The sequence below is a fragment of the Spermophilus citellus genome (assembly GCF_964194105.1).
Source record: "Spermophilus citellus genome assembly, chromosome: 11".
Lineage (NCBI taxonomy): Eukaryota > Metazoa > Chordata > Mammalia > Rodentia > Sciuridae > Spermophilus > Spermophilus citellus.
The window spans coordinates 75,374,320-75,476,645 of record NC_138192.1 but is presented as its reverse complement, the minus strand read 5'-3'; the positions used below and the strand labels follow the sequence as shown (position 1 = coordinate 75,476,645).

The following is a 102,326-nucleotide window of genomic DNA, read 5'->3' as shown; positions in this document are numbered from 1 at the left end:
TATTAATGGATGTGTTCGTTGACGCTTCGGAAACCGTGCTCAATACGGGCCCCAAGGGTTCCTTTAAGCCTCAGGGAAAATGACTTAGGCTGAAGCCTGTACCCAAAGCCACACCCACTAAGAGTCCTTAAGAAACTTGGTGTGGCCTGGCGGAGACTCAGCTGGGGCGGCCACGCAGTGCATTGGAATCCCGTGGCTCGAATTCCACCTTTCTCCGTGGGAGGCGCGTCCCTCCCTTCAGTGGGTCAACTCCGCGGGTCCACAGGCCCCGGGCCAGCTCCCTTTCCAGCGGAAGCTCCCGGCCTTCAGTCTAAACGCCGCGTACCGAGCTCATTTGCATAAAGACGCGCGCGACGCCGGCAAGAGGGAGGGCGGGCGCGGCCGGGGAAGCGGCGCGCGCGCGCACCCTGACAGCTCGGCCCTGCTCGCTCACTGGCTCGTTCCCGGCTTCCGAGCACAGCATGGCGGTCAAGGTGACTCCAACTCTCTGCTGCTGCCTTTATTGCATAAGAGACATTCCAAGGGCCCTGCTTGCAGCCCCCCAGCTCTCTCAATTTCCTTCTTTGCGTAGTTATTAGATAGCGCGTCCTAGGGCTCCAGCTTGCGGGTGGGAGAGCTGATGGGCAAGGATCCGGAGGAAGAGGATGCCCGGCTGGGGGAGGGGAAAGAGGAGGGATTGTGAGTTGGAGGGGTTGTGAGGACCACTGGTCAACGAAGGAAGTGTAGTGTGTCCTGCCCTAGGTACATGGGATTGTGAGCTCGGAGTTGAAGAGCATCGGAAAGGGAGTGGGAGGAAGTGGCAAGTAAAGCCGGGGATACCTAGGGCATCCGTGTATTGCGGTGGGGGAGGGGGTGAGTACTGAGTAATTTGGGGCCTCAATACTGCGGAGAGCAATGGTTGACATTTGCGTTGGAGGTTGCAGGATGTTGAAAGCATTTGTACTGGTGGCAGCTCTCGTGTTTTAGGTTAGATGGGGGAACTAGAGGGGCGCTGAGATCTTTGTTATTATTTCTTTCCAATGGGAAGAAAGGCTGCTAATCCATGCCATTAATTTAGGTGTTTTGACTATCCTGTTGCTCCACTCTTGCAGGCCTCTTGATTTCAAGGTTGGTGGTTGCTACTGTGTTGTGGAGTAAAATAAAGAGTGATATTCATTTTCTTCCCTTTTCAGTTCAGAGGAAGCACTGTGTGTAATTTGCTATATCCCAGGCTATTCACACCCGCCTTTCCACCCTGTAGTGACAGATCTCAAATTTGACAGTTGTTATCAGCAGTTAGGGCTTTTGGGTTGTTTTAGACTAAATGCCCTTATAAAAGATAAGAGCATTGATTGTTAGCAGTTGTGAACTCTAATCTGGAGATTGTGTGACCTTTAGTGAAGCATTAACTAGCTTTTTTTTCTTTTTTTTTTTTTTCCCTTACAGGTGCAGACAACTAAGCGAGGTGATCCTCATGAGTTAAGAAACATATTCCTACAGGTAAATTATGTAATTCATGTTTCATTGAAAAAACAAAAAGGTGTAATCAGTAGTTCATTTGAAGCCTTAACGCTGAGGAATAGTCTATTTTCATGTATTCTTACATTGCTAGACAATATAATTTATTTTTCTCTTGTTGATGTTTGACTGAGGGTTTTCCTTTATATTAAGGCTTGTTAAGATATTTTCCTCAGGCCTTAAACCGGGCATCTGTAATCCTAGTTACTTGGGAGGCTGAGACAGTAGAATTACCTGGATGACATAGGGAGACCTTGTCTTTAAAAAAGAAAAAAAAATTCCTTAAATTAATGTGTGTTTTTTTTTTTTTTAATATGACTTAAGCGGTGTAAAAGTAGACTATAAAGAACTTCCAGCTTCTCCTAAGTACTGAGGCTAATAAAAAAATTCAAAATATATAGACATTCTTATATAATTGATAGGTAGAGTGACTAATTCTTCTTTGAAAGCTGCATGTTTTATAAAGTTTTTCTACTTAAAAACAATCCTCCATGTAGATTACAGATATAAGGCTATTGTAGGTATTCTTAATTTGTGTGTTTTTCCCCTCTACTTATTTATATTATATCATAGGCCTTTGGGGGTTTTATTCCAAAATGTTGTCTTGCCAGGTGCAGTGGTACATGCCTGTAATCCCAGTGACTGGGAGGCTGAGGTAGGAGGATTACAAATTCAAAGCCAGCTCAGCAACTTAGTGAGACCCTTTCTCAAAAAATAAAAAAGGGCTGGGGAGGAGCTGGAGCTGGGGCTTAGCTGTAGCACTCTTGCCTGGCATGTGTGAGGCACTGGGTTTGATTTTCAGCACTGCATATAAATAAATAAAAATAATAAAGGTCTATCAACAACTAAAAAAAATAAAAAAGTTCTGGGGATGTGGTTCAGTGGAAAATCACCTCTGGATTCAATTTCTGATACCCAAAAACAAAACAAAAAGTTGCTGCCTAAAATTCTTGCAAGGATCTACCTTAACTTCTGCTAAGCTTTTAGGATCAGAGACTTGCCTGTAGAATTAAAAGGAAAAAAAAAAAAGGGGTAGGCTTAGTTTTTTGTTTTGCTTTCTTTTTTTTTTTAATTTTTTTTTTTTTTAAAGAGAGAGTGAGAGAGAGAGGGGGACAGAGAGAGAGAGAGAGATTTTAATATTTATTTATTTTTTCTTAGTTCTCGGCGGACACAACATCTTTGTTTGTATGTGGTGCTGAGGATCGAACCCGGGCCGCACGCACGCCAGGCTAGCGCGCTACCGCTTGAGCCACATCCCCAGCCCCTGTTTTGCTTTCTTAATTTCAAAAATTTCCTATGTAGGAAATTAAGCTTAAGAAGTAAATGTAAAGGGAAAGAAGCTAGTGTGTGTTTTTTTTAATATTGTATTTTTTTCTGAAATCTTCTTTTGAGAATTTCTATTCTGGATCTGGGTTCTTGTGTAGACACTTTAACCTTGGACAGATTCCTGCTGGGTATTATTTTCCTCCATAAAATGAAAGGTGACCTCGAAGGTTCCTTCCAATTCCAAAAGTCTGTGATTCTATATTAGGAACAGATTCTAACATACTCTGATGTGCCTGGAATAGATGACATTTTTATCTGAGACATGTGGTTTACTTAAACTATTGTTGGGAAAGAGGCTGCATAGATGACCATCCATATGTATAGTTCATGAAGAAGAATTAGTAAAGGCTGGGGATGTAGCTCAGTGATAGAATATAATATACTTGCCTAGCATGTGCCCTGGGTTTGATCACCACACTGAAAAACAATTAGGAAAAATGAGAATATTAAATTTTATAAAATATACTAAGGGAAGTATCTTTTCTAGAACAAAAATAATTGTGATAGAATTGCTCCATTTGTGGCCTGAAATTTTTATTTTTCACAAGTATTCTTGAGAATACCCAAAATTATATCAGTATTAACATAGCATATAATTATACTCGATGTTTTATGAGGAATTCCTATGATACGGTTAATTTTATTTTCTAGATTAGAATAGCGTGGAGGAAATCAGTTAGAATATTGCATGATGTACTGAAAAGTGCATTGGTCCAGGTAATTCCCAGGTCCACATCTACCTGGCTGTTGTTGTATGCTTAGAATAATTATCTAAGCTTTTTGAGTTTTATCTTCTCATGTGAGATTCAGTGGGCCATAACGGAATTGGAATTGAGGTTCTTCCAGCTTTAAAAATTGTATAGGGGAAAAAAATCTGTGATTCTATATTGATCGTTTTTGTTTTTGAAGAGTGGTGTTGGTGGTGGGTGTGATGATGGGAGGGTTTGAAGCTACAAAGAGAGAGGCCAGGACTCAGCCTACCTCTTTGACAACTTTTAAATCTTACTTTTTCATTTAATGTTTTGCATATACTGTCACTATCTCTTTACATATTATTTTGTAATACTGGGGATCAAATCTAGGGCCTCAGGCATGCTACGCAAGCACCTTGCCAGTGAGCCTTACCAGTCCCTTACAAATTATTTTGATGTTGGCTCTAATTTTATTTTCATACTGATAATTTGTAGAATTTATAATTGCATATGTAGCCCTAAGCATAAAGCATTGTCTCAAGCATTATTAATAAATAAGAACATGAAAACATTTATCTTCAGGAAAGCTAAAACTGCTAGGAAGATAAAATATAGCTAGTTGGATCAACAGGAGGACAGTTCCAAGTATTATATTAGGCAACTTTCAAGTATTTTTCCAAAAAAAGTATTTATTACACATGCATATATGTTCTATTAATATTTTAGATTTAATAGAAGACAAAAATACATGCTAACTATGTATTTCTTTAGCACTTAAAATATTTACCCAGCAGATTGAGGACTATTTTCTGTGTGCTGGGCACTTGTATTCTATTATTCATTAATAAATACTAAATAGATTAATTGAAGCAGAGAATTGAGCTAGGTCATGAATGATGATGGGCATGTGGTTGGACTAGCCTCTCTCTGAGGCCTATTTCATCTCTGTTTAGGGTTGAAGCTGTTGAGAAGAGTGAAGGCAAATGCAAAGCCTGTGGTAGAGCAATCAGACTGGCTTGCCTAGAACAAAGTAGCCATACAATGATGACAGTGGTTAAGAGATACTGATCATTTAGAGTGTGCTGTACATTGACCCAGTACTCTAAGGATGGTATGTTAATTTTCATAACTTCTGAGGTTTAGTATTCTTGTTATGTAGATGAAGTTAAATGACTTTGTTAATGTCCCTTAGTTTATAAGTGGTAGAGACCAGAGTTCAAATCAAACTACAGAACCTATAATCTTAACCCTTATACTATACTTGTATGTAAGATTTTGAAATGTGATGATTTTTGAAAGATAGGCATGTCAGGGACTAATGGCAACTTTGTTAAGAAGTTAAAAAAAAAACAAACCTGGTTACTTAGATGATGAAATAAAAAAGTGCCTTTATGCTATAACTACCTAGAACAGTTGGCAAGGAGTTTGAATTTGAAACAGTAGGGAGGCACTGTGGGTTTTTGAGTGGGCAAATTGAAGTGGTGAATTCTGGCAGCTCTTTGTGTATGTTGGATAAAGTGTAGAGAGATTGGAAGTAAGTGAGGCTATCAGCTAAGAGGCTATTGAAATAATACATGTGGGAGATAATGACCTAGAGTGGCTGATGACTGAGTAATGGAAAGGAAGGACAATACCAGGGACTTTGTAAGGGAAGAATCTATTGATTTGGTATTATATATGGAAGTAAAGAAGAAATAGTGTACCTGGCATTTTATAAGATAGGTGTTAGTTTATTAGGCATTTATTTGGGGATTTTTTTTTGTGTGTGTGTGTGGGATAGGGTTAAATTTGATTGCTAAATAAATGTGACCCATTAAGTTAAAGTCAGGTTTGAACAGATAGAAATTTATACAGGTGATAGATGAATCCTTGTAGTTATGAGAGTTAAATGTGAAATAAGCAGGACAGGATCAAAAGCTGATTTATATACAATGTTCATAATTGAAGTAGGAAGGAGGTGGAGGAGAACTAGGGATAATAGTCCCATGAAAGTTTAAGGTTGGAGTTTCACAAAAAATGTTAAATCAAAGGTTAACATATAAATCGTTATCAGTATGGTTTGGTTTTGGTAAGATTTGGGGATTATTTGAGTTTAGGGCCATTTCAACTAAAGGCTACAGAGTACACCTACAAAAATGCGAAGTTATACGCCATGTATGTATGATATGTCAAAATACATTATACTGTCATGTATAATAAAAAAAGAAAAAAGACTACAGAGAAGATTTAATTTTAAATTTTAGAATACAGTTGAAAGCTTTGTAAAATTTAGATTTGTGATAATAACCGTCTAACTTTACACTAGTATGGCTCAAAACTCCTTTGTTGTGTAAAACAATTAAATGTTCCTTTTTGAAAGTACAGATGTATTCATGTTTAGTGGAGTTATATATAGGTCTGTGAGGAGGGCTTTGTAAGAGTAAAACATTTTTATAGAGAAATGAGAAATAGGTTCTTTTTTTTTCTGTGTTCTTTATTGCTTCTCAAAATTTGATGAGCTATGTTTTCTTTCTTTTTTTTTTTTTTTTTTTTTTTTTTTTTTTTTTTTTTGTGGTGCTGGGGATCAAACCCAGCATCTTGAGCATGCTAGGCAAGCACACTGCCACTAAACTATACCCACAGCCCACAGGCCTTTTTCAAATTTTATTTAGAGACAGAAACTTGCTAAGTTGCCCAGACTGGCCTTGAACTTGCAATCCTCCCGTCTTAGACACTGTAGTAACTGGGATTATGGACATGGGCCACTGTGCCCAGCCAATAAACTGTATTTTCTGTTAAAAAAAAAAAATTTACTAGGATTCTGCTTTTTCCCAGTGTATCCCCAACCCCCAAGTTCATGCAACTGGAGCACAAAAAATGAATTCTTATGTGTTCTACTGTGCTATAATTTTACAACCAGTTGTCAAACTAACATTTTACTATTACCACCCTTAAAACTGTCATTTTTTGATTTATCTCTTTCTTCTTTTACCTTTCTCACCCACACACTATCATTGACCTAGTTTTGCTACATCAGAAGTATACAGTAGTAAAAGGATACAATAGAAGCAGTGAAGATGCAGGGGAGGTAGGGACAACAGAAATGTGACAGGCTGTTTGTTATAAGCCTGACAAATTTCAGAATGAACGGTTGATCTTGTCTGTGCTTTCTGGCAAAGTAGGTTTTTAAAAACTCTTTAGTGAATGATTTTTTAAGATTTCTTAAACTTTTTTTTAAATAGACTTTCTGTTGTTCATTTATTAGTGTTATATGGTAAAAGCAACACTTTAAAATGGTACAACTATATATACCAGACCAAAAATTTACTGAAAGATAGAATTCAAATATTTTGATTCTGTTCTTTTATTCACTAGCACCAATGTAACAGTGAAGATCATATCCCATATAAAGTTATGAAAATGCATTTTTTTTCTTTCTTGTTTATTTAAAGATTAAGTAGGAAGGAGATGATGCTAATATAAAGCAAAGAACGTTTTCTCTTTAGGGTTTTTATGATGACAAATTATTAGTGGAAATAAATGAACTCTTATATTGTCAATATTTGTTTACATACTATACATTTACTTATGTTTGGCAGTAGGATGAAGTTTAGAAGGAAATTAAACAGGGCTTTTTAACCAGGGGATTCTTTCTCTTTATTGACATATACATTAGGGCTACCTTCTCAAAAGTTTGGGATGTATGCCATAATGTTAGAGTTACAAAAAGATTATCAAGTATAAAAGGATGATAATATCTACAGAGGCCAAATGTGGAGAAAAAGGGACTCTTATACAGTATTTGTGGAAACAAAAGACTCTTTTTAAAGCAATCTGGCAATAATTTAAAATAAAAAGTAAATATGCTGGCTATGTATCTTAGAGGTAGAGTGCTTGCCTAGCATGTGGGAAGCTCTGGGTGCAATCTGCAGGATAGCAAAGAAATAAAGAAAAAAATAATAATTTGAACAAAGAAATCTTCTTCTTAGAATTTTTAAACATATTTTATTCTAATTTGTTATATATGACAACAGAATGCATTACAATTCATATTACACATATAGAGCACAATTTTTCATATCTCTGGTTGTATACAAAGTATATTCACACCATTCTTTTTTTTTTTTTTAAAGATAGAGAGAGAGAGAGAGAGAGAGAGATTTTTTTAATATTTATTTTTTAGTTTTCGGCGGACACAACATCTTTGTTGGTATGTGGTGCTGAGGATCGAACCCGGGCCGCACGCATGCCAGGCGAGCGTGCTACCGCTTGAGCCACATTCCCAGCCCTAAAAAAATATTTTTATAAAAGTGTTAGGCATTAAGGACAGATTAGCACTATAGTGAAACTTTATCCTTAAATCATTTAAGAAGGATTGAGAAATGATTGATAAGAAATTTAGTGTTATTATTAAATGCTCTGTTATATTCTACTACCAATCAGTATTTTTTTTTTTTTTACTGTACTGAAATTTAACCTAAGGGTACTTTACTACTGAGCTATATCCCCAAACTTTTTAATATTGAGATATGGTCTTGCTAGCCTCAACTTGTTTTCCTCCTGCCTCAGCCTACAGAGTTACTGGGATTATAGACATGCTCCACCGTGCCCAGCCCTAATCAATACATTTTAATTGCCTATATGTGCCATGCTATATACTGTGTAAAGGCCTACCTTTATGGAGATAAGATAGAGGAATTCAGTGATGATTAGGATAAGAAAGAGGAGTTCAGTGAAGAGAGGTCCTCATGTTGGAGGAGTGAGGCTAAAAGGATAACAATAGATTGTGACAAATACAGTAAGAAAATAAACAGAATGATGAAAGGTTCTATTTTTCAACATTTTGCAAGAGGGTGGTCAGTAAGGCCCCTGAGGAAGTGAAGTTAGAGTTGAGAATTGAAAGGTTAAGTAAAGGTGGGGTGATGGAGAGACTTCCAAATGACTCACATGTGCACAGGCTTAGAAGTAGAAAAGCTTTTGGTATATTTAACAAATAGAAAGGAGGCCAGAGAGCCAAAAGCATCGGTGAGTGAGGGGGCTGACTGGTTAGAGATTAAGTAGAAGGAGCCACATCAAGTAGGACCTTGTGAATAGGCCACGAAGAAGAGTTTGGATTTTTTTTTTCTAGGAGCAGCATGGAAACCACTGGAGGACTTTTGTCTTTCCTTTTGGAAGTAGAATGATTGAACTTGTAATTTAAATAGATCAAATAATATATAAACTGTTTCTTTCACATTTCTGTGCTTTCTTTTGGATGACTGATTTATGGAGTGTGAGTCTATCCATTTAATTTCCTCCTAGCTACATAGTTTTCCTAGAATGTGTTAACTGGATGTAATTCTTTTCCTTCATGAGGCAGCAGAATGTAGCTGGAGCCTCCATGGACTTTGTAGTCTAACCTGGATTTGAATCCTCATTTGACTCCTTTTTTATAGTGTGGTGTTAGGTGTTTGCATTTGGAGTCTGTTTTCTCATCTGTCTTATAAGGGATACTACAACTAGCACAAAGGAATGTTACAAAGATTGAACAAAGTGTTATGTAATCTATGCCCAACACATGGGGAACCAAATAAAAGCTAGTTTTGTTGTCTGTTTTGGTACCAGGGATTGAACCCAGAGGCACTCGGCTGAGCCACATCCCCAGCAATTTTTAATCTTTTGAAACAGGGTCTCACCTAAGTTTCTTAGGGCCTCGCTAAATTGCTGAGGCTGGCTTTGAACTTTCAATCCTCCTGAGCTGCTGGAATTACAGGTATGCGCCACCTCACCCAGTCAAAGCTAGTTTTTTGTCCTTTTTCTTCTTTTCCAAGTTGAGGTGAGGATTCCTCCTCCACCCCCCTGAGTAGCATCTGAGTCCCTTGTCTCCCTGCAGCTAATGCTGGACATAATAAAGCAACTAAGATGTTAATATGTGTTTATGATTTTGTACACATATTCAATTAATCACATTCTTGAGACATGCAGCCAAAGACCTTCACGAATCTCTGTATTCAGAAATATCAACACAAGAGGTAATTTCTCCCAATGTTGTAAGGTTTTGAGAAGAGATATAGCTATAGTCTAAAGCTGGAAGACTTGAGAGACTGTGGCAGGTGTTGGCAGTTTTCTTCTGAACCTTCAGTTGCCTAGTCAGGACCCAAAAATGAATAGTCCAACCATAAGCTCTGAAATACCAAGACACAGACCTGAAAGACTTATGATTCATTCTTTATATATGTCACTTTTTCTTCTTTTTAATTACTATATTCATGTTCTGTCTAGCTCTTGCTTAGTAGTGTGGAAATATCTGAAAGCATCTTCCCCTGAAATTCTTGCTATGGCCAGTATTAGGCTTCTAGAACTGGAAGAAACACATTTTTGGGCTTCACACATGTTAAGCAGGCAGTGTACCACAGAGCTATATTCTCAGTCTTTCTTTCCTATTTTTTAGAATAAGTCTAGGAATTATTCTTTCCCACCCCCACCCTAAAGCATGTACCAGAGAGATGCAGTTGTCTCATTAGCTAGATTTTGGTTTGAAATCTCACTCCTGGAACTAATGAGTAAGCCCCACTTGAATCACTTGTGTAAACCAAGAGTCGGGGAAGGAGGCATATTTTAAAGGAAAATTAGCATGCAGTTACCCAGAAGGGCAGGGAAATATGGGCAGGTTAAAAACAAGAAATGTGGAGGTACCACATAGACGAGATTGGAAAACCTAGGATCCTGGAGATGACTCAGGGAAGGTGGGAGACAGAGATGAGAAGAGGCTTTACATCACCAAATCAATGTTGCTGTATTCAGTAGCTCTTTTTCTAGTACTGCTTTCATATTACCTGCAAAAATACTTTAACATTTACCCAAAATTAAGACCTCTAAAGAAGAAATATTTCCTCACCCTTTCTTTCTTTAGGTACCTCTACTCTTCTTTCTACTAGTGGTCTTCCTCTCCTAAACCTCATTCTTGTCTGCTCCTTCCCTTCTTCTGGTCCCTGGCTCGATATTTTGTTGTTGTTGTTGTAGATGGATACAATGCCTTTATTTTACTTATTTATTTTTATGTGGTGCTGAGGATTGAACCTAGTGCCTCACAACTGCTAGGCAAGCACTTTACCGCTGAGCCACAGCCACAGACCCCCGGCTCAATATTTTGAACAGCTCTGTTCAACACAGAGTGCTAAGTGATTGTCCTACTAGGAGCCAGGTACAGTTTAAGGGGCTAGAGGTATGAAGTTGAATAAGACATCCTCGTTCTTAAAGGACTTATATTCTAGATTCATTTAAATTACATAATCATGCATCAATATTTGTTTTTTCTTCTGAAATGAGGTCTCACTGTGCTTTCCAGGCTGGTCTCAAACTCCTGGGCTCAAGTGATCCTCCTGCCTCAGCCTTCTGTGTAGCTAGGACTGCAGGCATGTACAACATCCAACTCACATCCAACTCATTACAATTAAAAAAAAAAATGAGAACATTCTGAAAAGGCTGAAGGCTTGAAGTTCTTTCTGAACTCTCCAAAATCCTAGCATTTCCCTGCTATCTAAGAAGTAATTGCTATTTTTAGTTAGTTGTGTTTCTTTCTGATCTTCTTCTGTGCATTTACTTAGAAAATATAGGGTTTGTGGTTTTTAGGAACTTAAGTGATAATGGCTAATGCTTACTGGGTCATTGTTATGTATTAGACACTATATTAAGTGTTTTATACAAACATTGTATTTAGTCCTCAGAGCAATTCAATAAGGTAGATACTATTAGTATTCCCATTTTATTTATTTATTTATTTATTTATTTATTTATTTTCCAGTGCTAGGGATTGAACCCAGACCTCATGCATGCTAGGCAAGTATGTTACCACAGAGCTACACCCCTGGCCCAACAGTTTATTTTTTCTTTCTTCTTTCCTCCTTTTTTGTATTGGTAGTTTAAAATTTTGAGACAGGGTCTCATTAAGTTGCTGAGGATATGGTTAAATTGCTGAGGCTGGCTTTGAATTTGCAATCCTCCTGCATCAGTCTCCTGAGTAGCTGGGATTATAGGCCTGAGCCATTGTGCTTGTTTTATTTCTGTTTTCCTTTGGAGCGGGGGGGGGGGGGGTGGGGGTGATGGGGATTTAACGCAGGGCCTCACACATGGTGCACACTTGCTCTACCACTAAGCTCAACCCCTAGCTATAGGATTCCTTTACACATGAGGAAACTGCTCTACAGAGTTAAGTAACTTGCTCAAGTTACATAGTAAATAGAGGAAACTTGCTTTATGTATTTTAAGGCACTGTTGTTTTGTTTGTTTTTGTTTTTTACTTTATATTATTTGGAGATACAGGTAGGTGTTAGTATATACAGAATCATCCCAATTTTTTCTTAGCTTTAAAAAAACTTTTACTATGGAAGCCAGGCAGGTGGTGCACACCTGTAATCCCAGCTGTTTGGGAGGCTGAGACATGAGGACTGTGAGTTCAAAGCCAGCTTCAACAACAGCAAGGTGCTAAGCAACTCAGTGAGACCTTGTCTCTAAATAAAATACAAAATAGGGCTGGGGATGTGGCTCAGTGGTTGAATGCCTTTGAGTTCAATCCCCAGTAGCCACCCTTACCCCGTGGAAATACACAACTTTTACTATGGAAAATGTTATATACAAATTTATAGGAAATAGTATAATGAATCACCATTTCTTGTCACTAAGCTTCACCAATTATCATGGCTAATCTTGCTCCCTTTATATTGCAGCCCCACTGACTTATTTTGAAGCAGTTCCCAGACATTACATTCTTGCATCTATAAATATTTAAGTATATATCTTTAAAGAAAGGACTCTGAAAAACCAAACTAATACTGTTAGCATACCTAGAAAAATAAGTTTGTAGCCAGCCTCAGTGACTTAGCAAGGCCCTAAGCAACTTGGAGAGACCATGTCTCAAAAAAAAAAAAAAAAAAAAAAAAAGATAGGGCTGGGGATGTGGCTCAGTGGTTATGCACCCCTGGGTTTAATCCCTGGTACCCCAAACAGGGTACCGGCCAGGTGTATACACAGCATTTGGTTATTCTCTTACATCTTTTAATACTTTGCATTCTCTACCAGGATAGAGGTCCTTCTTTCTCTATGGCAAAATATTGGTATTTAATCAAGGCTTACCAACATTAAGGTATTCTGTTCCCCTAGGAGCTGCACCTTGATTGTCAAAAGAGACACAGTTTGCCCAGGTTTATAAATTTATGTGTTCCTTATTTGTTTCCATGGTTACTTAGACCAAGAGATTGAAGTATTTATTTAGAGAACAATATAAATTAATTATTCAATTTAATCTGCCCTGGGAAGCATTCTTGTCTCAGTCACTGGGTTCTCCTGGCTGATTATTTTATTTCCAAGGTTTTTGACCATTTTGAGGGAAAAATTATTTTGGTAGCCCTACTTTATTATGGTAGCTTCAGTTGATTTCAGTGCTTAAAAGTGTTCTTGTTCTTCTTTACTTTGTTAGGAGTTGTATTGTCCAGTAGCTGGTGATAGAACTTGCTATAATGGAATTTTTTTTTTTTGAGAGGAGAGAGAGAGAGAGAGAGAGAGAGAGAGAGAGAGAGAGAGAGAGAGTTTTTAATATTTATTTTTTTAGTTTTTGGCGGATACAATATCTTTGTTTGTATGTGGTGCTGAGGATCGAACCCGGGCCACATGCATGCCAGGCGAGCACACTACCGCTTGAGCCACATCCCCAGCCCAATAATGGAAATTTTATAATAATAAAAGTAAATATATCTTTTTATTTTTAATTTTTAGAAAAGTTTTCACTTATTTTTGAAAATAGATATGTTAAAGTAAAAAGAAAAATAAGCATGTAACATTTTCTGGAAGCATTTTGAGTAAGAAAGTTAAGGTTCTGAAGAATTTTCTTTGCAAAGTCAAATAGAAGTTTTTGTTTCTAGTGGATGTGAAATATGCAGCTGAAGTGCTAATTAAAACTAGATATAGGGCTGGGGTTGTGGCTCAGCGGTAGAGCGCTTGCCTACCACGTGTGAGGCCCTGGGTTCGATCCTCAGTACCGCATAAAAATAAATAAATCAATAAAGGTATTGTTTCCAACTATAACTAAAAAATAAATATTAAAAAAAATTCTTAAAAAAAAACCAACAAAAACCCCTAGATATATAAAACTGCTTTTCCCTAATGTTTGTGTAATTGATTTTGATAACATGGCAATATTTTTATATTACTAATTCAAATTTGTTTTTAAAAATTAATATGGCTTAATGAAGTTAAAATTAAGTCAGTGTGGCCATATGTGTTTAAAATTATTTGTCTCTTTAAAGTATTTATAATAGACTACACTTTCATTGTAATGAAGTCAAGAGGAATTCCATATTGTACTGTTGTAACAGGGTTTGTGTGTCAGGTCTGTTGTGATCTTTCCTCCTTACACAGAGTGCTTGTGTAGTGAAAGGTCATGCATTCCTGACTAAATTTGGCTTAGGTGGGAAGTTCAAGCAGTAATAGTGAAGGATAGCAAGAGAATTAGCTTCATGTGCTCAACTCTTGCTTTGGCACATATCATCCTCTTTCATTGTTCACATAATTCATTTTTCTATATGGGAAACGCTCTGTGTGATATCTACAGTTACTGAACTTTGAAACATTGTTGTTCAAATTACTGAAATTGAAAGGATGTTAAGATCTGAAAATGTCAGTTCATCTCAGTTGGAATGAAGTCATGAGAAATTGTTTTGACTCATATTACCACCACGTGTTGGATAAGCAGAGATAGCTGCATAGACCAGTTACAACCAATTTCCTGGTAAGCCTAGAAATACTGGAAGCTGACCTCCTAGGAACCTTGATTTGGAGAGAAATGAAAAGGAAGAACAATAATGCCTTCGTGGGAGTTATTGGGAAAAGCAAGGAGGGAAACTGATCCTATGCTTTTCTATTTCTAAGCATTTTACAATAATTATTTAATTATACATGTGTTTTACCATTTCAAAGATCTTCTTTTCCCTCACAACAGGATAGCTATTTTGCTTGTAATCCCTTCTTAGAGAAGAAACTGAAAGAAGTCGTATTTGTTTTGTTGAGACAGGGTTTTTGCTATGTTGCCCAGGCTGGTATGAAAGTTCTGTGCTCAAGATTTCCTTCTGCCTCAGCATCCCAAGTAGCTGGGAATACGGGCGGCTGCTACTGCACCTGGCTAAGCCACATATTTTGTCCAAGAATTCTCAATGAGTTAATGGTACAGGAATTTAGAATCCAAGTTTCTAACCCTGATTTCAGTGTGCATCATGCCATCATTTCTGTGCTACTTGGCAACATGAACTGTATTTTGATGATCTTCAGCCCTGGTATCAGGCATAATGCCCACCACACAGTTTTATGCTTAATGCAAAATAATGTGAAAGATTTGATTTTATCAGATTTTTGGCTTAAAAAAATAATGTCTCTAGATATAGTACCTCAATTTTTGTATATATACTTGAAAATCCTTGTTCTTCATACACTGTTTAATTTTTTTTTAAAGTGATCAGCTTTCTATTCACAACACATTGGAATTTTCCTTTATAGACTCTGGAATATCTTTTAGAAATATAAAACATCAAAGGACCTGTTTTGAACTGAATTCATTTAAACAGGTAATTTGTATCATTTGGACTTAAAAAAAAAAAACTCATTCAAGTCATTGAATTAAGTTAATCTTTTCTTTTTTTTAATTTCTTAGTTGAAATGTAGAGTGATCTACATTATTGCTCTTCATAGGGTCTAGTTAATATTGCTTACATGTAATGTAGTTTGCCCACATTCTAAAAGTCATTTAAGGTTAAATTCAGTAAACTGCAAGGGAGTTAGCACTATCCAGTTTACTCCAGTCAGGTGAAGTCTTGATACCTTGATCTGTTGGCTTCATGGGCAAAACATTTCTACACAGCATGATCTTCTGATTTGGAGCTGCAGATCATTCACTGTCATTATCACATGTATCTGTATGTGAAACCCTGCCATTTTTTATAGACAATAATTTTGATTAAATGTATGAGGATTCTAATCTCTCATAAAATCCATTTTATTTCTCAAGCTTCAGAGTGCCAAGACTTTTTCAAGTATATGTGAACAATATTAATTTCAATTTAAATGTTTCTGGAAGTATCAATGTTGTGTAGGCACTTTTGCATTTTATATACTTCAAGTGGGTCTGGAAAAGTTTAAATGAGAAAATAGATCACCTATTTTTATTTAGATACTGTCAGCTACTTTTGTCAATGTCTTTCATGTGTCCTTGACTTCTTGCCCAAGAAGGATTTACAGCTGCTTAAGAGACGTCTTTGAAATGGCAAATGATTAACTCTACAGTTACTTGGAGTTAGGATATAGTATACTTAATATACTTTTAATACCTTTATTTTATTTTTATGTGGTGCTGAGGATCGAACCCAGGGTCCCGCACATGCTAGGCGAGTGCTCTACCATTGAGCCATAACCCCAGCCCCTGATAATTAAATTTTTTTCTTTTTAGTTGTAGATGGACACAATACCTTTATTTATTTATTTCTATTTTTTAAAAAATATTTTTTAGTTGTAGATGGACACAACATCTTTATTTTTTTATTTTTATGTGGTGGTGGGGATCGAATCTGGTGCCTCATGCATGCCAGGCAAGAGGTCTACCACTGAGCCACAACCCCAGCCCAGGATATAATATTTATTTATTTTTTGAATTTTTTAATATTTATTCTTCTTTTAGTTTTTGGCAGACACAACATCTTTGTTGGTATGTGGTGCTGAGGATCGAACCCAGGACGCACGCATGCCAGGAGAATGCGCTACCGCTTGAGCCACATCCCCAGCCCCAGGATATAATATTAAAAAAAAAAAAATTTGTAGTTGTAGATGGACAGAATGGCTTTATTTTGTCTGTTTATTTTTATGTGGTGCTAAGTGCCTCACACATGTTAGGCAAGCACTCTGCCACTAAGCTACAGCACCAGCCCAGAATGTAATATTTGATAATTTCATTTAATCATTTTAGTTCATCCTTTGGAATGATGGAACAAAATGGAAAAGATTGTTGCACTATTAAATTACTTGTTAAATGAAATCTTTAGCATAATCTGGGAGACCCAAAACTTTGATTGAAACTGTTAATCATTTTTAGTACAAACACTCACATAATTTTAATTAGCAGAAAGAGGATGTCTCAGTAAGACATTACATTAATATTTGCTTATTTCTAGCCTTATGTGTTACCCTAGGCTATTTTCACTTTCTTAAAAGTCTGTTTAAGGGGCTGGGGATGTGGCTCAAGCGGTAGCGCGCTCGCCTGGCATGCATGCGGCCCGGGTTCGATTCTCAGCACCACATAAAAACAAAGATGTTGTGTCCGCCGATAGCTAAAAAATAAATATTAAAAGTTCTCTCTTAAAAAAAATGTTAAAAAAAGTCTGTTTAAAACATTACTCAATCAATTAAAAGAAGCATTAAAAATAAGTGGGTCATTTTTTAAAGACTATTAAAAACACTTTTGTTTTAAATATTTTTTTCCCTTTTATTTAATTTACTGATGTTTGAACCCAGAGCCTCAAGCATTCTACCACTGCTTCATCCCCAGTCCCTATGTATGTATGTATGTACATATATATGTATGTATTGTGATATGGGAGAATCATACTAGGGCCTTGAACATGGCAGGCAGGTGTTCTGCTCAACTGCACTCATGTCATCAGTTTTTGAGGTACTGGCTTTTCTCTGTTAGCATAATATCTAAAATATTTTAGCATTGTGGATGGATTGAAGTCTTAGTTCTAAACTCCCTCTTTGGTTCTGTCTGTTCAGGCAACAGGCTTTCTGACATTACCAAGTAATTGTCACTAATTTAATGAGTTAATTAGTTAATTGTCTCCTGTAGAAGTTGACTACTGACTCCTTGTAGATGAGTTTCCTTCCCCTCCTGAGGCACACACTCTATCTTTCAGTTAAAAATCAAGTTAAAATAAACTGGGAGACTTCGGGAAAACACTGGCAGAATACCTCAGGGAAAGTGGTTCTCTGGTATCATTTATAACGCTAGACACTGGCTCAACCTGTTTCAGTTCATGTCAACCAAAGCATTTTTCTTTGTTGGCTGCTGTGTCCTTGGTGGCTTGTGCTAAGGTTATTCTATTTCCTGATATTTTAAAGTCAATAATGTTCTGAAGTCCTGGAGATTATATAACTACAGTACACTTTCATTGTGTGTGGGTGTTTTCTGTGTAGGTAATATGGTTGTACTAGAGATCAAATTCAGTTACTAGAGAATAAACCTCTGTGACAAAAAGGAATGTACAGGGCTGGGGTTGTGGCTTAATGGTAGAGCGCTCACCTAGCATGTGCGAGCCTCTGGGTTCGATCCCTATGTCCAACTACAACTAAAAAATAAATATTAAAAAAGGAATGTATAACTAATTCCCAAATTTTTGTCAATAATAAGAAATGTTTTCATATTCCCCTCTTTTGTCATTTGCTAATTAAAGAAAGCAACATTGAAATACTTGTGAAGAGAGAACAAAGGTAACCATAATTCCATCTCTAGTGTTTTCTTAATTTTTATTTTGTGTTTAGGATTTTTTTTTTCTTAATGTTTCATAGGAGTCAGGCCCAGAATTTCTTGTTAAAGAATTTGGGCATTTTTTTGTGATGCAGATGTATGCTTGCTTGTGCATATGTATAGTCAAATTGTTTTTCAAAAATACTGAATTTGAGAAAAAGCAAGAGGTGCACAATAATATAAATAAATGGCATGCCTATCACTAGAAAAGAAAAATGGATAAGAATTTCATATACAGCTTTGGGTGAAAATATAGTAGCACACATATAAATATATGTACATATATAAATATACTCATTTATACATAAAACATATATAGAAGGAAATATAAAAATTGATTGCCTCTGGGATATGGAATTGAGTGACTGGAAATAGAGGTGGAAGAAAGGCTTTTTAAAAAATATTTTTAGGTGTTGATGGACATGATACTATTTATTTATTTATTTATTTATTTATTTATTTGTGGTGCTGAGAATTGAACCCAGTGTCTCACATGTGCTAGGAAAGCACTCTACCAAGGAGCTATGACTCCAGCTTTTTGTTGTATATCTTTTGTACCTTTTGAATTTTGAATGGTTTAAATACTAGACTATTAAAAGAATAAATAGCCTAGCAGTAGTATACACCTGTAATTGCAGAGATTTGGGAGGCTGAGGCAGAAGCATCACTAGTTCAAGGTCAGCTGGGAACTTAGGGAGGTCATATCCCAAACTGAAAAAATAAAAAGGAAAAAGTAAAATAAAATAAAAATGGCTGGGGAGGTAGATCAGTGATAGAGTACCTCTGGGTTCAATTCCTAGTACTGCAAATAAATAAAGTAAAAAGCCATTAGAAATGATGAAGAGTACCTGTTATTTCTTCCCTTTCACTTCAACTGACCTCAGCCTCTTCTTTCACCTGGATTTTTGCAATAGCTACTACTTGGTCTCCTTGTTCCAGCCATTTCCTCTCTTCTCTACCTGTATTTTACATTGTTGCCAGGGATAGTACAGGTCAGATCATTTCTCTCTTCTCATCTAAAATTTCTAGTGATATAGTATGGCTCACAGAATAAAGTTCAGGCTACTTGGTTTGGCATTTAAAGTTTTCCACTATTTGCTCTTAAACTACTTTTTCTATCTTATGCTACATATCTTTGAATACAGGTTGAACATTCCTTTTTTTTCCCTCAGAAAAATCTAGTGAATTCCTTTTATTTTTATTTTTTAAATATTTTTTTTAGTTGTAGATGGACACAATATCTTTGTTTTATTTATTTTTTTTATGTGGTGCCAGGGATCGAACCCAGTGCCTCACGCATGCTAGGCAAGCGCTCTACCACTGAGCCACAACCCTGGCCCTTCCTTTTATTTTTTTCCCCACATTTTTATAGGGTGAACATTCCTAATATAAAAGTTCAAAATCAGAAATCTTCCAAAATCCAAGTTTTGAGTAGACATGCTGATACAAGTGGAAAAATCCATACCTTACCTCATATGATAGGTTGCTGTAAAAAATGTAGGCACACTAAAAATACTGTATAAAATTTACCTTCAGACCATCTATTTACAGGTATGTGTGAAATGGCTTAAACTGGTAAATTTTGTGTTATGTGTATTTTATCATAATAAAGCCAAAAACTTTTTGAAAATGAAAATAATAAAGGTATGTGTGAAACATGAGTGAATTTTGTGTTTCAACCTAGGTCCATCCTCAGAATATTTCATGTATATGCAATTATTCCAAAATCCAACAACAACAAAGTCTGAACTCTGAAATATTTCTGGTCCCAGGCATTTAGGATAAGGGATGCTCAACCTGTACTCTTTCTCTCTTTTTCTCTTTTTGTCTTAAGGATGGAAAGAAACTTTATTAAAAAAAAAAAAAGCATAAGGCAGGAAAGTATTAAACTCTTGCAATCTGTAGTCTCTTTATTAACATTTTTCTTCAGGTAACCCCTCCCCCACAAAAAAGAAGAAAAGTTGTTTTTTTTTTTTTTTTTTTTTTTAATTTCTATGTTTACATTGGTTGTTTTGTTTTGTTTGGCAGTGCCGGAATCAAAATCAGGGCCTTGAGTATGCTGGATGCTAGGCAAGTGCTCTACCACTAGCTACATTGTGTTTCTTTTTAGCTTGAAATATCCTATCTTTCCATTTGCATTTGATTTGCAAGCGCGCGCGCGCGCGCGCGCGTGTGTGTGTGTGTGTGTGTGTGTGTGTGTGTGTGTGTTTTACTGGGACTCTAACCCAAGGATACTTTAATACTGAGTTACATCCCCACCCATTTTTATTGTATTTTGAGACAGGGTCTCACTAAATTGCCCAGGCTGGCCTTGAACTTGCTATACTCTTCTCTCAATCTCTGGTAGCTGAGATTATAGGTATGTGCCTCTGTACCCAGATTGAAATTGAATTTTATTTTTCCTTTCCTCTCCCTACTCCTCATCCCACCTGTTCTTAGAATCTTTTGGGTTTCCATAAATACATTTCTCATAGCATTTTTTAGTTTTTGATACTAATATCTTGTTGTGGTTGATTTGTTGTTCTCCTTAAATTCCACTTTTAGATTTCTTTGTGTTGATCCCTCTTTCCACTTGTGCTTATCTCCCCAACTACCGTGCCTTTTTTCACTCTGCCCTGATCTTTGTGATCTGGGTAGAATGTGTCCAATTATGTCACATAGTGAAGAGAGAAGGAAGTAGCAAGTGATAGGTGTCAGTGGACTCCATAAGTATTAATATCTTACAGTTTGTTTTTCTTTATCATATGTTTGCATACCTATTATTTTGAGCCATCAAGGATTATTTCATTATATAGATTTTTGAAATATCTAAAGGACTGAGAAGACAAATGTTCTTGTTTCCTAAGGACTCACAATAGGTTAGTAGTAGAGTCAAAGTTTAGAACCAAGATTGCTAAAGGATTGGCTTTTATAGTCATATAGAAAGAAATTGACTCATTTGAGGTCATATTTCTTGAGTTTTTTTTTTTTTTTTTGTACAGGGGATTGAACCCAGGGGCACTTAACCACTGAGCCACATTCCCAGCCCTTTTTTTGTATTCTTTTTAGAGACAGAGTTTCACTGAGTTGCTTAGGGCCTCACTAAATTGCTGAGGCTGGCTTTGAACTTGTGATCCTCCTGCCTCAGCCTCCCAAGTTGCTGGGATTACAGGTGTGTGACACCACCCTGGCTCCTGAGTGTTTTGGATAGCGTTAGCTTGTTAAAAAAAAAAGTCTACCTTGGACTACTTCTCATGCAGGTTGATATAACACTTCCTGTGATAGTCTCTTATTCTGTTTTCAGAATAAGACAAAGGAAACATTTCTTATTTAATTCTCTTCTGGTTGAAAGAGCAGATGGCTTTGTTTATTCAGATTCATAGATATTTGAAATATCTAGCCAAAAAGCAAACTGGCAGTCCTTTCCTTTGATCCTTTTCCTTCATCTAGCTTATCAGAAGCAAACACTTATAACTATTAGCTATTTAGATATTGTCCTTCATATTTCCAGAAAATTTTGACTTTCTTTGCTAGTAGTTGAGGACTTAGTTTCCTTATACTACTACTTCTCCCATTTTCTTCTTCCATCCCTTTCAGTATATTCCTTCTTCTGTACCAGGGATTGAACCCAGGGGTGCTTAACCACTGAGCCATATCTCCAGTTCTTTTTATTTTTTATTTTGAGACAGGGCCTCGTTAAGTTGCTAAGGCTGTCTTTGACCTTGTGATCCTTCTGCCTCAGCCTCTGAAGATGCTGGGATTACCAGTGTGTGCTACCACAATTGGCCTCTCAGTATATTTCTAATTTATATTAAATCAATATTTAGTATTTACATTATGATGACTATTCTGTTTATTTAGAGCCAAGTTGTGCATAATATTTCCTATTTTTGTACAAAAAATACTTTTGTATTGTTAAAAGTTAGCACATTTTTCATGTGCTTAGTTATTTATATGCCTATTACCCATTCATTAATTTTACAGTTATTTACTGAGGGCCAGGTATTAGTTTTGGTACTTCGGATATATTAATAAACAAACTAGACAAAGAATTTTTTCCTTCTGACACATTCTAGATGGGCAATGTACAGTAAAATATAATAAGTAAAACCTATAGTATGTTAGAAGGTGACAGATGCTAAGGGGGTAAAGGGGCAATGTAAGTTGGGGAGTTGGGAGTACATAGATACAGGGATGGGTTGTAATATTAAATAGGGTGATAAAAGTAGATCTCATTTAGAAGGTCATATTTTAACAAAAACTTATACTCCTCTTAGTGCTATTTTCCCTATAACCAAATAACCTAACATTCCATTTTCCCTAGTGATTTTTTTTCCCAAGAGTCTTTGTATCTGTCCTAGACAGGACTAGGAACTCCAAAAGCCTGTAGCCTGCAGCAAAGATGTCCTGGGATTCCCTTGGTCACTTTCCAATGTTGGATCACCTGTTTCCTGAGTCCCACATCTTCCTTTTATTTAGTTTACTCTTTTTTTTTTTTTTTTTTTTTGGTAACAGGGAGTGAATCCAGGAGACACTTTATCACTTAACTACATCCCAACCCTTACTTTTGATATAGGGTCTCCCTAAGTTGCTAAGGCTGGCCTCAAACTTGTGATTTTCCTGCTTTAGCCTCTTGAGTAGTAGGGATTATAAATCATTTCCTTTAAAAACAAAACAAAACAACCCTCCTACAGCTTCCTGAAAAGGTAGGAACAAAATACTGAGAACATAGTTATCTTAAAGTACTTTTTTTTCTATCTTTTTTTGGCTTTTGATGGTGCTGGGGTATGAATCCCAAGGCCTTATACATGTTAGGCAAACACTCTACCACTGAGCTGCATCCCTAGTCCCTCAAAGTACTTTTGCCATAACTTTATATTTGATTGAAAGTTTGGGTCAGTTTAGAATTCTAGGTTGGAAATAATTTCTGTCAGAACTTTCTGGTGTTGCTGTTGAGGAGCATGATTCCCTTGATTCATGATTCTTTATATGTGACCTGGTTTTCTCTCCTAAACTTTTAGGGTTGTTCTCCTCTGATGTTCTAAAAAAGCGTGTAGGCATTGGTATAGATTTTTGTTCGTTTTTTTGTGCTTGACATTTAGTGAGCCCTATAATTCCCTTTGCTTTTGGGACATTTTTTGATCTTACTGTGTTGTTGGTTGACTGAAATAACTAAATCAATCTGCTACTACTCAAAGAGGGGGGCTTTAGTTGTTTGTCATGCCGTAGTACATTGTACCTTTAAAATAATAACCAGTTTCTTTGATAGGCAGGTATTAAAAAACAAAACAAAAATCATTGTCAGGTTCAGAGGTGAATGCCTATACTCCCAGCTACTGGGGAGACTGGCTAGCTTTAGCAACTTAATGAGAACTTCTCTCAAAAAAATAAATAAATGAATAAATAAAAAAGGACTGGTGGGTATGGCTTAGTGGTAAAGTCACCCCTGGGTTCAGTCCCCAGTATCAGAAAAAAAAAAAAAAAACTAATTACATAAAAGGTAGAATTTTTAATTTGTTTCTTTTTCCCCCCAACTATTGAAATTTAGAACAAATGGAAGATATTGTTTCTTAGACCTTTCTCATTCAGTTCCCATCTAGGGTTTGTTATGCCTTCCTCTCCTCCCACTCTTTTTTTTTAAAAATTTTTTTTAATATTTATTTTTTAGTTCTCGGCGGACACAACATCTTTGTTGGTATGTGGTGCTGAGGATCGAACCTGGGCCGCACGCATGCCAGGCGAGCGCGCTACCGCTTGAGCCACATCCCCAGCCCTCTTTTTTTTTTAATATTAATTTTTTTTTAGTTTTTGGCGGACACAACATCTTTGTTTGTATGTGGTGCTGAGGATCGAACCCGGGCCGCACGCATGCCAGGCGAGCACGCCACCGCTTGAGCCACATCCCCAGCCTCCCACTCTTATAGACAGTAGATATTATTTTCTCCCTTTTGGGTCCTGGCTTCTCATTCGCTTTTTTTAGTCTTTCTGATATCTCTTATATTACTTACACTCACACTCCCTCCCCCAACCCTGTACTGGGGATGGAACCCAAGGCCTTATGTATGCTAGTCAGGCACACTACCATTGAGCTATATCCCTAACCCTTTTTTAGAATTTTATTTTGAGACAGAGTCTTGCCAAGTTGCCAAGGCTGGCCTCAAACTTGTGATCCTCCAGCCTCAGCTGCCTGAGTTGCTGTGATTATAGGTGTGCCACTGAACCAAGCTTATATATTGAGACAAAATATTCATTTAACATAAAATTCCCTTTTGTTGCCATTTAAAATATATAATTTAATTTTTTTTAGTACATTTATAATATGTGACCCAAAGAGCGACCCCATCTCCATTAAGCAGTTAACTCCCATTTTCTCTTTCTCCCAGTCCTGGCAACCACTCTTTCTTTCTGATTGTGTGGATTTGCCCGTTGTGGACATTTCATATAGATTGGATCCAGTAATATGTGCCTTTTGTGTCTGGTTCATTAATTTAGAATATTTTCAGGGTTCATCCATGTTATAGCATGTTGTCAGTATTTCATGTTGTTCTCCCTCCACCCCCTATGGTACTGGGGATTGAACCCAGGGACTTAAATATTAAGTCACAGCCGCATCCCCAGTCCTTTTTTAATATTTTATTTTATTAATTATTAATCCTCCTGCCTTAGCCTCCAGAGTTGTTGTGCCATTGTGCCTGGCTTACAGTGTTCTTAAACTACTCTCTGGGTGTTTCATTTTCACTATCCAGAGAAAAATTCTATGTTCATTATTCTTATTTTCTTTTCTTTGGTACCAGGGGTAGAACCCAGGAATACTTAACCAATGAGTGATTTCCCCAGCCCATTTGTTTTTTGTTTTTAAAAAAATTTTTTTGTAGTTGTAGATGGACAGAATGCCTTTATTTTGTTTGTTTTATTTTTATGTGATGCTAAGGTTCTGTTTTATTTTTATGTGATGCTAAGGATTGAACCCAGAACCTCATACATGCTAGGCAAGCGCTCTGTCACTGTACTACAGCCCTAGCCCCCTCAGCCTGTTTTTATATTTTATTTAGAAACAGGGTCTTGCTAAGTTGCTTAGAGCCTTGATAAGTTGCTAAGGCTGGCTTTGAACTTGTAATCCTCCTGCCTCAGCCTCCTGAGCCTCTAGGATTACAGGTGTGTGCCACAGTGCCTGGCTCTTATTTTATTTTAATACTGGCCTTTAATTTACCTTTTCATAAAACATTTGATGGCTATAAAATGATAATGATTAATTTTAACTTATTAGTCAAATTTTAACTTTTCAATATGCTTTATTTATTTATATTTTAGTATGCCAGTACTGAGGTCGATGGAGAACATTACATGACCCCAGAAGATTTTGTCCAGCGCTATCTTGGACTGTATAATGATCCAAATAGCAACCCAAAGATTGTGCAGCTCTTGGCAGGAGTAGCCGATCAAACCAAGGATGGGTGAGAACTTTTATATATTTTTGAAAAATTAATGTTCTGAAATATATTATTAAAAGTTTTTAAAAACAAAAATATTACTTATGAATATTTAGAATTTTAATATTAGTAAACCCATATCTTTCTTTGAAGTTTATAAAAAATAGCATTATTTACTGCCATTATGAAAGATATTGGCATTTCTTTCTTTTTGAAAAAAATTATATGGGAATAGTATGTTTTATAATAGTCTGAGTAGGATGGGTTCTGGGCAATTAGGTATAATTTCTGACATCCATTCATTCGATAAATAATGAGTGCCTGCAGTTACTTCAGGCACTGTTCTTTGTGCTAGAACTTATCAGTGAATAAACCACAGAAAGGAGATAAACAAAATTTTAAAAATGATAGTATGTTATGAGATTATAAGTGCTGTGATGAAAAATAAACCAAAGAAGAGTTTAGACAAATTTATTAATTTGTCTATTTGTTTACTTGGCAAATATTGTGTTAACAACCATCATTTGTCAGGCACTATTGAATCTTATTAAAAACAAACAAATAAAATGAAGTTCTGATCTTAAGAAGCTTGTAACCTAGTAGGAATGAAGATGACCAAGCAAAGAAAAATAAAGCAATACTCTGGAATAAGACACTCTAATAGATGTATATGGAACATGTAGAAGGTACCCAAGAAAACATGGCTAACTGTTTTGGGGTCAAGTCAGAATCATGAAAGAGGCGATATTTGAGTAAAATTTGTCAAAATGAATGCGAACTTGCTGGTAGTTGGACAAATAGGGAGAAGAATTTCAGGTAAGGGAGCATGAGTGGCATGAAACATGGAGGGTGTGTGCCTGTGTGTGAGCAGCAGTGTGGGCAGGATTGTGTTCCACTCCAGTGCAGTTGTGGCATTGCTTTTTATTGTTGAAGTGGAGTTGGGGACCTTGTGTGCTGAACTTTGACTATATCCTGCAAGCTTGTGACTCTTAGTCTTGGAGATACTTTTAGCTTGGTAAGCATATGGATATGAAGTCATCTTATTAGAGTGTCAGCTTATTTAACTCAAGGGGGGAAAGTCACCATTATTTTTATTAAAATCATATACTAAAATCATATTCTCCATATAGTACGGGGCAAAGGCAATATTTGTATGAATTATATAAAGAAAATATTTGCTTACTATGGCAGTTTCAAGCTACAGCCTCAGACTTCCAAGCATCCAGGCTTGCTTTTCTATCTGTAGAGGTGCTTGTGTGAAAATTGGGCAGCAAGGAGTCTTTAAAAATTATTACCATTGGGCCTGGGGTTGTAGCTCAGTGATACTGTGCTTGCCTAGCATATATGAGGCACTGGGTTTGATTCTTTTTTTTTTTTTTTAGAGAGAGGGAGAGAGTGGGAGAGAGAGAGAGAATTTTAATATTTATTTTTTAGTATTTGGCGCACACAACATCTTAGTTTGTATGTGGTGCTGAGGATTGAACCCGGGCCGCACGCATGCTAGGCGAGCGCGCTACCGCTTGAGCCACATCCCCAGCCCATGGGTTTGATTCTCAGTACCACATATAAATAAATGAAATAAAGCTCTTTCAACAACTAAGAAAATATTATTATTATTATTATTGTTACTATTATTATTACTATTATTATTTTTTAGTTATAGTTGGGCACAATGTCTTTATTTTGTTTATTTATTTTTATATGGTGCTGAGGATCGAATCCAGGGCCTTGCACATACAACGTGAGCGCCTTACCAGTGAGCCACAATCCATTTAGAAAAATGGCAGGTTGGAGTGGGACAAGACTTGCACACAGTGAAATCTGGTTAGGTGACTATTGAGAGGGCTAAAGTAAATTAAGGTTGAGTACAGAACTAACATTGTATTCATTTTTATTGTCCCATAGAACCTAGCACAGTGCATGAAATTTACTATGTTCAACAAATGTTTGTCAAATGCGTATTTTATGAATGGGAAAGATTTTTGAATCATTATAAATGTCAGGTATCAGGGAACATGTATAGTATTGTCTAGTCTCTAAAAATGTCAAATCACCTAAGTCACTGGATCATTTAATTAGAGTCTCAATAGTGATTAGACAGTAACACCTATGAAAATTTATTTTTAATTAGAATTCCTTCAGAATATTAAAGTTTACATATACATTAAGTTCTTTTAGAAAATATCAATGCATTATTAATTTGATCTGAGGTCTGCTTTTAAATATCCATATCTTTTCGGTTGCTTTCTCTTTTTTTTTAATATTTTTTTTAATTTTATGCTATTTTTTTTTTAATATTTATTTTTTAGTTCTCGGCGGACACAACATCTTTGTTGGTATGTGGTGCTGAGGATCGAACCCGGGCCGCCCGCATGCCAGGCGAGCGCGCTACTGCTTGAGCCACATCCCCAGCCCCTCGATTGCTTTCTTTTGTGACCATCTACTCTTGTCCATTTCAATAGAGTATCTTATCTAAAGCATGAGGTTTTGTAGGTCAAGCTGCATTATTAAAGTAGGATTTTTTTTTTTTTTTTTTTTTTTTTTTTAATGTGGCCAAGTGTAATCAAGGGCAAGGGCTAAAGTTGCCAGAACAAAACAGATCAGTAATGTGTTTTGTCTAGTGGCAAAATCTAAAATAATGTTGAGCAGAGTTTACTTTTTTGGGAGGAGGGTACTGGGATTGAACCCAAGGGCTTAACAACTGAGCCACATCCTCAGCCCTTTTTATTTTTTATTTAGAGACAAGGTCTCACTAGGTTTCTTACAGCTTTGCCAAGTTACTGACTTTGAACCTGCGATCCTCTTGTCTCAGCCTCCTGAGCTGCTGGGATTACCAGAGTTTACTTCTTTTTTTTTTTTGGCGCTGGGGATTGAATCCAGGGCCTTGTGCATGAGAGGCAAGTACTCTACCAACTGAGCTATATCTCTAGCCCCAGAGTTCACTTTTTAAAATACCTGTTTTAGTTAAAAAAATAATAATAATAAATTTGTGGGCAGGTGTTGTGGCTCAGTGGCAGAGGGCTTGCCTGGGATGTGTGAGACACTGGGTTCAATCCTCAGCACCACATAAAAATAAATAAAGGTATTTTTTTGTGTATGACTAAAAAATATTTTTTAAAAACTGTTCTATTTCAATTTTTAAAATTTCTTAATCCCTTCCTCCCAAATCTTTGGAATCAGACAGGAATTGTGTAGGAAACCTGACTCAGAGTTAGGTTATAAAAATTATAAATGACTGTATGAAATGTGAATTATTTCTAGAAGCAAAGGTGGAGTTTTCTAGAAATACATAGGTTCTTAGTTGTCTCTTCATAAGTCTTCTCCAGAGATTCCTGAAGTTCCTGAAATATAATAAAGTATGAGTGGATTCATATCTACAGTTTTCTGGGAAGAATCTTAGATTTTCATAAAGGTCTATGACTTCAAAAACCTTAGTATCATTATTAAGTCTTTTAAAAATAATTTTAATTCAATAGAATCAAAAGCTTCAGTGTTTGACTCATTCAAATAAGTCGATCTTTCCTCATTTAACACATAGAGGAAAATAAGGCCCAAAGAGATTGACTTTCCCAATAACACAAAATTAGTTCTCCTAATTTTTAGTCCCTTTTTCTTATAATCATTTGTAAAAATAGATATTCTTTTTTCTCCCTCTTTCTCTATTACCCAGGGCAGTGAGGAAAGATTAAAATTGTTCAATTGGTACTTTTTTGTGGGGGACGGGGGGTACTGGGGATTGAACTCAGGAGTACTCTACCACTGAGCCACACCTCCAGCCCTATTTTGTATTTTATGCAGAGACAGAGTCTCACTGAGTTGCTTATTAGCACCTTGCTTTTGCTGAGGCTGGCTTTGAACTTGCAATCTTCTTGCCTCAGTCTTCCATGCCACTGAGATTACAAGCATATACCACCATGCCGGCCAATTGGTACATTTTCCCCACATATGAGCTATGTTCCTTGATTCTTTTGTACTTTTGATGATGAGTTGTATAGGTGTGTCATTTGAAATGATAATACATAATATTACTTATAATCACCCATGAAGAAGTAAAATCAAGTGAATGAGTAGAACTCATTCAGACAAGTTTTAGTTATTTGGTTAAGTATGAGGAAAAAGCTGGTTTAAGAGTAGTCAATATCATGTTCTTTTGTGCTTTGCTCCTCTCTCCTCCATGTTTTATAGCATGTAAATAGCTACAATACACAGGAGACCAACAAGAGCAAAAGAATTATCCAGCTTGAAATGTCAGCAGTGCTGAGATTGAAAAATTATGATCTAGAGACTTGATCACTTTCAGATTTAATTATTTTTGGTGTGGCTTTCTCTCCTTATGTGATGGTAGTATCTGTTGATTAGTTCGTTAATTTGTTAGGGCCTTACAAAAGGATAATATTCCATTCCTCCCTGGAATATACACACCCTTCATTAGTTATTTGGTTACTCTGAGCTACAGTTCATAAAGTAAAGGCAGATTAATTAATTTGCCTGATATTTTCCCTTTCTTTACTAGCCAGTAACATTTTATATTTGTTCCAGGTTGATCTCCTATCAAGAGTTTTTGGCATTTGAATCTGTTTTATGTGCTCCAGATTCCATGTTCATAGTGGCTTTCCAATTGTTTGACAAGAGTGGAAATGGAGAGGTGACATTTGGTAAGGGAAAAAAAAGATCATAATAAGTAAAGTTATGATGTTGGTCCAATCTTTAATTGCTAAATCTAATAACTGATTATAGATTTATGCTTATTTAGAACCTAGTCAATAAGAGAAGTATTAATTTCCTAAGAGGTTTACAAAGATAAAAGTGGTTTTATTTTCAAATTGTTAGACTACTTCAAAAATTAAGGAATCTAGGAATGCTGTTGGTTCAGCTTATTAGGTCACTGACACTTTCGAATTCCTAAAATAAGTGGTGTAAAATTTTCTTGTACTGGACCAGCCTGGGCAAAATTCTTTATAAAGTAGACTGGAGCAACCTTCTCATTCTTTATGGGATTTTTGGATAGGGAATTTAAACCTTCTCTGTAGCAACTTTGGAAAATTGCTACTATGCCATTTTTAACACCAACAATGAAACTAAAGGAGGAAGTTAAGATAAAATTAATTAGTATTCTCTGAACCTTCTGTTTTAGAGTTTTGGTTTTAGGAGACAGGGCTATAATATTAAAATAACCATCTGACTTGGATATAGAAATCGACTTAAGTTCTTTGGTAGACACAATCTAACACATTGTTGATGCCTTACAAGTATGCAAACTAGGATTTTTATATGTAGTCTGCATTAGTTTTTAAAGGTACTTATTTGTAGAAATTAGTTTATGCTTAGTGAAAGTATATTGGCTAATTTTTCCTGTAACAGGCTTTTCAGTAAAACTAGTGTAGCATGTTCAAGGATGTTGAACTGCCCTCTTATTATTATTATTATTTTTTAATATTTGAAAGTATTTTGTTGTGGTTAAAAAACAAAAAATAAAATTTACCATCTTAACCATTATTGAGTGTACAGTTCAGTAGTGTTTAGTGTGTTCACATTGCTGTGAAACAGATCTCCAGAACTTTTTCCTCTTGCAGAACTGAAATTGATGAACTTGATTCATCTTTTTAGATATGCATTAGCATGAATATTTGTGGAGAAACCCTTGAAAATAAGGCTTTCCCTGAGTCACAAAACTCAATGTTTATTCATTGTGATGTTTGAGTTATAAAACACGTCCTTTACTTAAACCTGAAGGAAGAATTATCACAGCAATGGTAAGACTGGGAGAAAATATTGGAAAGACCAGTGGCACCTTGGCTGTAACTTTGGTGAACACATTTTCCAGCTTGGCCTCGACTGTTTTTCTTCCTCTGCCCATTGATCCAATTGTCCTTTATATGAGAAGACTTTCCTCAATAAATACTATGCAAAGCTCTTTAAATTTCTGCATGTATTTTGGCATTCTCCTTGCTTTGGAGCAAGCTCTCGCCATTTTGCCTTCTAAAGAATGTTGACTTTCCATGTAAGCACCCAGATTCTATAGTTTAAAGCACAAAACCAATATTATCTCATCATTCAGTGTCAACCCTGTACTACTAATAATTGCTGCATTTTCTATTTTCAGTAAGTATCACACATGCTCATATGTCTCACTTCCAAATGTGGTACAGAAAAGCTTGGGAAATAATTTGATTCAAATGTCTGTGTTGGTGACAGCATACCTGTGCTTCTATTCTATGTGCATTAAGACTTAGATTTCTTAAAACCAAATTCTGATTTATTTTGTCCCTCTACCTCGGTATCATGTCACCTCCAATTGATTGCTTTTCCCAGCTTCTATTTTTAAAAATAAATCACTCAAGTCACTTTACCCAACAAACCAACAACAGAGACCCATACCATTGTTGATTAGTAGATTAAAATGAGTGTTGGAAGTAGCTGAATGGTTCATGTACACTTTATTTCTTGCAAATAAAAGCTTTTACTTATTAAATCCCAAATTTGTTCTTTTATAGTTTTTTTTTTAATTTTTCTTTTAGACTATGATTTGTGAGTTAGGATTTCAAGAAATAGAATTAAAACAAAGTAAATTGGTTTAGTTTTTTTGCATCTGGTATGGACTAAAGAACATTTGAACCCTCTAGAATCTTGCTTTCATTTTTCTGCTCCATAATCTAGAGATAGGATTATTATGGAAGAAGAAAAAGTTATACCCACTTTTGACATTGTTCTTGGGGTAGGCCAGCTATATGGCTTTCTTGATGGTGGTCACCTATTTCTTAGGGACTTTCACCATTTCCCTTTCCTGTCCTGTCTCCTCATTTTTGAGGATCTGTTTTTAGACACTTTTTAAAAAATGATTTTTTTTTCACAGTGCTTAGATTTGAACCCAGGGCCTTATACATGCTGGCAAGCTCTCTAACACTGAGTTATATCCTTAGCCTCATTTTGGAACAAAATATTTTTAGCTAAATTGAAAGGAATTATAATAAAGGAGAGAAGACTAATTTTGTACTTTAATAAAAGAAGATAATCATTGAAACTATTACTTATAGCAAATGCCATTTTAACAAGATTTCTAAGACCCCACTTATTTTAGGCTGTATTCAAGACTACAGAATTTCTGCATAAGGAAATAATTAACTTGCAGTTTATTTTATAGGATTTTGGATCTGTGATGAAGGTCAGTTTTTATGTTTGTACCCACTTAATATATTGAATTGTGCTAATATATTTGTAGATACATGTTTAGGTAAAAGGAAAATTTATATTCATTCTAACTGGAGTTAAATCCTTTCCAACAAATGGTCTATGTTTTCTAATTTGGAGCTATTTATAGTTTTCTTTGGTGCACCTAAGGGAAGAAAGTTAGGAGAGAATATTGGATTCCAGGCGCAATAATGTGGGGAAAACTATTATGCCATCAGTATCTCTTGTGGACTGCAGTGATAATGTTAATGTTTTCTGTGTACATGTATATATTGTTCTCATCTATGCTTTTGTTTTTTTAGATATAGTTTTTATACACATCAAGTTATATACTTAAACTGTGTTGTGTATCTTTGCAAGTATTTATACAAATGGCAATATTGAACAACATTTATTTACTTGAGTGCTAGACAAGTTTTATTTGTTTGAGGTACTTTCATTCTGGGAGAGAGGATTTTATGCTGGGGTCTTGGTGATGCATTTCAGAAAATGAAAGCTCAGAAAAAAGGGTTCTGGAGGGTTTTGTTTTTTTTTTTTTTGTTTGTTTTGTTTTGTTTTGTTTTTTAAGAGTAAATAAACTATTAGTTGTTTCCTCTTTGATGTTCTTTTAATAAAACTTCTAATGCATGCTGTAGTAATTACTTAATGGCTTGTGTATCTGTTACTGCCAGGTGGCATGAGCCTTGTAGAGGCCGTTGCATGACTGGTGTGTGCTGGGTGCAGTGCAAATTTGCCTTGATCTTCCTATCATCCACTGAATAGCATACCTGATATCATTAGGTTGAAGTCACCTAGTTAAGTGGTTATACTACATTTTGTTGTCAATAGCTACCATGCATTTGTCCAAAATTAAAAGAAAACGTCTGTTGCTTTAAGAAAGAGTAATTGTTAAAAAAACAAACAGCAAAAAGAAGCTTATTAACTCATCAATGAGTATGATATGTATTATGTGTTCTGAGTTCTCTATTAAACACTCATCATCATTGTTACCCAAAGTGTTTGCTTAGGAATGGGAACTCTTAAAAGTGATCTTTTCTAAGGGTATATCCTCACCCCCTGACTAATACAACCCTCAAAAATCAGGGATACCTTTTAATTTAGTACTGTGTGGGCTATCAGAATGTATAGCAAATTAAAATATGTTCCATCTGTGCTTCTTTTTCCCTAAAGGGAGAATATATTGGAGTGGTTTAGGCATAACCACTGCTTTAATTTAAAGGATTAGGAGATAGAAGTATAGATATGAAAAATATTGTACTCTTTCTCCATGGAAACAGACATAGGCATGGAAAAATATGAAATTCTAAAGGTGACAGACAGCTAATATATAATTTGGAATGAAGTAGAGCTTCACCTAAGTGTTCAATTAAATCAGGAAGAATTTTTGAGATTCTTTGCTTCATATCATTTTCAGACATCACAAGATCCTTTTAAAAAAATACTCAAGGATACTGTATTAGATTTAGAGTTTGAGGTTAAAAAAGGACCCAGTGGTTTTTTTTTTTTTTTTTTTTTTAATGCTAGTTGATGGTAGACTGTTGAAACAGCTAGCTTCTGTAATCATAGATGTTTTTTAAATGTGAATTTATCTTTCCTGAGAAATGGATCTTTACATATTTTTGGCAGAGAGACTACTTTATTGACTGATCATACAATATTCCCTTCTGGAGGTAGGTAAAGAGCTAATAGAAATACTTTTCCCTCACAGAAACAGGGGGGCTCACCTAGGACACTAATGGCATACCTGGGAGTAGAACCCTGCAGTCTGGGACTGAGTCTATATGCTATGTTGGTTAGGACTTCCTCTACAAGTTTCCTGTTGTTGGTCTTTCTGTTGTTGTTCTTTGTTTTCCTTTATTTTCTTTTTTGGCCACTTAGTTGTTCCTACTCTTTTCCACAAATTTTCCTTCACCCAGAAATTCTTCACTTCCACAAGTCTCACCATTGTGTTTGTTCACTTATACACAAGGATATTCACTGTACATGATGAGTGTCCTAAAAGCTTCTCTGACTTCACTTAAAGAACTATGCTGGTAAAACTCAGTTATTGAGGAATTTTCCCCTCTCACAATCAGAATATTTGGTCTCAAGTCTATAAGTTGGAAGCAGTGGCTCCTGCTGGGCTGGAATCCTGGAATCAGGATATCAAGTTGGGCTGATGGTAGGTGGGCTGTGTCACAGGGCTGATGGCTTGTATACCTACAGGAGGAGTTCTCTGGCCACACCGTTGGTACAGCAGCTCCTTCCAGGCTCATTCATGGAACAGGCATGGTGGCAGTCTTGGAGAAGAGTGCCAGCCCCGGTCAGAGGTAATTTTGTACTGCAGAAAGGTGAACAAGACCAGTAGGAAGCTCCCATAAGAACCAGGGGAGGGATGAGGGTGGATGAGATGGGGAGACACAGTGTGGGCTACTGGGGAAATTGAAACCTCTGTTAAGACATATTTACATAAATATATATGCTTCAATGTGTATTTCATCTAGTCCAATCATTATAAGTTACTGATACAGCTAAACTGACTAATGTTATATACATCTGTGAACATTTTTATTTAATCACAGTTGTCACCATTACCTGCCTTCATGACAAATCATTGTGCTTCTCTCCTTTGAGCAAAGAGAACATTAATGACAAGCTATTTTTGTATCTGGCCCAAATTCCCTTTTCAATGGAATTATCAAACAATCCCTTTTGTAAGCCCATTCTCTGCAGGAAGTGAAAAAGTGGTCTCTTGTTTTCTAGATGTCAGAAAAGGAATGGATTCCTGTTTCTCTTAGTAATACCAACCTGGTATAAAATACTAGATGGTTATCTTGCTGCCAGTAGATATGACTCTTACATCCCTTTCATCCAGTTTAGAACTGTGGCTACTGAAAAAACACTCTAAAGGAGTGCTATTTACAGCTAAAGATCGTTGTTTGCCACTGGAAAGACGGGATTCTCTTTGGGTGGGAAACTTGCTATGCAGTTCCAGTTAGATGTTGTGGATATTTTTGAAATTATTGGTGATAAATCAAGTAAGATAATAACATCAGCTATTTGACTTATTGCCTCACACAAGTATAAGCTTTCCAATTCTGGAGCTTTTATATAATTTTTTATAAGCATATCCCAGTTTTTTTTTTTAAAAATGGTGATTATGAATTGGACTTTAAAACAATAGTTATACTGATGACTTCTGTGACATTTCTAAATCGGCTTCAGTCAATTGGTAGTATAAATAATTATAAAAGAGAAGTAGAATGCATCTTAAGAGGTAACAAAGTAGATTTAAAATTTTATTAGTCCTACTAACTACAGTTGAAGCCTGTGATATGACTATAAAATAATTAAAAGTATCTGGGGAGTGGTTAATAAACCACAGCATATAATAATGGTCATAATAAAATCATACAAAGCTGTCGAGAGATCACTTTGGGAGAAGTAGGAAATGTCCAAACAAATAACATGGAAAATGATGCTTCTGTAATGAAGAGATTGCTCTGAGTAATTTAGGCCATTATTTTAATTGTTTCAAAAACGTTATGTATCTTATTTAGAGATTACTAGGAAATTTGTAAAATACGATTTCCAGTTAAAACTATTTTATAGAGCTGTTTTCCAGATATAAATTATACATGGCAAATTAATTTATCAAAAAATTTTTTTGTAATAGGAAAAATTTTCTAGGTAAGTTTTCCTAGTTTGAAGGATTTTGAATCTTTTTCATTTTGGATTCTGATATTTTCTCATCATAAAAGAGATTCAGTTTTATCCTCCCTTGCTAAAAATTATCAAGGGAGCAATACATATATTTCTTATCAAATAATTAGATTTTGGGAGTTGTGACCTTTAGAAAAATTTGTTACCATGAAATAACTTAAGCTCTTTAATAATCTATTTCCTGTCCCTGATGGTAACTTGGGATTAAAACAGGGACATTCTACCACAGAGCAACATCCCCAGCCTTTTCTATTTTTTATTTTAAGACAGGGTCTCATTAAATTGCCCAGGCTGTCCTTAAACTTTTGATCATCTAACTTTCACCTCCGAAATAACCGGGATTACAAGCCTGTGCCATCATACTTATCTATAACTAATCTTGATTAAATAAATTTAAGTTATTCTATTCAATTTTCAATTAATTTAAAATTTTTTTTTAGTTGAACACTTCTTTTGTTAGGTCTTAAAAATAAGCAATTACATTAATTGATTTGGGGATAGAAGCAGCTAATTAATTAAATTGGGATTTTAAAAATATTTGCTGATCTTCCATTAATATTTTTGGTCAAATATTTTTCTGACTCTTATTATTTTAATTATCTTATAAAGTTTAGCATATTTTGCAATATTATGTTTCGTGTAGTTTTAATGATAATTTTTTGTGTTGGTTAGAAACCTGGATCCCATGAATTGCTATGATTTCTTTGCTTTTTAGGAACAAAAGCCCATATAGCATTTCATTTGTGTTTAAGGTGAAAATACTTGACATGATTTGAAAACTCTGAAATACTGTTGCTACTTAGGCAAGAAATGAATCCTGCATTCCATTTGAAAGAAAAAATGAGAATCCCATCTCCCCAGTGACATCCAATGCCTTCTTCCAACTTTGCTGATTGCTGTAATCTACTCAGAGCTGTTACATTGGGTCCAGACTGGTAGGATTTCCAGCTTAGAATTTTTACACTCTCCTACCCCAGTTATAATGCTGTTATTAAGAAAAAAGGGTGTATAAAACAAAGGGAATCCATTCAATCATTTACAGTCTGAGATCAGTATCTTATCCAAAGAATTTGCAAAAATTAGGAAAAATAGAAAAATTGGAGGAGATTATAAAACATTAAACTTGTATTTACTAATTCTCTAATATAATTGATAGCTATTATGGCAAAACCATTTCACTAATAAAATTGACATTTGAAAATAATTTTGCTCTTAAGACATCAGTAAAATAGGCTTCCTGCTTTCTTAACTTTGTTAATGAGTTTTGTTTTGTTTTGTTTTGTTTTGTTTTTTTCTGGCATGAGCTTCTAAATTAGTCTATCCAGTCTATGCTTGTTAAAGTACCAGTCATTTGTGGATTGACTTTTACAGTAAATGTAAAATTGTGTAGGAAAGTGAATGACATTGCTAGTGCATGAAGACAAGCTGCCAGAGAGTTTTGGTTGTATATTACACAGCGTGACTGGTTCCTATCTAAAAGTTAGTGTACTGTGTTTGGAGCTTTATTTAAAAGTGAATCACTAATTTCACTTATCTTAAAATATTTTAATAGTGCAGACTAATAACCATGGATTTTATGGGGATTTTGAAGCTTTGTGTCAAGACCATATTTTTGACAATATCAGAAGCTTTTAATAAGGTGCTTGCTGCTGAGCTAATGATATGCTTTTGGTAGTATTTCTTATACCTATCTTCAATAGACATATTCAGGCTAGTGTGAATGTAATAATCAAGCCTCAATCAAGCCATACTTAGTATGACAAATATTGCATTATACTGTAATTTAGGTATTCATGCTTCTGATAAAGGGCTTAATTTGACTCCTTGAGGAACCGGGAAAACACTATTGATTTTATACTGGAATGTAAAGTAGCAGTCATTTATAGTACAAGATATAAATCACTTCTTAATTAAAATTAAATCAAGAGAAATTAAGAATCTCATGGCCTTATATGTAATGGTACACAATCTTAAGTGTAAAATTATATTTTGTATCAATTGTGTTCCTGTGCATGGATTTCTGGGCACAAAAAATTTTTGCAGTTAATCTTAATAGAAGCAGATGATATTGACTTCTTAATTTTTTTCTGTAGGAACATTGCTGTGGGTTAAACTACTTATTCAAAGTATAATTGATTTATTTTTGTTTTCCCTTTTAAGAAAATGTCAAGGAAATTTTTGGACAGACTATTATTCATCATCATATCCCTTTTAACTGGGACTGTGAGTTTATCCGACTGCATTTTGGGCATAATCGGAAGAAGCATCTTAACTACACAGAGTTCACACAGTTTCTGCAGGTGAGCTTAGCTTTTACAGTTGTTATGAGTATATACTATTCACCTCCTTCCCTTTTTTTTTATTGTTTAGTACAAAAGCAGACATTTCCATTTCACCCCTATTTTTCATTTCCCTCTCATCAGAGACAACTTATTTTAAATCTTAAATCTGGTTTTGTTTTTTTTTTTTAAAGTGTATCCTAGGTGGCTCCATTTAATCAGATAGTAAACTTGTATTGGAATTTCTGTAATTTCTTACTTTTTTGTTTTGTTTTGTTTTTGGTATCGGGGATTGAACTCAGGAGGACTCAACCACTGAGCCACATCCCCAGCCCTGTTTTGTATTTTATTTAGAGACAGAGTCTCACTGGGTTGCTTAGTGCCTCATTTTTGCTGAGGCTGACTTTGAACTTGAGATCCTCCTGCGTCAGCTTCCCAAGCCACTGGGATTACAGTTTGCGCCACCATGTCCATCTTAATTTTCCACTTTTGAGTATATTTTATTGATTCTAACTATGGAAAATTATACTGAAACAGGGTTGCACTAAGTTTCTTAAGATTTCACCAAGTTGCTGAGGTTGCCCTAGAACTTGTGATCCTCTTGCCTCAGCCTCCCAGGTTCTTGGGATTACAAGTGTGTGCTGTCACCTCTGGCTGTATAAGGTTTTACAAGTAGTCTAGAAATGATTTAAAGTATATGGGAGCTGGGGTTGTAGTTCAGTGGTAGAGCCCTTGTCTACCATGTGTGAGGCACTTGGTTTGATCATTAGCACCACATAAAAATAAGTTAAATATGATATGTCAAGAGCTTTGTAATGTTGTGAACAACCAATAAAAAAAAAAGTTAAAAAAAAAAAGTATTGCGTCCATCTACAATTTAAACATTTTTTTTAAAGTATATGGGAGGATGTATGTTGGTATTATGCAAATAATGTGTCATTTATATAAGGAACTTGAGCATTCTTAGATTTGGGTATCCACTGGGGATGGGATCAGGTCCTGGAACCAGTACCCTACAGGTACTATACCTGACTTAAATTATTTGAGTTTCTAGTATGTATTTGTTTAGTTTTCAATATATTAATGTAATATTGTCTCACACTTTGCCCAAATTATTCATGTTTTAATATAATATATGTAAAACATAATAGGTAGTTCTATCAATTTAATCATGTTGAAGCCCTCCAGAAGCTTTCTTTCTTTCTTTCTTTTTTAAATATTTATTCTTAAGTTTTAGGTGTACATAATATCTTTATTTTACATTTATGTGGTGCTGAGGGTCAAACCTGGTGCCTCATGCATGCTAGGCAAGAATCTACCACTGAGCCACAACCCCCGCCTTTCTTTGTTTTTTAAAAAATAGAATGCTGGGGGATGTGGCTCACTTTGCCTAGCATACACACAAGGCCTTGAATTTAACCCCCATTATTGCAAAAAAAAAAAAAAAAAAAAGTCATATAATATAAAATTAGCCCTTTGCCCCTGTTTAAATTTTTTTTTAAAAAGTGTGTGATTTAGTGGCTTTTAGTAATATTCAGTGTTTTGCGACCACTACCTCGCTACCTCTATATAGTTCCAAAACATTTTCATTACTCCAAAAGAAACTGCAAAATTCATTTAGCATTCACTTCCTATTCTTGCTTTTCTTTCAACTTCTGGCAACCACCAATCTACTTTTTATTTCTATGCACATACCTGTTCCTGGATATTTCATATAAATGGAATCATGAAACATGATATTTTGAGTCTTTTTTTTCACTTACCTTAATATTTTCAAGGATTATCCATTTATAGTATCTTTTTGTACTTCCCCTTTTTTAGCAGAATAATATTTCATTTTATGAATGTATGATTTTTTTTCTGTCTGTTCATCAGTTGATGGACATTTGGATTGTTTCCACCTTGTGACTGTTGTGAACAGTACTCTTGTATATATTCATACAAATATTTGTTCAAATATCTACCAAGGAGTGTAATTGCTGGGTTGTATGATAATTCTATTTAACTTTTTTGTTTTTGTAGTGTTGGGTATCAAACCTGGGGCCTTGTGTGTGCTAGCAAGTGCTCTATCACTGGGCTACTTCTCCAGCCCCTGAAACTTTCTGAAGAACCACCAATTGTTTTCCACAGCAGCTGTACAGTTTTTCTGGTGTTTTCTGATCTACTTCATCATCAGAAGCTGGACTTTGGAACTTTCAGCATAGCTGTTAATCTGTAATCTCCCTTTACCTTCATCCTGGATAATCCATTTGCCTTTCTATTATGTTTGAATCTTCTGTTTGCTAGAGATTTTCCTTACCATGGTTTACTTCTTTTTGGTGGAATACTTATTTATCAGCTTTCTGAGGAAAGTAAAATAGAACAATTTTAGATAATTTTCATATCTGAAAATCTCTTGTCTCGTCATTAAACTTAAATAGTATGGCTGGATATAGAATTTTAGTAGGAATTTATTTTTCTTATAATTTTGAAAGCATTTGTTTTCTAATTTGTGATGATGCCACTGAGATGGGCAGTGCCATTCTTTGTTTGTTTGTGGTGCTGGGGCTTGAACCCAGGGCCTTACATATGTTAAGCAAGCATTTCACCACTGAGCTATACCCCCAGCTCTTCCGATTTTATTTAGAGACAGGGTCTTGTGAAGTTGTTCATGTTTTCTTTTTCTGTTCTCTTTGTCCTTGGGTTTAATTTTGTTTTGTCCCTTTGCTGTGATTTTACTGGAGAATGGAGTTTAAAACATAGTGAAGTATACAAATGTAGTCTAATCCAAAGTCATGCTATTTTGACATTCTTGATATTTTCAGTTTACCTCATAGTTAGATGAAATGTATTTTCAAGTACATAACATCTTCACCTTTAGAATAGCTTGTTTACTTTGTCCTTTTCTTCCATTCCCCTATCCATCCAACCATCCTTTCAACAAGAAGCAGGATTTATTTATCTTTTATAAACCTACTATGTTGTTTTACATCATTGTGGTGAACATAGATTTAACAACTATGTTGTTTAGGGCTGGGATTGTTGCTCAATGATAGCACTTGCTTAGCAGGTGTGGGGCACTGGGTTTGATCTCAGCACTATGTAAAAATGAATAAATAAAATAAAGTAAAAAAAAAAACACTGTGCTGTTTTGTGGGTATTTGTAAAACCCAGTGCTTGTTCTCATCTTATAAAATACTCAAACTTGAAAGGCTAAAAAGGTCTACACATCTGAAAACTGATTTTTTTTAAAAAAGAAAATGTCTTCCCAACCAGCATTTTTTTTTTTTTTTGGTTCCTCCAAAGATGACTTTCTCTCATTATTTTTCCCTTTGTTTATGGAAGATATCTGATAATATTATACCCCTGTATTTAATTATAGTATGTGAACTGAGAGATTTATATATGGAGCTCCTTTTTATTGTTTATTTAGTTTCTCATTTGAAGTTCCTAATTTTTTAATATTTTTCAATTTTGGAAGACTTCAAATATATTTAAATGTAGAGAGGATAGTGTAATGAATTCCTATATATTCATTATCTATCAGCTTTTGACCAGAATTGTTTTATCCACCTCCTCAGTCAGCCTCCTGTAATATCATTTGGAAGTCAGTCCTGCACATACTATAATTTCATCTGTGGTTCTTCAAATATGTATCTTGAAAAGATAGAGTCCTTCAACTGTTGACCTATAGAAAACACAAAATCTATTTTAACATTGTTCTTTCAGTGAACATTCTGCTTTATCTTTATAATAAATGTTCATATTTTCCTTAATACCACTATTAAAGCTAAGTTATATTCATAGTTGCTACTGGATATCGCTGGGTGGTTAAGATATGCACATAGGGAAAATAAATATATAACAAAGACATAAAGAGAAACAAAGGAGAGAGAGAGGGAACATATATGTAAGACAGGGCGTGGATTTTTGTATGCTCTGAGGCTGCTAGGAATGTCTTTGCCATGGCAACCACTTTGAACCAATTTAATAAGATTAAAAATTCCTCTTATTTGAAGGGTGCAGATTGGAATAAGGTGATGGGAAGATGAAGCAAGTTAGGTAGAATGTTTAGAGTGAAAAAAGAGAATAAGAGAAAATTTTGTCAAATATCTCTAGTTGTTTATTTTGTATTTTTTGTTCAATATAAGTATCTGCCAGTTGATCCCACTTATATTGCTCTTCCAAGCAAATCCACACATATCTTTTTGTTTAGATATTTCTTCAGTATTACTATTTAACTTTTTTTTTTAAGAGAGAGAGAGAGAATTTTTTTTAATATTTATTTTTCGGTGGACACAGCATTTTTATTTTATTTGTATGTGGTGCTGAGGATCGAACCCAGTGCCCCGCCCAATGCCAGGTGAGCGCGTTACCGCTTGAGCCACATCCCCAGCCTCTACCATTTAACTTTTTAAAGTCAAGACTGTTGAAAAACTTAGTAGGTTTAATGTATGTGTCTCTAGCTCATCACCCTACTAAGGAATTATTTTTTAAAATTTTTTTGTTAAATATCATACACAAACAGAAAACCACATAAAACAAATGTATGCCTTAATGGATTATAAAACAAATACCTGCTAAGGTACTTTTACTGTCTTTGAATTACCAGTGGGAGATCAAAAATCCTTAGGAAAATATAGTTAACTAAAAAGAGTGAGACCTTTACCCAAAACTATTTTAAATGTCAGGAAAGATAAAGCAACATTGATTTGAAGGCTTTGATAAATAAATAGCAATGAAAATTATATTGTCTTATCTTTGAACAATATTTATATATTTAGATATGACTATTAATTTCCAGAGTTGCAGAGAATGTAAAAATGGCACCTATGGCACATTATTATGTTGTGCCAACAGGTCTATTTGGATTATATCATGGGTCCCCAGAGCAGAAATGCTCTGATTTTGACTTTTGTATAGAACCCAGGGGATTACTGGCATATTTTGTTGTTTTTATTGATATCACTTATTACAAAGTTTGACTGCATGGTAGTTCAAAAGTTCAGGGAAATTCTGGATTGTTTCATAGTTTGTGAGTAACTGTGCCCCAAACCCTATAGTGTGATAACTGAACACTGCTTATACAGTTTGTTATTCATAATTTTTGCTGTAGAGTTATGAAGTATTGCATTTACTGATTGGTATAGTTTTACACTGAGTTTATTTTTTAAAATGTTTGAATAAATGGTGTTAATTCAGAGAAAACATGTATAATTTTCATTGCAACATTTAAAATTGAAAAACTGAACAGAATGTAAACTCAATACAAGAAGTACTCTTGGATGACAAAGTCTTCAAGTAGGAGATAATAAATAACTGTGTAGTTGAAAGGCTGAAATAAAGCACTGAAAACACTGTACTTACTTTGTTTTTTTTATCTGTTCTTTTTTTTTTTATTATTGGTTGTTCAAAACATTACAAAGCTCTTGACATATCATATTTCATACATTAGTTTCAAGTTGGTTATGTACTTACTTTGTTATTTCAGTGATGAAAACTTTGCAAGTATAATTTGAAGTTTCTTTTTTTCCTTTCTGTTATTGCCCAGCTCTAATTCATTCATTTCCTTAAGGAGTAATATGTAGTATGTTTCTAAGGAAAAAGGTGTTTCTTAAATGAAATTTGAAAGTTTCATAGTAATTTCAGAGCTGTATATTGTTTCTGTAATAAGTGCATGTTTGCAGAAGAATGTTTGTCTTTCCTTTCTAAGACATGTACTTGGGATGTGCTTTAATCTATTTAATACCCTATTTTAAATTTTTTCCTCTAGGAGCTGCAGCTGGAACATGCAAGACAAGCCTTTGCACTGAAAGACAAAACCAAAAGTGGCATGATTTCTGGTCTGGATTTTAGTGATATCATGATTACCATTCGGTCTCACATGCTTACTCCTTTTGTGGAGGAAAACTTAGTTTCAGTAAGTAAAAAGCAAGTACTTTAACTTCATATTTCCTAAAACATTTTGAACTATTGGGTCCCAAATTGCCTCCCTGTACTCATATGACTCAACTATTCAAACTTAATGCTGGGTTGGTAGAAGGTAAATAGGTAGGGGTGTGTGTGTGTTGGAGATAGAGGTGAAATGATGAGTGGTCTTTCCTCAGATTGTAGTTTTATTCAGAGCTATCATCTTGTTCTCACGTATTTCCAAATTATTTATTTCCATTTATGGAGTCCAGTTCAAGGGAAATGGGAGTTTGTAGACAAGGGTGAGTAGTTACTTCTTCCAGTGAGCATTACCTGTCCCAGACACTGCTGCCTTCTTCTTGACTTCTTTCCACCCTACCAGACTCCCAAGGTCTTGTTATAAGGATGGCTTCTTCCTTTGTCTGCTGAAAGGATCTCCATTGGCCTCTGCATTGTTTTAATAACCATTCCCATGGCAGAAGGTATGGAGGAAATATGTGGCCAGCAGCCTTTGTGGATCACTCCTCTCTGCCCCTTCACCTGTTCATTCAGTGTTGACACATTATGTACAATTTTTTGTTCTGTAGAATTGCAGATTATATCATCTGGACCAATAGCTAACTCATGTAATCTACTTCCTCGCATAAAATGGTGAAACTTTCTTCTCTTACCCATTTTTTTTGTTCATGTGTTGTACTTGCATATAAGTTTTTGATTACTGCTTGTTTTGAAAAGAGGGAAGCCAATGAATGCTTTTGTTGTTTCAGCTGAAGATCATTATCCTGGTTTAGACTGGGGTAGAAAGATCAACTTCTGTTCTTTTTCTTCAATGAATTTGAACATGGAGCATGTCAGTTTCTCCTACATATTTCACCTCCCTGACACCTATCCACCCTCCCCTGCCTTTACCTCATACTCCAATTAAAAAAAAAAAAAAGAAAAAAAGGGAGGAAAGAAAGAGGAGACAGGGAAGGAGAGAAGGAAAGATAATCTTAGAGGAAAGGGCTCACTCTATCTTAGGGTAGGGGGAGACCCATTTAATATTTTCCGTCTGGGTTAGGTGGATATTATGGCCTCAGTTTACCAAAGGACATTTCTAGTCCTTAGAGGAATATGTTAAAAAAATTGAATCCTGCTTTTGAGTCACTGGTATACAAATTCAGGCTAATACAAGTATAATCTAATTTGGGTATGTGAGGGGTGTTGAGAGTGATTTGTTCACCATTACTAGACTGTTCATAATAGGCTTTTGTGATTAAGTTTTGTTACATTGGTATTTCCATAAGCATTTCTTTGAGGTTTTTAAAAATTTGTTATGACTCTAAATAAATGTTTTTTTTTTTTCCCATGGTTCTTTGAGTTTTTAATAGAGAATGTTTTCAATCATGTGGCTTACTCTGACTTCTGACTTGGAAACTAGAGTCTTCTGAGTTTTTGTCCAAGTGGAGGGCAGAGGGAGAAATTACTTCCTCACAATGCAGAGGTGATGAAGGCTACCTTGCTCCCTATTGCAGCATGAGGGAGTTTCTTTTATTTCTTTCACTGAAGGAATAATAGCACTTAAATTCTCACCAGATTTTTCTGTACGTTTTTTGATATTTTGGGTAGTGTACCTTTTGTGCTATAGATTCAGAGACCAGCACAGACTGTTAAGGATCTCAATTACTACAGTGGGCTTAAATTTTTTTAGGAAAGTTGGTATATTGAAGTTGTCTTAAAATTTAAAGTTGCTGGGTTACAAAAAAATTAAAGTTATCATATAGTTTTTGTGTATGTGTGTGGAGGAAATAAAAACGAGTTTAAATGCTGTTTCTTGTATTGTACATTGATATTTATTCAGGACTAGCAGGAGTTTTATAGTCAAAGGTCTTGAAATTCTGTTTAAATAACCATTATTCTTGATCTGTGATAATTGTTTTTGTTGTTTCTGACCTTATAGGTAGAACCATGAAGTCCAACTTCCAGATGGTGCTTTCTTCCTTAAAACCTACATTACGTAGACTTCTCTGAGGGCATGAAATGCACTGAGTGTTTCAGTATGATACATTCCTTGTATTTCTGTACTATTTGTTGATCAATTTAATGACAAAGACCCATTGGATTTTCTTTGAGAAAAATGCGGTGCCCAAAACACACTTCTTGTTTTTGTTTATAAAATTTTTTGTGTTGTTATTTCCTAGGCTGCTGGAGGAAGTATCTCACATCAAGTTAGCTTCTCCTACTTCAATGCATTTAACTCCTTACTGAATAACATGGAACTTGTTCGTAAGATATATAGCACTTTAGCTGGCACAAGGAAAGATATTGAGGTCACAAAGGGTAAGATTTAAAAATATTGACTTGAATCTCAGCATTTTTTTACTTTTCATCATCTAGGCAAGAGAGTGATCTAAGTTCACCATACTAAAGCCAGATCTAGACAAGTGTGTTACCATGTATGCACATGCTTCACTTTTGCTCCAGAAATCCAGGTGGATTTAATGGAATCCTGAAAAGTGGCTTTGACGGTTTTGAAAAGAACCTTAGCCCAATCTGTCAAATAGGTCATTGGCACTGTGGCAGCTGCTTTTTGTTATAGGAAGAAGTTGCCACAGAAAGATGAGTAAGCCTACTCCTCTTGGTGTATTGTAATAGGATGTTTTGGGTGACTGGAGAACAGCCTCTTCTTTTATCTTGTAACTCTGGAGACCAAACTGGATAAACAAGATGAAAGAGAGGATTCTAAAGAGATTATTTTATTATTAAAGTTAATTTATCTGTTTTTGCTGTTTCATTCTCTTAACATTTCATCTTTTACTGGCCTTCAGAAACACATAGTTATTCTTATGTAGTTGAATTCAAGTATTCCAGTTTTAGACTTTTAAAATAGTACTAAAATTCCTTTAGTGTTCAGATTATTATAGTTGGTTAAGATAGAAATTTGTTATATATGGAGAGTATTTCAAGATTTTAATAGTTTTTTCCTTTCTGTTTCAGAGGAATTTGCCCAGAGTGCCATACGCTATGGACAAGTCACTCCACTAGAAATTGATATTCTATACCAGCTTGCAGACTTATATAATGCTTCAGGGTTAGTAACTTTTCCAGTAATTCTTCATGGTATTTACTATAGGGCAGTTCTTTTAAAATGTGAAATAGTAGTTTGTTTTCAGTTCATTTTTTTAATATGTATTTTTTAGTTGTAGATGGACATAATACCCTTATTTTATTTTTATGTGGTGATGAAGATCAAATCCAGTGCCTCTCACATGCCAGGCGAGCGCTATACCACTGAGTCCCAGCCCTGTTTTCAGTTCATTTTAACAATATTTTATTTAGTATATAAATTCTAAGGAAAAGAAACACACAGATATGAGAAATAGAGGAGGAAAAAGAAGAGAAAAGGTCAAGGGAAGTGGAGGAAGGTAAAAGAAGAGAGAACAGTGAGAAGAAACAATAAAAAGGGATGGAAAGGGGAGGAAGAGATGAAATAGGAGAGATGAGAGAAGGGAGTAAAGGATTGAGGGGAATGAGAGAGGAAAATTGGGAAAGGAAAAAATGAGAGAAAAGGGGAAAGAATAGAAAGGAGAAGGAAGAAAAAGATTGATTTAAACTTGGCTCTCTGAAAGTATTAAGAATTTCAAGAGATTTGTGGAAATTTTCCTAAGTGTGTATATTTATGAAAATAAGCTGAAGTATATGGAGGAGTTTGTAACCTCAAATGGTGTAAATGGTCATTTTACTGAACAGTATATACCATTTTGAATAAATTTTGTGTTGAAGAGTATCATTTTCTTGAAATATACCTGTGACATTATTATCATAGCACCAAAATCAGATGTTTTATAAATTTTAAAAACCCAAAGCACATTGAGGGTATTTACTTTGCAAAGTCTTATGAAAATAGGAAAGAAAAACTCTTAAAAAAATTTTTTTTTTAGTTGTAGATGGACACAATCCTTTATGTTCTTTCTTTCTTTATCTTTATGTGGTGCTGAGGACTGAACCCAGTGCCTCACATGGGCCAGGCAAGTGCTCTGCTACTGAGCCATAACCCCAGCCCTGAAAAACTCTATGGTACCCAGCAAACCTGTGGAAAGGGAACTTACAGAAATTGTTTTCTCTCATATGCGGAATATAGAGTAAAACAAAGGAAAGGGGGAGAGAAGAGTAGGATAGCATAAAGAACCAATGAAATACAAATTAATAGACTAGCAAAAGTAATTCTAGTAGAATAGAGAAAGGAGATTGTGAAAGGGGAGGGAAAAGGATGGGGATCATGAACTGAAATCAGTTTCCAAGCATGTATGAGTTTGTTGGGATGAACCCAACTGTTCTGTATAACTATAAAACTCTAATAAAAACAATTTTTTAAAAAATTGAATTTTTTTAGTCTCTTCTAATAGTTAAGTATAACAGTATCTGAAAAATGGACTCTAACCCTAGAGCTCAAGACTAATGGAAGGTCAATATATAATAGGTGATTTATTTATTGTGTTATGCTTCATAACGAATTGTTGTACTGGAGAGGATGGTGTTAAATATATGTATTAGCTGTCTTTGGTGATTGACATGAAATATATCAGGCCATGTCTCATTCATCTGTAATTCACATTTTTAGACAGAGGTTCTGATTGTCCATCATGATATTAAATGCTTTCCCAAAGTATTTCTTAAAACTAGATCTAAAGTGTCTTTTTAGCTAGTTCATGAAATATACATATTTTAAAGTAGATTTTGGGAATAATAGTGCATTTATGGTTCAAAATTCAAAGGATCTAAAAGAATGTACTATTAAAAAAACAACAAAAAAAGTCTCTCTCTTACCCTTGTGCCCTTCTTTAAAGGCAACCAATATTTATCAGTTTTGCATCTAAATTTTCTTCCAGGATACTTTGCACCTATTCATTAATAGATATACTGAGAGGGATGTATTGCATATGCACGTGCTGTCAGTGTTTATACTTTGCTTCTGGCAAGAATTATTTCTTCACTATTAATATCTATCATTAATACAGTCCAACATTATTTCTCTGAAGTCTATAGCTTATTGTTATAAACAAAGTCTGAAGAATTTTTTTTTTCCTCACAAGAATTATCTGATCTGTGTGAATAGGGAAATAATTTTGTTTTGTTTTTAAGGAAAGATTCACTTGTTGTGAGCAGTGTGTCACTGTCTAATAATCCTTTCTTTCCCTTTTCTCTTAAGGCGCTTGACCTTAGCAGATATTGAGAGAATAGCCCCATTGGCTGAGGGGGCCTTGCCTTTCAACCTGGCAGAACTTCAGAGACAGGTAGAAATAGTCTGTACTGAAATAATATGTACATGACAAACCTAAAGCTTCAGATTGCTGTGAAAATTTAAAGCTTTCTATAGGAGGATTTTACTTAAAGATTACCTTTATTTAACTATTACTCTCATCCTTACAGAATATTTTTATGGCATTATTATGTTTATGTTTTTGTTTTGTTCTTTCAACTTTTTGAGGTAAAGAAAATAAGAATTCAAACATAGATGGGATTGGGCTGCTTTCCATTAGAATTAGCATTCTTTTTACTTCATTTGTCTAGTCATCTTTAAAGATTAGTGTTAGGTTCATTTTGTATCATTAAACTGTTATTTTATAGGGTTTTTAAAGTACAAAACATTTCTCAAATTAATCACTTACTGGAATCATGCCTTATAGATTACAATAAGAAAAAAGGAAATGTACCTAATTAATGAACCAGAAAGAAAACCTTGACTATTATTACATTTTTAGTAATACAAGTTTTTAATGTTAAGGATAATTCAAAAATAGCTTCTGCATCCTATAAAGTTAATATAGTTCTACTTCTGATTTTACAAATAACTATCTTGGTGGGGGAAAAAAAGCACATGAAATGACCTTGAAGAGTAGACTAGAACAGTTTTTAATAAATCTTATTTTAAACGGAAACCTCTACTTCTGTAGCCCTTAGAGGAAGCTTCAGTTGTAGCCAAAGATCCTGTGGGTTGGTGTGGGGGTGAGGGTCAGGAGGGCCATCCTTGTCTTCCTGAGATTTCCTTGCTGTGGTCCAGATGGGACCTGTGGCCCTTGTACTTCTTTAGGAGACTGCTGTGCCACCCTAGGCTAGGAGTTGGGGAGGGTTTCTGAGGAATGGAATGACAGGAGTTGGGGGAAGCAGGTAGGTAAGAAGAAAGACCTATGCCTACTTTTCTTTATTGTTGCCACATTGATGAGTAGCCAGGGATGGGCTTACCTGATTTACCTTCACCAAATAGGTAAGTAAGGGATCAAGGCATTTAAGTATGGTTTCTTTGGGGAAGATTTGGTGGAAATTTTTTTTTTATTTGAGCTCCATGGAATGATATTCTGCCTCTGAAATTAGGATTTCCATGTCCACTTTATATAATGAATAAGAACTTTTGTGGTCAGTTGAAGCAAACTGAAAATGGAAAAAAGAGCTTTTATATCCACATTTTATGGTAATACTTCAGTTGTGTGCTTGGTGTATAATAAAACTTCCTACAGATTAAAATGAATGTGTAGCTCATTACAGTTTAGCTTCTTTTGTACTAAGAAAGTCCTGATGTCATCAAAATTTATTTCCATCTCGAGTTATCAGATTCTTAAAAATAGATGGATTTATTCAAATTTAGTGATTTTTTTAAAATAAAATTTTATAAAATTATAAAAAGTTTGAGACATTGAAATATTTAAAGAGTTCTGTATTCAATTTTATATTTTGTATACATTTGTGAAAATTTGCTCTTGGATTTTGAAAAAACTTTATTTGGAAGGAGCTATTTTATGGTGTAATATGTCTATTATTGCGGTCCTTGGAGGTGTCCCTAATCTTTGTAATTGGGGAATATTTCATTTAGCTTATTAAAAACAATATAAACTGAGTTTAAAAGTTTCAACTCATTTCCTCCTTCATTGACTTTTTCTTTAAAAAATGTATTTTTTAGTTGTAGATGATTATGATATCTTTAATTTTTTAAAAATAATTTTTAGTTGTAGATGGACACAATATCTATATTTTTATTTATTTGTATGTGGTGCTGAGGATCGAACCCACAGCCTCATGCATGCGAGGCAAGAGCTCCACTACTGAGCTACAATCCAGCCCAATATCTTTGCTTTTTATGTGGTGCTGAGGATGGAACCCAGTGACTCATGTGTGTGCTGGGTGAACGATCTACCACTGAGCCACAATTCCAGCCCTTGATTGGCTTTTCTGCTGCTCATGCTCTTTACTCACCTCTTTTGCTCCCAGCAGTTTCCTTAGAAGCCCAAACTGAAACTTGTTTTGTATCCTTTATAATTCTTTGTCCTTAGGAAGATGATGAAATCCTGCTCCTAGTATGTATTTTCTTCAAGGCAGATACAAGATGCCTTCAATGGCAGTGCTGATTTGATGCTTTTAATGCTGACATGGGTGGCTTCAAGGGTTTTTTTTAGATGCTTAGGTAATAAGCACCACTGCTTTCTTCTTTTCTGGTTCTCTAGAGAGGTAGTTGGGTGCTTCTTTGCCTTTTCCCTAAACCTGGGATGATATAGGGTTCTGGAATCTCTGTAGAGCAGGTAGAGTTCTTGGGTATTCTTGCATTGTTCCTCATGGGAAGAATCTCAGAGCCTGCATTTTGTTTTTCCTCTTGTATCTCACATAAATTAGGTAGTCTTACTACTGAAGGTTTATGTATAAAGAAATAAAAATTAAGATTTTAGGGCTGGGGCTGAGATTTTAGCTCAGCGGTAGAGCTCTTGCCTGGCACAGATGGGACCCAGGTTCCATCCTCAGCACCACATAAAAATAAAGGCATTGTGTTGTGTCCATCTACATCTAAAAAAAAAAAAAAGATTTTAGGGCTGGGGTTGTGGCTCAGCAGTAGAGTGCTTGCCTCGCACGTGTGAGACCCTGGGTTCACGATCATCAGCACCACATACAAAAATAAACAAGTGTAATAAAGGTGTTGTGTCCAACTACAATTAAAAAATAAATATTAAAAAAATTAAGATTTTAAATGTTTTTCCCATTTAAATTATTATAAAATTACCCAGGAAATTAAAATGCAATAAAAGACATAAATAAATATCACAATTTTATAGAAATAGATTTATGATGATTTTAAGAAGGATTGAGGATATTTGAACCAGCAGAGGCTCTGGTTCAAATCCCAGCACCAATTAAAAAAAAAAAAAAAGAATTCAAATGAATGTCCATTCATGTCTGTTGTGAAATCTGACCTTTACTATCTTTAGGATCTGGTACAAAGTTTTTCAAATATTTCCAAGAATCCTTTAAGCTCTTGCATTCTGTGAAATGTTGTGAGTCAATGGATTTTATTTTCAGAATTCAAAATTCACCCTTCTTTGTAGCATTTAACACTTTGTAAGGAATACATGATAGGACTCAAGTAGAATAATGTAAAAACATGGCTAAGTTCTTAAACAACCAAGGTAATAGTCTCTTGTGTTTTCAGGGTTTTTTTGGGAGAGGGGAGGTTACCACGGATTGAACTCGGGAGCACTCCACCACTGAGTTACATCTCCAACCCTATTTTGTATTTTATTAACAGACAGGGTCTCACTGAGTTGCTTAGAGCCTCGCCTTTGCTGAGGCTGGCTTTGAACTCGTGATCCTCCTGCCTCAGCCTCCCAAGCTGCTGGGATTATAAGCATGGCCACCACGCCTAGTGAATTTTCAGTCTTGAAGAAAACTTTCTTCTGTTTACATATTTCAGATTTATAAGAAATTCTAAGGCATTCATGTTAACTAGTGTGTAACAATTTTGAGATCATGCATTAGTGATTAAATGTTAACTGACATGATCTTGTCCTAATTCTCATTTATTTTCCCCTTTTATAGGATGAGGTACATTTAATAAAAACAGGAAAAGAGTTTTTCTTTAAATAAATGAGGTCTCAAAATGAGGTCTTATTCCCTATCATACATGTATGCTTAGGGAGCCAGTTAAAAATCATATAAGATTCTCAACTCTTGTTTTGCTTTGAAAAACACTTAATTAACCTTGTTAAATACCAGCCTTCATGATCATAATCGTAACCTTCAGGTAAAGAGTGCCTTTTCCTTTGGCCCATTTGATCACAGTAGGTGATCATCTTATTGCTGAATATTTTCTTTCAGCCTAAATGCTAAAAATTCAGTACATAGTCATTAATAGGGATGACAGCTGTAGTAGCATTCTGCTTATGAATATTCATGATGCGAAATCTATAGCATTAATTATATTAATTTACATAACTGAATGCAAGTGAACCATAAGTTATACTAATAAACTAAGCCTTAAGAAAAAATTCTTGGTTACCATATATTGTATGTAGTAAGTAAAAAAAAATGCTATTTAATAAATGCTATTTAATAGGGATGAAGGTGACATTTTGGTCAAAAGGCATTTGGGTATTTATGGTTTGAGATATTTTAGTTAAGAATTAAAGCACAATATAATTCCTCAGTTTTGATAGGATTTTTTAGGGTTTTAGAAACATTCTTTGAAAGAAGAGAGGGAAAAGAAAAATATATGTGGTTGAATACAAGAGAAACCTTTTATATGAATAATGGAATTAGTGGTTGTTTAGGATCATAGCCTTTTTATTTATGAATTTTAACTTTGTATTTTTTTGAGAGAACACATGATTGAAAATAAAATCTATGAGAGTGAGATTTCTCTTCATCTAAATTTGTGTTGAAGAAACTCCAGTTTTGGAAGAAAAAGTTTTATATGAATGTTTTTGGGTTTTTTTTTTTTTTGTACTGGAAATAAAACCCAGGGCCCTTTACATACTTGCCAAGCTCTCTACCATTGACATATGCATATTTTTAAGTTACAAATATGCTGTGTGTTTAATATATAACATAACAGCTATATTGATTTTAAAAGGTTGTTAAATTTAAGGCAAAATGCCTGTTTGGGCTGCCATAACTAACTAATATGGACTGAGTAGTTTAGACAACAAAGTTAATTTTTCATAGTGGCTAGGAAGTCAAAGTTGCCATTTAATTCTGTTCAATTCCTGTTGAGGACTGTTTTCTTGGTTTGCAGATGGCAGTGTTCTCATTATATCTTCTTTATGGCGGGGGCCCTGGGGTGGGGAGGGGGGGGAGAGAGAGAGAGAGAGAGCGAGCGAGCGAGCCTGCATGTGCACTAGTTGTTTCTTTTTATAAGGGTGCAAATCTTATCATGAGGTCTTCACTCTCATGATCTAATTATCTCCCAAAGTTTTCATCTCTCTCTTACTCCGGGGTTTAGGGTTTCAATACATGAATTTTGGAGGGACACTTAGGGATACTCTAAGTTGAATTTATATGTGATGTTAAATATCATTGCTTTGAAGGAATGGATTTTGTTTGTTTTTAATTCTTGTCTTTGAAACAAAGTATCAGAATTAGTTGGTTAGACTCACTATATACAAAATGTTCCATCAACATTTGAGAAAGCTGGGCATTGTGTGGAACACCTATAATCCCAGCTACTCTGGAGGTGGAAGCAAGAGGAGAGCCAGGTGGATCCCAGCCTCGGTAACTTAGACTTTGTCTCAAAATTTAAATAAAATAAAAAGGATGTAGTTAAGTGGTACCACTTAACTACAATTGTGTTCAATCCCCAACACCCCCCACACTTTAAAAAACTAAATGAAGTATGCTAAAGCATTACCAAAAACGTTTTGGCATTAATAAATGAAAAATAAAATTATTTTAAAATATTTCAGTTTCTCATTTTAATCATTTCTATTTTTGTATGTGTTTAAAATGTGTATTTTATATAATTTATAATGTATATTACTTAGATTTATGTGTATATAAATAATATAGTAGAGAGTATCTGAACTTTTTATTATGGTTTTTCATCGAATTATATATTTGTTGATGGTGCTGGGATTCAAACCCAGAATTGAACATGCTAGGTAAGCACTCTTATCACTGAACTATATCCATAGCTCCTTATACTTTTATAAAAAGCTCATTTCAAGCTAACATTTTTCGAGTTTTCTTTATGAGAAAGTTAATATTTTATTCCTTGTTTCCTATGTAGTATAGCAGATTATTTTCATAAAATATTAAAGAATAAGACTGAGGGCGGGGTTGTGGCTTAGTGGTAGAGGGCTTGCCTAGCATGTGTGAGGCACTGGGTTTGATTCTCAGCACCACATGTAAATAAATTAATAAAGTTTCATTGACAAATTTAAAAAATATTTTTTAAAAAAGAATAAGACTGACACACTGATATAGACAAATTATTTCAGGTCTTTTATGTTATAGGATACCTGTGAAATAGTATTCTGAATTACATAGGATTTTTTCCTTTATTATTTTCATAGATTTTGTTAGAATTGAATATGATTAGGACAGTAGTCTTTACAGATATTAGATTATGATCAATATTCTGATTTAGGAATCAAGGTAATTTTTTATGCATTTGAGAAAGTTTTAAAATTTTAAGTTAGAGGGGGAAAAATTTGAAACTTGAGATGTGGCCTGGCACATTGGCACAAGCCTAAAATCCCAGAGGTTGAGGTAGGAGGATTGTAAGTTCAGAGCCAGCCTCAGCAACTTAGCAAGGCCCTGAGCAACTCAGCAAGGTCGTGTCTTTAAATAAAATACAAAAAGGGCTGGGGATGTGACTTCAATTCTTGGTACCAAAAAGAAAAAAAAAAAAAACCCTGAAATGTTTATTTACCTAAGAGATTCACTTCTAGAGATTAATGGTGTATTCCCCAATAGTAGCCAATAAATGAGGCATTAATAGGCATGTAAACAGATAGGAGGAAAAAAGCTGTGTATTTTGCCAGATGTATATATATTTTTAATAAGATCGTAAATCTATTCTTACTCAATTTCACTGACTGCTTAACTGGAGTCTACAAGGCTGCTACCGGAGACTCTAGATATGTTTTTTAAATGTTAATAATAGAAGTATTTATTTTTAGTTTTTAATTTTTTATAGTTTTTTTATTACATAGTATCTTTATTTTGATATAGAAATTTTAATAACCAAATGATATAAATAATTGTATGCACCAGTAATTATATCTGGGGCTCTTTCTTTTTCTTTTTTTTTTAAATTGGTTCTTTTTAGTTATATATGACAGTAGAGTTTATTTTGATATAATTATACAAGCACGGAATATATCATATTCTAATTAGGATTCCATTCTTGTGGATGTACATGATGGTGGAATTCACTATGATGTTTTCATGTATGTGTATAGGAAATTATTTCAGATTCATTTCACTTTCTTTCCTTTTGAAGTATTTTTTAAAAACATTTTTTTACCATTTTTGACTACATGAATATCTTATTTTTTTTTCAAAGATGTTACCTCATTAACCATATTGCTTTTACTTTTGTTTTTTTATCTTGAAATAGACAAATTCTTGCTTTTTTTCATTTGGTGTACATTTTTCCAAAACTTTTTACATGTTTTCTTCTTCCCTACAGCAATCTCCTGGGTTAGGCAGGCCTGTCTGGCTCCAGATTGCCGAGTCCGCTTACAGATTTACTCTGGGCTCAGTTGCTGGAGGTGAGTGACATGTCTGTGTGCTGTTTCAGGCTTGTGTTAATGTAATATTATCTCACTAGACTGGGGCAGATCAGCAAAGGTGCAGTTCATTGTTCCCAGAGGTCAGGACTGCAGGGCTTTCTGAAGTGTTCTTTATTTTTACCTATGATCAGAGGACTTGTCATAACATGGCTGTGGCCCCTCTGGCTCCAGTCTGTCTTCAGAATAAAACCTCTCTCTGTATTGATGTGAAAGTCTGAGATGCAGTGCTGTACTCACCTTGATTATGCTGGTGAAGGCCAGTATGAAAAAAATGGAGAATAAGACCAAATTTATGGCATAGGGGCAGGTAGGAAATCAAGATTTGTGATATAAACTCAGAACCTCATGAAACAAAACAACCTCTCACAGTGATTTCACTTTTGCTTTTATGTTTATATTTTTTTCTTTCTTTTTTCACTGGCTTAAAACTATCTAGACTTACAGTTTATTTGCTAAAAGGAATCTCCCTTCCCTTCCTTGCTCCCAGCAGAAATTTAAAGAGATTGTTTTTGCTGAAAACTCTGCAAAGAAAATGTGTAGTCACTTTGTTGAAGGAGTCTAGCAGGTGTGATTAAAATGTTTATGATTTTTCAAAACAAGCCTGAACTTATGAGACAAGTATTTTTTTTTCAGTCTTAGTTTTAGAAGCCATAAAGCATGTTTGGGTTTCAAATGTCAAAAATACAATACTATGGCTCATGTAATAAATATTTCAGTTCCTGACAAATTCTAAAGCATGGCCTTATTTTTTAAAAAATCAAATTCTATATGTAGGGATAGTATTGTGTTGAAATTTGTTTCCAATATTATGGTTATAACTAAGATTAATTTACCAAAATGCTTTAGTATACTTGATTTTAAAAGTACAGCCACTTGGTTTGCATATATAGTCATTTTATAATTATTAAGATGTAGGACTGGGGTTGTGGCTCAGTGACAGAGTGCTTGCCTCGAATATGTGAGGCACTGGATTTGGTCCTTAGCACCACATAAAAATAAACAAACAAAATAAAGATATTGTGTCCATGTATAATTAAAAAATATTTTTAAAAAGATGTAACTGCAGTAATAGCATTTAATGGAAAAATATAAAGAATTGTTATACATAATATTTTAATGTTGTTTTTATGGGAAATTGAGTGTGAATTATCTGATAGTGGTGATGACTTGATAATCTACTTTTCAACTTATGAAGCTAAGATATCAAAGATCATTCTTGACAGTTGTTCTCTGAAGCAGTTCTTTTTATTGCCTCCAGTGGTTGTTAGTCTGCCATCCTTTGGCTATGTATGGGAGAAGGAAATAATAATAAGTCTCTTTTATGAGAATAGATCTTATATTTTATATCCTCACCCTTTCAGATGAGATTTATTGTCCTTATAGACTCTATATTTAATTGTGTGCTTTTTAAAGACTAAACCTTGTTCTGTTTGTAGCTGTGGGAGCCACCGCAGTGTATCCTATAGATCTGGTGAAGACCCGGATGCAAAACCAGCGTGGCACTGGCTCTGTTGTTGGGGAGCTGATGTATAAAAACAGCTTTGACTGTTTTAAGAAAGTCTTGCGTTATGAGGGCTTCTTTGGACTCTACCGGGGTAAGCAAATCTCAGCAGCAGGTAAAGGTAGAGATCTTGTCTCACCAGCAGCAGATTTTTTAAAAAATATTTTTTAAAGTTATGGATAGGCCTTTATTTCTTCATTTATGACTTATTTATATGTGATGCTGAGAATCGAACCCAGGGCCTCACACATGCCAGGCAAGTGCTCTACCACTGAGCCACAGCCACAGCCCAGCAGCAGATTTTAACTATTATGGAAATCAGTATGTAGCCTACCTAGTCAGTTTAGAGATGCTTCCTCTCTATTTTCTCTTTGCTCATTTTCCTCTTTTACATTCTTTCTGATGACTAGTAATATTAATCTGCAGACAAGACCTCTGTGTCTTCTTCCTTCTATTTATACTTCTTGTAATCTAAATCTTGTGTTTGTGTCAACATGAGTCTATATCACCATGCTCTTACAAACTAAGGCACATGTCTGCAGTTGGAACACAGGGATAGAAGCTAAAATATAGCTTCTTTTCTCAAAGAAGCTAGGCTCTACTTGAAGATGAGTTTACCTTCAATGCACTTGCTTCAACTAAAAGAAATATAAAATATTTTTGTTTCTTCTGAAGAGACAGTTTCTATAAGTCTTATCCAGTGGTTCACTGAAGTTTAAGAAAAAAACAGTAGAAAGCCCTTTGGCTCTAAGTCTCATTCTTGCTCCTTTCCTCCTCTGAGATTAGAGGCACACAGTCATAGCAGAGATTTTCTTTTGCAGGAATGTTACCACCAACTCTGCACTGAGCACAGTGCTATCAGCATCAGAGGCTGCAGCTCCGTGCGGAATCCTCCCCAGCCCCCATCAGCTTTGTAGGAACTTGTTCTCTTTGGAAAGAGAATGACTTTCATGGACATGTTTTCACATTAGAATTTACAGTTCCTTTGTTTGGGGGGGAGGGGGATCAATTTTTTAATCCATTTGGGCGCCACATGGAATTCTTTGAAAATACTCTCAACATGCTCAAGTCCAGAATATTTATGTACTTTACTGTACTTGTTTGTTTGCACACAGAGGCTTATTAATTCCTAAGCTCATTCTGAGCTTTGTTGAACTGTTTGGCTTAGAACTTCTTCCTAGGAAAGAAAGATTGGGCCTGAGCAAAGCTGTAGGCTTGGGGCTGGGGTTGTGGCTCAGTGGTGGAGCAATTGCCTTATACATGTGAGGCACTGGGTCTGATCTTCAGCACCACATAAAATAAATAAATAAAATAAAGTTACTCTGGCTATCTACAACTTAGAAAAATGTATTTAAAAAAAAACTTAGATAAAAAAGCTATAGGCTCATGGACAGAAGAAAAAACACCTCTAATTAGCATTATGTTTAAGTATTCAAGTTAAGAATGTAACTAACACACTTAATTTGAAGGAGAGCATGATGAAGATGTTTGGTTTTTGGCATTTATAGAATAAGAGAAGAGAGTTATTTTGAATTCAAACTGCGCTCGAATACCCGATTCTTGAGAATAAATCTAATTAATTTTGCTCAAAAAATTAATAAAAATTTAAAAAAATTTAATATAGGGGCTGGGGATGTGGCTCAAGCGGTAGCGCGCTCACTTGGCATGCGTGCGACCCGGGTTCCATCCTCAGCACCACATACAAACAAAGATGTTGTGTCCGCCAAGAACTAAAAAATAAATAATAAAAATTCTCTCTCTCTCTCTCTCTCTCTCTCACACTCTCTATTTAAAAAAAAAAAATTTAATATAAAAATTTTAAAAAATTCACAACTGTAGCCTCTTTAAATTCTGGTTGTACAGCGTATATTCCATGAGAAGAGGTGTACATTCTCCCAAAAGTAGATCTGCCCATGTGAAAGCTTGTTTTAAACTGATTAAGCCCTGTATTGCCGCAGTCTGGCTGGGCACAGAATCACGAGCCACTCACAGCTTTGTAGATTCAAACAGCAATTCTTTATTCCCGAACTCACACCGGCCTCTACACACGTTCTGGGGAAATCCAAGTTCTGGGCCCAAAATCACGTACTCTACCAGGCTTTTTTCCAAATACTTTCTGAATCCCACGAGAACTCAACGGGAACTCAGGCAGCAGGATACGCCCTATTCCCAGCAGGAATAACCTTAAACCTGGAACTGCCCTAAACCCAAATTGTCCTAAACCGGAACGCCCTAAACCTAAGGAGCGGGATACTTCCTAAAACCTGCAGGATATACCCTAAACCTGGATCCACCCTGGTCCTAGAGCAGGGTCACCTTTCTCAAACATACATGCAATGTCACAGCGAATGTCCAAGGCAAGTCCATTTCCACGAGTCCTTCCTCTAAGCAACATGGGGTACGCTGGCAAGGAAATTTCGATGCGTCATTCCTACTTGGCAATGGCCCTCAGCACTGTATGTCTAGAGTTTATTTAATGGGAATCAGTTGCGTGGCACTATGGTTGTTTTTTTCTTTGACATCACCAATCTTTTCATTGTTGAAAAATGACCTTTCTCTTCCTTAGTCTACAAAAAGAATGTTCTTAATTAGAAGAAACCTGGATATATAATGCATGGTTTAGCCTTTCCAAGGATAAATGCTCACAGAAGATTTCTTTTTTGGATTGAACCCAGGGGCACCTAACCACTTGGTTACATCCCAGCGCGCGCGCGCTCTCTCTCTCTCTCTCTCTCTCTCTCTCTCTCTTTCTTTCTATTTTGAGACAGGGTCTCACTAAGTTTCTAGGGCCTTACTAAATTGCTGAGGTTGGTTTGAACTTGTGATCCTCCTGCCTCAACCTCCCGAGCCACTGGGGGCACACAGGTAGGAGCCACTGTACCTGGCCAAGATTTCATGAGGAAGAGATACCATACTAATTAAATGGGTGCAACACAGTAAGTGGGGGAAAGAGATTTTTGTATTAAGGAGAAGATTCTAGGAGTTCTGTATGTGAGCACTGTGATTATTGAGATTGTCATATATTGTTTAGAGCTGGTCCATTATTTTATCAGATGATTGACAAAATTGTTGACAGATTAACTAAATTTCTTTGCAGGCAACAATGATAACATGACACAAGTCAGTACTTTATTAAAATTCCACAAGCTTTAGTGTGGCAAGTTGTAAAACAAATACCCATGCTGGCATGGTTGTATGGAAGTTAGATTAAAAATAATAGAGCCTGATAATCATGAGAGTTAGAAAGTTAAGACTGCCATCTGCTGATTCATTCTTTTAAATCATTCTGCTATCCATGAAAGGTGTGTGCAGATTTGTGTTTGCCATTGATAATTCAGTTTGACTGACAGTAGCCTGTATGCATGATTATTTGCTGGCTCTCAACTCATGGAACATCAGTAGGCTTAAGATCAGCAGTGAGTGAGCATGCAAACACATATATAACTCCCTGGGCTGAATGACTTAAGGATATACAATGTTTATTGTTAGCATCTTTAAAAAAAAATGTATGCTAACAATTTGGATAAGCTGTGTGCTTTAGAGAGCTGAACCCTTGGAATATCTACAGATGTTGAATCATTTATACTTTTTTTTTTTTCTAGTTTGCAACCTGCCTGGGAAATTTAACTTTCTAAGAATAACAGTTTCTTTTGTTTTGAGGGGTTTCTTTTAAAATGTCTTAAGGTTGACACATGTTAGTAAATGCAAATATAAAAGGCATTTTTTAATAGAAAATATTCATCAGATAATACTAGAAACTGCATTTTTCTTTGCAGTTGTGGCTTCCTTTTAAATAGATTAATACTGAATGCTGTATTTGATTATTATGTTGGTATTCTATAATAATCAAGTTACTGTAGGCTGTTATGTCAATAGCATTATTTTTTGTAAAATTTGGGTGTACTTAACAAAACACTATTCAGAGGTTTTCCAGGTAGACAGCATTAACTTCCATAAAGTGTCTGTATATGTTTGTATATTGTTGGTTGTAACAAGGGAGGGAATTTGGTTCTGTTGCTATTGGCAGTATTCCCAGAGTAGAGAAATCCCATAGACTCTATTCTTTCCTTCTGTATTTTTTTAGAAGGTACTAGATAGCTAGGCTTTTAACAGAGCATGTTTAAGAAAAGGACGTATAGCCTCAAGAAAACATGACATTATATTTGACTTGTAAATGATTATTACATACATGTATAGAGTTTTTAGGGTAATCACTTTGCCCCATTTTAATTAAAACCCTAAAATGTTTGCTGGGTAAATAGTATGAAGAAAGCACTTCCTTCTTGGGCTTTTGTATAAGTATTTAGTAATTTATATTACTATTGATTCTCTCTCTTTACTTAGGTCTGATACCACAACTAATAGGAGTTGCTCCAGAAAAGGCCATTAAATTAACTGTAAGTTTCTTTCTCTCCAAACTTAAGTCATTTATTTAGATTGCCATTTATTTAGATTAAGTTAAAAATTAAAATTGATGCTGCAGAGACTGGTACACTATCAAGACACTTGTAAAACTTTACATTTATATGTAAACCTTTGGCAAATTAAATAATTTTATCATGAGACAAATATTTTGCTGACTTGGAAAAGCAACAGTAGAGGAAATGGTTGGGAATTCTGGTTAACTGACATATTATCTTTCTAATTAGGTTAATGATTTTGTCCGGGACAAATTTACCAGAAGAGATGGCTCTATTCCACTTCCAGCGGAAGTCCTGGCTGGAGGTTGTGTAAGTATTAATCCTGGGTGTTTCTTGTGGCAATTATATTCCTTTAATATTTTTTGCATGCAGGGTATGATAACTGAGTGCCATTTCCCTTGAACTCAAGTGATTCAAAGCAGGTTTTCTCATGTGGAATGATTTTTTAATTTTCTTGTATAATCTAAGTGGTTTTGAGGACAGAAAAGAGATATTATTTTCATCAGCTCTCTTAGAAGTTTCTGAAGCATAACCTTACAGACTTTTAAAAATCCTGATTCTTATTATTCTTAACTATCACAGGAAAAATAGCATTGAGTAGAGTTATCACATATTTATATCGACTGGACCTTTTAAGTATGAGATGACTAATTAATTGAACCTTTATATTTTAGGTGTAAGTAAGCAATTGTGGTATAATTATAATTTTCCTTATTTAAGGGACAGAAGGGTGTGGCCAGCTTCTGAAACTATATTGCAGCTATTGATAAAAATTCTAAAGTTAAAGGTTCAGATTATACTTACTTACAGCACAAGGGCTTCTGTCTTAAAAATATAAGCTTTATGTTTGATTTAGGCCAATTATATCTAAATTACAACTCAAGTAATTTTACTTCTGGTATTTGTTTCACATTTGAGAATGTAATTTGTTTCATACTTCTTTAGTCCATTTTGTTCCTGAAAGTGTAAATAACTTCTAGCTGAATTGGCAGGCAGTCTTCACTAAAACTTTTTTAGTTGTTGAGCCTGAGGTGATGAGGTCAATGACCTCTGAAGTTTTAATTCAGAAAAGATGCCCCCTGGCTCATAGAGGTAGGTTATTCAGGTTCTCCTTGATGAGATTTGTCAGCCTAACACATACTAAGTCTTACCTTTCTGCACCCAAAGTTCTAATAAAAGAGGTGGATTTGGGTATGTATGTGTGTTTACATGTATGTTTCTTGTATACATTCTGAGGATAAAAAATGGACAAAAATAAAACTCTTGCCTAGGTGGATCACCAAACTTGTAGTTTCTCCTCTCTATCCCCACTAGACACTCTAATTGTTTCTCATCTAGTGAGATAAACTTTGTAAATTATAAATATTTATCTAAGTGGTTAGATTCTATTTGGTTAAGGAGTTTCCTAGTTCATTTTTACCACAGCATGTGCATACATTTACCAGAAACCTAAGTCATGCTCTTTCTGTCCAATATTCCTTATAATACCAGCTTCTCAGGAGACTAAGGAAGGATGATTCCAAGTTTGAGGTCAGCCAGGGCAACACAGTGAAACCATCTCAAAATAAAATAGAAAAAAAAGGGCTGGGGATATAACTAAGTGGTAGAATAAGCATCTAGCATGTGTGAAACCTTGGGTTCAATCCCCAGTACTGCATGCATGCATAAATAAATGAATAAATAAATATTTCCATAGAGCTAATTATTTCTGTTTCTATTTGTGATGGAGGATTTTGGCCATAAAACCGACCTATTCCCATGTCTGACATGTGACCTAAGAGATTAAATTATAATCAGATAACTTGGTTCCTTTCTTATTCCTAGGTATGGACCCCATTTATAGATTTGAACTTCTAAGGATTTCTGTTTAAATCTTGAGGATTGTGCTGTCATTCTAAATCTCTTACTTAATCATGACTCATTTCTGGAAGCTTTAATGAATTGTCTAGCTGGAAATTAACAGGATGGAAATAGTTAGGTTGGGCTCTAGGCAGAATGATTAGGTTGTCTGCAGTTCTTTACCTTGAACATTTTCTGCTTCCAACTTTAAATGTCTTTATTCAGAGATGAAAGAAAATGCAATTATTGAGTTTTTACTGATGAATTCATACTACAGTGTAAATGACTATTTCTTCCAAAATTTGATAAATTTCAACAGACAATAAACTCTTGGACATATAGGGTGAAACTGTAGAATACCAGGCACTATGGGATACAAGATACTCTTTCCTGGATTATAAACACTGGGAAGCAAGTAGCTGTGTGACATCCTGTTCCTGAGAGTTCTCACTATCTGAGGTATCGATGATACAAGTACAGTGTCCTTGAAGGTGTTTGAGTGCTGTCAGTGCTACCTGTGAGAAGAGTTCTGATCTTCTTCCAAAAATTATCCAATTTTAAAGTTGTACCTAATACAGGTTAATTTGGAAGAAATGACTGAAACTGAACAATAGGCTTTTTTTTTTTTTTAATGGGTACCAGGGATTGAACTCGGGGACACTCGACCACTGAGCCACATCCCCAGCCCTATTTTGAATTTTATTTAGAGACAGGGTCTCACTGAGTTGCTTAGTACCTTGCTAAATTGCTGAGGCTGGCTTTGAACTCACGATCCTCTTGCCTCTACCTCCTGAGCCGCTTGGATCATGGATGTTCATCACCAAGTCAGTTAGCTAAGACCTAGACTTTAAGTTTCTTGGAGATAGGTGAGAGGGAAATTTTGTTGCCATGGAAATAACTATAACATTGTCCTTTCTAAAAAACTATGTGTATTGTCTAAATCATGAAGTAATGAAGAAGTAAAAATCTGGTCCTCTGGCATTATATATTTTTCATTGTTGTTCTTTGTTTTGTTTTATGATATTTTCTTTTCTTTCTTTTTTGGTGCTGGGCATCGAACCCAGGACCTCATGCATGCTAAGCATGACTCCACCACTGAGCTACATCTCTAGCCTATGATCAGTTTTTAAAGATATGTGATATTTGATACATGCAAAAGAATACATGCTATGTGGATATAAAGAGTAATAATAAAATGAACATCCACACACTTACTACCCAACTTAGCTAAAATATTATTACTATCGTTGCACTGATTTTTGCTTTTAATGTAGCCTGATCTGCTAGATTCCTAATGAGCAGTAGGGACTTTTCCTACTGGGCTGAACATTTTATAGCAATTATCTCATTATCATTCCTAACTAGGTTCACTAAAACCTCAGTGAGATCCAGCACTTAGTAAATGGCAAAGTTGAAATTAAAACCATTTCTGCCTCCAAAACCATATTCTTTCACATTTGATATATGTCCATTCATTCATTCTTTTATTTGTTCATTTTCTTATTCATTGAATACTATGTTTCAGGCAAAATTTAAAAAATAACAGCTTTGTTGTTGTTGCAATGGAAAACAAACCCAGGGCATTTCATGGGGGTGGAAACTGGGGATTGAATTAAGGGGCACTTGGCCACTGAGCCATATCCCAGCCCTGTTTTGTATTTTATTTAGAAACAGGGTCTCACTAAGTTGCTTAATGCCTTGCTTTTCTGAGGCTGGCTTTGAACTTGGGATCCTCTTGCCTCAGCCTTTCGAGCCCCTGGGATTACAGGCATGCACCACCATGCCTGGCACCAGACTTTGCATATGCTAAGCATGTGATTTACCACCAAGATATATTCCCAACCTGTCAAAAAGCTGCTGTACTGACATGTAATTCACATACTATACAATTCCGCCATTTAACATGTACAGTTAAATTGGATTTTAGTATATTCAGAGTTGTGCAACCATACTCTCAATCATTTTTAATATTTTCATCACCATAGAAAGAAACCTAATATCCTTATCTGTCCCCCTCCAATTTTCCCACCTCATTCCATATTCTAACAAACCGTTAATTGGTGAATTCTGTAGATTCACCAATTTTTTAATATTTCATATAAATGGAATCATATATCATATGCCATTGTGCCTGTCTTCTTACACAGAGCATGCTTTCAAGCTTTATCTATGTTTTAGCATATATCAATACTTAATTCCTTTTTATTGCTCAATATATGGATATACAGCATTGTGTTTATCCATTCATCAGTAAATGGAAATTTGGGTTGTTTCCATCTTTTGTTTATTGTGAATAATGCTGCTGTGAACATTGGTATATAAGGTTTTACAAACAAACACAAAAATCTGATCCCCATCCACCATGCTAAAAACATATTAAGCAAAAGAAACCAGCTATGAAAGAATGCACAAATGTTTTCATTTCTCTTGGGTACCTACCTATAAGTGGAATTAGTAGAGGGTCATATGGCAATTCCAGTTAGGATTTTAAGGAACCAAAATCCTGTTTCCAAAAATGATCACACTTTTACATTTCTATAGTAGTTCATAAGTTCCATTTTCTCCACATCTTTGCCAGTTGTCTGCCTTTTCATTGTAGCTATACTACTGGGTGTGAAGTGTGGCATTTTATTTGTGGTCTAACAACTAATAATATTGAGCACCTTTTTATGTGTATATTGGCCATTTGTATAATCTTCTTCAGAAAAACATCTATACAGAATCTTTACCCATTTTTAAATTGGTTGTCTTTTATTATTGAGTTATAAGAGTTCTTCATATATGCGAAATATGATTACCTTATTAGATATGTGATTTTCAAATATTTTTCACTGTCTTGATGATGTTCTTTGAAGAATCGGACTTTAATATTGTCCCATTTATCTATTTTTTCTTGTGCTGCTTGTGCTTTTTGTATTATGTCTAAAAAATTATTGCCTAAAGCAAGATCATGAAGAGTTGTGTCTATTTTCTTCTAAGAGTTTTATAGTTTTAGCTCTTACATTTAGGTCTTTGATATTTAATGCCATTTTTTAATCTTACATTTTTAAGATCTTTTACCTTGAGAAGAGATATTATCAAACAACAGCTTTAATTTTTTTTTTTTTTGTATTTTTAGTTGTCGATGGACCTTTATTTTATTCATTTATATTTTGTGTTGAGACTTGATCCCAGGGCCTCACACATGCCAGGCCAGTGCTCCACCACTGATCCACAACTCCAGCCCCCAACTTTATTTTTCATTGCTAACATTTGGCATGTTTCCTTCGAAAGTTTTCATATACTGTACATGTGTACACGCTCTTCTGCATCGTGTGTATGAACACAGTGAACACGGTTCACACACATTCTCTTTTTTAAGCCAGATGGAAGTTTCATTGACTTTGACTTTCTGATTGGAAATGCAAGCTGCTTTCACTAAAGGAAGGATAGAGTCACAAGTGGAACATCTCACTTTAGAAATAGAATATAGAGCTGGGGGTGTAGCTCAGGTAGTAGAGCCCATGCCTAATGTGTGAGGATCTGGGTTTGATCTCCAGCACCAAAAAAGAAAAGAGAAAAAATAGAATACAATTTTTGTAAATAGAACTATAAACAGATTGTGTATTTGATTACTACCCAAGATAATGCTCCAGAAAATCCATTCATGCCTCTATCCGGTCAGTCTCTTAGCCTACTTCCCTGACGCAACTATAGTTCTGAGTTCTGTCTTAAGTTTTGTTTGTACTTGAATTTCATATAAATGGAATATCAAAATGCATTCTTTCATGACTGGCTTCTTTTGCTTAACATGCTTTCAAGTAGTTATCCTTGTTGTTATGTGGGAATCAGATTTGTCTGCATTTTTTTTTTTTATAATTTGGCTGAGTTATTACTCCATTGTATAATTGTATAACATTTTGTTTATCCATTCTTCTGTTGGTGAACATTTGGGTTGTTTCCATATTTTGTTTGTTATAAATATGTTGCTATAAATGTTGTATCAATCTTTTTGTCAACATGTTTTCTTTTGGGGGGTTACTAATAGTAGAATAGGGTAGATGTACGTTCAACTTAAAAGAAACTGCCAATTACTTCTTAGAAGTGGACAGGACTTCTTACTCTCCTATTAGCAGTGTGTAAGTATTCCAGTTATTGCACATCCTCACTAATGTTCAAAATTCTTAATGTTTTTGCTCTTAGTCATTCTAGTTAGTATGAAATGGTATGTTATTGTGGTGGTTTTTTCTGCTTTTTATTTTTGTGGTCATGCTGAGGATTGAACCCAGGGCCTTGTGCATGCTAGGCAAGTACTCTACCAACTTAGCTATATCCCTAGCCTGTTATTGTGGTTTTAATTTGCTTTTCCCTGATGCCTAAAAGTATTGAGTATCTTTTCATATGGTTTACAGGTTTTTCTTGTATTTTTTTTTTTTTTTAGAGAAAGAGAGAGAGAGAGAGAGAGAATTTTTTAATATTTATTTTTTAGTTCTTGGCGGACACAACATCTTTGTATGTGGTGCTGAGGATCGAACTCGGGCCGCACGCATGCCAGGGGAGCGCGCTACCGCTTGAGCCACATCCCCAACCCTTCTTGTATCTTTTTTGTGAAATATTTGTTTAAGTCTTTTGCCTACCTTTTTTTATGTTATTCATATTTGTTATTGATTTATAGTTCTTTATACATCATGGATATGGTTTTTGTCAGATACATGTGTACATGTGTTATATTTTTCATAGTCTCTGACTGATTACATTATTATTTTTCTTCATGGTGTTTGGAGTAGTTTTTTTTTTTTTAAAGAAAATTTGACTATATATAGTTTCTTGGATGTATCCAGAAACTTATTTGGGAATAAATTTAAATGTCTTTCCAAATTGACAAAACCAAGTTTAAAACTCTAAATGGGCTGACCTGTAAGTTCTTTCTAAAGATTTCTCTGGTAAGTACCTATTATTTTTTGTTAAAAACTAACCACAGGTCAGTTTACTATTCACCTGACTGATTTACCTCCTTCAGAGTGTGTTTACTTCTGAGTAGATGGAAATTATAAAACCCAAAATGTATTTATTGCTAGCAAAGGGCTAAAGTAATCTCCTCATGTTGCAGATAAAGTTCCGCAGCCATGTGCAAACATACTTCATAGAGGACACATCCTTTCTTTTGTGTCTTGTTTTTAATCTACATAGTGCCTTCACCTTAGTTAGCACTCCAAAGCCCTATGAAATAGATAGGTCAGTTGTTGGGATCCCAAGGAAACCAAGAATTGGATTGGCTTATGATTATTTAGGTCAACAGGCTTCCAAACCCAGAATCTTTCCACTGTCCCAAGTTTCTTCTTTTTAGTTTATGGATGTGTGCACATGTGTGGGCACACACACATGCCCTCTCCCCGTATAGGTGCAGCAGAAATCTTACTTGTTAATTGGAGCATTTAGCAATCTTTGTGGCCAGAATCTGTAGCTACCCAGCTCCCTAACTGAAGAAGTCTATTTGCATCTTCCTCTATAAGCTGATCTTGTGCATCTTTAAATTGCTCCTCTGTCTCCCATCTCCAGGGGTATCTGTACGGTCCCAACTTTATGCCTACATACTTAACGTGAATATGTAAACGTATGCTCACAAGTTAAAAGTGTTGTATGATAGGTACACAGGGATTTTGATACCTCTTTTATTAGCCTGTTCTGGCAGCTATAACAAAATCCCTTAGACTGGGTACTTCATAATATAAATTTATTGTTCATAATTCTGGGAAGCTCAAGATCAAGGTGCCAGCAGATTTCCAGGGTGATAATGGGATAATGGTGCCTTGTTGCTGTACCCTCACATGGAGGAAGGGACAAGATATTTACCTTCAACCTCTTCTATAAGGTTACCAAGCCTATTCATGAGGACAGAAGTCCCAAGATTTAATCATGTCCCATAGGTCCTACCTCTTGATACTGTCACCCTGGGGAATAGGTTCTAAACTATGAATTTGGGGGGAATACCAACATTGAGACCATAGCACTTCCTTTACCCTAGATGTAAATATGTATAGTTTTATATCACAACAGCCAGCTGTATTTTATCACTTAGCAATGAACATTGCAGTTTGTTCTTTTTAAACTAGTACTATCTTAGACTATTTTAGAAAGAACTATTTCCTATTGCTTAATGAAAGTAAGAATGTTTGGTTGATGGTCTGTAGGACAGAGTTACTGTTGCTATTTCTCTTGAGTCAGTGCTAGTGACAGCTCATTTAGGAACACTTATTGATTTGTTCTGGGTATTTAAAATACACATATTTTGGGGGCTATGGATGTAGCTCAGTGGTAGAATGTTCAATTAGTATGCACAATACCCTGGGTTCAATTCACAGTACTACTGAAACAAAACAAAACCCCCACATATTTTGTACATCTGCTTGAGTAACTGCATAGCCTTAAATAAATTGAAGTTAGATTTTTTAGTGAGGGAAGTTTTTATAGTGAGTTCCATGATAAGATATTTTGCGGTTGGAGGGAAAGGGTTCTAAACTACAGAGACAAGAGATCAAAGAAAGCCAGAAGCAAGGGACTTGGATAAACAGGGCCCAGTCTATACTCTTTGCGGACCCTGCCCCTGGGGTAGGATTGTGAGGGCAGAAGGTTGAACTGGCCAAATCCTATGTACAGCCTCAGCCTCGGGCACATTGGAGGCCAGTGACACTTTAATATCACATCCTTTCCCCACTAACTTTTCCTGCTAACTTTAGTTGGTTTATTTTCTCATTAAAAAATGGTGTGACATAAGATTAAATGTACATTCTTTCCATTTTTGTCACATAATGGTGACCCTTATTCTAAATGGGATTTATTCCCCTTTGTCTTTTTAATTCAGTTTTAGAACAACTACAACAAAATGGCAGTACTGAAAAATAAAAGTGTCTAAGTATGTTTCAATATTAGTGTTTCCATTTCTTTAAGAAAAATAAGTAGCAGATCTATACCCCCCTCTTCTGCCCCCACGTCAGGGATGAAACCCAGGGCCTTATGCATGCTACTCAAACATTCCTCTAGTAAGCTGTGCTCCCAGCCCCCTAAGCAGCAGATTTGCTGAGGAAAACTTACGGATTACAGGGTTAGAAGCTGAATTTGGTGATGAGGTGAGTGAAAAAATTCACCAAAGATATGGCATGTTATGTAATGTAAATCATCAGAAGCAGCAAGATGTCAAATCTGGCAATGTCCATTTAAATCTATGTAGTTGTGTATTGTGGATGGTTTATTATAAACCACCCACAATATACACAATATACATCTTTGTTTGTTTTTTGTTTTGCTGTGCTGGGAATTGGAACCAGGGCCTAAGGCCTAACAGGCAAGAAGATCTTTACCACTAAGCTACATTCCCAGTAGCCCTGACTCCCATTACTTTTTTACATTTAAAAAAATTTGAAACAGAATCTCACTAAATTGTACAGGCTGGCCTTATATTTGTGATTCTCCTGTCTTAGCTTCCCAAGTAGCTGGCATTACAGCTATGTGCCACCATGCCTGGCTAAATTTTATGTATCTTGATGTCTATTATTTCCAATAATTAGCTATATTTGGTTAGTTTTTTTTTTAGTGTGTGTGTGTGTGTGTGTACGCACGCTTGCGTGTGTGTATGCTTTTTAAAGTTTGAATCCACAGATGACTAATGTCAACCAGCTAAAAAATAGATTTAAACTATAAAAATTATCAAATTTGCTGTGAGGAGGAATGTATGAAGGAGGACTTAGTCTGTAAAGAAATCCAAGACTGGTTCTCTCTGTTGTCATTTTTGAGTAGTTTATACATTCATATTATTCCAGAATTTAAAAGGTGCAACAAGGTATGCTATTAAATTTTTTTCTTCCAGTTCTTCAGTTTCTCTTTCTAATATACAACTAATGTTTTAATCTTTAACTCACTTTGATTTTGGTAAACTTAAGTAAAATATTTTGACATATTTGTGATCAAATGTGTAGCTAATATTTTTCATTCTGTTTATGTAATTTGTCATGATTTAATGGCAACTTGCATTGCTTTATTAAAAGTATATAATTTGCTTCTATTTAACTGTTTTCTATTGAGCATTTGAATTTTTTCAGTTCAATTTTGTTCTTATTAAAATTAGCAAACAAACTGGGTTTATGGCTCAGTGGTAGAGCACTTGCCTATCATCCATGAGCACCCATCCTCCTATACCCCCTACCCCCTCTCACACACACACACACACACACACACACACACACACACACACTAAATAAACACATATGCACTTACATAATAAAAATAAAATTGCAAACAAATTGGCATGGTGGTGCATAACTGTTATCTCAGCTATTTGGGAAATTGAGGCAGGAAATTGCAACCTTCAGACCAGCCTGGACAACTTCATGAGACAGTCTCAAAATAAAGATGTCTGGAATATAGCTCAGTGGTACAGTGCCCCTGAGTTCAATTCCCAGCACAACAAAACAAAATATTAGCAAACATCATATTTGTATAAATACAGGTACTATTTTTTTCATTGAAAATTTACAATGTTCATGAAATTCTATACATTAAATGTATAATTTGTAAGCAGTGCTTTTTTCCTTTGAAAAGTTGTTATTCTCTTAATGCTATCACTTAAAATTAGCAGAGTTTTAGAATAGAGGAAATGTATTTGTTTCTCAGAGGGAGAAGATTCAGTTGAAGGGTATGATAACATCATAATCTTTATGTTGCTTAGTTACTTACCAGTATAATAAACTAATTCAGATTTTATTGCCCTTCCCCCTATCTCCAGTTTAATATGTTTAAGATAGTGGTCAACATCAAAGTTTTTAAAAGGACAGTGCATATTTGCCCTTTAAATGATATAAACATCCAAAGTTTTAGACATATAGCAGTCATCAGTCTAAACTATTATTTATTTATTTATTTAGTCTAAATTTATTCAGTGTTCCTGGATAGTATTTACTTACATGTTTCTAGGCTTATCATAAGGTTTTTAAAAAATGTTTACTGGTTTTTAAATATATACAAACTACATAATTGCTGGAAGTTTTGCTCTTTCTAGTACAGTAGAATAAGTAGATAAGAAATAAACTATAGTCGTATGCCTTGCTATAATGTGTCATCGTTTCATTGTTTGTATGTTCCCTTGCCAGGTTAGGTATGTTTATAAATGCATATCAGTTTAGTTTTGTGTTCATGTCCAATGCATTTTTGTATCTTACTGTAAGGTAACTAACTTTTAAAACATAGAACAATTAAGGGGAATGTATTTGAAAATGTTGTCACCTCCTCTCTATTGTACTGTTTTAGTAGAATTTTAGTAGATAGTTTGTTATTTGTACAGATGGAAAGAAATATGAAGAATTGTTAAAGAAGAACAAATCTTAATAAACTGGCATTTGTTTCCAAAAGTGGCCATGGTAGAAGGGAGGTTGGATGAGAGGGAACTTGGAGTTGGGGAATGCAGATTGTACTTCTCCTGCTCTGCCGGATATTATAATTTACTAATAATTAAAAGCATGAAAGAACTTTGTATTTATTTAAACAAAATGTTCACATATAACACTTAGCACCTAGGGCTGACACTGTCTGATGGTAGCAAATTTGGGGGATTATGATTAAAATTTGTAGTCCTGTTCTATTCTTCTTCTTTTTTAAAAAAAATCTGCTTGGAATATAAAACACATTTCCCAAAGATAGTCTTTGCAACAATTATTTAAACAAAAGATTTCAGGGAAGTAGTAAACTTTTCCAATTGGTTTGGTCTTTAATACTAGCTACAGGAGTAATTACTTGGATTATCATTTTAACATAATTTTTCCCTCAGCAATCCTTTTGAAAGTATTGTTTGCTTAGATTCAAAAACATTGATATGCTCCCTTCTGCCTGCAGTGCAACAGATTAAAAGAGAGAGAAATGCAGGCATATCAACATATAAAACTGGGTCAGTACATTGTTGGGGGACCTGTGTGCCAGTGGTCTGAATTGCTTTGAGTCGGGGAGTTACAGGAAACAGTGTTCCTATCGAGAGTGTGTGCAAGTGTGCCCTCAAATCGCTGCATTCCTTATTTGGTAGACAAAAGAGGGATTTAGGCCCTGGGGAATCCAGGAAAGAGGAAAGGATCTAGTGTCAGTGTTGGCAGTTGTGGATTATGACAAGAGGAAATGGTCAAAGTTGGAACTTGTGTAACTGAGGGGTTTTGTAGCCCCAGAGTGGTTTGGAAAATGCGCCAAGCAACACAACATTGCTGCTCTTTGGAAAGGGTTGTGAGTTTTACATAAATGAGCAGGACTATTGTTGTGAAGTTAAAACATGGATATGCTATTGAGGTTGCCTATGCAGTTTTTTGGGTATTGTTTGTAGCATTTTGATACCCATGGAATCACAGTGCCCCCAATGAGGCACACATTTCATATTTCACATGGTACATGCATTGAAGTTGTTATGATTACTTAATGATTATATGAATATGATTATGAATATTGTATGAATAGAGTTATGATTATATATATATAATGTAAACAACCACAGTTTAAGATGACTGTATAAATTGGATTTTTTCACTTCATGAAAAGAGATAATATATATTTTATTTATTTTTATGTATCCATAGCTACACATCTTTTCTTTCTTACAGATGTCAAAAAGGAGTTGGTAGTATTTATTTTAAACATTCTTTGTTTTCTTTACTAGTTAACACATTTCAGATGCAAATATGCTATGATTATCCAAATTCAAATCTTTTATCACTCACCACTAAGAGTATGGAATGTGGCTTTGATCTGAGGGTGTTGTACTCATGGTAACTAGATAGATGTTCCATTTCTCAGCTCTTCATACAAGAGTTTTTCTGGTTTTGTCTGAAATGATACCGAAATTTATCTTTCTAAATTTCCTCCTTTTGTGTGGGATAGCTAGCTATCTGTGTATCTGTCTTAGAGTTCTCTCAGGCTCATCTATTTTAGAATTTGAATCGGAGACTTCCCTCTCTCTAACTTGAGATACTTCTGAGGGGCCAAAGTGTTGTTAATTGTTCTACAATCCAAGGAAGTAGAAGCAAGTGGCTAGGCTAAGGGAATGCTTTCTAAGAAACATTATAGATCTGGGTTATAGCTCCAGTATATAAAAGATACCAGGCTTTTGTCATATTTTCCCCTTTCACTGGGGAGGTACCCTACTGCCACATCTGCCTTCACATTTGTTTTCCAAACTAGGCTTATTAGTTTTGCTATTTTTAATATGGCTGGGTTTATCTTGGTTAAGATTGGTCTGAGGAACAATCTTGACATTTTAAATAGAAACAAACCCAGACATAGGTTGGCCTGTGACAGGAACCATCTCTCAGAGCATTAGATAAAGCGTCAGCTAAAGCATCCTTCTCCAATGAATAAGAAGGAGGTGTAAAGGTGTGTGTGTGAGAGAGAGGTGGGGGGGAGGGAGGGAGGGAGAGAGGGAGAAATGGAAGTTTTTTCTTATTTACATCAACACGCAGGCTCTGGTGTGGAATTGCCTCTGTCTCTTTTCCTTTGCCTGCAGGCTGGGGGTTCTCAGGTCATCTTTACAAACCCACTGGAGATAGTGAAGATTCGCCTGCAGGTGGCCGGAGAGATCACCACAGGACCCAGAGTCAGTGCCCTGAATGTGCTACGGGACTTGGGACTTTTTGGTCTGTATAAGGTGGGTTGATTCCCTTGGGCTAGCTCAGCAAAGAAGTTATAATGTACTCAGTATAAATGTGAAAGAATGTGAAAACCAGACTTCGTCCCCACTAGTTTGAATAGCAATCTTGTCCAATAGGGTTGTCCATGGAGTAGAAAATCAAACAAAAAGAAAAAATCAGGACGCTGCTATTAAAGGCAGTGGGATACACAAGCATATTCTCCTGTTGTCATCTGCAGCTTTTGTGAAGCCTCTGGCAGGGAGGCCTGCATTGCAGACCTGCTGGCTTCGGGCTCTCAGCCTTTAATTCCATGGGGGCTTGGGAAGTTTCTTTGGTATTCTCTTTGCTGGGGGTTTAGAACTTCAAAATAGTCTTTATTTTGAATCTGAGTTATCTCTATTATCCTCCCAATAGGAGCTTCTCTTTGTCTTAATAATTTGACCACAGTCAAACAGTAGTAGAGTTTGGTAGGATTCAGATCTTTAAGAAGTTAAGTGGTAGGATTTGTCAATAATGAATTCCATTTAAAAAAAAAAAGTGTACTATACTTTAGCAAAATGCCAGTCAACAGATCCTTCCCTGCAGGTATACTTACTCCCATCATTACAGATCAGATGTAATGGAGCAGAAGCTATTATTTTTCTTAAACAAGGAAGAGTATTTCTTTCCATTCCTTTGCCTCGTATAAGGGGGAATACATAAATTTAGTCACTCTAGGCAATTGTGTTTCCACAGCATCCGATTTATTTATAGATCCATCATTGCAGGAATGTGTAAATTTGCTTCAGTAGCTGAAAATTAGAAATTAGACATTCTCTAGATTAGAATCACACAGCTACAGGGTTCTCTGGAGACCAGCAAACAATGATGCTTATCTCGAGAGAGTTTTTGCACACTTTGCTCCTCCCTGTCCACCTCTAATTTCCATCCTTTTTAGAATTCCCTTTCAGAGATGAATTTATGAATATTTTTTCTCTGTGTATTATCCTTTAGAGTCCTTGAATTTTTTTTTTTTTTTTCCCGTTTTGCTTGCCTTTTCCTTAGGAGCAAGTGCTGGATTGCTGTGGACAAAGTTGAGAAAGGTGGTCATTGTGACCTTAGTCACTGGGACAAGCTATCACTTTTTCTACTCTCATGGAAACATCCTGCTAAAATATTTGTCTGGGTTTCCCCTAGTCCACTTCTAGTTAGCACATTGATAATAAAGAGGGAAAAATTCCTTAGAATAGTTACTCTCACCCCTGCCTATGTAGCCTTTTATCTTGCATGGAAAGAACTCTTAAACTGATAGAGATCAAATTGATAATTTGATAGTCTTTTTGGGCTATCTTTACTAATTATTTAGGAATTAAGCTATTAATCTTGGAATTTAAAGTCTAAACCCTCCCCTACAACTCTGCCCTCAACTTTCTTCCCCTTCCAAAGCCAAATAAAATAAGCAACCTGTAGGTTTGAGAATTAAATTTTTATGAATCTCAAAAAATTGAATGTAATTAAATGATATAACTTTTCAGTTATGCCAACATTAATAAGTTATAAAGATTTCTAGAGCCCTATGCTTGTAATTAATATTGTACTATATGCTCATAAATTTAAGAGGGTAGATCTCATCCTATGTATTTTTACCACAACAAAAATCAAATTGATTAATTTAAAAAAATCTGAATCTAAACTAGAAATACCAGAAAATTCTTGTTTGTGAGAATACTATCATTGCCCAGTTATTAAGTTATTAAGTTTGTGAGAATACTATCATTGCCCAGTTATTAAGTCCACTCCATTAAGTTCTGTGCTTACATTCATCTCTCCCACCCCCATTTCCCTTCCACATCAGTTCTAATACTGTTTGAGGGACACCTCAGGCTGAAAGCCCTCTGGATCCCATTTGAGCATTCACACCCTGTTTACACATTGTTTTGTACTATTTCCTGACTCTGTGACAGGGTGCCAAAGCGTGTTTCCTCCGAGACATTCCCTTCTCTGCAATCTATTTTCCTGTTTATGCTCATTGCAAACTACTTCTGGCTGATGAAAATGGACACGTGAAAGGTTTAAATCTCCTTGCAGCTGGAGCCATGGCAGGTAACTACAGAATATTTTAACCCAAAGAATTCTCCTCCCATTGTCTTTGAGAAGTACAGAATCTCTATGTACTTTCCCCCTTTCTTTTTAGAAAAGTTATTGTTTGTATCTGACTTAGTTAAATATGATTGCCTTTTCTCTTTTGTGGGATGTGCTGTAATTCTGATGAGAGTTAATTACATTTGCATAATGTGGATAAACAGCTTAATGCAGCTTAGCAACTTGGAGCCAAATTAGATCTGCCCATCTAAATTGGGCTTTCATCATTAACATGTTTCTTGGTCTCCCTCTCCCCTGAAACCTTGGGTGCCACCAAGCTAAGCATTAAGATGGAAAAGTTCTCATCAAATCAGCTGCTTTGTTACACCCCATGCTGATGCACAGGTCTTGCATGCCCTTACATCCTAGCACTATATATTGGAGTTTATGTGATTTGGCCCAAAATTGAGTTCTCTTTGTGAAGCTGTCCCTATTCTTCCTGACATTGATTTTCATCAAGATCCTTAACTTTTGTCTCTTGTCTTTTCTTTTTTTTGTACCAGGGATTGAACCCAGGGGCACTTAACCACTGAGCCACATTTCCAGCCCTTTCTCATGTTTTATTTTGAAATAGGGTTTCACTAAGTTGCTTAGGGCCTTGCAAAATTGCTGAGGCTGCCTTTGAACTTGGGATCTTCCTGCCTCTGCTTCCTCAGTTGCTGGGATTTTTCTTTTGTTCATAGTTGTTTCTATGTTTTATAATCTGTACTAGGCTAAGTGCTGCTTCAGGATAGGAGTTTCATTCTGTTCATCTTTGCCTTCTATATAGCCAACATAGTAATAATAATAGGAGCTCAATAAATGTCAGTGGAATGAATGAAAATTTTCATCTAGTATAAAATACCAAAGTAGGCACAGAAGAGATTCCATTTGAAAGAAGAGTCTAAGACCTTTTCTTCTGATCTCACAGGTACAGCCTTACTTTTTTTTTTTGTACTGGTGATTGAACCCAGGAGTATTTAACTAATAAGCTATATCCCCATTCCTTTTTATTTTTTGTTTTGAGACCGAGCCCTGCTAAATTGCTGAGGCTGGCTTTGAACTTGATATTCTCTTGTGTCAGCTTCCTGAGCCACTGGTATTACAGGTGTGCATCACTGTGCCTGGCTAGCCTTACTCTTGAGTTAGGAAGGAGCTAACTTGGAACAGAAGGGAGAACCAGGCATCCTTGGCTGTACCAACACTCAAGAAATGACAGAGGAAGGAAAGGTCATGTATTTGTTTTCCATATAGCCAGCAATAAGCCATTATAGAGCTCCATGTGGCTCTGACCAGCTGGGCTCAGGTACCCTGTGTGGTTCTCAGGTGCCGGGTTTATTCTTTTCTGGTGGCTTTGGCTATAAAGCAGGATAGCCTGAGCATGTCCAGAATTATGGTGTGCTCAGTGTGTTCTGAGAGTGTGGAGCTGGACATGTTGTTATTCTTGCCTATAATGGCAGAGGATAGCTTGTGATGATTTAGAAACTCCCTCTGGGAGTTTTGAGCCATAATTTTGGGTTCAGCAAATCCCTTTCCTTTGCCATTAGTAATTTTGGTTAGTTGAATGTTAAAAGTTAGCTCAGTCTTGGCACTGAAGTGTTCATAGAGTTCCTTTCTTATATGCGCCAATCTCCCCTTCTTAAATGGGGGCCAGCATATTCCCTCTAAGTTTTTCCTTGTACTTTCCAATCAGCAGGAAAAAACAGGCAGAGAACATTCTGATCATGGACAGGAATTTGCCAGTGGTTGATTGAACTAAGTAAACATATTCCAAGTCAGCACCATCTTCTTGCCCATAGACATTTGAAGTGTTTTCAGAATGAGATATGATTTTTTCTAATTTTTACCAATAAAGCTTTGCTGGCGGGCACTGAGAACATTTGGAATCCTGTCTCCTAAAGGAGGCAATTTACCTAGTTTCATGTGAATAGGGTGCACCTGTGTGGAGGTATTTGCATCGTTCCTTAATTGAGCCCCCACAAGGCCACCCATTCCATCTGCCTAGTGATGATACAGTAATATTTAGACCAAATTGGATTTCTTCCCCTTGGGGAACGTTATGTAGCTCCTGTGTCCTATTTTGTTTTATAAGTAAAAAGTGTGGTTGTGAAATCCGTCTTGTGTGTCCTGCTGCTGATCAATCTCAATATGACTCCAGGGAGCTCAGGCATAGGAGATAGATAAAAAGCCTTTTGATGATCAGCTCCCCTATTGTTCCTTAACTGGTCACCTGGCCTCCTTTTGCTCCAGTTGTAATGATTCCTGTCTTGTAAGTCTGTCTGAAAAGAGTTATTCAACTCTCAAGTTAGCTGGAGACTCTCAAGTTAGCTCACCCTCCAATAGGTGAGTCAGTGCTTATTAGTATCGCAATTTACCTCATACAGTACAGTTGACAAGATTCAGCAAAAAACACCATAGTTGGGTGTCAGATACATTCAGCAGCTCGTTAAATTGACATTATCCTTATATTTTGTACATAAAATGATCACATTTGAAGAAAAAAGGAGATAAAATAATTGAAACTGAAAGGGAACACTTGGGAATCATCCTGTTACTATTGTTGCATTTTTTTCTTTTCACAGTTCTTTAGGATCATGCAATGTACAATGATTTTCTTCATTCAGAAAGAAAAAGTATTTTTCCTGGATCATACAGTAGCAGCTAATAGGTTCCTAGACGTCCCTTTTTATATTAGTGCCTAGACATCTACTTAAGGAGCTTTGAGTTCCCCATACATGGTTAAAGTTGCAGATTGTATGGTTTAGATGTCAGCAGTATTTCTGTCCTTTTATGCATGAGTTAAATATGTCTCTCCTGAAAGGTGTGCCTGCTGCTTCTCTGGTGACCCCTGCTGATGTCATCAAGACAAGACTGCAAGTGGCTGCCCGTGCTGGCCAGACAACATACAGTGGTGTCATTGACTGTTTCAGAAAGATACTTCGGGAAGAAGGGCCCTCAGCGTTTTGGAAAGGGACTGCAGGTAGAACAGCTAATTGGCTTTAGTGCCTTGCCCCCTGTTACTCAGTGGTTGTCTTTGCCACAGATGTTATGGTTTTAAGCCTACCCCACTCCTCTTTTTCAGCTCGAGTGTTTCGATCGTCTCCCCAGTTTGGGGTTACTTTGGTCACCTACGAACTTCTTCAGCGGTGGTTTTACATTGATTTTGGAGGCCTGTAAGTGCAGCTGCTCAACTATTTTACAAAGAAATCACCAAAACCAAAACAAATGTTTGTTCTATTTACAAAGACATTTTGGAATTCAGAAAACCAGTAAGAAAGAAATTGTTAAGACCAATGCATTTTATTTATTTATTTTTAATATCTTTAATTTTATGTATTTATTTGTATGTGGTCCTTAGGATCAAACCCAGGGCCTCAGGCATTCGAGGCAAGTGCTCTACCACTGAGCCACAATACCAGCCCCACATTTTATTTTTTTACTTTTTAATTTTTGAGTATTAGGAATTGAACTTGGGGGCACTCAACCACTGAGCCACATCCCCAGCCCTATTTTGTATTTTATTTAGAGACAGGGTCTCACTGAGTTGCTTAGTGCCTCACTTTTGCTGAAGCTGGCTTTGAATTCATAGTCCTCCTGCTTCAGCCTCCCAAGCCATGCCACTGCACCCAGCTAGACCAATGCATTTTAAATAGCTTAAAAAGCTTCAGTGTTAAGAGGTAAGACCTTGGCAGAATGATGTAATGCACATAATAATCAGCTATTTGGGGAAAGTTTAGGGAGGCAGCAAATGAAAATGCTTTGTGAATGATCGTCTGTTTTTGTGTAAGCAAGTTTGGAACTTTATGGAGTTAGGTCCTTCAATGTGAATTGTATTATATGGCCTTTCCAGCAGAAGTGATATAAATGTGTACTATTAACACTTTTATGAATTTTCTGCCAAATACCCAAGCCCTTTTGCACCTCAAATATTTCATATTCACCATTATTTATTATTAGATAGTTATAGGTCTTCCTAGAGCTGATATATTGTCAACCTGCCCCTGTCCCCTAGCAGGTTCAAAAAGAGGTTATGCCTGTGGGTATAATCATTGGTAGGATATAGGCAAAAAAATTGGGACACTTGAAGCTTACCCTGGGGAGAAGAGCAGTTACTTGCTACATTTGCTGGGTGGGGAAGTTTTGTCCAAAGCAAGCAATTATCAGCTTTTCAGAAGAAGACCAAATACTGTTTCTGAATGCTCATAGCAAACTGTGAACCTGACTCTTCCTCAGAGGTTAGGTAGGGAATTAGCTGATGAACCAGGAAGTGGAGGGACCCAGACAAAAAAGAATAACAACCTTCAAATTATATCATACAGATATTAAGATTCTATGAAATCATAGAAAAGCCTGAATCTTAAAAAGAACTGGCTGTTTCTCTTTAACTTTTTGACATTTATGAGCTACTATTAAACTACTATTTTAAACTATGTCAAAATAAAGAAAAATGTATGCTTTTATGATTAGTTTCACATATGCTTACTGTAGAAAAAAAAATTTAGGAAATGGAAAAATAGAAAAGTAGAAAAGAGAAAAAAATCTAATTCTACTTTCTGGGGTGTTAATACTTGGGTGTATTTTCTTCTTTTTTTTTGTCATCTATTTATATATGTATATAAGCATTGAAATTGAGACCATTCTCTTCAAATATGTGCATGTAGAGCTTCCAAAGTGCTATAAATCATGGCTAATGCAACAAAGATGACATGGAAATGGTAGATGACATGGAAATGGTTGAAACAAACAAACTTCTTGGCATGTGGGTCAGACTGAAAATGTTCACTTTTAGCCACCCTTGTCAATCTTTTTTTTTTTTTTGTGGTACCAGGGATTGAACCCAGGGCCTTGTGCATGTGAGGCAGGCACTCTACCAACTGAACTATATCCTTAGCCCCACCCTTGTCAATCTTGAGCACACTAACCATTGACTTTTTCCTATCAACAGCAAACCTTCTGGCTCAGAACCAACACCTAAGTCCCGCATCGCAGACCTTCCTCCTGCCAATCCTGATCACATTGGTGGATACAGACTTGCCACAGCCACTATTGCTGGAATTGAAAACAAGTTTGGCCTTTATCTCCCCAAATTTAAGTCTCCTACTGTTGCAGTGGTTCAGCCAAAGGCAGCAGTGGTAACAGCTCAGTGATGAGACACTGTCAAGAATGGCAAAATGGCACCCGAAAAAAGAGGCCTAGGAGAGCAGCCCTGTAGTGTATCCAGTCAGCTGCATGGTGCTGACTGAGCTGGGAAGTCAAACTATTCTTTCTATATGATATATATATATATACATATATTTGTTTATAAAGTAATCATCTGCCCAGGGAAAAACCACAATGCAGTTATAAGCGTTAGTCTTATGTGTTGACATGTTTTCTAAGCCTTGGCATGAATTAGTGTTTTAGACTCTGCTTTGCACAGCTTGTACTTACAGTGACTGTACATATTGTACATCTTTGTACAGAGACATCTTGGCACCTCATCCCAACAAATCACATTTATAGAAATGTAATGCAGTTCTGAGTGGCTTGAAATGTACAGAATGTTTTGAAAGTGTTTTATTAAGAATCACATAAGAATCAATGTATTAAAATTAAATTCATTCTCTTATTGGTGACTTATGGAAATAAAGCATCAATATTGGATGTATTTAATTCCTAGTTTGTTTTCCGTTCTGGAATAAGAAGGTATTTGCTGATAAAAGGCATAATGAGACCCATCACCAAATAAGTAATACTTAGGAAAGGCGCATGCTAGTGGATGCCAGAGGATCAAGCTGATGACTTGGTGTGCTCATGTGTTTCCATTTATATTTAATGTGTGTGTGATCTTCCTCTGTTAATCAACAAGCATTTCTGGGACAGCTCTTCTCCTGTCGGTGTGCATATGGAAACAGGGTGGTTTCCAGCATTACTTGTTTAGGTTTGCTTTCCTCTGACACAGCAGAGCAAAGATCAAGCTTTTGAAAGAGTAAATGACACTTTGACAATTTCCCTTCATATGGTATGATTCCAATAAAAAATAAAAGCACACCAAAATGTATGAATGTAGTTGGATTTTCCTTCATAAATATACTGATAGTGCTTTTTGTACTAATTCACTACTGATTTTAAACAACTCATGGTCAGGTTTACCCTCTTACACATCTTTATAGGAAATAGACAATTTGGTTTCCTAAAGGGATAGGGTGGAATGAGGGGAGGCAAGAAAAAGAAAAGCTCTTTTTTTTTTATGTGGTGATTTGGTGGTATCTAGCTCCTTACTTAGCAGTCCAATAAAAGCTTATTTCATCCAAAAGTCACTCACCAAGGGTGTGATTACTAATTTGGATCTAAACACATATTGATAGCTACATCTATACTTTGCTATGGATGTAATTTGATGTGTAGCCTTAGAATTTATTTACTCTTAACAGTGTTTTGAGAAGACATTGCTATTGCCCATAAGCAATGTAAGTAAGAGAATGTAAGCAAATATTTTCAAGGGGTGAGCCTGGAGATGGACCAGGTTACTTAGTATCCTATGCAACATTCATCAGTTGATGACTGACAGCCCTGTGACTGCAACTATAAGCTTTCTCAAGTCCTTCCAGGAACAAAACACCTAGCTTTGAAAGAAAGTTCTTTCCAGTGTATTAATTAGATTAGTGTCTTTAGAATGGAACAAATACAGTTGTTTTGCTATACTACTCATTAAAAATATACAAATAGTCTATAGATGTATAATTACATATATGTGTGTATAGAATAAGAGGTGAAAGTGCCCTCTTTACCCTGCCCCGCTTCCTTCCCTAGAGTTAATAATTGCTAACAAATTATATATTTGTAGTCTGTTTTCCACACTTACATAGTATATGTACATATTTATATTTTTAAAACCAGAATTATGTTGTATATGTTATTCTGATACATTTATTTACTTAGTACATCTGAACTCTTTCCATGTCAGCTGCATAGTGTTTCATTTTATGAATTATGAAAAATTTGGTAAATATTACATTATTGGTACTTATTCATTTTCTTCACTATCACAAACAATGCTGGAGTGAATGGAAAACATCTTTGTATGAATATACTGAGGATATATGCTATTGTTTCATTAGGATGCAGAATGGAAATGGAAAATTCACAAGACAAATGAGAGTTTTTGTGATACTGGGGATCAAACCCGGGGCCTCATACATGCTACATTTCCTAGTCCAAGATAATTTTTATATTTTTGTACATAATACCACATTGTTCTTCAAAAAGCTTTTATTAATTTACTTTCTTTTTAAAATATTTTTTAGTTGTTGATGGACCTTTATTTTATTTATGTGTATGTGGTGCTGAGAATTGAACCCAGTGCCTCATTGCATGCTAGGCAAGCGCTCTACCACTGAGCCACAACCCCAGCCCCTAATTTACTTTCCTATAAGCAGAGTATGAGAATGCTCAATTCTTAGGAAAATCAGTGGCAGGTGTGATCCTTGTTGTTTTAATTTTTGTTTTCCTAATTACTAGTGGGATTGAATGTCTTTTCATATTTACTGGTCATTTGTATATTTTCTTGTTAAGGAATATATAGAAAGAAACATGTATATGCATATTTTAAGCAATCGTAAAAAGAACTCCATGTGATTAACCAGGTCAAGAAACAGAATGTTTCCAGCCATAGGAGTTCTTCCATATGCTCCTCTCTAACTCTTTCTCTCTACTTTAAAACCATCCATACTCTTTTATTTCTTTGCTTTTCTTTATACTTTTACCACCCATGTATATTCCTAAACAATATATTCCTATAGTTGAAATTTGTATAAATCAAATTATATTGTAAACCTTTAAAATTTATTTTGCTAAATATTATGTTTGTAGGATTCATGTCATTGTGTGTAGCTATAGTTTATTTCATTGTTTAGCTATATTTATTTTTCATTTTACTCTTGATGGACATTTGGATTTTTTCTAGTTTGGGGATTACAGACAGTGCTGCTATGGATATTGTGAACATGTATTCTGGACTATGCATCTTTAAAAGATAAGATGCTAAGAGTGGAACCACAGAGTTACCAGGCTTATTATATTTTTAATTTTACTAGATCATGTCAGACTGTTTTCCAAAGATTCTTGTACTAATTTACATGTTCCCAAGGGTATAATGGCTTTTTGATTTTTACCCAAAAAAGTAGATGTATAATGGTATCTTGTTTTTGATTAGCATTTTCATATGTCAAATGAGGCCGAACATCTTTCATGTTTATTGGCCATTTGAATTTCATCTTGGGTAGATATGTTAAAATATACTTTTAACCCATTTTTCTCATTAATTTACATATTCTGGTTACTACTTTGAGTTGTTTGTGTTACAGAATATTTTCTCACTTGGTGGCTTGTTTTCACAATGTTTTTTGCTACATTAACATTTTAATTTGAATATGTTCAAATATATCAACGTTATTCCGTATGGTAAACTTGTTTTGCATTTCTTATTTTAAAAAATATTTTCTTTCTAGGTCAAAATTATAGTAACTTTTTTTGCTAAATGCTTTACAGTTTGCCTCTCCCATTTAGGTTTCATCTACCTGGGAACTGTCTTTGGCATGCAATATGAGGTAATTGTTTGGCATCTTTATATGTCCAGTCTGTTGTGCCAGCACTGTTTATTGAAAAGTGTTTGTTGAAAAGTCTGTGTGACTTTGACGTGCTTTCTTGTACAGTGTCAGTTTACCCTTGAATTTATTTTGGGGCTTTTTGTTTTATTATATTGGTCTTTTCCTATGTCAAAATACATATACTGTCTTCAGTACTCTATCCTTTAGAAAAGTTTTGTTATATAGTAGAGCAAATCCTTTCACCTTATTATTCTTTAAGAGCTTGTGGTTCTTCTTGGTTCTTTGATTTTTCCATATACATTTTAAACTTATCCATTTCCACCCCCAAAATAACAAACTAAACACATGGAAACATTGATTGCGGTTGCAATGAATTCGTAAGCCATTTTCAGGAGAATATATATCATTATAGTAGGGCTTCTAATTCATCAACATGATATATTTCTATTTAAATTTTTTAATATCTTAATAAAATTTTACAATCACCAGAGGTCTTGTATATCTTTTGTTATGTATATCCCTCAGTGCTCCATATGTTTGAATGCTGTTATAAATTATGTCTCTTAAATCTCATGACTCAGGAGGCTGAGACAGAAGGATCTCAAGTTTGAGGCCAACCTTAGCAACTTAGTAAGGCCCTAAGCAACTTAGACTCAGTCTTAAAATGAAAAGAGAACTGGGGATGTAGCTCAGTGGTAAAACTCCTCTGTGCTCAAACCCAAGTCTCCCCCTAAAAAAATTTTTATATGTCTTAAAATATTATTTCTGATATGCAGGACTAAAAGTATTCCCCTACTTTTATTATTAAAAAATTTGGAAGTATAGAAAAGTTTGAAGAAATAAGATGAATTCCTCAATGCTTTTCACTTATTTACATTTTTCCACTATAATACGTATATATTTATATACATACATAAACATAACATTTATTTTTGCTGAACCATTGGAGAACAAGTTGCAGACATATCATACTTTATCCCTATTTCAGTATACCTCTTATTCTCTAACTGAACAATACTATTAATAACTTCATAATGTCTGGCATTCAGTCTAAATTCAAAATTCCTAATTACTCGCAAAATGTCTTTGTTTTTATGATCCAAGATCTAATAAAAATTGACACATGATGTTTAGTGGTTAACATCTTTCATTTCTAACTCTGAAATATTCCCTTTGTCATTTTGATCGTTTATCGTAAGATTGTAAGCCAACTGTCTTGTAGAATATCTCATTTATTTATCTGATTATTTCCTTCTGGTATAACTTGTTCCAGTACTGTACACTGGAAATAGTCTAGCAGTAGTTTTTCTTTTTAATAGCTTTACTGATTCTTTTCTTCCTCCCTCCCTCCTTCCCTCCCTCCCTCCTTCCTTCCTTCCATCCTTCCTTCCTTGCTTCCTCCCTTCCTTCCTTCCTTCTTTTTCTTGTAGATGGAGAGCATGCCTTTATTTTATTTGTTTTTATGCGGTGCTAAGGATGTAACTCAGTGCCTCACATATGCTAGACAAGCCCTCTGCCACTGAGCCCACAACCCCAGCCCTCCTGATGTATTCTTTACAGAGCTCTGTAACCATCACCACAATCCCATTTTAGTGCATTTCCATCACCCTCCAAAATGTAAAGTGTATCATATTCCCATCAGCAATGGAAAAGTGTTAGTTTCTTCACATGTTACCAACACTTTATAATTGTCAGTCTTTTGTTTAGTGGGTATGAAGTGATACCACATTGTGATTTTGATTTGCATTTCCCTAATGACTAATGATGTTGGGCATCTTTTCATGTCTTATAAACATCTGTGTTTCTGAAAATCTGTTGTTTTTAAATTGTGGTTTGTCTTTTTGTTGAGTTGTAAGAGATTTTTGTTTTTATTTTGTTTTGTTTTGGTACTAGGAATTGAACTCAGCAGTGCTTAACCACTGAGCCACATCCCCAGCCCTATTTTGTATTTTATTTAGAAACACGGTCTCAACTGAGTTGCTTAGTGCCTTGCTTTTGCTGAGGCTGGTTTTGAACTCATGATCCTCCTGCCTCAGCCTCCCAAGCCACTGGGATTACAGGCGTGTACCACCTCACCTTGCAGGGTTTTTTTTTTTTTTTCATACATTGTAGATTATATCAGATTTGCAAATATTTTCTCCTAGACAATTTTTTTCCCTTGTTGTACTGGGGATTTTGAACCCAAGGCCTTGTGCATGCTAGACAAGAACTCTAGCAGGGCCATAATCCCAGAGGCTCAGGAGGCTGAGGCAAGTGGATCATGGGTTCAAAACCAGCCTCAGCAAAAGCAAGGCACTAAGCAACTCAGTGAGACCCTGTCTCTAAATAAAATACAAAATGGGGCCGGGGATGTGGCTCAGTGTTTGAGTGCCCCTGAGTTCAATCCCTGGTACACCTGACCCCACCCCGCAAAAAAGAACTCTACCACTGAGCTACATTCCCATCTACTGATTTATCTTAGTGGTATCTTTTGAAACACCAAAGTTAAAAAAAAAAATTAAGTCTAACTTGATTCATTTAGCTCTTATGGATCATGGTTTCAGTGCCTTCTAAAAACTCTGCTTACAAACGAAGTTCACGAAGATTTTCTCCTGTTTTCTTTGAGAAATTTTTCATTTTAGCTCTTACATTTAGGTTCATAATCCATTTTGAGTTAATTTTTATGGTGTGAAGTAAGGATCTAAATTTATCTTTCATGTGGATATACAGTTGTCCCAACACCATTTTTTGAAAAGAGCATCCTTTCCCCAATAAATTGTCCAGATAGACTGATAGATGGGGATGTAGCTCAGTGGTAGAGTTCTTTTTTATGGGAGAGGGTACCAGAATTGAAATCAGGAGCACTCAACCACTTAGCCACATCCCCAGCCCTATTTTGTATTTTATTTAGAGACAAGGTTTCACTGAGTTACTTAGCTCCTCACGGTTACTGAGGCTGGCTTTGAACTTGCAGTCCTCCTGTGCCACTGGGATTACAGGCGTGTACCACCATGCCTGGCTACATCATTTGTATTTAAGTCTAACATGTCATTTATTTTTTCTTTGTCCAATCTCTTTCATATTTCTTTTTACTTTTCCTGGGTGTTTTGGACCAATTATTTTAATGTTTCTCTTTTCCAACTATTTACTGAGACTGAAATTTTAATTCCTTTCTCCTCTACAAAGTTCTTGGTATACTCAAAGATTTTGTGTTAGCTTCCAAAGCAAAAGTTACTTAAGTGCTCAGTTTACTTCTCTGGGTTCTGGCTTTTCATTACATTGTTGACTGAGATCTTTTATTATACTCTCAGCTTTCAAGGGCTTTAAAGATTTTTTAATCTAGTTTTTGGGGATTTAACTCAGGGGCACTCAACCACTGAGCAATATGCCCAGCTCTATTTTGTATTTTATTTAGAGACAGGGTCTCACTGAGTTGCTTAGTGCCTTACCTTTGCTGAGGCTGGCTTTGAACTCGAGATCCTCCTGCTTCAGCTTCCTGAGCCGCTGGGCATTACAGGCCTGCACCACCACTCCCGGCTCTCAATCTACTGGTTTTAGTTTTCAGCACTAATATGAATAATTTAGCCTGCAGTATTTCTAGGAATAAAGTTTCTTTCTTGTGTGCTGTGCACATTGCCCATTTAAAAAATTTTTAATTAGGGTGAATATAAATTTTTTCTTTATTGATTTGTGTGATCTGCATAGTAACCCTTTGCAGTATTTCTCTCTATCCTTTTCTGTGCATTTAGCTCTTTCTTTCTTTCTTTCTTTCTTTTTTTTTTTTTTTTTTTTTTGAACATAGAGTGAGGAGTAGGGAATTTTTTTTTTTTAAGAGCAGTTTTAGGTAGGTACACAGGAAAATTAAGTGTTTACCCTGTACTTTTGTAAATCACATTTACAACTAACGCAAGTACAGTTTTTAATAACGCTATATCGTTTCATGGGTAGTGCAAGTACCTATAATAATAAAATGTCCCTAATTTCTCACCTCCTGAATCATTGCTGTTGTTCATTCCACTTAAGCAATAAGCATACATGAACATCTATACACGCGTGCACACACACACACACTCTTACATTCACACTTCTGAATGCATTGTTATTATTTTGAACGCAAACTATCAGGTCAGTTAAGCATAAGATAAGGAAAATTTTTTACTTTACCTTTATTTAGGCCTTCTCTGATGCTCTTCCTTTATGTCAATCAGCATTTCTGACCTATGTAATTTCTCTCTCTGAAGAACTTCTTTTACACTTCTTGCAAGGCAAGTCTACTGGCAGCAAATCCCCCTTCCCTGTTTTTGTTTGTTTGTTTGTGTTGTGGCTAGAGCTCATGCTTAGTAAGTGCGAGGACCTGGGTTTGATCTTACGCATTGCAAGAAAAATAATTTGTGTGTGTGTGAGAGAGAGTATTTCTTCTTAAATTTAGAGGGATAATTTCAGCGATTACAGAATTTTAGGGTGGTGGTTTGATTTTTCTCAACTGTAAATATTTCATTCCATTGTCATCATCTTGTTCATATGATTTCTGAGAAAAAGTGTTAGGTATTCTTATCTTTGATCCATATAGGCAAGTTGTTTTTCTCCTCTAGCTTCTTTCAAGATTTTTTTTTTTATATTTGACTTTCTGAAGTTTGAATATGTTATGCCTAGTTGAGGTCTTTTTGGCATTCATCCTGTTTGACATTCTTTGAACTTCCTGAATCTATGTTTTGTTGTCTGCCATTAATCTGTGGGAAATTCTCATTCATTATGCCCTTAAATACTGCTTCTGTTCCATTCTTCTGGTATTCCCATCATGCATATGTTATACCTTCTATAGAAGACTAACTTGGATTTTCTGTAATGTTTTATCTTCCCAATCTTTTTTTTCTTTGCTTTTCAGTTTAGAAGTTTCTGTTGTTATATTCTTAGAGATTCTGTTTTCAGCTAGGTCCAGTTTAGTAATGAGCCCATCAAAGGCATTCTTCATTTCTGGTAGTATTTTTTCCTGGCATTTTTATCCTTAGAATTTCCATCTTTCTGCTTAAATTATTCACCTGTTCTTTCATGTTTTCTATTTTTTTCCATCAATGCCCTTCACATATTAATCAGAGATTTAAAAATTCCTGGCGTGATAGCTCAAACATTCCTTTCACATCTGACTCTGGTTTTGATGCTTGTTCAGTCTCTTCAAACTGTACTTTTTGCTTTTTAAAAAGTATGCCTATGGCCAGGTGCAGTGGCACACGCCTGTAATCCCAGCGACTTAGGAAGCTGAGGCAAAAGTTCAAAGTCAGCCTCAGCAATTTAGCGAAGCCCTAAGCAACTCATGGAGACTCTGTCTCTAAATCAAATACAAAAAAGGGCTGGGGATGTGGCTCAGTAATTAAGGGTTCAATCCCCAGTACTTGCCCCACCCACTACAAAAAAAAGTATGCCTTGTAATTTTTTGTTGAAAGGCAGACAAGATATACTGGGTAACAAGAACTGGTTAATTGAATTTTAGTAATGTAAGGTGTAGGCATTGGAGAAGTATTTCATAGTCCTCAAATGTTTTGGTGAGCCTATCATGAACTTCACCCGTGTTTCTGTTATCCCCATCTCTTCAGGATGGCTGGAGGGGGATGGAGTTGTCTATTTCCCTATCTCTCCATATGAAAGGCTAGAGCAGGTAAAGTTCGATACTTCTCTTCCCCAGAGAGGTCAGACTTGGATAAAAATAGTCCCTCCAAAGGAAAGGCCTTGTCAAAAACAGTACTCTGGCATATTTCAAAATAGTTCCTTTTGCCTTCACTGTCAGTAGCTTCAAGAGAGTTTTCTCCAACATTCACTGAGGACTTGATAAAGTTCCAAGAGATAGGACTAATAAAAATGTGTCCCCTCAACCCTACGCTTCGTGTTTCACTTAGACATCTATTTTGTAGTGCTGGGGACTGAACCCAGAGCGTCACACGTGCTAGGCAAGTGCTCTGCTACTGAACCGATTCCCAGCCTGCCTTGGACTTTTTATCTCAGTCTCATCCATACTGAGCCTCTGGCAATTTGTCAATGAGTTTAGGTTTTCCTGTCCTAGCACTGGTTTCTGTTTTGGTGGATTGTGATTCTCTGTATCCATTGGCTGTTTCTCCAATTTTGGGGGGCAGTCATTTGCCACTAACCTCACTTCTCTGATGTATCTAAGAAGAGTTGTTTATTTTTCAGTTTGTTAAACTTTTACTTGTTAGAACAGGGTGAAGACTTGTATGTTCATTTTTTAAATGATGCATTTCATCATAAAAGCTTTTTTAAAATACTTTTTCAAATGTTGACAAACCTTTATTTTACTCATTTATTTATATGTGGTGCTGAGAATCAAATCTAGTACCTTACACATGCCAGGCAAGTGCTCTGCTGCTGAGCCACAATCCCATCCCAAAGTTTTCTGTTCTTAAGACAGTTGTTATCTACCAATTTTTTCTCGTAGGGTTTTTGCTTTTGTGTCATACTTAAAAACCATTTCAAACTCCAGTATATAAAAATGTTCTATATTTTTTCTAATATGATTATAGTTTTATTGAACTCTTACTAATCTAAAATTTGTATTTTTATAATATATGAAAAACCTTTTGAAATGCAGAGTCAGTTGTCCTCTACCATATATTCAAATCTGTACTTTTTGATTTTAAGGTCATCTTTATTACAAAGAAAATCCCAAATATAGATGAGCCTATTTCTGCATTATCCATTCACTCTCCTTTGAGCTATCTTATTCTTGCATCAATACCATATTGTTGAACTACTATTCAACATTACTATCACTTTAAAATGAAACAGCATTTGGTAGGTAAAGTCCCCCTTCAATGTTCTTTGTTTTCAAAATTAAAATTATTGTGGTTATTTTTCTGTTATTTCTCTTCCATGTAAGTTTTACAATCAATGTTTTCTAAGTTTGCTTTAAAAATTCTGATGGGATTTTATTGGAATTTTGTAGATTAGTTTCTGGAGGTGTACTGTCATTTTACAGTATGGCATCTTTCATTTTTTCAGATTTTGTTGTTCTTCAGCAAAATCTTACACCCTTACTAAAGTAGTAAATAGATTTTTTATACTTCTTTTATTAATTTTATGCTTAGGTTTAAACATTTTCCTTCCAATTATGAACAGACTGTTGCCTATTTTCTAATTAATTAATGTTGTATGTTAGAAAGCTGCCGATTTTGGTACACTGATCTTATGCTCAGTCATCTTTAAATTGACAATAATTATACATTGGGGTACAGTATGATTTTTTAATATTTTATTTTTTTTAGTTATTGGTGGACACAACATCTTTGTTTGTATGTGGTGCTGAGGATCGAACCTGGGCCGCACGCATGCCAGGCGAGCGCGCTACCGCTTGAGCCACATCCCCAGCCCCTACAGTATGATTTTAAAAATATTTTTAAATGAACACAATACCTTTAATTATAATTTACTTATTTATCTTTATGTGGTGCTGTGGATTGAACCCAGTGCCTCACATGTGTGAGGCAAGCACTCTCCCATTAAGCCACAACCCCAGCCCAAGAAAAAGTATGCAGTGATCATATCAGGGTAGCTGAAAATATCAATCATCTCAAATCATCTCAAACATATATTCTTTTTTTTAGCTGTTTTGAAATATACAATTAATTGTTGTCAACCATACTTATCCTATGGTGCTATATAACATTAGTGGTTATTCCTTCTGTTCCATTACACTGCACCTGCTAACCATCCTCTTTCCATTCCCTCTCTCCCTCCCTTCCCAGCCTCTGGCAACCACTATTCTACTCTACTTCTCTTAAAATAACTTTTTTTTTTTTAGCCTCTGCAGATAAGTGAGAACATATTGGTAATTGTCTTTCTCTATTTTACCTAACATAATGTCCTCCAGGTTCATCCATGTTGCTACAAATGACGGGATTTCATTAGGGTAGAGTGATTCTGGATGAAATATTTTTATTTATCACATTTCCTTGATCCATTCATCCATCAGCAGATACCTAGGTGAATTCTGTATCTATGACTATAATGAATAGTGCTGCAATAAATATGGAGTGCAGATATCTGACATACTGATTTTAATTCCTTTGGTTATATATAGTGGGATTGCTGGTTCATATGGTAGTTTCTGTTTTTTTGAGGGATTTCCATACTGCTTTCCATGACTGTACTAATTTGCATTTCTATTAACCATGTATGAAAGTTCCTCTCTGTGCATTTTTAAAAATATTGTTTTAGTTGTAGATGGATACAATACCTTTATTTATTTTTATGTAGTGCTGAGGATAGAATCCAGTGCCTCACATGTGCTAGACAAGTGCTCTACCACTGAGCTACAACCCAGCCTTTTCTTATCATATTTTTTTGTCTTTTTAATTATAGACATTCTAACAGAGGTGATAGATTTGGCCATCTGAATGAATTATTGTAATAATTGTGGTTGATTGACTTGCTTTTGTTAAAAACTTTTTCTGCAAAGGTAGTTTAATGTCTTTTTTTCAGTATTTACATTTTCTGAATAGGAGGAGTTTGATAACAACCTTGCTGTTTCCTAGCTTTAGTGAGACTAACATTTTACCTTTAAGTATAATGCATACTAATAGGTTTCTGATGGATACCCTTCATTAACTTAAGAGTTTTCTAGTATTTCTACTTTATTTTGGTGTTTCTTTTAAAAATCAAGAATAGGGCTGGACATGGTAGGGCATTCCTGTAATACCAACAACTTGGAAGGCTGCAGCAGGAGAATTGCAAGTTTGAGTTAGGCTCAGGAACTTAGTGAGACTGTCTCACAATAAAACGTAAAAAGTCTGGGGATGCGATTCAGTGGTGAACCCTTGTGTTCAATCCCAGGACTTCCCTCCCTGCAAAAATCAAGAATAGGAATTAAATTTTATCAAATACTTTTTAGGCTCTGCTGAGAAGGTAGGATTTTTCTCTACTGATTAGTATTAATAAATTTACAAAAATTAATAAATTTAATTTCTTAATGACAAATCAATAAATTTCTACTACTGAAACATTTAAAAATTCCTATGATAAACCTTGCTTGGCTGTGGTATATTAATCCTTTCAAATATAGCATTATATTTAATTTTTGCATATTTATTTATAACTAAGATTGGCTTACTCTTGACTTTTTTTACTGTCTGTGTCTAGTCTGGAGTTCATTACATTTTCCATCTTTTTCTTATTTCTGAAATAGCTGTTTTTGAAGCTCTATAAATCGTGCCTTTAAATCTTCTTAGCAAGTACTTTGTCTACCTTTTTAATTTCTTTTTTCTTATTTTTTTCTATCATATTAGGGTTTTCTTTTTTTTTCTTGTATGTGGGTGGGGGTACTGTGCAGGGAGCCACCTTGAGTTACTTGAGGGTCACTGGGTATTGAGCTCGGGAGGTTTAGGTTTGGCATTGTGAACTATTCTGTGGCTTCTCCCAATCAATGGATTGCCCAGTGCATGTGACCTCTATCTCCTCTCTATTGGGAAGACCACTCTGTAGCTAGCTCTGAGTTGGGCATAACCCGTTGGAAACTGGACAGCCCACCTGCTACCTCATTTGGCAAAGAACATTCTATGGAAAACCTCTGATGATCCCCCCATATAAATAAAGCAAGCACAGGCTCCATTGCTGCTTTTTTTCAGTGTGGAAGCCCTATCCCCCAGATTGGCTAGTCCATCCACCCCTGCTTTTAAAAATTACTTTCTGTATCATATGTGGTTTTTTTTTTTTCTGCTGTTTTCTCTTTCTTAGCGTTTATTCCACAGCCGGCCCATTCCACCAAGAGGGACCTCCATCCTATCACCTGCGCAGGCCACAGGCGAGAGTACTGGGGGTTGAACCCAGAGCCTTACACATGCTAGATCAAGTGCTCTACTACTGAGCTATATCCCTAGTCCTGGTTTTTCAAATTTATGAACAAAGAAGGTACATACTATATTAACCATTTTTTTAATGTTTGAAAAAATTAATAAAATATATACAAGCTGTCAGAATAATATATTTCTCTTTATCCACCACCTACCTTCAACAGTTATCAACTCATAGCTAATCCTGATTCAATTATATACGTCACCCACTTTCTCCCGTTACTTAATTGTTCTGAAACTCTAAACCTTTCTAGACCTGAAAAATTCTCATAGATTGCTCTAGATGTATTTTTGAAAAAATACATAACCAAAACACTCTTTCCCCAATTGTCATTTTCCCTTACAAATATATGGTTAGAATGGGGAACCAAAAAAGGTTCAGATTTGGAATTGATCTGAAGTCTCTAATTTCTGGTTTTCCTTTCCTCCTCCTTTTTAACTTCCCGTTTATTTAATACAGTAGCCTGTTTGTCCTGTAGAGTTTCCTATATCCTGGATTTTTAGGATGGCATCATTCTGGTGGTGGTTAGCTTGTTCTTCTATTTCCCTAATTTTGTGTTTGGTAGTTAGATTCAGGATTTTCCTCCTGCCCCCTGCTTTTTGGGGCAGAAATACTTTGTGGGTGTGGTGTGTGTACATCCAAAACAAGGCACATAATGATGTGTGTTTTTGCATCAAGGAGCCAGAAAATGGTAGTATTCCATTAGTCTTCATTATCTGGGATACTTTTAACAAAGAGAAACTTAATTAGTTGGTTACTCAAAGATGAAAAACAGGATAAATGCTTGATTCCTTCTTTTTATTTATCAGTTTTTTAAAATAATTGGTTAGGTGCAGTGGCAAATACCTGTAATTTCAATAACTTTGAAGGCTAAGACAGGAGGGTTGCAAATTTGCAGCCAGCCTCAGCAATTTAGCAAGACCCAGTCTCAAAAAGGGGTTGGGTTTCTGGGTATGTAGTTCAGTGGTAAAGCACCCCAGGGCTCAATGCCCAATAATGGAAACAAAAAAAAAGTTTACCTGGGCTGGTTTTGTGGCTCAGTGGTAGAGTGCTTGCCTAGCATGCGTGAGGCATTGGGTTCAATCTCCAACACCACGTAAAAATGAACAAATAAAGGTATTGTGTCTGCCTACGACTAAAAAGATATTTAAAAAGGAAACGTTTCCCAGCAGGTTCCGGAAATAACCAATGGGAATTATTTTTTTTAAAGTATCAAGGAATTAAACAGATTTGATATTTCAGTCCTTTGTAATTATTTTTCTTGGTGCTCAGTTATCTCATCTTTGGCTGGTTGTTAACTTGAGTCTTCTTGATCATACCTCAGGAATCCTTTGGTAGCTTCCTAACTTTCTCCTATTATACTCCAACCTGTTTCCATTCTTGGCAAGATTAGACAGTAGACATTTCTTCAAGGAGCCCTAATCCTGTGTTAAATACTGTGATTCACAATTTATTTTCTTTTACTCTCAGTTATTTAGAAGGGTATTAAAAATTTTCTCAGACAAACCTTGCATTTTTAAATGTAAATTTTACTGTACTGTAGTCAAAAACATACCCATAATCACTCAAGATACTGGACATTTATTTTATTAACAATTCATATTTAAAAGGAATAAATCCTTTTAAGACTTGTATCTTTTCAGACCAAAGAAATCTGGTCTTTTTTCTCCTTCCTACATCCCTTTTATCTCTTTTCTGTTTGGATACTGGAGATTTTGGACCTACCCCTCTCTCTCAGCTTTCCTTAATACTTATTTCATCTATAATTCTAGGTGGAGTATTGAGATCATCTTGTGATGATCCAGCTGACAGCTTTGTTCTTCAGCTATATCCCTGTTATTCAGCCTTTAAAAAATAAAAATAGCTAGGCACAGTGGTGCATACCTGTAATCCTACCTAAAGTGAAGCAGGAGGATCAAAGGTTGAAGGCTAGCTTTAGCAACTTAGTACGACCCTGTCTCAAAAAGGGGTGGGGATGTGTCTGAGTGGGCTTAATCTCCAGTGCCATAAACAAAAATCATATTTTTAATAACTATGACCAGCTTGGTGGTTTTTTGTAATTACCTGTACTTATTTTATGCCTATGATATTCTCAATGCTCTTGATATATTAAATACACTTAATGTCTTCTTCATTCTATCCTGTTATTTGTTTAGATTTTGTGTGTGTGTGTGTGTACGCGTGCGTGCATAATACTGGGAATCCAACCTAGGGGCATTGTACCCCTGAGCTACATTCCAAGCCCTTTGAGACACAGGGTCTTGCTAAATTGCTGAGGTTGACCTTGAACTTCCTAGTACCTGGGATTACAGGTATGTACCACCGAGTCTAGTTAGGTAGGTTTTTTAAATTTTTTTATTTTTTTTTTAGTTTGGTTTTTCATCAGGTTCAAATGTTTTGGTGATTCATAGTTGAACTTTGTTTAGTTGCTTATTTAAATTTTTATAGTTAAGTGCTTCTTTTACAGATGTCATTTCTGTTTATCAAAGCTTGTGATGGGAGCTGTGCTGCCAATCAAGGATACACCAGTATTCAGATTCTAGGCACAGGCTTCTCTTTTTCTGAGGATCAGCAGCTGTCTGGGAGCTTCATCCTACTTCTCCAGTTCCAGTGACTTCGTCCAACACTCGTACACTCTTTTTGCCCCTCAGTATGGGAGACAGCGGTTGGGAGATAGGACATGCTTAAGCTATTTTGGAGCAGCTCCCTCATCACCTTGGTAAGCACCCCAGGTACCCTCCTGTTCTTTGTTGATTCTGGGTTCCTACCCATTCCTCCTGTTTAGTGGTTGTTGCTCATTTGAATTGTGATTTCTTCTTGTTTTGTTTGCCTATTAGCTTTGATCCTATCTGCCATTTTTCTGGCATTCCTCCAAATTTCAAATACATTGCTAGCCCTCTTATTTTTCAGTACTGTAGCAGATTTTATTTTTCTTCTGCTTTAGAAATCCATGAAATTTAGAAGGAGGTGCTTCTGTGCCATCTTGATCCAGTTTCATTAATGCCATTTAAACAAAACAAAAATTCTTATAACCTTTCTCTTGTTCCAGTTAATTTTCTTTAAAAGAACTAGTGTTGAAATGCCTCCTGGGGTGATCCTATAGTGAGTGCTACACAATTAGCCATTCACAGAAAGTACTGGTTTACAAGGTTTTATTGAAATCTTCCAACATCCAAGTTTTGCAATGAACTCATCAATACTAAAAGCCAATTTCTAGGAGCCATGAAATATTATACAGTGGTAACCAATTTTGTTTGTATTGAAAGTAGAGAAAACAGAAATATCTTTAAAAATATCTCAGATGACTATAGGAGAAAAGGCAATCCAGCATTTCCCTTAGTTGTCGCACTTTAGAAAGCTTCTAGAGACAAGAATTCTATGCTGAGGCCCTCCTACCATCTAGGGACAAAGTCTATAGGGTCAGCAGGATATGCCTCTGGGAGCTCATTTTGTTCCCTTTTAGACCATGTTCAAAGTACTTGGAATTCTGTTCCTGCCTGAATAGGTTGGATTCAGGGCTGGAGAGGGTCTCTTTCCCAGATTTACCTTCCCCTAAACTCACCCAAATCAAAAGGGTGGCCTATTTTCAGGGGTGTGAACAAAACTTAGGCATATAGATGGAAGAGTCCAGAGTGTTCCTGTGAGGTCCTCCAGCATACTGAAGGAGCTGTGAGCTGTTTCCTACTGGATGCCATCTTCTGGCATGGAATTCTGAGAAGTCTGAAAATCTAAAATTCAAGTTGGACTTGCATATCGTTGGGGACATAATAGTTTTTCTACTTAACTTATAACATTGAAATATTTGTACTTATTTCCTCAGGGTCCAGGAAGGAGAAAGGTGGGTCCTAGGTGGGTTCAGGCAGCATACCTACTGAGTGGTGGGCCTGAAGGGAATCCTGCTCTTCAGTTTTAGGTAAGTCATTTATAGCTACTGGCATCTTTTTCAGTAGTGGATTTTTTTTTTTTTTTTTTTTTTTGCACTGGGGATTGAACCCAAGCTACCCCGTAGCCCTTTTTGAGATAGGGTCTTGCTAAATTGCCCAGGTTGGCTTTGAAACTTGGGATCTTCCTGCCTCAGTTTCTTTTTAAAAATATTTATTTTTTAGTTGTAGGAGGACACAATACCTTCATTTATTTATTTATTTTTGTGTGGTGCTAAGGATCGAACCCAGTGCCTCCCACATGAGCACTCTACCTCTGAGCCACAACCCCAGCCCATGCCTCAGGTTCTTGAATAGCTGGAATTACAAGGTTGTGTCATCAAAAAAGCAGCAAGAAGTTCTGAAACTATGTTCCTGAAATCTATAGGACTAACCATAATTCCTCTCTTTCATAGAGATACTTTATGGTCTTTTTAAAAAAATATTTTTTAGTTATAGATGGATGCAGTATGTTTATTTTGTTTACTTATTTTTATGTGGTGCTGAGGATCAAACCCAGTGCCTCACATGTGCAAGGCAGGCCCTCTGCCACTGAGCCTCAGCCCCAGCCCCACTTTATGGTCTTTTAAACATGTGTCACTGTATGTAGGGTTTCCTGAGAAAAAACTAAAACCTCAGCAAGGTGCAGTGTCACATAATCCCAGATACTTGGGAGGCTGAGGCAAGAGGATCCTAAGTTACAGGCCAGCCTAAGCAACACAGTGAGACCCTGCCTCAAAAATAAACAGCAGCAGCAACAACAAGATCATAAAGGCAATGAAAAGTGGTTAAGTACATAACTGTAAAATCAAGACTTCCTGAGTTAGTGCCGAGAATTTGAGACTCTTATAGTTCCTAAACCCAATAATTGGCTAAACCTGGATTATTCTAGTGAAATATTTTATGTGTACATCTTCCCAATTCCATGTTCAGTGATCTCACTGATGATTGGTAGTTTATGCCTGAGCATGGTGGCAGTATTTATGCCACAGAAACTGGCTACAAACCTGGCCTAGAGAAATTAGTTCAAATATTTTCCTCTTTTGTAAATTAGTAGTCATAATAGTTCCTGTGAAACTATTTCTATTTCCCTAAGGGAATTAGAATAAATGAGAATATGTGTTATGTACACATATAATCATTTAGCAAATGTAAAGTAAAAATGCTAGTAGTTATTATTACCACGTTAGAATGGACACAGGCCACGTTTTTATAAGGCAGAAGAAATAACTTTGGAAACTGAGTCACAAAGCTCCATTAAGTATGAACTGTTGGTACTAGACCTTTGAGTAAGCACTCATATTATTTGTAACTCTATTTTTGTGAAACTTACCTCTTTCTGGTTTAGTGGTCCAGTAAAAGGAGCAAAATAAACTAAGACTTTTACAAGGGAATCCAAACTGGTCAAGAAGACCTGTGTGGAAAAGCAGCTATGTCAGCAGAGCTTCCAATTTCTAAGCCTGTTG

General features: G+C 35.6%; 1 protein-coding gene across 2 annotated transcripts; it reads left to right on the top strand.

The window, feature by feature from the left end:
• Window positions 1-210: 210 nt before the first annotated feature.
• SLC25A12 (solute carrier family 25 member 12) lies at window positions 211-84,558 on the top strand. 2 transcript variants are annotated; one of them, XM_081262223.1, is made up of 18 exons: window positions 211-473; window positions 1,426-1,479; window positions 25,321-25,463; window positions 29,979-30,094; window positions 38,490-38,629; window positions 44,361-44,507; window positions 46,678-46,816; window positions 47,474-47,567; window positions 49,686-49,770; window positions 56,925-57,006; window positions 58,464-58,622; window positions 62,873-62,925; window positions 63,178-63,258; window positions 76,295-76,435; window positions 78,362-78,500; window positions 81,340-81,498; window positions 81,601-81,691; window positions 83,464-84,558. In XM_081262223.1, exons 1-18 carry the CDS (start codon window positions 462-464, stop codon window positions 83,663-83,665), a joined length of 2,037 nt encoding a protein of 678 aa, XP_081118349.1. In that variant the 5' UTR covers window positions 211-461; the 3' UTR covers window positions 83,666-84,558. The 2 variants fall into 2 exon arrangements, with proteins under 2 accessions (XP_081118349.1, XP_081118350.1); XM_081262224.1 differs by lacking the exons at window positions 211-473; window positions 25,321-25,463.
• Window positions 84,559-102,326: the final 17,768 nt, after the last annotated feature.

What these genes read in the sequence shown, in the direction of transcription:
- SLC25A12 (XM_081262223.1), top strand. An exon ending in TAAGAAACATATTCCTACAG is followed by an intron (nt 1,480 to 25,320) that starts GTAAATTATGTA and finishes TTTATATTTTAG; the next exon opens with TATGCCAGTACTGAGGTCGA. An exon ending in GTTTTGGAAAGGGACTGCAG is followed by an intron (nt 81,499 to 81,600) that starts GTAGAACAGCTA and finishes CCTCTTTTTCAG; the next exon opens with CTCGAGTGTTTCGATCGTCT.